The following is a 137836-nucleotide window of genomic DNA, read 5'->3' as shown; positions in this document are numbered from 1 at the left end:
CTGAAATCAGTAAAATGTATCTATATATAAACCCACTGTATATAATAACATTTTTCTCATCACTAAAAATTCCCAACAATCATAAATTTTAGGGATGCCTCTTACTTCTCTGGAGGGACATACCACAATTTCTCTAACTGATCCCCCAATTTGGCGTATGTAAGTGGTTTTACAGGTTCATGATTAAAGATGATGCTTTTTATGATGAATGGGGTATATTGAATCCTAAGAGAGTTAAGGAAATGGACTGGGTTGTCAGAAGGACCTAAGTTCAAAGCCAGTTCCCTTCAATTATCTGTGTCCTTAGAGTCTTCATTTCTCCACTGCAAAACGGGAGCCATTACCACACACACAATCGTGTCGATTTTTCTTTTTACAGTTTTCTTGAGATATAATTCATATACCATACAATTCATTCATTTCAATGTAATGGTTTTTAGCCTCAGGATTTTTGCATGACTCAATGATATTGAACATATATGTAACTTGTCACTACTATTTATCATTTTTTGAATCACAGTTGACATTATTTTCTTAGACTATGATCTTGGAACCTCTTAAATGCTGGGGACCTAGGCCTTGTGGAGAGAGGAGGTGTTCTTCTGAGGATTTAAGGTTGTTGTTCGTCTTGGTTTTGGTTTGGTTTTTCTAGAGGGGTGTTTGGATAGAATTTGGAGTCATAGGAGAAGTTGGTATGAAATTGTTGGGCTATTTGACTCATGATGCCCTCTTTCACTCTCTCCTATATCACTTGAATGATGCTCACCCTCAAACCCACACACACGGCGTTATTAGAGGAAGTTGATAGTTGATTCTGATTCAATGAAGAACACTGTCCTGACACACACACACACACACACACACACACACACACACACACCTGTAGAGCCACCTTGAAATTTATGTCTTCAGTGAGGGTTGCCCATCTTTTAAAAAATTTTATATATATATCTTTATTTCAGAGAGGAAGGAGAGGGAGAGAAAGACAGAAACATCAATGATGAGAGAATCATTCATCAGCTGCCTCCTGCACACCCCCTACTGGGGATGGAGCCAGCACCCCGGGCATTGTGCCCTGACTGGGAATCAAACCATGATCTCCTGGTTCATAGATTGATGCTCAACCACTGAGCCACGCCGGCTGGGCTTATTGCGTATCTTAATCCGCACCACGCACACCGACGGGGGGCCGGTAAGGAGAGGTGGTGCGTCTCCGCCAGTTCCATGAGGTGACCATGCTACCCACCCACAGACCACACGAACATGCTCCACGCGGCCATGGGAGGACTGGCTGCAGGTTTCAGGGCTGAGGTCGGAAGCGTCAGCCGCATCCCGGAGCGCTCTGCGCCAGAGCGGTGTGTGGGTGAGCCCTCGGGCAGGGCTGCAGGTGTGGAGCAGGTTACGTGAGATGGGTGTGGAGTGTGGGCTCGGTGGAGAGGATCAGAGGAGGGCGCAGGGAGGGTGGATGGAGTCAGAGGTGGGCGAGGGTGGAGGCAAAGAATGCGGCCCCAATTGGGGGCGGACCTGGTGGTTAGACCAGTGGTTTGCAACCATTTTTAGGTCATGGCTCCTTTGAGAATCTCATGGATGCTAAGGAAAGGATACATGTGTGCGTGCGTGCGTGTACACACACACACATACACACACACACACACACACACACACTTTGCACACAGTGTTGGGGGTTTCTGGAACCCGGAAAGTTCATACAAGGATTCCAGTTGAAAGACTTTCGAGCCTCCAAAGGAAGGTGGGGGAGGGTGAGTAGGAGGAGATGAACCAAAGAACTTGTATGCATATATGCACAACCCATGGACACAGGCCGTAGGTGGAGGCATTGGGTGGGGGCGGAGGTGGGCTGGAAGGGGTCAATGGCGGGGGGGTGGGGGGGTGGGGAAGGGGACATATGTAATACTTTCAACAGTAAAGATTAAAAAAAGAAGAAGAACGGGTCTTGACTAGTTTGCAAAAACTTGTCAGGAGGAAATCCTAAGGCTGTGTTAGGAGATTGAGAAGGGCCCTGGCCGGGCAGCTCAGTTCCTTAGACTCTAATCATTACAGCATCCATCATCCTGATACACCGAAGCTACCGTCCCTGGTCAGGGCTCAAGAACCAACCAATGAATGCATAGATGGGTGAAATACCAAATGGATCTCCTCTCTCTCTCTCTCTCTCTCTCTCTCTCTCTCAAAATAAGTAAATAAATACTTTAAAAAGAGATTGAGAGTGTTTGTGTGTCTTCCTGTGTGCAGATTTGGGAATTAAATTCCAAAGTCCACTCAGTTCACAAATGCTTCATTTTCTTCCAGGTTTTATTTTCAAAATGGTCAGCTCTGCCAAAACATCACAAGCTCCTGCGGCCCAACCGAGTTCTCCAGGAGCCCACGTGTTTCCGCAGAACCATCGGAGGGTGAGCTGTAGATCCGATGGCACTTCTTCCCTAAACACCCGGCAGGTACCTTCTCAGACCGAGACATTCTCCTGCGTAACCACAGTCTATCCTCACCTGCACGACCTGGAACTGGACGGTTACGTAACGTATATCCCCCTCTCCCCTCTTCAGATTTCCCCAGCCGTCCCAGGAGCATTCCTTTAGCTGTGTGCTTTTCCTTCCCCCGCTCCCGCCTCCCTCCTTTCCTTCCTGCCTTTTCTATCCAGGACCCAATCCAGACACATAGATACATATCTCTCAGGCTCCTTTCATCAAGGACACTACTTCTGACTTTTGTTTTCTTTTGTCATATTGAAAAAAAAATTTTTTTTTTTTAATCCTCACCCGAGGCTACGTGTTTCATTGATTTTTCAGACAGAGTGGAAGGGAGGGAAGGGGGGGGGGAGGGGAGAGAAAGACATTGATGTGAGAGAGACACATCGATTGGTTGCCTCCTCCTGCACACGCACCCTGGGGCTGGGGATTGAGCCTGAGACCGAGGTACATGCCCTTGACCGGGAATTGAACCCAAGACCCTTCAGCATAGGGGGCTGATGCTCCAACCACTGAGCCAAACCGGCCGGGCTGTGACATTGACATTTTTGAAGAGTCAGGCTAGCTGTTGTATAGCGTGCCACTCCCCACCCCCACCCCCAATTTGAATTTGTCTGATTGTGTCCTTGTGATGAGATTCAAGTTGAGCATTCTGGGCAGATGCCATGTGCCTTCTTGGTGCATCATGCTAGAGGGCCAGGTGGTCCCTGGTTGAAGATCGGTTTGATTCATGGCTAAAGTGATGAACTCTGGGTTCCCCTTTGGAATTAGTAAGTGAGCTGTTGAAAGCCTCTGACTGTGGCAAGTGCTTGGTGAGTCAGGGATGAGCAGACAGACTCAGTTCTTCCTCTCATGCTGTTTTTTTTGCAGTCAAGGAGGCAGACGATAAGTTAGGAAACAAATAAAAAATTGCAAAATATGGCTGCTGGACAGTGTTCTAAGTGTCTTACATGGTTTACTTTGCCTGATGCTCCCCATTGATCTATGTAGTAGGTGCCATTATTATTATTATTATTAATATATTTTATTGATTTTCCACAGAGAGGAAGGGAGAGGGAGAGAAACTCAATCAGCTGCCTCCTGCACACGCCTTACTGGGGATATACCCGCAACCAAGGTACATGCCCTTGACCAGAATTGAACCTGGGACCCTTGAGTCCACAGGCCGACGCTCTATCCACTGAGCCAAACCAGTTAGGACCACAAATTGCTTTTATTTTTTATTTTATTTATCTCCCTCCCACCCCCCAATCGCTTTTAAAAAATATATTTATTAAATTGATTGGGGGTGCCATGGGTCAACATGAACGTATCGGTGTCAGGTGTGGGCTTCTATGTTACAAAACCTGTATAATTGCACCCTGTGCCCACCACCCAAAGCCAAATCTTCTCCTCCAGTCACCTTATATTTGTCAGGACCACCCCCCTTCCCTCCCCACCCCCCTGCACATTGCTTTTTCATGACAAAGGGGAAAACAGGAACTTCACAGTGAGCACCTCCCCACCTTCACCCCCCCTCCAGCTTAAGCAAGGGGCCGATGTGAACGCTCAGAGGGCGCTTGGGCAAGGGTGGGGAGGAAGAGCGGGGTTTGTGAGGAAGGCTCTGAACGCAGGGGGCAGGGAAAGTCTTGGAATAGAGTTTCTTCTATAGGGACAGGGCAGGCTCCATGCGGAAGAGGGGTGTCCGGGGGAGGGGTGCACACATCTCGAGGTGGGGAGCCCTAAGAGCGGCTCATTGGAGAGGACTTGATGGGAACAGGTTGGGGTGCAGGAGGTCCGAATTGGGGTCCTTGTAGGAGGTGGGGTGGGTCAACTCCGGATGAATAGAGGGTGGAGGGTTGCAGTAGGGATCCCGACAAGGGTACACAAGGGGTGGCAGCAGATCTGAGGGTGGGGGGGGTCTGGGAGCCCATCAGCCAGACGGAGGCGTGAGCTCGGGCGGCGGGTCTGGGCGGGGCGCCTGGGGCGGGGCGGCGGGTCCTCCCGCGCGGCAGGGGGCGCTGTGGGCCGGGCGGCGCCGGGCCGGGCGGCGGCCGCTCCTGGAGAGAGCGGCCCTTTTTCCGGGTTCCCTCCTCCTCCTCCTCCTCCTCCTCTTTCTCCTCCTCCTCCTCCTCCTCCTCCTTCCTCGCCGCGGCTGCCCCTTTCCCGGCCGGCGGCCGCCGCTGCTGGTGCCGCCGTCGCCGCCGCCTCGGGCCGCGAGCCGAGCAGAGGCCGCCGCGCCGCGCGAGAGCCGCCCGCCCGCCCGCCGCCCGCCCGCCGCCCCCGGGCCCGGCCGCCCGGCCGCCCGGCCGGCGCCCCCCGCGCCCCCGCCCGCCGCCCCGCGGCCCGGCCTGGCGTGGCCGCCCGGCGCCGCGCTCCGCCTGCTGCTCCGGCCCGCGGCCCGCCGCCCGCCGCCCCGCGCCCCGCGCCCCGCCGCCCCCGGCGCCCCGCGGCGCCCCCCGGTCCCGCCCGCCATGCCCGGCCCGGCCGCGGGCAGCAGGGCCCGGGTCTACGCCGAGGTGAACAGCCTGAGGAGCCGCGACTACTGGGACTACGAGGCTCACGTCCCGAGCTGGGGGTAAAGCCGCCGCCCCGGCCCGGCCCCGGCCCCCCGGCCCCGGCTCCCTCTCCCCCCGGCCCCCCTGCCCCCCGGGGGGCGCCCCGGTGCGGGGGCAGCGTGGGGTCCGGGCCCGGCCTGGCGGGAGGGCGGGAGCGGCCCCTTCGCCCACGTTGGGCTCGGCGGGGAAGGGTGGGGAGGCCACCGCTGTGCCCCCGGAGCCCTCACCACCCCCTGCCTGGTCTGTGGCTCTTTTGAAGTGAGTCTGGATGGGGCCACGTTTTTTAAAAAAAGACGCCCCGGTTCCCGGAGCCAGGCAGGCGCGAGGCGTGGAGGGCGGGGGTGAGGTGCGGGGCAGGTGCCGGGCGCCCCGCTCCCCCATCCCCATCCCATCCCGATGGGCTCGGAGCAGGGCCTTTCTCCCTCCTCTCAGCTGAGGACGGAGCCCGCCCGGCCCGGGGTGCCTGCTGCCGGCCGGGGCCTTGGGGTGCGGAGGGAGTGGTGGCCGGCGGGACAGGCACTTCCAGGGGCTGGAAGCATGGCCGTGGGGGGCCCGTGCTTGGTGGTGAACCCCAAGTCCTGGCACTGATGTGTCCCTCTTTGCCTTTCACAGTAATCAAGATGATTACCAGCTGGTTCGGAAACTTGGTCGGGGGAAGTATAGCGAAGTGTTTGAGGCCATCAACATCACCAACAATGAGAGAGTGGTGGTCAAAATCCTCAAGGTGAGTGTCTTAGGAAGTGGCATTGCGACCCCTGTCCTCCTCTCCGCCCCCCACTTCATCCATCCCCCCCCCCACATACACAGGTCAGAAGGGGACATCCTAGAGGGAGCAGTCCCAGCCCTCACTGCCCCATCGCGGGGGTCCGATGTCCCCCCAATTCCTCCTCCCACGCCATTTTCTTGGGAGAAAAGACGCAGGCCTGTTTCAAAGCTCAGGGTGATCGGTCTGGAGCATCCTTGTTTTGAAATGTAATTCCAGCCCCCCCCCCGGAAAGCGAAAGTCCCAAAGGGGCTTTTGATACAGAATGAACAGGTATTCAGAAGCAAGAGAAGCCTGATGAGGGAGGTCCCGCCATTCCAAGGGCTCGTGGCTGGTCCTGCCTCTCGGTGGCTCTGAGTTATTCCCGAAGGAAAGTTGGGAAAACTGGCGGCAGCTTCAAGGATGAGGTTTGCAGCCCGAATAGAGGGAAGTGCCTCCCAGGAGGACGGCTCGTTTCTCCTTTGGGGATAAAAGTTCCAGGTGGGGTGGATGGAGCGAGCCAGCTGCCCTGGCAGGGTTAGTGGTGGTGGTGGCTGGTTTTTGTTTGTTTTTTAATCAGCCAGTAAAGTGAAATGGGGAGCAATAGATGAGTACACTCATAATCACTAAAATCACCATCGGAGCAGCAGAGTCCGACCTCCTGCCATCTCTCGGATGAAGATGCGTTGCGTTCTTCGTGAGCGTGAGGAGTTGGCTCCGTTCTCCTCTTGGTAGCTGGCTGTGTCGCTTTCACGCTGTTTTCTAGAATGTACTGAAAAGTCATTCTTAGAATGGGTGAGAGGTCCTTACTGCCAGATCACCTGGTGCGCGTGCGTGGAATTTGGTGGAATTTGGAGAAGACGAAAGCGTTCATCTGAGCGCTTTCACAGGTGCCCGGTCTCCGGTGTGGACCATCGGTGTGGACCATCGGCAGAGGCGCCGAGTGAGAATGTGGGGCCGAGGAGCTGGTTTTGTGTCTGAAGGACAGAGTTAGGGCACCTGTGTCCTTGTTTAGTGTGAGGGTCAGGCTTACACTCAGAAAATCCCCTTTCAGAAAAGGGCTGGACGCCTAGGGCCACCCTGGCTAAAGAGGAGGCGGTGGACAGAGACGAGCAGTTTCCGGTGCTGTCAGACACGGGGAGAGGGAGAGGAGAGTTGATGTTTGAAGATGTGGAGTTTGACTCCCCTCCTCCCTAAATGGGAATTGCACCTACAAAGTCACATGGCCCTTTTTTTTTTTTTTCACAAGTACAAATATTTAAAGAAAGGTTCCTTCCCGAGAGGTCAGCTGGGGAAGCATACAGCTTCCTGGTCTATAATGAGGGTAAATGTGAATGTAAGCTACAGAGATTCTTTCTAGGAAGCAAGCAAGACATACATTGGAATTAGCGATATCCCTATTCCACTGCTGTGCATTCAGAAAGATGAACTGCTTCCTCAAAAGCAAATCGGGGAAAAACTTTTTTTAAAATATAATTTTTATTAATTTCAGAGAGGGGGAGAGAGAAACATCAGTGATAGGAGAGAATCCTTGATCGGCTGCCTCTTGCACGCCCCCTCCTGGGGAACGAGCCCACCACCTGGGCATGTGCCCTGACCAGGAATCCTGATTCATAGGTTGACGCTCAACCACTGAGCCACTCGGCCCAGCAACGTTGAAACTTTGAGTGCAGCTTCCTTCGTTTGTTTGTTTTGTTTTGTTTTGTTTTTTAAAAGGAACAACGTTCAGATGTACGCATAAATAACTACGTTCTTTAGGAGAGCATCACGGTGCTCGTTAGTCATCCTTGTAGAGGACTTTCTAGGGTCCCTTGCTGATAGTTGTCCCCGTGGAGAAGATTTGCATTATACCTTGTTTAGGGAATCCAATATGGAAGCCAAAGGTTATTTTTACGGGGAGAAACCGAAGCACAAAAAAGAACTCCTCTAAGATCGCTATGTTGAACTGAGCCTTAGCCAGAACTCTTGTTTCCTATTGCTTCCTGCCGCTTACTGCTCGTTTTAGCCTTGTAGGCTAAGCCCCAGGTTCTGGAATAAGACTGGGGAGGCCCCGTGGAGCTCTGGGTAACGAGGCATCGTTTCTGGTTTCTTCTCGATGCACGTTCTTTTCGGGGAGTGGCATGACCCACCCTCTTTACTCTGGTGAAAACTTCGTTCACTTCAATGTTTTTCAAAGCGCTGTGGCGTTTCTATCCAGATTTTTTTGTGAAGGATAGGGTAAGAAGCTGCTGATGGTATTATAGCGGTTTTCTCCTTGTTCCGACAGGCTGGATTAAAGTAGATTTTAAAAATTATTTTTTAAGAGTAGTGCATTTATTTATCCAGAGTTGTGTTCTACTCAGAAAAGCTGAAAAAATTTTTTTAATCCTCGCCCGAGGATATTTTCCCGTTGATTTTCAGAGAGCGTGGAAGAGAGAGGGAGAGAGAGAAATATGGGTGTGAGAGAAACACATCGCTTGATTGCCTCCTGTGTGCACCCGACCAGGGCATGGGCTGGGAAGGGGCGTGCGTCCGACGTATGTGCCCTTAACCGGAATCGAACCCGGGACCCTTCGATCTACAGGCTGACACTATCCACTGGACTAAACCGGCTAGGGCAGTGGTCGGCAAACTCATTAGTCAACAGAGCCACAGTTTGCCGACCACTGGGCTAGGGCAAGAAGTTGAAATTTTGACTACTAACTACTATTGTTGTGTTTGGTTTTAGGGAATTAGGTCCTTAACAAAGTACCAGCTGCTCACAATTGGGAGAAATCTAGAAAAAGCTTCCTCTTCCTGTAGGCCTAGTATGTTTTAGCTGCAGGATATGAGAATTGCTGGGTGATGAATGACCACAGGAATTTTGTATCGTTTAATTTGCATCAGCAGTAGATTTCTAAGCGTTTTATTGATCTAAACAAATTGGTTACTAAGAGGCTTTAGGAACTTAGAGATTGGTGAGCAGCCTGGCCATTGTGGCTCAGTTGGTGGGGCGTCGTCCTGGGCACCAAAGGGTTACTGATTCAGTTCCCAGTCCATCAGCGTTTTACTCTCACTTCGATATTTCTCTCTGCTCCCTTTCCTCACTCTCAAAAAAAAAAAAAAAAAAAATTGGTGAGCATAATTTTATCGTCTATCCTGAAGTGAAATTCTGAGGCCAAAATCTTAAAAAACTTTCCATCTATGGGAGTGTGTGTGTGTGTGTGTGTGTGTATATATAACATATATATGTTATATATTATATATATTTTTTTATTTTTTTTAGAAAGAGAGAATCATTGATTTGTGTATGCACTCATTGGTTGCTTCTTGTATGTGCTCTGACTGGGGATAGAATCCACAACCTTGGTGTGTCAGGATGATGCTCTAACCAACTCAGCTACCCGGCCAGGGCTGGTTATGTCTTTTGTGGCAGAAATTGTTTGGAGGAGAAATGGGAGTGGGAGATGGTAAGGTTCACATAGCAGAGCAGAAAGCCGCTTCAGTGCCTCAAATTCCATCTTCTGATTCTGAAAAACCCATTTTTCACTTCTTTTGAGGTGCTGCTTAGGAAGGATAAAAGCATTTGTCCATTTGTCGAAACTTTTAGCATTTTGTGAACACCACTGTGTGTGCATGTTAGCCCTTCTCAGGGTCCTTAGGACCCTTTAAGTTGAACGATTTCCTAATTAGGAGTTAGGAGCTGTGCCATGTTTTTAAAAGCAAGACCCTGAGAGAGCATGCTGCGTGCTTAGGGTCAGGCGGCCAGGCGGGGAAGCAGCGAGGTTAGGACTCCTCTCCTGGGAGCCAGGAGGAGCACAGTTAGGGCAGGAGGAGCACAGTTAGGGCAGGAGGAGCACAGTTAGGACGTCTGCGGGATACTTGCCTTCTTGATGTACTGGGAGGATGGACGCACACTCACCAGAAGTCGGAGCACTTGTCGCTGGTGATTTTGGGGTACTCCTCTGAAAGGAAATACTTTGGTGGCTGCTGGGTGAAGTGTGGGTACAGATGGGGTCTGATTTGTGTCCTCAGCAGTATGCTTAATGCACAGTGAAATGTTCCTTTACTTTCTTGGTTTGAAGCCTCAGACCAGTGTTTTTACATTTTTAAATTCATACAGTTCTTCCAAGTCTCATGATCACTTGCCATTTTTAAGTTGATGGTTTATTCCTTTAATATATTAGATTTTTTTTAGAGAGTTAAACCATGTGTGAAAATAATGTCTTGATACCCATTTTTATGTGTAGAGCATGGCTCCAGGTGCCTAATCTCTAGAGCCTACTTTAGGATCTGCTGCCTCAAAATCAGGGTGGGATAGTGTGAGAAGTGCTTAAATGGAGGGCAGAAGACGGGTTCTAGAAGCAGCTTAATTTATACTCCCTGGACTTTTTTCTCATCTGTAAAATGGGTATGCCTTTCTGGTTTAACTCAGTACTGTTGGGAGAAGCAGATGAGATATAGATAAATGGGAAGGTAGAGAGAGGATGGTGTGCTAGTAATCTACAAAGTCTTTTTCTTTCCTGACGGAGAGAATCTCGGGAAACAAACTGCCTGGATTATGATGTTAATGCCAAAACTTAGAAGCTCTGTGTTCTTGAACAGTTACTTATACTCGGTGCCTCTGGGTTAAAAATACTCCTTTCAGAGTACTATTAAAGGTGGTTGTTTTTTTAAATCCTCACCCTAGGATATTTTTTCCATTGATTTTTAGAAAAAGTAGAAGGGAGAGACAGAGAGACATATCAGGTGATTGACTCCCGAATGCCCCAAAAAAGGGCCAGAAGCCTGCAACCGAGGTATGTGCCCTTGACTGGAATCGAACTCAGGACCCTTCAGTCTGCATGCCGACGCGCTATCCACTGAACAGAACTGGCTAGGGCAGTTCTATTAAATGTTGATTAAAATGTGCTTAAAACAGTGCCTGGCACTTATAAAGCAATACAAATAATAGCACTATGCCACTTGGGGCCAGTGAATGGGTTTAGGGGACAGAACCAATAGTAGAAGGGACTACAATTCTCATGATGAGATTCAAAAGACCTGCTGTATGTATCCCCTTTTTAAATAAAATAAAAAAATTAAATCCTGAGAACAAACAGTTACCCTCAAGAAGCTGGTAATGTAATTGGGAAGATGAGACTTGAAAGATTGGGGGGAAAGTTGCTATGAAGAAATGACATAGCTCAGGTAGTGTTCACATTTAAGTCAGTTCAGTAGATTTTAGAGATGCTACCAGGATGAAGTAAATGCCACCATCCAGGCTGCACTTCCTTCCTTCATCCTGCATTCCTGGCAGCCAGTGTTCTTCGTAATTTCTTATTGCAGATGATGAAATTCGTAACTTGGTGGGGCAATCATGGCTTTGGTAATGGAATAAAAAAGTAAATCCAGATTTGGAGGTTCTGAGCTGGAGTCCTGTCTGTCTTGAATTTATCAATTAATTTGAAATGTGAAGACGTTAAAATGGAACTTAACCTATTAGTATTTGCTGGGATTTGTTCTTATACCTTTGATGGTAGATGTTAGTGTACATACCCTATATAATAAAAGGCTAATATGCAAATTGACTGAATGGCAGAACCACTGGTTGCTATGACGCACACTGACCACCAGGGGGCAGACACTGGACGCAGGAGCTCCCCCCGGTGGTCAGTGTGCTTCCACAGGGGGAGAGCCACTCAGCCAGAAGCCGAGCTCAGGGCTAGCAAGTGCTGCGGAGGTGGCGGGTGCCTCTCCTGCCTCTGCAACAGCTCTAAGGATGTCCAGCTGCCTCGGGGAGCAGGCCTAAGCCATCAGTTGGACATCCCCGAGGGCCTCCAGACTGCGAGAGGGTGCAGGCTGACCGGGCTGAGGGGCAGGCCTGTACCCACTCCTCCCTCCCCCCCATGCACATACAAATTTTGTGCACCGGGCCTCTAGTTCAATCATAATTAAATGCTAATAATTGAAATCATTCTCAAATCTGGCTTTTTAAAAAAATATATTTTTATTTATTTCAGAGAGGTCGGAAGAGATAGAAACATCAATGATGAGAGAGAATCGATCCGCTGCCTCCTGCATGCCCCCCTTCTGGGGATCGAGCCCACAACCAAAATACATGCCCTTGGCTGGAATCGAACCCAGGACCCTTCAGTCCAAAGGCCAATGCTCTAACCACTGAACCAAACCAGCTAGGGCCTGGCTTTTTTAAAAGTAGCTCTGAGTAACGAAATAGGAGAGATTACTGTCAACTTTTGTGTTTCTAAGTATGCTGTTACTAAACGTGTCTTTTGTTTTGAAATTTGGTAGTGTTGGTACATAGGGATAGAGAAAAAGTACCTTAGTCTTGGATTACATCGAACAGGGTTCTAAATAGCTGGGACTCTTCACCGTGTGGGCAGAAACCTGAAAAGGCCCTTCCTTGCTTCCCTCCCCCCCTTTCCTTCCTTCCTTCCTTCTTTTCTTCCTTCCTTCCTTCCTTCCTTCCTTCCTTCCTTCCTTCCTTCCTTCCTTCCTTCCTTCCTTTTCAGAGCTTATGTGCAGAAAATTTTACATTAGTTTTCCCGTTAAATATTCTCTCTCCAGGTGTGTGCCAAAATCCATTTATTTTGAAGCTTTGAGTTAATACTGTATTTCTTTTTGAAAGCTATGTATCATTTTCTCTACTAGACTTTGAGTAAAAAACCAAATTTTTGTTGTTTGGAAAATAGCTAAGCTGATTCAGTTAGAATCTTTTTTCTTTCTTTTTTATTAAAATATTACAAATCAGTTAGAATCTTTTAAACTCATAATCTTGGACTTGTAATAAATGAACCTTAGTTGGGAGAGACTTTCTAGCCTGCGAGATGAAATGATGAGGTTGTCATGGGAAATGGTTGTATTTTCTCCACGGGCTGTTACTGACGGTGAATGAGTGCGAACACTGGGCTAGAGAGTCTGAGCATCCTCATTCCTGTAAAACTCGTGATCTGCTTTCCTTAGGGTGCCAGGGTCCCCCCTCACCAATCCTGTCTGTCTCTCTCCAGTTCTCTTTGTAGAATTGAAGTGACCGCTTTCCCTCCCTGAGAGCGCGTTGGTTCTGTAGCTTCTGCAGCGTCTCCCGGGTTCCGGGGACTGTGCTGAGGCTGGAGGGAGTCACCTGCGTCCGGTTCCTGCGGAGGGCATGTCCCGGGCTGGAGGTCACTTTGCTTTTCGCAATCCCCTGGTCTCTCAGTAGGCTAGGCCTCCAGCTGTTGCGGGACTCCGCCCTGCGGTCCCCAGCCTCCTGTTCGGGAAGCTGTTAGACAGGTGACATGTGAGCCGCAAACTGTGTTCGCGTGCTCGGTAAGTTACCTTTGGACAGAATGAGAGAGATCTCCATCTTGCCCAGGAACCAGGCGCCTGTCTGACCTGTTGCTGAATAATAGGAGAGCCGAGCAAAGCTCTGCATGTGGCGCCGGGATAGAAGCTCATTAATGGTCACCCTGCACAGCTCACCGGTAGGAAGGAGGGCTTTGGTGTACACAGGCTTCTGGCTGTGGCCGATTTTTTCAGTGTTGTTATTTTTAGTCCTCACCTGGGGATATGTTGTTATTGATATTAGAAAGAGAGGAATCTCAATGTGAGAGAGAAATATTGATCGGTTGCCTCCCATATGTGCCCTGACCAGGAATTGAACCCGCAACCTTTTGAGTACGGCACAACACTCCAACCCACTGAGCCACCCAGCCAGGCTTGTGGTGGTTTTGTCTGTCTGTTGTTTCCTGTTACCACTCCCACAGATCTGCGATTGGATGACAAAACTAGAATTTTCTTACATTGACTGTATTGGTAGCCTTGGCAGAATTTATAGATAATGATAACTAGCCTTTATTTTCTTTAAACTTTTTGACGTAATTTCAGACCTGCAGAAGAGTTGCAAGAATTCCTATATATTCTTCACCCACATTTCTCCGATGTTAACATTTGCTTTATTCTTCTCTCCTGTTCTCTTTCATACATGCACATGCGTGCACGTGCATACACCCACACACACACACACAAATCTCTGTGTATTTATACTTTACTTATTTTTTTATTTTATTCATTTTTTAAATTTTATTTATTTTTTAAATATATTTTATTGATTTTTTTAAACTTATTTTTTTTTAAAGTGCTTGAGAGTAAATTGCCATCATCCTTCCTTTGGTGTGAATTTCCTAAAATCAAGGACAACTTCTTACATAAACCATAGTGCCAGGATCAAAAATCAGAAATTAGCTTTGGTATGCTGTTAGCTAACTATAGTCCCCATTCACATTTGTCAGTTGTCTTTATATGTTCTTTTTGTGTGTGTGTGTGTGTGTGTCATTCTAGATTTAAATAATGAATTGTATGATACTTATAAGCAGCACATTTTATTTTTTATTTTTAAATAAATATTTTCTTTTTTAAAAAAAATATATTTTATTGATTTTGTACAGAGAGGAAGAGAGAGGGATAGAGAGTTAGAAACATCGATGAGAGAGAGTCATTGATCAGCTGCCTCTTGCACACTCCCTAGTGGAGATATGCCCGCAACCAAGGTACATGCCCTTGACCGGAATCGAACCCGGGACTTTTCAGTCACCAAGCCGATGCTCTATCCATTGAGCCAAACCGGTTTCGGCAAGCAGCACATTTTAAATGTAAGAACACAGCTAATTGAAAATGAAAAGTTAGGAAAAAATTATAATGAAAGAGAGCAGCCGAAACCGGTTTGGCTTAGTGGATAGAGCGTCGGCCTATGGACTGAAGGGTCCTGGGTTCGATTCCGGTCAAGGGCATGTACCTTGGTTGCGGGCACATCCCCAGTGGGGGGTGTGCAAGAGGCAGCTGATCGATGTTTCTCTCTCATCGATGTTTCTAACTCTATCTCTCTCCCTTCCTCTCTGTACAAAATCAATAAAATATATTTAAAAAAAAGAAAAAGAAAAAAGAAAGAGCAGGTGTGGCTCTATTGTATATGTTCTATATATGAAAGAAAATCCCGGATCATGTGTTGCATTCAGTTGTCTTATCTTTTTAGTCGGGAACAGTTGTTCAGACTACTTACTGTGTAGATTAGAAGGTCCTTCTGTGGCTTCAGGTTTGAAAGCTTCATTTTCCCAAAGAGTTGAGCCCCCCAATGATGAAACTGGGAGTGAGGAAGAAGCTGGCTCAGTGGAGGTGGGGAAGGGACGCCGCGGCCAGGTCTGCTGGGGATCCTGGCAGAGTGGGTGGGCACCATCGCTGGCAGCTGCCATGGAAGGATGCGGCGAGATCCAGTCTCTCACGCCGCGTTTGTAGGTGCTGCAGATGCTCCGTGTTTCATAATCTCCCTCTCTGTTTGGTTCGGAGCTGTAGCTTAGTGACCAACAATAGATGGAGGTTTCTCTGACACGTGTATTATATTATGTACTCCCCCTCCACCACCAACCCACACACACACACACACACACACACACACACACACACACACGGGCTTTTTATATCTTGTTTCATGGCCAACCCGCTGGCCCCTCTGCCCGGGCTGTTGTAACAGTGTCTCCGTGGTGGAATGCCCCTTTTCCTTAGTTATGCTAGTTATGCAGCCACACTGGGGAAATGGGAGCACAGTGGCTGCCAGTGAGACCTGCAGTCAGACTGTCTGGATGTGATTCCTGCCCCCACTCTTTACTCTGAGCCGTGTGACCCTTGGGCAGATAGCTCAGCGTGGCTGGATCTACTACATGGGAATTTTGTGAAGATGAAATATTACTAACTACAAGATTGAAAATAACAAAGCTGGCATTTATTGGGTGCGTACTATGTGCCAGTGCTGTGCCAAGTGCTTTAGAAAACTTGTTGATTGCGATATGCTTATTTTCCTTCTTCAAACTCTTTAGCCCACTCAAGATAAGAAGCAACATGTGTGCCCTAGCCTGTGTTGCTCAGTGGATAGAGCGTTGGCCTGCTGACTGAGGGGTTCCAGGTTTGATTCCGGCCAGGGACACATGCAGGGTTGCAGGCTAGATCCTCCCCAGTAGGGGGCATGCAGGAGGCAGCCAGTCAATGATTCTCTCTCATCATTGATGTTTCTATTGGGTCGGCAGCTAAGTAATTGCGGATTTTTTAAAGAAAATCAAAGACAATTTTTTCATGGAACTAAATAACTTTATTCTGTAATGTATTGCCCATTTTGATCAATGACCTTTTGCCATCTTTCAGGCAGCATCATAATCCCACGTTCAAAAAACTTCTGGTTTTTATTAGCAAAAAACTGAATCAGGTACGATTTGACATCATCATCATTATTGAAATTTTTACCATTCAAGGAGTTTTGTAAAGATCGAAACAAAAAGTAATCAGATGGTGCAAGGTCAGGACTATATGGTGGATGTGGCAAAACATCCCAACCAAGCTCCATTAATTTTTGCCGAGTGACCAAAGATGTGTGTGGCCTTGCATTGTCATGATGGAATACAACACCTTTTCGATTTGTCAATTCGGGCCGCTTTTCTTCAACTGAATTGTTTAATTTCGTTAGTTGTTCAATGTAGACATCAGAATTGATCGTTCGGTTGGGTGGTAAGAGTTCAAAGTAGACAATTCCTTTGTAATCCCACCAAACTGATAACAAAACCTTCTTTTGATGAATATCAGCTTTTGATGTTGTTTGAGTTGGTTCACCTGGCCTGCTCCACGATCTTTTCCGCTTGATATTGTTGTAAACAACCCATTTTTCATCGCCAGTTATCAGTCGTTTTAAAAATGGATCAGTTTCATTACGTTTCTTTAGCAAATCGCAGCTGCTAATGCGTTGCGTTAACTGTGATTCTTTCAGTTCGTGAGGAACCCATGTATCGAGTTTTTGAACATAGCCAAGTTGTTTTAAGTGATTTTCAATGCATGTATGTGATACATGAAGCTTCTCTGCAATCTCACGTGTTGTACTGTGACAGTCCGAATTGATTATTGCTTTGATTAGGGCGTCATCAACTTCAACTGGACGACCAGAGCGTCTTTCATCTTTGAGTGAAAAATCACCAGAACGAAATTTGGCAAACCAATTTTGACACTGCCGTTCTTTTAAGGCTTCGTCACCATAAACAGCACATAACTTTTTATGAGCTTGTGATGCGTTTTTCCCTTGCGGAAATAAAAAAGCAAAATATGACGAAAATGTTCCTTTTGATTTTCCATTTTTCAACGAACGCCAAACAAAAACTACAAAACAGATCAAAAAACTTTTTTTACTGATTAACAGCTGAATAGCCAACTATCAAATACAAAATGTGTTTTACATTTGTACTACGTCTGCAAACCTAAAAATTCAACTGAAGCCATATATGTGTGAAACCCGCAATTACTTAGTTGCCGACCCAATATTTCTCCCTTCCTCTCTGAAACCAATAAAATATATATATATATATTAAAAAGAAAAAGAGAAGTAACATGTAATGCCAGTATTTCTGATTAAAGTCTTGAAACTTTCCTGTCTGGCAGATTGAAAGATAAACAGTAGCAGAGATTTTCAATCACTATTGCCGATCCATCATCTCTTTCTTTGCGAATGGGATGTGCGGGGGATTGTTGCTGGCTCTGTGCTGATTTCAGATCCTAGATATTAAGGAAATGGGAGTGGCGACAGGAAATGGGAGCCAGCAGCTGGGAAACAAGTTTGTAACTTGATGTCAGGGAACTGGTCTTCACTCCTGGAAGACAAAATTACATGTAACTCATTGGAAGAGCAGGTGTCTCACCATTTTGTTTAAGTTTTTCCATTTGCGGGTGCATGATATACAGCTGTTCGGAGCTATAACATTTTCCACTTGGCAGTTAACCCAGTAAGCATTTTATTTTTAAAGTATGACATGGTGCTCAAAAATTTTAAGTGCCCTACTTAAAGATTTGCCATAAGCTATAAGACTGTAAATTGTTTAACTTACTCCTGTAAGTTCTTATGGGCAGATTCATTCTAGCTCCATGTTTTTCTCTTCTGATTTAGACGTGCTCTTTCACATGCCCGAGTGTACAAGACAGTGCCCTATCCACTTGATTCACTAACGTCGTTTTAAAGTTTTAATAATCTTCAAGGGAGTCTTACTTCTGATTACTCTTGTGTATTTAAGCCAGTGAAGAAAAAGAAGATAAAACGAGAGGTGAAGATTCTGGAGAACCTTCGTGGTGGAACAAATATCATTAAGCTGATTGACACCGTGAAGGACCCTGTGGTAGGTGCCTGCTGGTGCGGGGAGAGGGAGTGTGTGTGTGTGTGTGTGTGTGTGTGTGTGAGAGAGAGAGAGAGAGAGAGAGAGAGAGAGAGAGAGAGAGAAAGAGAGAGAGAGAGAGAGAGCCTAAAATACAGAGAAATATTATATAGTGAGGATGATTTTGAAAACCAGAAAAAAAATCCTGGTGGCCCAGAGTGGCCCTAATGGCCACTTCCATAGACCCTGACATGTCTGCCAGATAGGCAAATCCCTGCTGATTTCAGATCCTAGATATCAAGGAGATGGGATCTGATTACCTCGTTGTCCTGATTCAGCTTACAAATGTTTGCTGACTATCTCCTTTAAGACCCTGTTTTTCTCCCTAATTCCTACCAGTCCGCATTATTTTACCTCCCAGGGAAAACCTGGGGTCACAGAGGGAAGTACTGAGAATCTCCACGTAGAGCGCTGAGCCGGCCCCGGGCCCACTGACCTTCGAGGGGCGAGCTTGCTGGTTCTCATGCTGCTTTAATTCAGCATCCCCTGTGAGGGGCACATTGTATTCCAGAAACATCGGAGACATTTTTGTTAAAATGCTTAATTCTGAGCCATTTTGGTGGTGCTGTTTACTTTTTTGGTTTCTTCCCGGGAGTGACTAAACCTTAAGTGTTTATTATTAACTAAGGCTTTTTTGGTATCGCTCCCCATCCCATTTCTGCTCTCCACCTGCTGGACCGCAATATTGCCGTTCTCCCAGGATAGCTTGAGTTATTGTCTTTGCTCCTCTCTGCTGAAGACATCCTCGTAACCCTGTGGTAGCTACCATGGGTGTGCCAACACTGTTCTGAGTGCCTCACTATCTCATCATGTAATCCTCGCAGCAGTCCGGGGGGGCGGGGGGAGGGTAGGTACTGTTGTTGTCTGCGTTGTCACACTGCAGATAAGATAACTGAAGTCTATAGAAGTGAAATAATTTGCCCAACATCACACAGGGCTGTTGAACTGAAGACTAAGGAAAGCTTTTTACTTTGGTCCCTGGAAAGACTGAGAAGGATGGTCCTATTCTAGATCCCATCTAATTGGCACAAATATATCTCCGTCTGATCAGCTCGGATTGACACGGAGTTTGGTGATAGCTGTCTCACCGTTTTTGTAACAGAGAGAGAGAGAGAGAGAGTGTATGTGTGTGTGTGTGTGTGTTACACATATGTAACCAGTAAATTGAAGTGGACAAACAATCGGGGAACCCCCCTCCCCCACCGGTAGAGAGGTCTGGTGGTGAGACCCTCTCAGCGTGGGCTGGTGAGGACCCTTTGCCGGGACCGCCACTCATCCTGGCACAGGCCCGTGTGGGTGCTCTGTGGCCCGTCTCCTAGGTAACTTCCATCTGCTTCTTTCGGCAAAACTTCCCGGCTGGAAGGATTTCTAGGATGGTTGTTTCTTCCTATCATGCTTTTAAGCCCCTGCCTTTCTCCCAATTCCGAAAGCTTATTACTGCCCATTCACATTATTTTACCTCACTTAAGTAAACTTGACATTTGAAGATCTGTTTACAACAGGAAATATTGACTATTTTGTACTCATTGCATCGAAGATTATAGTGCTTTAAAAATACTCGAGGAAGTAATTTCACATTGTGGCTTACTGATAATTATACATAATTTCCTTTCGGATCCTGAAAAGACCTGTGCGAGAGGCCCAAGACCTATGATAATTCTATAAAACGCGTCTGGCTCGCTAGACCCAAGATGAAAACATGTCACTCCTTTCACAGCTGGCAAACGGAAACCCTCAAGAGAATAAATCTGCGAATAATGTGCCAGGCCCAGTGGACAGGTTGGTCAGAGAATGTCCTTTTAAAAACAAACAAACAAGCAAACAAACAGCTTTCTTATGAAAAATTCTGACCATTTACAAAAGTAGAGTGAGTAATCGCATGAACCTGCCTGCATACAGCACTCAGCTTTAGCACTAAGTCAGCTCCTGGCCAACTCTGTTCCATCCTTACCCCCCACCCACTTCCCCACCTCTAGTGCCCACCATCCTGTTATTTTGAAGCAAGTGCCAGGCATAGCATTTCAAGAGGATACTTTCTTGCTAGTCTCTCCCTGAGGAGTGAATCTTTTTCATCTAAGTGGGATTTGAGGATGGGCACGTACACAGAAGAAATTATACTTATTGTTTGAATACTTAATAATCATATATTTTTTTTCTTGCAGTCAAAGACACCAGCTTTGGTATTTGAATATATCAATAATACAGATTTTAAGGTACGTATGCACTTTTTCTTTCTGCCCTGGGGGTTTTGGGGGTGAGTGGTGGCAATGAGTACTGCTGAGACTCTAGAACACAAGGAGGGCAGAAAGGTCACCGGTGAGAGGAGGAAATAACACATTGGGTTCCTTCCGGCATGACTTCAGGAGGCAGAAAGTGGTCGGGGCTCTCGCATTTGGTGTAGTTACTCATCAGCCTTTGCCTCTCTTACTCTGGGGACAGCTGCTGAGCTGGGTCTAAGCCAATGCCTCCTCTCTACCACTCCTGTTTTAGATGACGGCGTTAGGTAGATGTTACCTTTGATTTTCTCAGGAATCTTGCTTACATTGCTGATAGGAAGTGATGAGCGATGCAGGGCTCGTGAAAAGCAACTAGAAGCATCTCTGGAGAGAACACGCACCCTCTGTAGACATTTTCCCTCCTGGACCTGAGCGCCCAGCTCACCAGCAGGAAATGCTGAAGCCCCAGCCTTCGCCTTGGGGTGGGGGGGCACACAGGGAAGGGTGCAGCAGCCCCTACCCCCAGGGTCCATTCAGGTCCGGGTGCTCCCAGGCACCTCGGGGGCCCTCGGGGCATCTGTGCCAGGCAGCCTCATATACAATAGTTCTTATGTTTATATCAATTTGAAAATATCTGTTCTTCAAAAGCAGAACATTAAGCCGGTTTTTCATGAATTTGTGTTTTTCAAACACCAAAACCTTAACTCATGTCAAGGTTTGGGGGCCAGGCATGCTGGACATGGTAGAGCACAATATGAAAACCAATATGAGAAGAGAAAGTTTTTTAAAAATCAAAGCGGTGTTGATTTTCGGGGTATCTAGAGATTTGTAGGTGACTACAACTCTGCCAGTGAATAAAGGGCTTGTGATTTTGTTGGGATGGAAGTTAGGGACAAAATCAAACCAGCAGTTGAAATATGCTGTATCAGGGGTGATGCTTTTGGATGAAAAGAAAAGAACCTTATCCTCACACTTAATTTTTCTTATGTAATCACTCTACAGTGGCTCTGAGGTTAATCAGTGAACAGTAAGCACTTATAAAACTAAGCAAGTTTTATACACAGTGTTGCATTCCCCTTATGTAACAGGTTTCCTTGTGACTCCAGTAGTGAACTCTAAAAAGTGAGGTATACATGTTTTTCATTAATTTGCTGTGGGTGACCCAGGTTAATCAAGGTGCATATGTGTGCACATTTCTGAAAAACTAAACAGGCTTCCACGAAGCTGAACATCTTTCTAATGCAAACATTTCAAAACCATTCTTCATGGAGCTTCATGTTAAAATCCCTTCGCCTTAAATGCCTCTGCTTCCTAATGAGTTCTTACCAGCTGTCCAGCCACATGTAAAATTTCACTTCAGCATTTGTGTTCGTGAACTGCCAGGTGGATCTGACAACTGGCAGAAGGTCAGTGTTTAATTCCCTAGAGAAACCTGCCTTCTTACAAAGGGGATGTTTGGATGGCATACATTGTCTAGGAGCTTTTTTAAAAAGGATCGTGGGATTGTAACTTTTTAGAGGCTTGCATATCTGAAAACATCCTTATTTTATCCTCCCCACTAACATATATTCCATAGTGTAGAATTCTAGGTCGTAATTAATAATTTCCTCAGGCTTTTGAAGAGATTGTGCTGCTCTGACCACTGAAGCCATCGTGGTTTCATCTGATGAGATTGTCTTTGTTTTTCTATGGAAGCCTGCGGGGTCTGCTCTTCCTGCCCAGGCTCTGAAGCTGCCCCGTGACACGCTTTCATATGGGGCGCTTTCATCCTTCCTTCCGGATACTTCCTGGGCGTTTTCAATCTTGAAACTTGTGTCTGCCATTTCAGAAAAGTATTTTTAATGTCTTTGATTTTCTTCCCTTCTTTGTTCTCACTTTCTCAAACTCATTCGGATGTTAGACTTCCTATTGTAGAACTCTGTTTTGTTCTCTGAGCCTTTTTAAATTTCATCCTGTTCTTTTATGTTTTATGTAATATCTTCTATCTTCTCACTGAGAAAATGTGTCTCCCCCCCCCTTGTTATGTTTTATTCTTCATGCCTTTTCTCTGATTTTCTTTCAAATTCCTTTTCTGGTGAGTTTCTATGCTCTTACATTTATCTGGAGTTTTAGTGTGCGTGTGTGTGTGTGTGTGTTTTAATATGTTTTTATTGATTTTAGAAAGAGGGGAAGTGAAAGTGAGAGACAGAAGCATCAATGTAGAGAGAAACATCAACCTTGATCAGCTGCCTCCTGCTGGGGATGGAGCCCATAACCAGGGCACGTGGTTCATGGTGACCTCTTGGTTCATGGGTCAATGCTCAACCATTAAGCCATGCCGGCCAGGCCCTATCTTTCCTGAAGTCTATAAACCCCAACCACGATTTTCACTACATTTCATGGTTATCGAACTCACTTCTGTATCATTTTCAAAGCAGAAATAAAAATTCACATCTTGAGGATTAGGGTTTTTCTCCCCAAACTTCACTTTGACAAGTTTTAGACCTGCCCTAACTGTTTTGGCTCAGTGGATAGAGCTTCGGCCTGTGGACTGAAGGGCCCCAGGTTCAATTCTAGTCAAGGGCATGTACCTTGGTTGCGGGCACATCCCCAGTAGGGGGTGTGCAGGAGGCAGCTGATCGATGTCTCTCTATGTTTCTCGATGTTTCTAACTATCTTTCACCCTTCCTCTCTCTAAACAATCAATAAAAACATATTTTAAAAAAAATTTTTAGGCCTACTGAAAATTGAAAAGAGTAGCACAGTCAGTACCCTTATGTTACTCACTCTCCTAGATTTACCAGTTAATATTTTGCCACATTTGCAGTTATTTCTCTCCATCCCCCACGCTCCCCTCTTTATCTCTATCTTTTTGCTGAAGTCATCTTAAAGAAAGTTGCAGGCATTGTATTATTTCACTCCTAAATATGCTAGCACTGGACGGAGGATATTTTCCTACATGACCCGTGCACTTAAGGAATTTAATCTTTATGCAGTCATGCCACCTGATAGAGACAGTATGGAGTCCATATTCAAAGGTGTCCCAGTGATTGCTGTCCTGGGAACGTCCTTTTTAGTGGTATGGTTGTGAATATCTGATCCAGAATCCACTTAAAAAAAAATTTTATTATTGATTCCTAATTTGATTGTGCTGTGTCCAGAGAACCTGATCCATATAACGTTTATTATTTGGAATTGGTTGATGATTGATGCTTGTGACTTCAGTACCTGGTCAGTTTTTGTATCAAGTTTGGTAATTTCATTCAGATCTTTTAGGGCCTTCCTCACTTTTTCCCGTGTGTTTCATTTTATGGTAGAGGCACTGTTTTGGTCAATTTCTCCTGGAAATCATCAGGTATAACACTTCATGTGTATCAAAGCCGTAATAAAAGATACATGGCAATACTTAGAATGTGTTAGGCCTAAGCACTGTATTCAACTGGTGTTTTTTGTACTATATAAAATCGATATTAGTTGGAGTAGTTGGAAAGGCTATGTTGGCAGACCAAGGACATTCATTTACACAGATGCTTGGTATAAATACCACATGATACCTTCCGCAGATAAAACCCAGCTGTTAAAATAGTCCATATTCACTTCTGGAGATAATCTATCCCAGACTCTGAGGGGTAGTGAGTGCTGTTTTCCCTGTCATGGCCTGTTTATTGACTTGAGGTTCAACCTGGCATCATCTCTGGGAGTGATCTCCTTAAATCGCACAGGAGAAGCTGACCTGACACGCAAAGAGATGGTATCTTTCCCTAGTTCTGTACATACCGGTTGGGGGTGTGCTGGGGAGAACAAAACACTTGAGTGTTGGGCTGCTATGCAGTTGAATCTCGCAAGAAATAGTGCAAAGGTGTTTGTGCCTGAGTGCAGTAGGGACCATCCCAGCCAGCCTCCAGTGGGCTCCACCGATATGTGGACTGTAGGTGTGTGGACTGTAACCTATGGTTTCATTCCCTGTGGTGCCAGAGCTGGCTGCTGCCTGGGCTTGGTGAAATCAGATAGCCTTACTAGGCTGGAGGGAGAGTCACTCTGATTTAAAAGGGGACATTTGAAAAACAAGTTGTTAAATTTGATTTTTAGCAAATAAAAAATAATTATTTTTAACAGGTAATATATTTGCCTATATCTAAAATATGAACTGGTATGTGGGAAAAGTCTCCTTTATTCCCCTGTGCCCCAATGTCCATCCTTCCCCACCCCCCCATATTCATAAAACCACTTCCTGTTTCCCAATAAAGGAGAAACAAAACATATTTCATAAAGGTGTGCTGAATACTTCCATCAAAACTGCTGCTTGGACTGATGGGGAAAGAGACCTACTTGGAATTGATGATCAAAAGTAATAATAGAGTTTCAACAAGGGTTTGTGTTTTAATGAATCTGGATTCATAAATGCTACTCTGCCTTTTAGAGATTGAAAATTTTCAAAAATCTCCCAGTCTTTGGATTATTAATCATGAAGATGTTCATTTGTGAATCCATTGTTTAAAATTTCACTCCACTCTCCTTTTTGCTTCTCCCTAAAATATTGATTTAGTTAGTTCCCATCAATATTGCCTGTGAAGTGTTGTCTTTTCAGCCTGGAACTGGTTTGGGGGGAGTGGAGGGTATAGATTTTTTAAGTCTGGCCATTTCCAAATGCTGTAGCAGTTGGTTTTTCCTCATGTTCCTTTCACGAACAGGCTGTCTTGCCACTGTTTCCCCACGGGAGCTGGTGCAGTTTTTCAGGGTCTCCTGTCCCCAGAGCTGGGTCTTCTACCTGCAGCGGTCACCAGCCAGTGGTCCCAAAGGTTGTCAGCGGCTGCTCTTGCTCTAAGCAAACTCGCAGCGCAGGTGGGCAAGTTTATAGAAAGAAGTGCAGTTGGACACCTGTGGCTTCATCTCTGTGGCAGTGTGACTGTGGGGTTTGAAATCGGGGAGCATTAAACACATTTTTTACCCTAGCCGGTGTGGCTCAGTGGATAGAGCATCGGCCTGCAGACTGAAGGGTCCCAGGTTCAATTCCGGCCAAGGGCGCGAGGCTGGGTTGCGGGCTCAATCCCTAGTGGGGAGCATGCAGGAGGCAGCCAATCAGTGATTTTTCACTCACCATTGATGTTTCTATCTCTCTTCCTTCCTCTCTGAAATAAATAAAGAAATATATATATTTAAAAAAAACAAACAAACCAAAAACACGTCTTTAAAGGATCCCAGTTGGAATAAACGGTTTTCTTCCCTGGGATCCTTTGGAAGGCTGAACCGTTAGACCTTCTGTAGCCTGTGTCCCCATTGGTTGCAGGTCAGGGAGTAAAAAGTTCTAGGCCTCCTCAGTCACTCCCGCTTAGAGTTTACAGAGAATAATGACCAACATATGGATGACAAGATGGAATGACACTAACGTAACTTTGTTTTCTGAAATCTGTTTCAGCAACTTTACCAGATCCTGACAGACTTTGATATCCGGTTTTATATGTATGAACTACTTAAAGTAAGTGGCACCCGTGACCAGTGAATCCTGTTCAGGATTAGTCATTAAGGGGGAGTGTTGGAGAGAACAGAGAATGAGCAGGATGCTGCTTGATGCCCAGAGGACGTAGAGGTTTTGTTTGTTTGTTGTTTGGGGTGTATCTTTTCTTGAGGCCTCCATCATGGGATCTTTATGTAGAAAGTTTCCAGGGGAACAGACAGAGATGGCCAAGTCCAGGGGCATCATAGCAGAGAGTAGAGTCTCCCTCTTCAGAGCTCTTACTGCCCCTGGGGTTTTCCTTCCACTGCTTAATCAATATCTGCTATTGATTTTACTGCCTAACAAATCAACTTTACAGATAGTTTCTTATTTCTCATAATTCTGTGGGCTGGCTGGGTGAGTCTTGGTCTGGGAAAGCTTAACTGGGCCAGTTGGTCAGGACGGTCTAGGGTGGTCCAGGATATTCTCGTTCACATGTCTGGAGGGCAGCTGGAGCAGCTGAGGCCTCGTCCCCCAGGAGACCAGTCTGGGCCCTTCCCGTGCTGGTCTAGCAGCAAGCGAGTAAGTGACATGTAAGCACTCTTCTGTGTCATGTTTCCAGTTGTTGACCAGAACAAGTCACGTGGCTAAGCCTAGACTAAGAGTGGGAAGTAGACCCCACCTCTCGATGGGCAGGGCATTGAGGTCACGTTGTGAAGACGTGCACACCAGGATTGCAGGCACCCCTGGCCATCTCTTTCTTGCGTCTCTTACAATCCCCTTCTTACGTGAGACAACCCAGCCTCTAGCCCTGGCTGTTAGCCTTGACAGGCAGGGAGAGTGATGGGTGGACCTTCTGGGAGACTTACTAATCCCAAGACTGAAATTTTCAACCATTACTGATGGATGGAGAAATGATCTCTCTTACGGTAGTTCGGATAGGTAAACATTTAGGTAAAGAATTCTAAAAAGGTTTATAAAATGGAGTAGGCCTATGTTTCCTAAGTTTTTTAGTGGAGCACTAAGAGTCTAAGGGAAACAGTGAGGTCACTCCACAAATGCTGTGAAGTACACAGTGTTACTTCAAGTTTTAGGAGGGGTGTGATCTCAAATTAAGAACCCCTGGAAGAGCGTAGAAGGAGGTTTTAGCTTTACTGAAAAAATGCCAAGATGGAGTTTCGATGGAATTGTGAATAGTTGCTTGAACACAATACCAACAGTTTGAGGCAGGCCAGCACCCCGAAGGTAAGGCTGAAGCCTGGCACAGGGGCCCGTAGACCAGGTAAGACATCCAGAGGCAGCAGGTGGGAGGTTTACTAATCCCAATCCCAAAACTGAAATTTTCTAGGCGGTAGGCACTTCCTGCTGATGAGGCGTAGTACCCTAGGTGACATTTGGAAAACCTCTTTCGTGCTTAGCGGTCAGAAACGACCAGATTTTAAAACTGAAGGAATTTATGCCAGTAGCTCCCCAGGGAGTCTGACCAGTAAACTTGGCAAAAGAATTAATCCCCTTCGTGAATTTTCTTTCATCAGACGATTCTCACATCCCAGGTGTGCTTCTAATTCATCTGGGCAAAGACTAGGCAAGATTACAGGATCAGCACTCGCTAGATGCTCTCTCGGAGAGACGGGCCAGGGAGGGAGAAGAGAGAGGCAATGTTTAAACTTGGGAAATGTAGAAACAGGCTGAAGACCGCCATGATTGCTCGTGACTTGCGAGTTGAGCAGAGTCGGTCTGATTCAGACCGAGGGAGGTCTGTCCTCAGGAGCCTGGTCCATCTCGGGCACGGCCACAGCCACGGGAGTCTTGCTACAGCTCTGCTATAAAACAAAACAAAAGAGAAAATCTAATTGAAGTAGAACTACATAAACAAAGTGACTAAATCCTAAGTGTACCTTTTTTTTTTTTTTTGATTTTACCTAAGTGAAACCTTTACCCAAACCTGCACAGATCTATGCTGTCCAGAATAGTAGCTTCAGCCTGCAGATGGGTATTTAAATTAAGTAAGCTCTTTGGCTTTGTTATTCACATTCCAAACACCCAGGGGCCTCCTGGGGCTGTGGGTACCGGATTGGACAGTGCGGAGATGGAGTATTTCTGCTGCTGGACGGGGCTGGTGGGGAATGGTATGAAAACCCATAAAGGCTCTCTTGTCCCCTTGTATTCAGTATCCCCCTCTGAAGATTACAGGGATACCACTGTAGTTTGTATTTTTAGTTATTTTTTGAGGGGGGGAGGGGCAGCGGGACGGTAAAATCGATTTTTGCTGTTCCACCTATTTATGCATTCATTGATTGAGTCTCGTGTGTGTGCCCTGACTGGGGATGGAACCCACAACCTTGCTGTATTGGGATGATGCTCTAACCAACTGAGCTACCTGGCCAGGGCAATCACCACAGTTTAGTTTTGCCTGTTTTTGACCTTCATATAAAAAGCACCGGACACTGTATTCTCTTAGTGTCTAGGGAAAGGAAAAATAGGCTTATACCTGGAATGCTGGTGCTGGGGACCATTCCCTGGCTTCTGGCTTCCCTCCCACACAGGGAAGTCTAGGCCCCTGGTTCTCAGTCGAGTCCGCTTCAGACTCCAGGTCACCTGGCAGTCTGGCACGGTCTTTGGTTTTCACAGTTGGAGGGTGCTTTGTGATCGGGTATGTAGTGGGAATCCTGCCTGCCTGACCTCCTGCAGTGTGCAGGGCAGTTCCCCGCAGCAAAGAATTCCTGTCCAAATGCTCACAGCACCAAAGCTGGGAAACCCTCCTCCTCTCCCAGGGAAAACCCACCAGGAGCCCTCAGGGCCAGGCACATAGTAGGCCCTCTGAGACTCCGGGCTGCTATCATCATCACTCAGGGACTCAGGCAGGCTTCAAGTGCTTTTTAAGACAAGCCAAAGGGCCTACTATTGAATTTCATGAAAATAGTTATATTGCAGAAGAAAAGGGAGATTCGGGAGCCTGGGACCGCACACAGACCCCGCCGAGAGGAGGAGGGTTGTTTTGTTTTAAATTTTTTAAAACAGTTTTTGCTCCCGAAATCTCCCCAGCCTTTTTAAATGTTTGTTGTTAATCTTCCCCCAAGGGTATTTTTTCAAATGATTTTAGTGTGGTGGGGAGGGACGGGATGGAGAGGGAGAGAGAGAATCATGGAACCTGCAACCCAGGTACATGCAGGAATTGAACCCTTGACCCTTCAATGCACAGGTTGATACTCTTACCGTTGAGTCAAACCAGCCATGGCTCATCGCCCCCATTTTGAGAAACCGCCATCAAAGCCTTGATGTCGCTTCTTAGCCCTCGGCCAGCGGTCAGCGGCGTGCGGAGAGCAGGCCGACCCTGAGGCCGGTTTCTTCTCTTTTGTTACAGACAGTAAGCCGACCCTGGGAGACGATCCCAGTTGAGCTGTCACAAGCAAATGCCGATATGATTGCAGTGTGGGGGCGGTAGCGGGTTTGCTTACCTTTCTCTGCTTTTTTTACCTCATAGGCCCTGGATTACTGCCACAGCAAGGGAATCATGCACAGGGACGTGAAACCTCACAATGTCATGATAGATCACCAACAGAAAAAGGTACATTCCAGCTAGGCAGCCACGGCCTTCCATCGGAAGGTGCACACCACCCCTGGCCAGTACTAGGTGGTTTCTGGAGACCCGTGCTGCTCTCTTGGGCAGACTGGTGGGTGATGCTGTTATTTCCCAGTCTCCCAGTGTGGGTTCCTACTTAGCGTAAGTGTGGTCACAAGGAGAGCAGCTGTACTCCCTTATTTATTGTGGCATGGTTTTCTGGGGGGCTCAGCTGATGGTTTCTACTGCCTAACGACCCCTCAGACCAATCTGCCTGGCCTTAAAAATACCATTGATCCCTCTTATTTTCAGTGCCCAATTCTGGTTGTCCCTAATTGGTGAGTAAATGAATCACCTAATACAGTTGTCGGCAAACTCATTAGTCAACAATACCAAATAGCAACAGCACAAGGATTGAAATTTTTTTTGAGAGCCAAATGTTTAAACTTAAACTTCCTCTAATGCCACTTCTTCAAAATAGACTCGCCCAGGCTGTGGTGTTTTGTGGAAGAGCCACACTCAAGGGGCCAAAGAGCTGCATGTGGCTCGTGAGCCACAGTTTGCCGACCGCGGACCTAGTAGATGAATGAGAAGCGAGAGCGGTGCCTCGATCCTGGAATGGGGCACGCACCCCCCTCCTTTCTGTTACGACTACAGCTTATAACGAAAGCTGTTGATGATGGGGCATGTGTTGCACATACGGGTTATATGGAGCCAGAGAGATGCTTAAGCTCTATTGATCTCAAGAGAAAAAACCAGGATAATTTAAATTTTAAAAAAAGGAAAAGCAAATATGATTCTGAGTGCTGTGCTCAGAAGTGGCCTCTTACACAGCTAGTGAAAGCACAGTTTTTTTTGCTAGTGCACTGGCTAACATTTTTTATAAGGCCAAATAATTACCATTTAGCGAGGTGTGGCCCGGGTCTAAGGCCCAGGCATCTAGAAACACTCCGCTCACCTGTTTTCTTCCTGTTGTTTGTGTGTATGTGTGTGTATGTGTAGCTGCGACTGATAGACTGGGGCCTGGCCGAGTTCTACCATCCCGCTCAGGAGTACAACGTCCGCGTGGCCTCCAGGTACTTCAAGGGCCCGGAGCTCCTCGTGGACTACCAGGTACCGTGGCCGGCGAGCGCCGCCGGGCTGTGTGTTTCCCTGGGGCTTCTCCTTTTCTCTGTTTTTTTGTGGTGGTGTTTTTTGTTTTGTTGTTGTTTTTTGAGGAAGGGAGAGGGATAGAGAGCTAGAAACATCAATGAGAGAGAAACATCGACCAGCTGCTTTCTGCACACCACCTACTGGGGGTGTGCCCGCAACCAATATACATGCCCTTGACCGGAATCGAACCTGGGACCCGTCAGTCCGCAGACCAATGCTATATCCATTGAGCCAAACTGGTTTTGGCTGTTGTTGTTTAAAATATATTTTAATTGATTTCAGAGAGGAAGGGAGAGAGAGAGAGAAGTATCAATGATAACAGAGTCATTGATCGGCTGCCTCCTGCATGTCTGCTATTGGGAATTGAGCCCGCAACCCGGGCATGTGCCTTGACAGGAAATCAAACCGTGACCTCCTGGTTCATAGGTCAATGCTCAACCACTGAACCACCCGGCCGGGCTTCTTTTTACTGAGTCAATTTGGATACATTCAAAGCCTGGTCTTTGTTCCATCCCAGAATGATCATTGCTGATTTTCCACGGCTACTTTTTTTTTTTTTTTTTTTTGATCAGGAAAATGGAGCACCCGTGACTGACTGCTTGTCCTTATTTCCTCAGATGTATGATTATAGCTTGGACATGTGGAGTTTGGGCTGTATGTTAGCGAGCATGATCTTTCGGAAGGAACCCTTCTTCCACGGACAGGACAACTATGACCAGGTGAGCGGACACCATCTGGCTCATATCCATTTGGGGGGCAGATGCCAGGAAAGCAGCATCCTTCATGGGTGCTGTCCTTGGGCCCCTGGCTGTCTCTCAGGGTCCCCAGTCCTCCCCAGTGTGGGTCTGTACCTGGGTCCCAGCGTCCTGCTGGGCGCGCAGGGAGTTCTGTGCACGGTGATTGGGTCAGTTTGTTTGTGTTGCAGCTTGTTCGCATTGCCAAGGTCCTGGGTACCGATGAGCTGTACGGGTATCTGAAGAAGTATCACATAGACCTAGACCCGCACTTCAACGATATCCTGGGACAGTAAGTCAGAGGGGAGGAGGGGCGGGCGTTAACTCACCCCCCTGCACAAGTAGAAAGGTTGCCCTTTCTAATTGTATCAAAATCAGACGAGATCGGGCGCGTTCAGGGTGGTATGGCCGTAGACCAGAATCAAGTAGCCTTCTCCCCACCCCGTGCATTTCTTATTTTGAGATATTTGGACATTGTTTACATGTGTCTTCTAATTTACTTTTCTAAAAGACAGTCCGCTTATCAATAGAAAACTGTTACGGAAAAGAAGTTTTTTTGGCTTAGCATAAGCTTATTTTAATGGAAAAATCTTAGGAAGCTGTGATTCTTGGAATAAGAAACCATTTCTTTTGTTCTCTGTAATGGGTTATTTATAAGGTAATTTTAAAGCCTATTTTCACATAGTTTTGGAAAGTAAATGTGTTGACATTTTTCCAATAGTATTTTATGAGACCTATGTTTCTAAGGCCAGCAGCTCTAAATATAATGACGGAGTGATGACAATTACCCAGTCATCTCTGTGCCTCGTCCAGAATTCACTAAAGCCATCTAAATCTTTTACATCCGAATCAGATGTAAATGTCTTAACTAACGCATCAGTCATGGAGCGCCGTTTTGCTTGAGGATCACACAGATGTTAGCAAGTGCACTGGCTGAGATCAGGGCTATAGGGGTGCGGCAGACGGCCAGAATGAGATTTGAGGAGTTTGTAACTAGTGCCGTCCTCTCTGATTTTGGCCCCACTACACAAGCATCTTGCTGAACTTCGTTTCGGAATGCTGATGCTCCCCTTTCTTCTCAGACATTCACGGAAACGCTGGGAAAACTTTATACATAGCGAGAACAGACACCTCGTCAGCCCCGAGGCCCTAGACCTTCTGGACAAGCTTCTGCGATACGACCATCAGCAGAGACTGACTGCCAAAGAAGCCATGGAGCACCCGTACTTCTGTGAGTCTCCGGCGCTTTGCAGGGGCCTCGTTTTTTTTTTTTAAAAGGAAGCGTCCTTGCACCCTTTATCTTTGAGGCCAGTCAAGGGAATTCTAGGTATTTGAATGAATGCCGTTGGAATTTGGCCTCCTTAGCTCTGAACCATTGAGACAACTTGGCCGGTCTGCTGCTTGGTCCCCGGAGGTATTTGCTTGGAGCTCCCTCGAGTCTGGTCTGTCCGACCAGCAGTCGCCAGTCGGTGGTCCTCGGACTACTGGTGGTCCATGAGGTCAGAAAGGTTGGCGACCGCTGTGTTAGAGCATTCCCCGTGACTGAGTTGGTAGATTACAAAATATATACTTTTTTCTTGAAAACTAATCAAAGATATTACCCCCCTACCCCCCTCTACCAGCACACACAGAAAAACGAGTAATGAATTGAAAATAATGTAACTTAGTACATTTTTAAAGAAGGAAATAAGTTTAAAATTTGCGGAAAGGAAAGCAGGTATGAAAAGACCTCACTAAAATTCTATCTGAATTATTAACATCAGAGGATGTGCATAAATTCCATTTATGTGGCTGCTTGTTCTGCACGCGTGCAGTCGCACTGGTAAGGCACATGTCATACTTTATTCTCAGCAGTGTGGGCTGGTTTAAGCTAGTCAGAGGAGACCAAGAATAAGGGAGGTTAAGTGACCTGTGTCAGTTCACTATGTGAATCGACCAACACTTTCAGCCTAACCGTTGCTTGACTAATATGCCATCTTTCCTTCTTTTGCCCTCTGCAATTAACTGAAACTTGCCTGGAGTTGACATCACTCTGTGGTCTTGGAACCTATTGGCCCATAAGCATCAGTAGACAGTGAATTTGAAAGGTCTCACCCTTCAGTGGTCCAGGCCACAGAAATCTATCTCTACCCTTTGAGTTGGCGGAATTCAGAGCACTGATGTTTACAATGTGTAATTTGATTTCAGAGAGGAACGGAGATGGGGAGAGACAGAAACATCAGTGATGAGAGAGAATCATTGATTGGCTGCCTCCTGCACGCCCCACACTGGGGATCCAGCCTGCAGCCTGGGCATGTGCCCTGACTGGGAATCGAATGGTGACCTCCTGGTTCTTAGGTTGACACTTACCCACTGAGCCATACAGACCGAGCAAAATGATTAGGTCTAATAGCTCTTTTTATTCACCCTTTTCTCTGAAGTGCTTGTTATTGTGCATGCATTGAAGAAATTGGGAGTTGGGTATGATGTTAATATTCGAGGAAAATAGCACATAAGAAAATGAGACATTTGAGCAGTGGGAGATGAGTCTGTGCCGCTCTTCGTGAGTCTGAGTCATTGAACTTGACTCTGAGGAAGTAAGAGTGCTCACCCTGATCGTTTTTCATTACCTCGTTCTTCTATAACACATGTGTCAAACACAAGGCCCGCGGGCCAAATCCAGCCCGCCAGGCCTTGCAATGTGGCCCGCACCGCACTGTCATCACTGCACTCCGCTGTCAGTTTATGACATTGTCAGTTTATGACTGTTCAGTAAACCATTTGGCCCGCGATTTAGGCTGGATTTTAGATTTTGGCCCCTTCTCTGATTGAGTTCGACACCCCTATTCTATAACCATATGCTGCCACTTCCCTCGCCCGCCTGGTCCTGCCTTTCCCGCCGCGTGTCCTCTGGCTCACGGCGGAAGGCGGGCGCGGTGCGATGTTCCCAGCCTCGCTGACCTGGCCCTTTGCCTTGCAGACCCCGTGGTGAAGGAGCAGTCCCAGCCCAGCGCGGACAACGCTGTACTTTCCAGTGGCCTCACGGCGGCCCGATGAAGACTGGAAGGCGACGGGTAATGCAGCATTGATGCTTGCCAATAAAACCGACCAACCCAACACAAACCTTGAAGGAAAACTCCAGTGTGATACAAAGAAATTCTAGTCATTCCTTCTAAACGCAAAGAAGAGTAAAGACCTAAAAGTCTGTCAAAACGAAAGAAACTCCCCAGTCCTAGTCTCCAGGGCGCTGACGCTCCGGCGGCGGGCGAGACGCCGCACCTAGTTGAGGATCTGAGGGGCCGCTCCCTGTGGAATGCACGGGAGACGGGAGACTCGGAGTTGTGCGCCCACCTGTGTCTCACAGGAGACCACTGTTGAATTAACTCGTTCGGTCAACCAGCTCTGACTATCTGACTTCCTGTCTATTCCACTGTGGTCTGGTTTCCTCGGGTGAGATTCAGGCTCCAGTTTAGCTGCCCGTCAGCAGCCTGTACTGACACACCAGCCTCACTCACGAACAGGAGATATTAAAACAGCGACAGTATTTTTTTTTAACTCTTTTACAAATCCATGTTTTATGTATTTTTTTATGACATGAGCTCTCTAGGAAATGTACCTCAGCCCTGCAGTTTCCTCTAAGCGTATTAATTTGGGAGCAAACTGCAGTCCTCTCATGAGTCCTCTCGGGTGTCGGCAGACGTCACTTTAAACCCTGTGATGCCACGAACAGTTCCATCCGTCTTCAGAAGTTAGATGCTAAGTGCATAACTTGGAGCTCACTGTAACCTTTGTTGATTTGCCTAACCATAAAATCTTGTTGCTATTTTTTTTTTTTTTTGGGTGTATCTTTTTTTCCTTTTCCTTTTTTTTCTTTTTTGTCTGCAGCCTTGTAAGGAAGCCTCACCATTTCCCAGCACATCCCTATGTGTGCACCGATTTTAACGCATCTCTCTGAAACAAAGATGCTTTGTTCACGACCATAACTAAAGCTGGGAGGTCGGTCTTAGACAGGTCAGGGAGGGCGAAGGAGGGAAAGGGTTCTATGAGAATGTATTCAGGAATGACCTACTGGGCAAAGAAAAAAATATATCTCCCCATCCCCACCCCCTTTTTGCCTCTTTCTGTCCCCACACGAAGTAACTCCCCGCTGTAATCAGGGTACTCTGCACCTCTAAGCTCTGATGGGCAGTACGTGAATGTGATGGCAATGACAAGTCCGTCTCGCCTGCAGGGTCTGGAGGTACAGGGCAGGGCCCCCCACAGCCCAAGCGGCGAGGGCCTTGGGGGAGTAAGTGGGGTTCCCGAAGTGGGGAGCAGAGCCTGGGGCCCCTGTGCCAGCCTTCACGTTAGCAAAGGAAGCTAGATTTTGTTTTAAGAAGTAAAAGTAGCGCTGATTTTGTTTGGGGGACTTGACGTTAACACGATCTGCGAGCGGTCCCCTCACCCCAGCTGCAGAGCCACGCACGGCCACGGGGACGCACAGGCAGGCTGGAGCTCGAGGGGTCCGCCGCCACGTCACGATAGGATTTCTTTATTAACTATTTAATAATGCCATACTTTTTATAAGGATAGATTGTTTGTTTGAAAGCATCTGTTTACATTCCATATTCCAATAAAATCATATTGGTATTGGTAGCAGGTCCTATCTCTAAATGTAGATTCTATTTTTGTCATTTGGTGGGCGGGAACTTGAAGTACAAATAAAACTCTTAGTGATAAGAGTTGAGCTTACAGATGAAAAAAAATAAGATCCCAAAGCCAGGAAATGAATTCCGCCAAGGTTCTCGTACATCCACTACCTGCCTGCATTGCACATTCTGTATGTTAATGTCTGCGTCTGTTCTGCCTGAAAAGGAAAGACGAGACACGCGCTCTTGGCTGGGCCTAGATCACCATGTCGGGCAGTAAAACTCTGTCTGGGGTTGTCAGAAGCTTCTTGCGTGCCCTCTGAGGCAACACGGGACTGTTGTTTACTGTCAGGGAGATGCGCCCCGCCCCCGTGTCCCCATGCTCTCCCGCCCCTTTAAGGTGCCTGTGGACCAGGCCGGGACCGAGAGGAGGGCTTGGCGAGGTAGTGACCTGTGGCGCCCCATCCGAGGCAGGAGAGCATCTGGAGCAGAGCCGGCGGCTCCCTGTCCTCTCCTTGGCTCGAGGCTTGGTGGGTGCAGGCGCTCACCTGCCTGCCCAGGCTCTGTGGCTGCCGCTTTGACAGCAGCGATGCTTTATGCACAGTCTCCTTTGCTGCCACCTGTCCTTGGCCTGTCTTCATGCCTTAGACATGCTGCAGAACGAAGTTTGAAACACCCACTCCTTTCTCATCTGGCCTTGACTGGCTGCTGGCTGCTGCCACTGGAGGTGGTTTTCTTCCCCAAACCGGAGTGAGTCCAGCCCAGACCTTTTCTCTTAACCTGTGCCCAAACCCTGGTGTGTCCGCTGGGACCTGGCTCCACTGATGTTTGAGGCATTTCCCTGGAGAGTTCCGAAAGAGGGTGTGTGTGTGTGTGTGTGTGTGTGTGTGAGAGAGAGAGAGAGAGAGAGAGTGTCTGATATTTAGACCAAGCTATGGTAGATTTCCCACCCTCTATCCTTTTCAGTTAGCATATTTCTTAATTCATCTCGGTAATTTTCATTTGCTATTTTGTTTGCTTCATTACCTTATAACAGGTTAAAAGTGCCTATGATAAGGACTCGTTATTTCCTAAAGAAAAGCAAAAAAAAAATGTGGGGGACAGGGTAGCGTTACTGTCATCTCAGGTACTGCCCGTGTGGAAGAGCACAGAGCTGGCCACGGGCAGGCGGTGTGTCAGCCGCGCCACCGCCAGCGTGGCTGCGGGATTCCTCCAGCTGGGGCGGCCGCGGGGCGGGCAGAGCCGCCCATCTTTTCACCCGTGTTTACTTGGCAGTTCACGCTGCCCTGGGTCATAGCAGCTGGCCTGCCCTGGCCCCTCCCGTCCCCGTGGCGGGTGGCTGGGCGGGAGCAGCCGTCACACGCACAGTGCAGACCAAGCCTCCGTGGGCCTTCTCACAACGAGGCACGTGCCCATGCCAGTTCTGCGGGCACTTAAACGCCACTCACTCGGCTGGGTCTCCCGACAGACACTCTAGCACATCTGTACTCACGAGGCTCAAAGCCAGTGTTTTCCCTTGCAAAGGGGAAGGTGCTCTGATGGATTCATTAGAGGAGAAGGCAGGGCTTGGGATCCTCGGGGGCCGGGCGAGGCCGGGCCAGCAGCGGGCTGGCAAAGGAGAAGCTGAACCAATAACAAGTCTAAAGGTCGATCTCGAGGGAATGTGACTTCTGAGGGGAGAGGACCTGGGGTCACAAAGGTCGTGTTCCGGGTGTGCCCTGAGGCGGCACTGCCCCCTGGATGGGTGCCGGTGGGACCACAAGGTGCTCTCCCAGGCAGAGGCCGAGGCCCAGCGAGCTGGCGGCGGGGGCTCGGCCTGGGCTACTCAGGGAAACGGCAGGCTCCCCAGGTGCTGCGTGGCTGAGGACGGGAGCAGAATCACTTTGGGACACGAGCAACAGCAGGAGGAGTTTTTGTACGTGCACTGACGTGGATCCAGAGCTCAGTTAACAGTTTCCTTTAATGCCGGGTCGGAGGAAATGATTCGCTTAGAAACTTGCGTTACTGCATGGGCACCCACAGGGAGAGTCACCTGGCAAGCCATGGAGGTAGAAACCCCTTTTGAATGCAAAAGCTGGGTCGTCCGCGTGAGCACACAGGAAGCCAAAGTTTGTCAGTGAACTGAGCTCTGAGACGGAGCCTGCTGCCTTCAGGGTGGGAGCGGGGAGGGCAGGGGGTGGGGAAGCACCAGCTAAGAAAACCAGTGGGGACATGTGCTCTGAGCTACATGGATGTGTTTGGTGGACACGGCCCCACGCAGGCCGTGAGCCGAGGCGACGGGCTGTGCAGGCGACGTGCTTCTGTGTAGAGACTCAACCATGTGCTACCAATGTGATCCTTACCTCCCCAACTCCATGTACTGAGGATTGTTTTTAAAGAACCAACTTTCATGGACTCAATAAATTAACCGTTTTTCACTCGCTGGCTTTTCTTGCTGTGAATGGTGACTGAGAGGTTGGGACAGAGACCTTGGCGCTCCGCGTAAAGCTTGGGTGAACCGAGAACCCTGGAAGCAGTGCTGCCTGGCCGGCGATGCTTACACAGGACCACCTCAGACCAGGGGTGGCCACTTGGTGTGTCCCTGGATGGCTGGCGTACGAATTCTGTGCTGTGAGATCCCGTTTTGCCTAAATAAAAACGCCAGTCACCCGCCTTCCCGAGGGGCCGGCAAGCCCCTGCTCTGAGGACCTTAAGTGTATCCTGTCTCCGGGGAGAGATGGAAGGGCAGAGATGTGTGTGGTGGCTGCAGAGACGGCGGGAGGCATGTCGGCGGGGGGACATAGTGCTGGTGCTTGATTCCCGCTTCTGAGCTGCATCCCCCAGACCCCGCTTCTTGGGGCTGACTCGTTCTCTTCCACAACCTGAGCCTCCACGGCAGTGCTCTGCATTTCAAACGCCTCCCGAGCCCGTTCTTGCTGTTTGGCAGGTGGAGAGAAAGAATGAATGTTCTTTCTCTCCCCGCCTGGTCCCTCTGTGGAGTTGGATGCTCGGAAATCAGTTTCTGGAGCGCCGAAAGGCAAACTAATCTCTTCCCCGTGTGCGCCATGCGGCCTCATTCTGAGCAGCAGAGCTCTGTGCCCCGGGCCCATGGACCTGTGTTCCCGTGACCGCCGCCCTGGGGCGCAGGCCTTCCCCTCGGGCTGAGGTGCCGTCCTGAGACTCCGGGGTTCTGCTGGCATCTCCCTCCCTCCCCACTGCGCTGGACATGGAGGAGGAGCAGTTTTCAGGCCACGATTCCAGGGGAGAGTTCAGGACACAGGGCGGGCACACGCAGGTTGCAGTTGTGAGCGCACTGCCATTGTGCCCTCCTTTGGAGTTGGTAAAAGCTCTCCTAGGAACCCTATAACCTGCATGTCTTTCCACACGAACAGCTGTCACCCTCCTCGGCTTATCCCTGTGTGAGCTAGTTCCCTTTTTTAGTGGACGTGGCCCCTCCTCTGTCATTCAGAGAAAGCCAGTCCTCTAGCTCAGCCCCACGCTGTCTTCAGTAGCTTGGATCAGGCCTGATGGGGCTCCGGGGGCCAGAGGCCTGCACACCTTGTAGCTAGATCCCACAGGACGGTCAGCGTCCCGGGCCTGCGAGGAGGGGAAGAGACGTGGTCACCCCCGTGGGGTCCAGACCTTTCCCCTCGCTCTCCCAGGAGGCCGTGCAGAGACTGCCTCTCGATGGGCATCAGAGAGGAAGTGTGGACAGGCCAGCTTGCCCACGCTCCCCAGCCCGCTCCAGGAGGGAGCCACGGGCCAGGGAGGCCCGGCCAGATCGATTAACGCGTCTTTCCCCTCCTCCCGTCTCTCCCCAGGTCTGTTGCGGTTCCTCTCACTTTTCCATAAGCAGAACGAGAACCAAATCAAACGTCTTTAACGCGTGTAGAGGGATCACGTGCCGCGAGCAGACACACACGGTGGCGGGCTTTGGCGAGCACGAACTAGACGAGCGGAAGGGCAGCCCACCACCGTAGATCAAACCTCACTTCCGAATGTAGAAGGCTCCCACGCCTTTGGCTTCCGGTTGGCTTCCTCCTGGCCCAGAGAGCATGGGAGATGTGAAGGGTATGCGGAATGGTCGTTGGTTCCTGTTGCTCCCCCCCTGCCGCACCCCTGGATGCCGCGGCCCCCGGCCGCCCGGTTCTCAGCGTGGGGGCTGACATGGCATGATGGGCAGTTACATATTATGATTTTAAAAAGTATATATTATTGAATAAAAGGTTTTAAAAGAAACGCATGCAGAGTTTTCAGTGTGGAAGGGGCCATTCACTGAGACCCGTGGCCGGGCGGCTGAGGGACAGAGGGCCGCGGTGGCGGGTCTGGCCAGAGGACAGAGGGGCGGTCCCAGAGGCGGAGAGGCAGGTGCTCGGGGTGCTCCCTGCAGGGATGAGCAGCCCGGGAGGGATGCTGAGCTCCCCCTGGGACAGAGGCAGCTGGTGCAGGGAGACGTGTGAGCCCAGACTTCGCCTCAAACACGCATTTGGCCTCCCCGACGTGTCCTTGCAAAGCAGGGGAGGCCCACTGTAGGGGTGCCGCTCCGGGGAAGTCAGGAAGGCGCCTTAGCCCGTGGCGTTCACTCTGCTCCTGTCCCCACATTGATTCCGCCCCCCAGTCCTGTTCCCTCTCCCCAAGCCCCCTTCTGAAAGGGCATCTCACCTCGGGGGTGGGGGCTGCTGTCCTGAGGCAGGGCCGGGCCGGGCTCTTGGGTCCCCGTCCCAGGGCTGATTCTGGTCGAATCCATAGGACGGTGCCGAACGCACTGGCCGTATTTATCAAGGGAACAAACTCGACGTGTTTTTAACAAATGAGCCTGCCCTGGTTCCCTCAGTCCTCCCCTCCTAGGACAGCTGTGTCCCAGCCTGAGGGCTGGCGGCGGCCTGTGCCCTCCCACTGCCTATAGAGCGCAGAAGTGACCGGCAGACCCCAATGCCCAGGTGGCTGGATGCCCCCCCACCCCCCACCCCCGTTCTCCACAAAAGCTACCTGGTCCGCACAATGTCCTCTCTCCTGTCTCTGCTGCTTGTTGGGAACAGGTGACTGGCACTCCAGGTGTGGACACTCAATTTTTGAAGCAATTATTGGGGGGAAGCAAAGGCGCCCTTCTGCCATCACGGTCACTGTGTCCCCTGAGCCAGCCTCTGTCGTATCCACGCATTCCCCGGGTGTGCGAGCTCAAGACCGTGCGTGCCCCTGGACACCAGCGAGTGAGGCCCGCAGGCCCCCCGCCCGGGGCGGACTGGGAGCCAACTGGGCCCCGGATGGATGGACTTAGGACTCTCCAGCTCCATCACCGGCCCGGGGGCCTTTGGGACTCGCGGTTCTGCAAATTTCGGTTGGTCTCCCAGATCTCCGGGGCAGCATCTCGATACCTCATGGCAGTGAGCGTGTCCCCGAAACGCCTGTGGACGTGGTGCTTCGCGTGTGCGTGTTTCTCTACATAGCATGTTCTCGCCGTGCCGACCGCGGTGTTGCAGGGCCTGCAGCCGGAGGAAGGGTCTCTGTGGAGCAGACGCACGGCCGCTGGCTTGGGAGTTAATTAGATGCCACGCCGAACTTGAACTCAAGCTTCGTCCTCCACTTTCCCTCCCCGGTGTGAACATCTTGTGTTCCAGAAACTCCTCAGCCAAGAGAATCTTGCTTTTTGTGGATGTGCTCAAAGGGAAAGTGGTTGTAGAAAGAAGGAAAGAAGAGGTTTTGGGGTTTTTTTTTGGTGGTTTTGACCTTGGAAAAAAGGAATAAGGAACCTGCTAACTCAAGAGCAGTCTACTGCTCATCCATAATGTGGCTCAGAAATTCGGAACATCAAGTCACGTCTCCCGGTCGTCCTGCTTGTGTCTGAATGGCTTAACACTGAATTTTCTCGATAAAAAAAAGTGATATACGCTTAGGATAGCAACGTCATGTTACAGCAAAGCACCTAACGGAAGCCTCCCCGCCCCCCCCCCACGTGCACAGGCACACGGACACGGGGCGGTAACCGCGGTGAAGTTCGGTATAAACCTTCCGGTTTATGTTCCTCTGCGTTTCCTAACATTTCAAAGCTATGATGACTTTGACTTTTACAGAAATGTGATCAGTCTCTCCGTTGTTTTTCTGCAACTCAAGATTTTACTTAATTATGGCATTCCTACCTTGAGCACACACAGACCTACCTCATCCTTTGTCATGCCTGCATGGTGGCCCGTTATGTGATGTACCAGCGTGGAAGCCACCCTTATTGATACTCTTATTGGTACTAGGACCAGTCAGTATTGCTGTGATGAACACACTTGCAGATACATTTTTTTTTTACACAGTATGTATGTTTGTGAGATACGCTCTTCAAAAACTTGAACTACTGGGCCATATGATTTTTTTTTTTTTTTTAAGGAACAGCATTGTTATGACTCAGAGAAGGCAGTCTTCCATCCCTTCTCTCACTGCTGTGGGTTGGACCCGGGATGCCTTCAGTGGTGGAATCCTTGTGGGGTTCTGTCAGACTTGGGTACGGAGCCCAGGGCCTGACGCCCCCTAGGGAGGGGCCTACAGAAATGTTTTTGACCCAAAAAACCAGTGTTGGCTCTAACATAAGAAAGTTGCAAAATAAAAATAAACGTGATTCAATGTCTTTCCTGTGAACTTCATTAATGGTTAGATTCAATATTTGCTTAAAACATATTTCTCTCATGAGAACTAGTGAAGAGTCTGATGATCACAAAATCAAATAATTTCAAAAGCACATTCTCAAGATCTTTTCAAGGTTACAGGAAAGGGTCATCTTGAATCTGGGAAACGGCTGCCTTTTAATGTGTTTGAAATGCTGTGCAGAAGCCTCCAAAAGGAAGCATGCAGTTTGGCTCAGTGGATAGAGCGTCGGCCTGCGGACTGAAAGGTCCCAGGTTCGATTCTGGTCATGTTGAAGTTAGCTGCAAACTCCCTGTCAGCCACAATACCCAGCACAGTCCTGGGCACGGAGTATAATATTTTAGGTCGATGCTTAGTGGGTGATCTCCACCATTTCAGATATTTTTCCCACACAAAATACTATAGCTTATTTTATGTCTTTTTTAAAAAAAAAACAAAAACTGTGCTGAGTATTGATTTTTAAAAATATATGTTTTATTGATTTTTTTACAGAGAGGAAGGGGAGAAGGATAGAGAGCTAGAAACATTGACCAGCTGCCTCCTGCACACCTCCTACTGGGGATGTGCCCACAACCAAGGTACATGCCCTTGATTGGAATCGAATCTGGGACCCTTCAGTCCGCAGGCTGATGCTCTATCCGAGCCAAACCGGTTTCGGCAGTTTTGATTTTTTTTAAAAACAAAAACATCAGCTGTTATTCAACGCAACCAACTCGATTTTATTTTGTTTCACTTTGATTAAGTTCTGCTTTTATCTGAATGTTCAGCTTTTCTTGTTTGCTAATAATGATGATGATGATGATGATGATGCATTTAAGGCAATCTATTTTCCTCAGAGTACTGCTCTGACTGCATTCCACATATCCATGTATATGTGGCATGTACTCATAGCAACCCTGCTAACAAAGCAATGAAGCAATGGAGTTCCTGCTCAGCACAGGTTAGCTGCTTTACCCTCAGCTTGTGCTCAGCCAACAAGCTTACTTGGCATCGCGGGGTTCCAGGTGAGCACCTCATCCCAAGCGACTTTCTCCACTTCTCTTCTGCGCTTGTACCACCTCCTCCCTGCTCAGGGGGCGGGCCTGGTCCTCACGCCCTCCGACCCCAACCCCTCCAGGTTCCCATGACAGCGCGCAGGTGTCGGAAACACATTCTATCGTCACGTCTCCTTACGCTCTCCAGAGGCTCTGAGATGACGGTGGGGGGGAAAAATAGTCCCTTGGCAAAAGGGGTTCTCCTCACGAGGAGGCGGGTCTAGGGCGGGGCTTCAGGGCGGAAGGAACCGGAAGTCCGCGATCCCCGCCACGGGATTGGCCCCGCGCTCCACGGGGGCGGGCTCAGGCTGGCGGAGGAATCCACGCCGAGCGCCGGGCGGCGCGTCGCCTCCATTTAAGGCGCGGAGCGCGGCGCGGACGGCAGTTGCTGTGGTTTCCGCCCCGGGTCGGCTTCGTTCTGGGCAGAGCAGACGCTCCCGGACGGACGCGGCGCCTCGAGTCCAGGTGTGTAGGTGGCTGCGGACCCCTCGAGGTCAGTCCCTCGGCGCCCCTTGTCCGAGCCGGGGCCGGCCCCCCTGCGTCACCGGCGCCGCTTTGGGGCCCGCGTCCCGGGCGCCCCGGCGCGGCCGCGGAGAAGGCCGCCTGCGCGATGTTCAAGAACACGTTCCAGAGCGGCTTCCTCTCCATCCTCTACAGCATCGGCAGCAAGCCGCTGCAGATCTGGGACAAGAAGGTGAGGGGCGATCAGTCAATCAATCAATCATCAATAAATAATCAGTAATAAAATAAATTGAGAAGGTAAGGGGGCGGCGGGGCGGGCTGCAGGGGGCGGGGAGTGGTGTCCGGTTGGGGCCTGGGGGAGGCCAGGCCGGGGGTTGAGGGATGGGGAGAGATGGGGCGTCGTGTAAGCCGGGGGTCCATATGGGTGGGAGGGTCCGGGGCCCGGGTGTCCCGGGGGCCGAGGTCTGTGGTTAGGTCGGTGGTTCCGCGCCGCAGATTTGCCTCGGTCGGTCCATTCCTCGGGGCCTGGGTGCCCCCATCCATACACGGCGGGGTCGACAGTGGCTCTCAGGGCAGGAAAGGCGTGCACACTTGTTGGAAACGCACAGATGAAAGCAGCTGCTGTTCACGGATTTTTATCAAATTTATGCTGACACCCTGCCTGGTGCCAGGCGGTGAGCTGGGCGCCAGACACGGAGCCTTTGTTCCAGAACCAGCTCTGTTTGGGCTTCATTCGCTTGTTCCCCCTCTTCCCCCCCTTTCTGCTGATGCCAAGCAGGTGGGCCTGGGGGAGGGGGAGTCGGTGCCCTGCCTCCCCTCGGTGCCTGGCTTTTCCGGCGGGAAATGGCAGAGTGGTGATCCAGTCTCGTCTGCATGCATGAGCTCACAGCCCCGTCCCAGCGTCCACAGGACGGCCCTGGCCCCGACCTCAGGCGGCGATGGCCCCGTGTCCACTCTTTGGAGATGTGGCGTAGGGGGCGTGTGTGTCTGGCAGCCTGAGAGTTGGTCTGCATTTTGTTACCTTGATATTTCATGTCTCATGCAAGTTCCCTAACAGTCAGCTAGCTGAACCCTTTTCTTCTTCTTTTTTTCTTTTAATGTTTTTATTGATTTCAGAGAGGAAGAGAGAGGGAGAAGGAGAGGGAGAGAGATAGGGACATCAATGATGTGAGAGAATCACCGATCTGCTGCCTCCCGAATGCCCCACACTGGGGATCGAACCTGCAATCCTAGCAGGTGCCCCTGACCGGGATCGAACCCAGAACTTCTCAGTCCATAGACCGACACTCTTTCCACCGAGCCAAGCCAGCCAGGGCTGTGCCCTTTTCTAGAAGTTAACATTGGCCCTGACTCAGTGGATAAAGTTAACATTGGTTTGGCTCAGTGGATAAAGCGTCGGCCTGCAGACTGAAGGGTCCCAGGTTCCATTCCGGTCAAGGGCATGTACCTGGGTTGCAGGCACATCTCCAGTGTGTGGGGGTGTGCAGGAGGCAGCTGATTGATGTTTGTCTCTCATCGATGTTTCTAACTCTCTAACCCTCTCTCTTCCTCTCTGTAAAAAATTAAAATATTTAAAGAAAGAAGTTCAGGTTGGCACTCTACTAGGGGAGGGAAGGCTGGTCACTTAGGATCTACCAGTGCTGCTCTCCTCAGGGGAGAATGAATTGGAATAATATGAGTAAGGAGTTTATTGGTGATGAAGCCAAGAACTTTGGGTTTCATCTCAGGAACGACCTTTCAGTGAGCGTTTCGGGCCGCATAGAGAAGGGGAGGGAACTGGACCGCCTTCTGCCTGTTGCCATGGGAGTTCTGCATTCTGCAAGCAGCTTCCAGGTGGCGGCTCCCACTGTCCTTTTCATACGGTGCTGAAAGACGGATAGAGGAGTTTGGGGCCTTGTGCGTAAGTAAGCCTCTTAGCTATCCTATAAAGTCCCCACGGTGATGGCTCCACAGTCGAGAGCTGATGCCGAATGTGGCTCAGGAAAGCAGTTCCTTAACCTGTTCCCAAGTCACTAAGGTTTTCAGTGCGTGCTTTTGTTCACTTTGGAATAAAATATTCGCTCTGGCCGAAACTGGTTTGGCTCAGAGGATAGAGCGTCCCAGGTTCGATTCCGGTCAAGGGCAAGTACCTTGGTTGTGGGCACATTTCCAGCAGGGGGTGTGCAGGAGGCAGCTGATTGACGTTTCTCTCTCATCGATGTCTCTAATTCTCTATATCTCTCCCTTTCTCTCTAAAAAATCAATAAAATATATATTAATACACACACACACACACACACACACACACACACGCTCTGTGAAGAGAACCTGCAGCGAGGGTACCAGGAAACGGGGGGAACTTTGTAAGGCTTCTCCACTGTGACTGGACTTAGTTACGGGGAGTGGCCTTGTGTGCCTGTTGAACTGGGATTGTAACCAAGTGCCGGTATCAGGCAGCGGAGATAGAAAGTGGGACGTGATGGAGGAGGAGAGGTAGGTTTTCAGGGCAGGTCAGAGCTTACACAGAGAATTCAGTGCTCGGGACCTCAGCTGCTCTGTGAGGTGAAACTTGGGTTAGAGTTGCCCATTTTAACCCTTCTGGGCTTGATCTTCAGTAGTCATTTTTCTGATGCAGCTTTTTACTAGTCAACATGTTTACATGTGAAACAGAAGCAAAGTAACCATGGTGCACCTATCCCTTAACAACGCCACTAGAGGTCGATGGTACCCTGATGACATAAACACATGTGAAAACATTGTTAGATTGACTGGTAGAGTACATGGAGTCAATTTTGGCAAAGAAAACCGTAGAAGAACACTCATTTTAAGCAAAATTCTTCCCCTGGGGCAAGGGAAGGAAAGGGAGAAAAAGAGAATTTTGGAGACTCACAGGCTTTGTTATATGTGTGCCTTCTCTTAGCTATCCTATAAAGTCCTCCGCACGTGTTGGGAATCCAGTTTGGTCCAGAGAACCCTGGGAATTGAAAGGACCTTTCAACTACTTATAAAAATAAATAAAACTTATCAAAGATTTATTGAACAACAGACAGGTGACAGGTATTGCGTAGATTTGAGGAGATACAGAATTAAGTATTTTCCCTGCTGGGGATGAGGGCAAACTTGATGGAGAAAAGAAAGGACTGTTCACATTGATCAAGAAATGACCTGGCCCTACAGTTTGGGTCCGTGGTTAGAACGTTGTCCTCCGACTGGAGGGTCTCTGGTTCGATTCCAGTCAAGGGCACATACCTCGATTGTAGGTTCCATCTCTGGTTCCGGGTTGAGATGTGTGTAGGGGCAACAAATCAGTGTTTCTCTTACATTGATTTTTCTCTCTTGTGTCTCTCCCCTTCCCTTCCTCTAAAAATCAGTGGAAAAAATACCCTGGGAGAGGATTAACAACAACAAAATGATCCCAACCTTTGCCAATAGGTACATCATATTGGCTCTCAGTGCATATTTTCAATTATTTTTATTTTACAAAATTTTACTATTTTCCTTCCCTAGTTTATGGAGAGAGAATTCCTGTGATTTGTTTTCTGCCAAGAAGAATATGCCCTGGCCAGTTTGGTTCAGTGGATAGAGTGTCAGTCTGTGGACTGGAGGTCCCTGCAGACTGGAGGGTCCCTGGTTCGATTCTGGTGAAGGGCCCATGCCCAGGTTGTAGGCTTGATCTCCAGTAGGGGGCGTGCAGGAGGCAGATGATGGATGTTTCTCTCTCATCGTTGATGTTTCTACATCTCTCTCCATCTCCTTCCTCTCTGAAATCAATAAATATATACATATATAAAAAGAAGAATCATCTTGGAAAAATTAGGTTTGTTTTTGTTTAGGCTCTGTGTCTCCTTACGAATGTGAGGAGTGAATGTCATATTCAAAATCCCCGTGAATTCGCAAACTCCATGTTTGTGGGTGTGGTGACATTTGTATCCCACTCTTTGAGGTTCACAGCCCCTCTCCCTTCTCATCCTTCAAATCTGAACTTTAACATTATTTCATTGAGAGCTTACGTGGGGTATCTCCCTCCAGACTGCCAGTTCCTAAAGGGAGGAATGGTCTTTGACCTTGAACCCCAGTGCTGAGTGTGGTTAGGCACCTTGGATTTGTGGCCTGGCTCTGTCTCAGGTCCTCTGCTCTGTGACCTTGGGCAAGTGCTTAACTACTCAGTTTTCTCATCTTACAGCAATGCCACCTCTCTCGTGGTTATGGAGATTAAAGGAAGATGCATATGAAATGCTTAGCAACAGAGTTATGGCATACAGTATTAAATAGGGCAGGAAACTAAGGGGTTTCCACAGGAGTAAAAGGGTTTATATTGGAGCTCAGTATTCAGATGCTGAGGAAGAGGAATCCCAGGTTTCTGAAATTAGAATACATAATTTAATCCCAGTGGTCGGCAAACTGCGGCTCCCGAGTCACAGGCAGCTCTTTGGCCCCTTGAGTTTTTAGCAAAGGCCAGCTTAGGAGTACCCTAATTAAGTTAATAGCAATGCACCTACCTATATAGTTTAAGTTTAAAAAATTTGACTCTCAAAAGAAATTCCAATCGTTGTCCTGTTGATATTTGGCTCTGTTGACTAATGAGTTTGCCGACCACTGGGCTAGTGCCTGCTTACCTAGTTCTCCAGGCTCACCTGTCCTGGACTCGCCAGCCCTGGCTCCCGCCTACTGAACCTGCTGAACTGAAAGAGCCCTGTTCTCTCGCACCTTCATTCAAGACTTTGTGTTTGCTGGTCCCTCTGCTGGGACCTGTGCCTCCACCTCTACTTCAGTCTCTAGGTCACAGCTTACCAGCACCCCTGGGGTTCATTTCCATCCCCTTCTTCCTTTTCATCATACTCAATCACGCTTAATGTTTCTTTTTAATTTTTAATGTTTTGAGGGAGAAATATTGATTTGTTGTTCCACTTACTTATGCATTCTTCCATTGCTTTTTAAAAAAATATACTTTTATTGATTTCAGAGAAGAAGGGGGAGAGAGAGAAACATCAATGATGAGAGAGAATCATTGACCGAATGCATCCTGCACGCTCCTCACTGGGGATCAAGCCCACAATCTAGCACATGCCCTAGACTGGAATTGAACCTGGGACCCCTGTCCACAGGCCAATACTCTATCCCCTGAGCCAAACCAGCTCGGGCACTTCCATTGGTTCTTGTATGTGCCTGACTGGAGATCGACCCCAGAATCCTGGTGTATTGGGATGATGCTCTAACCAACTGAGCTACCGGCCAGAGCCCTCAATCACACTGGAAATTAGCTTCTTAAGATCTGTATTCCTGGCTAGACTGGAAGCTTTCTCATAAGCTTTGCAGTTTTTCAATCCAAGAGTTTAGGAGAAATTAGGGGTTTCTTAAGGTTTCCTTAATTTCTGGGCCTTGTAAGTGTTGCATTGTCTAAAGGACTCCTGTGTGTACTGGAAACTTTTCTTGGGTTTGTAAAGAAAACACCAGGAGATTTGTTCCCACATACTGCGTGTGTAAAACCTCATTCCCAGTTCTTCCTGGTGATATCCTAAAAGCCTGTTAGGATACAGGCTTCTCCGTCTCTCTCCTCTCGCCTGGCTCTCTCAGCTGGAAGGGATTAGGTTCCCATTCCTGTTCCTAAGTAAAAAAAGAGAATGAATCTCCAGAAAACTCCCACGCCCCAGCTTGTAAGGAGTGAATCTTGTTGGTCCACGTTAAACTGACGCAATTTCCAGTAGAGGAATTGACAGCATTTGGACATGAAGGTAGGGGAACTTTTTTCAGACTCTCCCTGGGTCGGTGTGATGGTGTTCTTCATGGTTCTGAGTAACAGCTTTCCCATAATTGGCGAAGACCTAGTTTTAGTTACACCTGCCCTGTGGGGGCGCGGTTACAAAGATACTGGCTCACAGTGCACGCCGCTGCCCTTACTGAGCTAAGGGCTTGTTGTAGGCGCTCTGAGTTGCCTGGCTGCTGTCTGATTACCCTGTGAAGTGACCCACTGGGGCCTGGGAAGCCGAGGCCGTGCTATGCCCAACTCGCCCCCCAGAGGTCTCCCTCCACCCGCTTTCCCCGAGCAGAGCTGGCTCTGCCTAAACGGCCAGCGCTAATGGCTTACTGTAAATTGGAACCTGTGTCGTTAAGACTAGGATAGCAGATGGCTGGGGGCTCAGCTGTCTGCCAGGATAAGTGGGTGGAACCAGGAAAAAAAAGAGAGAGAAGAAACGGGTGGGGGTAGGAAATGGAAACCACTCCCGTGGTATGTTTAACGCACCTGTAGAAATACAGAACGCCGCCAGCTTCCTCCCGTAGTATTTCCCCCTCCCTGGGGCTTAGGTCAGTGTTGCTTATTAGTTGCCCCAGCAACGATGGAAAGCTGGGAGAGTGATTGCAAGAAGGGCCTGATGGTGCCCTCCCTGGTGGCCGCGGAGGCCGAGAGCCACTCTGACTTGCAGCTGTCAGTTGCCTGGGTTCGAGGCTCCGGAAGTGCCTCCAGCTCAGCGTGGGGAGCTCAGGAACTTGTAGCCAATGTGAGACTGGCTTTATTTATCTAGTTATTTATTTTGGGGGGAAGAAAACACGTGTAGGCCACAGTTGGATAGCGGGGATGTGTTATAAAATAAAAAAGAATTCATGTCACAAATAACGGGCACTTTCTAATTTAGAGAGGGAAGGAAAAGAATGCTGACGGTTCATCTTATCTTCATTTCAAAGCCAGCCTGCCTGGCGGCCTCTGCCCTGGAAGCGCTAAGGAAAGGAAGTTGACGTCCTGTTATCGGTGTTTGTCAGAAGCGGGACTGGGGAGGGGTTGCTTCCTGGAAGACCTTGTAGTATCCAGGAGCCAGATCGCCAGGGGGCTAGGAGCATGCCCCTCACTCATTCCCCTTCCCGTCCACGTTTCAGAGCCTGGAGAAGAGGCTTGGCACCTTCTAAGTGCTCCTCTCTCTCTGGTTAATTGCACCTCCGTCAGCCTCCACTGTTTTGTTCACATGAGTTTGTGTTTGCAGCTCTGAACTTAAATAAAGGGGGAAAAAATCATAATTCACTAACAGATCAACACAATTTGATTTCGTAGCGCTGGCAGCTTGGGATGTGAGAAGACTGTTTTTCTTCTTTGAGGCCTGAGCTTGCTCCTTAGCTTGTCTCACCACCAGCCAGGCTAAAACTCTAAGACCATAGGCGTTCCTTCACAAAAGCTGCCTTGGTTCCTCGGGTTCTCTTGTTTGGGGGCCACATTAATTAATTTTGTAAGAATAAGTTTGCGATGTGGTTGTTGCTGTGGCTGAAAGGAAGTTCTCTCTAGGAAGACATTGAAAGCCGCCCTAAAAGCTGTGCTGGCGGCAGCAGGGGCTGCCCGTACAGATGCCCATGCAGAGTCTGCTGGCTTCCAGCCCGCGGGTTCTGCTCGCAGTGTGAGGCATTGTTTTCCGCTGCGAAACCCCAACGGTCAGCTTTGCTCCAGGGAAGTCGCCTGCTGGAAAGGAGATGGATAGAGGCAGCTTCCCCACCGCTCCTGCCCTGTGCTCCCGCCCAGTGCTCCCGCCCTGGGCTCCCCGCTGTGAAGCCAGGCTAGGCTGTCTGGAGCTGGATGGCCTGAGAGGCCTGGGGGAGGTGAGATCTGAGGCCGGCGCTCTCAAACAATGTTGGATAAATTGCAACAATTTGCACTTCAGCAGTAGTAGCCCAGGGGCAGTAAATACTTAATCCTTTCAACTTAATCATCTGTTTGAATGTTGCCTAGTATCTCTTAAGGTAAGAATGAAGCCAGATCACAGGGAGTAATTAGCAGTAGGTTACAGAATTGGTGTTTGCATCTTGTTGGAATACTGCCAGCTCTGATCACCTGGCTTAGAAATGTCCTAACTTAGTCCTCCAGCACGGCCTGCTTTCCCCGCAGCCCGGGCCAGCAGCTGGAGGGCCATCGCCACTCGGCTGGGAGGGTTCCTGCCTGCGGGGAATGAGGTGGGCAGTGCTGGCACACGCTACACAGATCCAGGCCTTTGTGCTCTTAATCTCCCTTGGAAAACGGCCTAGAATCCGAAGCAGGAGGGCCCTGGATGTCGGCGGCTTTGTTTGAGAAGCACTTCAATGTGGCATTTGTGTCTTGAGAACCAAGAAATGCCACATTGGCAGAGATCTGGGGCCCGTCCACCAGCAGTCTGTCTCTGACGTGGGCACCGAAAGGTGATTGTGGGGAAGCGTTCCGCTGGCAGCCTCTGGGCTCCTGGTGTGATGCACCCGGGAACTCTGGCTTCCTGTCACAGTCCGTGTGGGTACGTTATCCAGGAATGTTTTAAAATCCTTCTTGAAACTATTCACATGTGCCAGCTCTCAGAGTGACACAGTCCAGAAGTCAGCACTTACTGTATGCCCGGAACAGTACTGAGAATTGTGGAAGATACAAATGATGCTTAATGCTTGGTCCCTACCCCTGAGTTTACACGTTTTTGAGAAGATAAGGCTCAGTTGCAATTTGTAGAAAAAGATGGCCAGTGATATCAGATGTCACCTGAGGAACGCCAAGCAACCATGAGTGGATCAAGTTCACAGTAACAGAGCTCAGAGGCTGGTGTTTAAAAATAGGATGGCGTATTATTAATAACCTGTGTTGAAAAAGACAACTATTATCCCTGGCTGGTTCGGTTCGGTGGTTAGATCGTTGGCCCGTGGACTGAAGGGTCAGGGGTTCAATTCTGGTCAAGGGCATGCACCTCGGTTGCAGGTTCTCTGCCCAGCTCTGGTTGGGGTGCTTACCGGAGGCAACCAATCAATGTGTCTCTCTCACATTGATGTTTCTCTCTGTCTCTCTCCTCCTTCATTCCACTCTCTCTTAAAATCAATGGGGGAAAAAATATCCTTAAGTGAGGATCAACAAAAAAGAAAGAGAAAAACACAACTATCAGACAGACTGGACACTGTGTTCTCTCCCTTGTGTGAATCCACTGGGAAGCCAAATGAACAATCGGTGAATTCGACAAACAGCCCATCTTCGCTGTCCCTGGGAAAGACCGCCTTTGTCTTTCTGAGTCCTGGTCCTTTTCATGTGGTAACATATTCAGCCCTAGCCGTCCAGCCCTGTCTCTGAGATATCTTTGCACATCTCTGCTCTGTCCATACTAGGTGCTTAAGAGTTGATTGCTTGAAGGTAATTCTTCTTTCCTAAATATTTTGAGAGGAGGCACCTGCATGGAATATTGATTCCTTCCCCTCATATACCTCCTATATATGCAGCAAACAGTACAAAACGACGACGTAGGATGAAGAGCTGAGTTGTGTAGTGTGGCCTCTCTGAGCCAGGAGAACAGGTCAGATTGGTCAGCGTGGGCGGGAAATGCCGATGAAGCCGTCCGTGTGGGCCATCGAGGGACTTGCTTTCGTGCTTGAAAAAGTAGGAACTAGGAGAAGAGAAGAGAAGGAAGCAGGAGTAAACCTGGGGAGTAGCGCTCTCATGTTCCGGTTGCCCCTCCGCAGGGACGCTCAGCCCCGGCCTTTCTGCAGCGTGGGTGTGGCCGGCCCGGTGGGCATCCTGACCTCTGACCTAGGAGCCACCATCTGCTCTCCTGGGTGTCGATGTCCGCATGGTAAAGAGGACACAATGCCATTGCTTGTGGGTTTTTTGCTGTGGGAAGGATTAAGTGAGAGAATGAACTGGAATGTTCTAACGCATAGCAGGAGCTCATTAAATGTCAGCTGAGTGAATGGGGTTGATTTCTTTGGGAAGACATTTATCCTGATTTATAGGTTGCTGAGTTCCCTGTGACTCCTGTGGTGGTCGAAGGGACCCTGCCTAGCAGTAATAGCATGGTTTACTTACACACAAGCGTCAACATAGCATGTCACAGACTTCCGTGTTATTCACCCTAGGCCGCTGTGGTTTTCTTTAAGTGATCCCATTCACCCTTCAGAATCTTAAAGTTGTTGCCAAATATTTCAGTCCTAACCAGTTTAATTTTCTCCCTTATAGGTGCGGAATGGTCACATCAAAAGAATCACTGATAACGACATCCAGTCCCTGGTGCTGGAGATCGAAGGAACAAATGTCAGGTAGGTGGGACTCCGTTTTCCTAGAGACACTGGACCCCAAGGAGGCCGCACCTCATGGAGGGGAAGGCACAGGCTGTCTGGTCGGGCCACCTGGTGGGAGTCCAGCTCTGCTACTTAGAGCTTACCTTGGCAAGTTACTCCGTCTCCTTGGCCTTAGTTTCCTCATCTGTGAAATGGGGGTAACAGCAGTATATCTTTGTGCAGATTAAATGAGTGAGTGTGGATAAAACACTTAGAATCTGCTTAGCACGTGTTAAGCGCTGTGCAAGTGTTAGGTATTATTAATATTTAACCAAGGTGCGTGTGTGTGTGTGTGTGTGTGTGTGTGTGTGTGTTGGGGGTGGCCACTGTGGGCTTTGGTGCCAAAATGGTCTTAGTTTTGGCTTTCTATCATTTGTTGGTTCTCTTGGACCAGAAGTAGATCTCTTATTGGAAGCACTGCCTCAGATCCACGTCTGGTTTTGCTTCTCAGGTATTTTATTGTTGGTGTCTAGTCCTATTGAGCTTTTGTTTCAGAGTCCAGCATTTTTTTTTAATTACTCAAGAATATGTTCTTATTGTCGAAACCGGTTTGGCTCAATGGATAAAGCGTCGGCTTGGGGACTGAAGGGTCCCGGGTTCGATTCCGGTCAAGGGCATGTACCTTGGTTGCGGGCACATCCCCAGTAGGGGGTGTGCAAGAGGCAGCTGATCGATGACTCTCATCGATGTTCCTGTCTCCCTTCCTTTCTGTACAAAATCAATAAAAAATATATTAAAAAAAAAAAAAAGAATATGTTCTTATTGATTTTTAGAGAGAGAGGAAGGGGGAGAGAGAGAGAGAAACATCAATCAGTTGCTTCCTCTATACGCCCCGACTGGGGATCGAACCTGCAACCCAAGTATGTTCCCTACCCAGAAATCAAACCCTCAGTCCTTAGTTGTTTGGGATAATGCTCTCACCAGCTGAGCCACCTGGCCAGGGCCAGAGCCCAGCTTTTTTTAAAGCATTAGCTGACTAAGGGGTGAGGGCTTCATTGGCCGATGAATCTGGAACTTGTGGATCTGCCTTTCGCTTTACCTCTTCGGCCGCGGGTTGCTGCTGTGCATACACAGAGGGAAAGGCCAGCAGTGTGTTCATTGGCATTTCCTTCTCCTCAGCACCACGTACATCACGTGTCCTGCAGACCCAAAGAAGACATTGGGAATTAAACTTCCATTCCTCGTCATGATTATTAAAAACCTGAAGAAATATTTTACTTTTGAGGTACAGGTGAGTGTGTGCACGTGAACGTACATATTTGTGGCTGTGCCAGAGAGGTGTCCCATCAGCCTGTGGGACAGTGCCTTCTTTCCTGCCTGAGCCGTAAATATATTTGGTATTAGTAATCATAATTTAATGCCGAGTTTTTAAAGAAACGGTAAATTTAACCCTAGCAATAAGATTTCAAAACTTATGAGTTAGAATAGTGTTCATTTGGGGAGTACCCATTTAAATACTGGGTTATTGTTGGTCTCTATCCTAGTGGCTGCCTCCTGCACGCCCCTACGGGGGATCAAGCCTGCAACCTGACATGTGTCCTGACTGGGAATTGAACCAGGACCTCCTGGTTCATGGGTCCATGCTCAACCACTGAGCCACACCGGCCATGCTATTTCTATATTTTTTATTTTCCAAGGGAAGAATGTTTATGAAGTCATTCTATGGCCTGAGAGCCTGGTGGGTGGGTGTGCCATATGTCATAAGCAGCTGGCGTTGTCCTGGCAACAAATTAGATACACTTGCTCCTTCCAGGCCATCTGCATCCAGAGTGACCTGTGTCCGGCCTGTTCATCCTCCCTTGGGCCTCAGCCCCGGGCACCAGGGCGGTGGAAGTTCAGGGCCTTGCCTTACAGATTGCCAGCTTCTTCCAGGGTGGAGGGGGCGTGACTCCTGTCTCCATCTCACAGGTCCTCGATGACAAAAATGTGCGCCGGCGATTTCGGGCGAGTAACTACCAGAGCACCACGCGGGTCAAGCCCTTCATCTGCACCATGCCCATGCGGCTGGATGACGGCTGGAACCAGATCCAGTTCAACCTGTCCGACTTCACGCGGCGGGCGTACGGCACCAACTACATCGAGACGCTGAGAGTGCAGGTGCCAGGCCCTTTCCGGATGGAGCCCCGTGAGACGGGGGTGCTCTGTCACTGGATCCGGCCCCCAAGCGCAGGGGTTCTGATAGAGATAGCGGGAGACTATGGCGAGCAAACCCCCTCTCGCCAGAATCCGCCCCAGGCCAAGCGGGACACGCCAGGGGGGTGACGCTGCGACAGCACCGCGGGGTGGGGAGCTCTAGGCGGACCGGGAGATGAGGAAGGACGGTCCCGTTGAGTTTCTCAAAATAAGCCTGGCGCCCACAGATCCACGCCAACTGCCGCATCCGCCGGGTTTACTTCTCAGACAGACTGTACTCAGAAGACGAGCTGCCAGCGGAGTTCAAGCTCTACCTCCCGGTGCAGAACAAGGGGAAGGTAAGCACCGAGGCCCCAGGAGGGCCCGGCGGTGGGTCGGAGGCCACGTCCTGGGAGGCCTCTGCCCTGGGGCGGCTGCACGGCCTCTGCGTTGACATGGAGAACGGGGCGCCTTTCCATCCTAAGACCTAAGTCTTCCCCTCCGTCAGCACGGAGTCAGGCATGAGCCTGGCAGGGTTCCACTGTGCTCCTCCCTCCACAGGTGATCCTGCCCCTCCTGGGGTTCGGGGTGCAGGGAGTCACAGGCACCCCACCAAATCTCTATTTAAAAACGCTCACCGGAGGATATGCTTTAGAGCACATGTGTCAAACACAAGGCCCGCGGGCCAAATCCAGCCTGCCAGGCCTTGCAATGTGGCCCGCACCACGCTGTCATCACTGCACTCCACTGTCAGTTTATGACATTGTCAGTTTATGACTGTTCAGTAAACCATTCGGCCCGAGATTTAGGCTGGATTTTAGATTTTGGCCCCTTCTCTGATTGAGTTCGACACCCCTACTTTAGAGTGAAAGGAAGGGAGAAGGGAGCGGGGAGGGGGGAGAATCGTCGATGTGAGAGAGCCACATCAGTTGGTTGCCTCCTGCACATGCCCGACCAGTGCTGGGTATCAAACTGCAACTGAGGTACATGCTCTTGACTGGGAATCGAACCCTTGACCCTTTGATGCCCAGGCCAACACTCTAACCACTGAGAAAACTGGCCAGGGCCCATTGAACTCTTTCTCAGCCCGTGGCTCTCTCCCCTGACACGATGGCAGCACTCCCTGCCTGCTGCTGCTGTCGTGTGCGCTTCCCGCAGCTCAGCCCTCTGGGCCGGAGCTAGGGGACCAGGGCGCGGACCATCTCTGTCTGATAACTCACACTGATGCCTCTCTTTCCCCCTCAGCAATAACTGGAATGCAACTCAAGGGATAGACCCTGGACCCGACTCTTAGTTTTAAAGGAAACTATCTGGAGGACAATGCAGAAAAACAAATATTTCTATTAGTTCACTGTGCTGTGGTTCTTTTGTCTGCTCCTCGGTGTCCCGTCTCGGACACAGTGACCTGCCGTACGTAACGCCTCGTAAGTACAGCGGGAAAGCGGGGCTCCTGGCGCTGATCCCGCTGCCACCAGCGCGGGGGAGATACCCGACCACGAGCTCAGAATTAAAGGTGTCCCTTCAGACCAAAACCTCTTTCTACGGTTTGTTCTTTGTTTTATATATGACCTAAATATATGTATATGCTTGTAATACTCAATCTGGAAATGAATAAAATGTTATATTCTTGGTTTGTACATCTGTTCTTAGTTTGTGTCTTTTGTAATGGTGACATTTTTCTTTGTGGTATGAAAATAGAGCTCTTTCCCAAGACCGGCCCATGCATTCGTGCTGTGCAGGAGCTGGCAGTGAGCGCTCAGCGCGAGGCCGATGTGTGGATACTGACTTGGAACAACTTGGAAGATGAGCAGGTGGAAAACCCAGGGTCGGTGCAGGCCCAAGAGGCATCTTCTGGGGCTCGGGTCCTAGTCACTGAGGACTGAGCACAGCTAGCCCCCTTGCCTCTGTACCGCCTCCCTGTTCAGGTCCCACAGCAAGTGCCCGCCGGACTTAGGGGAAGGGGCTGCTTTAAGCACAAATCACGTGAGAGCTGAAACCTCCTACCACTGCCCGCTCACACTCACTCCGGGGCGTGCTCCTTAGACAGGTGACCTGGTTTACGGAAGGGAAGCCCTTTGGCTGCGGCTCTGCACGTGGGCCATGCCTGGGAAGCAGTTGGGCGCAGACAGGAGCACCTGTACGTCTGCCTAGAGGACCTTGAAGGACACACAGCGCAGTGATTGCATCTGGAGAGAGGGTTATGGGATGGCACGGATGCTTGGTTGTAGGCTGAAGAATATTTTTGGAAAGGTGACATTTACGGAATAGAAACCTGGAAGTCTAAGGAACCAAGGGCCATCCTAGGCACCGTTCTCCCTCCCACAGGAGAGGCTGGGGGTGGTGGAGCCGCCTCGGCTGTGATGAGAGGTGAAAGCTCGCAGTGCCAGTCGGCATTGACGACTGCCTTCGGAGAAGTTAAATGGTGAGGCACCTGCTCCGGATCCTCCTCGGAGTCCGCTCCGGGCAGCACGGCCGTGTCCCCAAGGAGGCAGGGCTGCGGGAGGGGAGGGTGGGCGAAGGTGCCCCTCTCTCCCTCATGACTCAGTTCCATTCCCCTCTGTCGTCCGCTGCCTGGTATGTAGGTGGGCTCAGCTTATACTACTCATCCTTTGTCTCCTGCTGACAGCCAGCCTGGAGCCCCTGCCCCGGGGCCGCCTATCCTGTGAGAGCCACTTTCAGGGCCAGCCCCGTCACGTCTGAATGTGGTCCGATTCCCCGTCCTCCATTCCTCCCTTAGCCTCCGCGTGTCTCCGGAACTTTCTGGATTTTTTTTTGGGGGGGGGGCGGGGGTCTGGGTTTCACAGATCTGCTTGTCCCTGGCCACGTGGGCAGGGTCTTCCTTCCCATCTGGATCCGTTCTGGGATGAAAGGTGCCTTTGTGGAGCGGAGAGCAGTTAACTCTCCCCTTTGGTGCCGGGTGTCCACGAAGTGCCCCGGAGCCCGGGAGAGACAGGACGGCGCTCTCTCCACACACAGCCCCTTCACCGCGCTGCCAGGCTATGTATGGCCATTACCTCACCGCCCTCCGGGGGACGGAGCAGCTGCTGCCTTTCCAGATGCTTCTCAGCCTCCCGAGAGGAAGTGAGGGGGCGTCAGGGCGATGCCATGAATTATCTAAGCTGGCCCCGGCGGCTGCCCAGCCCCTGGCCCTCGCCTCCCAGCTCCCCAGGAAGATGGCTGGTGAGGCCACAGGAGGGGGAGGGAAGGACAGGCTGGGGCCAGAGGGACCTCAGACTGGAAGCTGGAGGGGCAGGTGCCATATCCAGCTCCCAACAGTCATGGCCTTCAGAGGAACCACCTTCCCAGGGAGAGTGACAGGTGCACAGCCACTCCCAACTGGGCTCCTTTTTGCCACTGGCCCCTGGGCTGCCTCCCTGCAGCCAGGCCAGCCCCTGCCTGGGCATCTGGAGGAGACAAGTGAGCACCAGAGAGCCCGAGCGGGTTTCCCTGGCCCCTCAACAGCTGCAGCCAAAGCTTCGGGGTCGGAACTCACCGGGAAAGGCCTTGGATCTCTCCTCTGAGGCCCCTCGCACTGGCGGCTCCATCACTGAGCCTGCAACCCGGGCACGTGCCCTGACCGGGAATCAAACCATGACCTCCTGGTTCATAGGTCAACGCTCCACACCATTTTTTTATTTTCATTTTTTTAAAAATATTTTTATTGATTTTTTACAGAGAGGAAAGAGAGAGATAGAGAGCTAGAAACGTCAATGAGAGAGAAACATTGACCAGCTGCCTCTTGCATACCCCCTACCGGGGATGTGCCCCCAACCAAGGTACATGCCCCTGACCGGAATTGAACCCGGGACCTTTCAGTCCGCAGAACGACGCTCTATCCACTGAGCCAAACCAGTTTCGGTCCACACCATTTTTAAATAGGCAAAAGGCTATATTCTAGGATGCATTTATAAGCGACAGCCTCGAGTGACGGGCAGGGGACATGTCTCCAAGCTCAGGAGAGGGCTTCACCTAGCGTTGGGGGTGGGGGTCACTAGGGACCCGAGAGGCCCTTCAGGGGGCTCCCGGGACACGAGGCTTTATTTCCTACCCGGGTCCTGTCACACCCGGGGTGTGTGTGTGTGTGTGTGTGTGTGTGTTTCAGTTACAAACACCAAGCTATTCCTCCCATCATGCTCCTCCCTTTCAAACACTCACACTGAGGTGCCTGCGCCCCGGCCTGTTACCACGCAGGCTCCAGGCCCAGCTCATTAACATGCAGATTCTCTTGCTGGAGATCTAAATCGGGCCCATAAATCAACATGTGTAACAGCTTCCCCCGAGGACTGGGGATGTCTCCGGCACTTGGGAAGCTGCTCCAAAGTGGAGGGAGCACGGACCTCCAGGACAGCTTCTGAGGGCAGGATGCTGGGAGGGCAGGAGAAGCACAGCGGCCCCGGCCCCTCCCCAGGCCCCTGCCGCTCCCTTCCTGCAGGATCCTCCTGGTAAGTGGCGTCTCCACACCCTTTCCCGAAATGCAAACCACCGGGCGCTCCCGGTTGTAAACCCACGAGGCATCGGACAGCTGGGTGGAGCGTGAGCCTTGGAAAAAGCGTGCCTCTTGGTATCCATGGTGTCTGAAGCCAAGCGAAAAAGTAAAAATGCTGCGGGGCGGAGGGGGAGCAGGGGGATGTGGAAACGCTTTGCACAGACCCTCACTGTAGGGTGGAGGCCATCACGGGAGCTGCCTCATCAACAAAATTAGCCTGACGGTAGATCAAGTGTGTTATCCTATGTAATAAAGAGCTAATAGGCTAATGGCCGTGACACCCTCATGCTGTCATTGCCGTTCAGGAGGATACGTGAGTGTGCATGGCAGGGCGAAGCCACCGAATTGCTCTGGCCCGGAGGAGGCGGGCCAGCCTGAGGCGACGCACGGGACCAAAGGTGGGGCTTGCAGCAGCCAGAGAAGGCTGGCAGGGTCAGGATGTTACTGCATGCACGGGGGTCATGGCTCTGAGGCCTCTGTCATCCTTGGACTTCCCCCAGCGCTCTTCCAGGAGGTCTCCATCATGAACCCTGGTGTTTGGGGAAGGGGGCGGGGATACAGGAAAGCCAGTACAGACAGGAGAATAGATCCACACACTCCAGCCTTTGGGGTCCGAGTTGCCCTCCAAAGCCGCCTCAACTGCCCTCGTGTTCACCCTCCCAAGCCTGAAACCTCTTTTTTTTTTTTTTTAATTTTTTTTTTTATTGATTTCAGAGAGGAAGGAAGAGGGAGAGAAAGAAACATCACTGATGAGAGAGAATCATCAATCGGTATGTGAGCCCGCAAACTGGGCATGTGCCCCTGGCCAGAATCGAACCTGGGATCCTTCAGGCCGCAGCCTGATGCTCTATCTGCTGAGCCACACCAGCCAGGGCCTGCGACCTCTTTTCTTGGTGTTGGAAACTGGCCCGAGCCACCACGTGACTCTCAGGCGTCTGCCACCCTCAGGGAGCATAGGCGAGAGCGGTCACTGTCCCCCTCCCAGCCGGTTGCCCGGGGGTGGGCTACGAGATTTAATCTCAGCCACAAGTTCAAACCCGACCAGCGCTCTTTCTTCCGAGACAGCAGACGCGGCTTTTCCCGCAGGGACTGGTCCTCTAACACCCGCTGGGGGACTGTCCTACAACCCAATTCTGACACCAACCACCTGGAGTTAGGGTCAGACCCGGAGGGATAAAGGGCCCAACAGACTGCCCCCTCCCCCTGCCCCCCTGCATCTCCGTCCCCAGACACCAGGTGCGAGGCCAGGCCTGTTTGGGCATTTCCAGACCCCCTGTAAGGTCGATCACTTGCTGCTTGGCCCACACAGCTGAGGGGAACACGGCCCCCAGTTTATGACATGGCAGAGGAGAGGAGAGGATACAGACAGCAACCAGCTGAGTCCAGGAGAGTCCCGAAGGCGGAGCTTCTGTCCCCACGGAGTGGGGGTGCGCCTCGGCCCAGGCACGTGGGTGTTTATCAACCCGGAAGCTCTCCCACCCTGGCACTGGAGGGCCTTTCAGGGGCTCCGTCACACAGGCAGGGTCAATGATTAACTTCGCTCCAGCCTCTCCCCTCCCCGGAGGAGGAGGAGGAGGAGGAGGCGTGAGGCCGAAAATTCCAGGCTTCTCAGCACAGCTCGGTCCTTCTGGTGACCAGCCCCCATCCAGAGGCCACCCGGGGCGGGGAGGGGGGCTGGGAGTCACTGATGAGAACAAAAGGCTCTCCTATCACCCCGGACATTCCAGAGGATTAGGAGCTCTGTGTCAAAGCCCCAGGCCCAAAGAGGCTCCAGTCCCTTTTACTGCTCAGAAAGTCACAAAGGTTTTAAGGGCTCTGGTCAGGAGCGGGGCCCGAGACCAACATACAGATTTCTTCTTAGATCACGCCGTCACCCAGCAAGGCGTGCGGGCTATGCAATCTCCCTCGGAAAAGGGGGCCAGGCTGCAATACAGATGTTTGCGGCCCTTTAAAAAAACAGAGTTTCAGTATGGTGCTAATATGGTAACCACTAGCCACCTGTGGCTATTTCAGTTTAAAACTACATTTATATACACTTCTTTGGATTAATTTCAGAGGGGAAAGGAGAAGGGAGAGAGAGAGAGAGAGAGAGAGAGAAAGAGAGAGAGAGAGAGAGAGAGATACTTACTTCAATGATGAGAGAGAATCATGGATCTGCTGCCTCCTGCACGCCCCCCACACTGGGGACGGAGCCCACAACCTGGGCATGTGCCCTGACCAGGAATCGAACAGTGACCTCCTGGTTCAGAGGTCGACGACGCTCATGCACTGAGCCACCCCAGCCAGGCCCATTTCTCACATCCCAGGCTTGGAGGCAAGCCCAGTCCAGCCACAGGTGGGCCAGGCCGGGGTGCTGGGCCAGGGGACGCTCCGCCCTCCTGGTGCCCCTCCCCGCTCCCATTCCCAGGGGAGACGGCTCTGGCAGGGCCGGCTCCTCACCCCCATGTTCGACGCCCCAGCCTCCAGTTCTGTGGGTCTGGGCCTGGGTGTGGCTGTGGGTGGGGGTGCTCTGGTTCCGTTCCCCCCCTTTGATCCCTCGCAGCTGTTGTCCCTCCCCAGGAGGGACAGTTGTGCGGAGGGAAGGGAAATAGTTATTTTGAGTTGGCCACTGGCTTCTGACCAGGAGCCGTGATGGCCGTGGGGGGGCCTGCTGGCGGGGCGGGCGCAGGACGGGTCCTCACTGAGGTGCGGGCTGTAGGAGGCAGGGATGGGCCGGGGACGGAACAGGCTGGAGGGCCCGGATGCCGGTGTCCTGAGTGAAGTCCGATCGGCAGGAGGATTTGGGGGAGGTGGACCCAGCACCCCTACATTGGCCATTGGGAACAGAGGGAGGAAAGGAGGTCCCTGTGGCAGTGGCGGGGGCTTTGGAAAAGAAGGGGGTGTCTCTCCCGGAATGAGCCACAGTCCGCCCTCCTCCAGGCAGGCCCTCCCCGCCCCTCCCGCTCAGCAGGGAGCAAGTTTGGTGGCGACCTTGCCCTCTGGTGGCTTCTGCCCTTCCAGCCGCTGGGGTCACTGCAGGGCAACGAGCTGAAGGGCCGTGCCCATCGGGCCCGGGGAAGCCAAGTGGCCGGTGGCTGAGCCCGTCTCTCAGGCTGGGCCCGCGTGGGCCTGGAGCCCGCCCGCCCGCCCGCCTGCCTGCCAGCCTGTGACCTCAGGATGCCAGACCAGCTCGCCCAGCTCCCCTTGTGCAGGAGCGGGAATCACAACAGGCACCCGCACCGCACAGGGCCTCCTGGGCTTCCCTGAGAGAATGATGAACGAGCGGAGGCGGGACCCGGCACTCCCAGGTTGTCATGGTGACGGTGGTTGTCCGTGGGCCGCATGGAGGGACCAGGAGGGGCTGTGTGGGGAGGACAGGGGGACAAAGGAAGCTTCGCAGGGAGGAAGCTGGAGACTCTCAGAAATGTGAGGAGGCGAGGAGCCCCTCCCTGGACCCAGTGCCCATCTGCACGGCAGAGGGTCAGCTGGCTGTGCCCTAACACCTGTCCGTGGTCAGCGAGCAGGGGAGTGTGGGCTGGTGGGGGTGGGATAGAAAGGCAGCCGGGGGGGAGGGGGCAGCCTGAGGGGGGAGGGCAGGCGGCCCCAAGCTCGCTCTCTGCAAGGACACCCTTTCCCAGAGACCACAGTCTGCAGGGCGGCCGCATCACCGGGTCCTTGCCTCGGCTCGGGAGACACGGCTCCCACATGGCTCCAGCATGGGTGGCTCTGCTCTTCCCTGGGGAGAACCCCCTCCCCCCCCACCCACAGAGGGACCCAGCTCTGCCCTCCCCCGCCAGGCCCGGGGCTGCCTGGCTTCTGGGGATGCTGACTCACAGGCTGCAGCTCCTGGCTCAGCCTCTTCCTCCCGGAGGGCAAAGGGGCTGCCCCTGCCCTGGCCTCCCCCCACCCCATCCGGGCTTCCTGCCGCTCCGCCTCAGAGGCAGGGCCATGTTTGGGGGTGGGGGGGTCTCCACAGTCTCACAGGTGTGACGGCCCCACTGTAAGGGAGTAGGAGCCCTGCCTGATGGCCCACAGCTCGGGGTGTCAGACGGGCAGGGGTGAGGAGTGGGGAGGGGGCTCTGCCCCAGGACCTGCCCCGCCCCTGTCCGTCCTAAGGGCTGAGGGAGCCCTTCTCTCCCTGGGGTCCCGCCGGGCAGGGGCTGGAGGGAGGGTGCCTGCACAGGGCGGTGGGGGGCACGTGGGGTAAACGCATGGCTCTGGGGTCGCCCAGCCTGGAGTCGGAAACCCGATGCGGCCTCTCCGGGCCTCGCTGGGCACGTCCCCGGCTCCCTGAATGGCAGGGCTTCGCCGGCAGGGGACGGGCAGAGGCGGACAGGGGTGTGAACCGTGGAGGAACTCACCCCGTGGCCGGGGGCCGCCCAGCGTCCGGGTGGGCGCCTGGGAGAAGGCGGGCGGGCAGACGCTCAGGGAGGACCTGGGCGGGGGCTGTGCCCCATGATTGAAGGAGCAGTGACGGCGACGGTGAGGGCAGCAGTGAGGACGGGTCCGCAGGGGGGCCCGCCCTCCGCTGTGACCCCGCCGGTGCAGGAAGCTGTCCCCACCCCCCCCAAACACACACACAGCGGGGGAGGTCAGGGCCGGGGACACAGGACGCAGCGCCTCTGAAGCCACTTCCTTGTGCTGCGCCGGGAGTGTGTCCTCGGTCCTTCCGCCACCGCATGGTCCTTCCTCCGGGCCTGGGGTGGCCTGTGACCCCCTCGCCTCTCCCTCCTCCCCGTGCCCCCCTCCCCCGGCCCCTCAGAGCCTCCTGCCACCGCCTCCCACTGGGGAGGCCCCTGGTCCCCTCCGGCCAGTCTGCGAGCGTCACAAAGACCCCTTTCACCAGAGGGCATTGTCGGGTGCCCGCCTGCCCGTGGGCATAAAGACCCCCTTTCTCTCCGGCTGTGCCAGCCCCCTGGCCTGGCGGGCGGAGGGCTGGGTGCAGGCAGATTCTTGCCCTCCTCCTAAAGGCCCAGGAGACAATGTGGTGATTTACAGGCCGCCGGGCGGCCTGCCGGCCACCGACCAGCCAGGAGCCCCTCCCGCATGCAGGCAGCCCGCCCGCCAAGAGCCCTGGACCATGGGTGTGGGTGCCCGCTCGGGCCCCGCGGTGGGGGCCTGACTGCCCTGTAAAGTGAAGGGGTTGGGCTGGGAATTCCAGGGACACCCTCTCCCCCACCCCCACCAGGTCCGCCACAGAGGCCCGAGGACGGGTGCCTGGAGGAGGGGTGCCCCTGGAGGAGGGGTGCCTGGAGGAGGGGTACCCCTGGAGGAGGGGTGCGCCTGGAGGAGGGGTGCCTGGAGGAGGGGTGCCCCTGGAGGAGGGGTGCCTGGAGGAGGGGTGCCCCTGGAGGAGGGGTGCCTGGAGGAGGGGTGCGCCTGGAGGAGGGGTGCCTGGAGGAGGGGTGCCCGCAGTGGAGAGGGCAGGAGTGGGTGCAGGTGCTTGGGGGAGTGGGCGGGGCTGGGAGTCCTGCATCACGGAGGGGCTCAGTGGGAGAGCAGGGCCCTCACTGGCTGGAGGGGACGCAGGGGAAGCAGGGGTGGGCCAGTGGGCACCCGGGGTGTGAGGAGCGGGTGGCCTAGCCCCAGGTGAGGCCCAAAGGTTGAATAACTGGGACCAACAGGACAGTGCCCTGGTTCTGGCCTGGGCAGCAGGAAGCTGGGGTGCCCATTGGGGCTGGGAGCCCTGGGGTGGGGGCAGGCGCAGGCCCAGGAGCTGGTAGAACAACTTGGGGATGTGCTCACGGGATAGCTGACTGGGTGCAGGGGTGCTGGAGAGGGGAGAGAGAGAGAGAGAGAGAGAGAGAGAGAGAGAGAGAGTGAGAGAGAGAGAGAAGGGAGCTTTCGGGATGGAGAAGCCAAGGAAAATGAAAGTGAGCGCTCCCCGAAAGGAGAGGGGCCGGCCCTGCCGGTTTGGCTCAGGGGTTGAGCATCAGCCTATGAACCAGGAGGTCAAGACTCGATTCCCCGTCAGGGCACAGACCCGGTTGCAGGCTTGATCCCCAGTGTGGGGCGTGCAGGAGGCAGCCAATCCATGATTCTCTCTCCTCATTCATGTTTCTCCCTCTTGCTCCCTCTTCCTTCCTCTCTGAAATTATATATATATATATATATCTTAAAGAGAGGAGCTAGAAAGAGAGAGAATGAGAGGGAACAAGAGAGAAATGACTCAGAGGGAGAGAGGAGAGAAGGCGGGAGAGGGGAGGAGGAGAAAGAGAAGAGAGAGATCTGGGCTGGAGCTGGGGGAGGAGGAAGCAGAGAGAGTGAGAAGCCAGAGAACCCCTTCCCTGCGCTCACTGGCCTTGCCCTCCCCGTGCCCTTGGCCCACCTCCCCATCCCTGGAGGGAGGGGCCGAGTCTGTTCTCCGCCCGTGGAGGAGGGGATGGCCGCCCCCGTGGCACAGGGGCGGGGCCTGGTTCCCCAGACCCACAGGGAGCGGCCTGTCCCGGGTGCTGGCTCCCCGGGCAGGGGACTGGCCCCGCGGCCCCTCCGAGGGGACCCAGCGTGGAGGAAGGTTTTCCCACCGCCTGCCTCGGTCTCCCTGTCGGCGGAGTTGTGGGTGGGGGTCAGGGTTAGGAGCCACAGGGCCCCCCTCGGCGGGCTGGGGCCCTCTCTCCCCCGCCCCCCATCGCTGCTGCGCCAGGAAAGGACAGCGGGGGAGGGGGCCGAGCCCGCTGAGTGTTTCCAGGGAAAAAGTGATGCTTTCCGTGGAACACGCTCAGGGGCTGGTGCGGCCCCTCCCCCTTCCCCCAGCCCCCCCTCCTGCCCCGCCAGCCTTCCCCTCACGCTCTGGCAGAAGGAGCCCGGCAGCTGGAAAAACCCTGCTCTGCTCCCACCTCCCACCCTCAGCCCTGCCCGAGCCCAGGGTGGCCCTGCAGAGGGTGTGTGAGTGTGTGTGGTGTGTGTGTGTGTGTGTGTGCATGTATGTGCCTGCACGCGTGTATGTGAGTGGGTGTGTGTCCCTCTGTGTGTGTGTGTGTCCCTCTGTGTGTGTGCATGTGCCTGTGCCTGTGTGTGTCCCTCTGTGTGTGTGTGTCTGTATTTGTGCCTGTGTGTGTGTGTGTGTATGCGCCTGTGTGTGTGCACACACCATGCTATCTGGCCACCATCGCCTGTAGTCATGGGGGTGGGAGAGGGCAGGGGATGCAAGCCTGAGCCGGCCCCCTGGGGCCTCAGTTTTGGCATCTGAGAAATGGGTGTGCCTTGGCCCATTTCCCTAATAGAGCTGGGCCAGAGGCACCGAAGGCCAAGAGGGAAGGGCAGGGGTGTGTCCTAGTTACCCCCCCCCCCCCCCCCCCCCCCGGGTTCAGGCTGCCCTCACAGATTCCCAGGGAGGAGCCTGAGGCTCAGGAATGGGGATGGCCCACCACAGGGTCAGCGACCCAGGGCCTCCTCGCCTCTCCCTCCCTGGGGTCCGAGGCCTCGCCCCCCAGGCCGCGCTGCCGGTCCCCTCCTGCAGGCCTGGCCCTCCTGACTCCGGGGGCCTCTGAGGTCGCCCAGCTGGTGGCCGGGTTCTCCGCCTCCCTCCAAGCTCTGACTGTTCCCGGAGGGGCCAGTGACACAGACCCATGCCCCTTCCCTCTCTCCTCCACGCCCTGTCCTCCCCAAATAGGAGTCCGGGGGTAGGAATGCTTGAGGCTTCTGGACACCCCTCAGGACCCACCATTTCCTGGGAGGGGACCTGCTGCTGCAGCTGCTCAGACGGACCCAGTATTGGACAGAAAGCCTCCCAGAAGTGGGCATTGGAGGTGGGGCCTTGCAGGTTGAGTAGGAGTTACTGAGCTGAACGGGGCTCCAGTGGCTAAATCTTGCCTGATTCACCTGCTGAGGACGGGGGACGGACAGAAGAGGCCAGAAGAGCCAGCTGAACAGCAAAGATCCTGAGGCAGGGCCGTTCCAGAGAGAGAGAGTGAGCCTGCGGCTCAAGGGAAGGCCAGGCAAGGGGGTGGGGTGGGGGGAGGAGGTGAAATAAGAAAGGAAGTTGGGGCCAGAACGGTCCACGCTGGAAGCTCACGTCACGCACCATCGCACCGTGGCCGAGGTTGGCGGACTGTTCACTCTTTCTCGCTGAGCCTCCGGCCTCCCCTGTGCCCAGCCCTCACCCTGTGCCCGGCCCTCACCCTGTGCCCGGCCCTCACCCTGTGCCCGGCCCTCGCCCTGTGCCCAGCCCTCACCCTGTGCCCAGCCCTCACCCTGTGCCCAGCCCTCACCCTGTGCCCGGCCCTCACCCTGTGCCCGGCCCACCCTGTGCCCAGCCCTCACCTGTGCCCGGCCCTCACCCTGTGCCCGGCCCTCACCTGTGCCCGGCCCTCACCTGTGCTCGGCCCTCACCCTGTGCCCGGCCCTCACCCTGTGCCCGGCCCTCACCTGTGCCCGGCCCTCACCTGTGCTCGGCCCTCACCCTGTGCCCGGCCCTCACCCTGTGCCCGGCCCTCACCCTGTGCCCAGCCCTCACCTGTGCCCGGCCCTCACCCTGTGCCCGGCCCTCGCCCTGTGCCCGGCCCTCGCCCTGTGCCCAGCCCTCACCCTGTGCCCGGCCCTCACCCTGTGCCCGGCCCTCACCTGTGCCCGGCCCTCGCCCTGTGCCCGGCCCTCGCCCTGTGCCCAGCCCTCACCTGTGCCCGGCCCTCACCCTGTGCCCGGCCCTCACCCTGTGCCCGGCCCTCACCCTGTGCCCGGCCCTCGCCCTGTGCCCGGCCCTCACCCTGTGCCCGGCCCTCGCCCTGTGCCCGGCCCTCGCCCTGTGCCCGGCCCTCACCCTGTGCCCGGCCCTCGCCCTGTGCCCGGCCCTCACCCTGTGCCCGGCCCTCACCCTGTGCCCGGCCCTCACCCTGTGCCCGGCCCTCGCCCTGTGCCCGGCCCTCGCCCTGTGCCCGGCCCTCGCCCTGTGCCCGGCCCTCGCCCTGTGCCCGGCCCTCGCCCTGTGCCCGGCCCTCGCCCTGTGCCCGGCCCTCGCCCTGTGCCCGGCACTCCAAGCACCCGCTGACTGAGCCTGTGAGGGGATGCCCCTCAGGTCCCGCCCCGGGCAGGCCGGGCTGGGCCCCGTCCAGAGGCCGCGGAGGACGGCCGAGTACAGTAGGGCCCCCGGGGAAGCGGCCATTGTGGCCCATAAATAGGTTAGGCGGCCAGGAAGCAGGACATCCTGCGAGCACAATGAGGCTGGGCGCAGGGGTTTCCTCCAGGCCCAGGGCCGGACCAAGGAGGCTTCTCGGGCCAAAAGCCTGACGGAGGCAAACCGCCCTGGCGGCTGGCCCCACACGCCGGCCCTTCCCACAATCCTCAGGGGCTTCAGGGCCTAGTCTTACCCCCCTCCCTCCCCCCAGGGCAGCTCAGGACAGGCCAGGATGGGCCCGGACGGGCAGCGGAACCCCGAGGGGAGGCGATTGCGGGGTGAGCCTCGGGGACAGCCAGGTTGGGGCTCCGGTCTGGGACCCTGCTCCCCACAGCTGCCCCAGATCAGGGGCGTTTTTGACAAGCCCTCGGACCCCAGGAGCCTGCACCCCTCTGATGTCTGCATCACTGGGCTCCCCAAGGGCCTCGCCAGCACCAGGCTGACCCCATCCCGACCTTGAGGACGGAGAATAAGGTGGTTCCTCATGAGAGAACCAGGAAGCCGTAAACCCCGGCTCAGAAGAATTTTGTTTATTAAGAAAAGCAAGTAACAAAACACAAGGTCTGATAGCACCCCAGGTTTTTTTTTTTTTTTTAATTTAATAAATCTTTATTGTTCAGATTATTACAATTATTCCTCTTTTTCCCCCCATAGGTGCACACTTTTTGTCCAGTCTCTTGCCGCACCCCCACTCCCCTTCCCCCCCAGAATTGTCAGTCCACTCCCTTTCTATGCCCCTGATTCTATTATATTCACCAGTCCATTCGGTTCTTCAGATTTTTTTATTCCCTTGGTTTTTAGATTCACTTGTTGATAGATATGTATTTGTTGTTCATAATTTTTATCTTTATCTTTTTCTTCTTTCTCTTCTTAATACCTTTCAGGCTCTAACCAGTTTGTCTCAGTGGATAGAGCGTCGGCCTGTGGACTGAAGGGTCCCAGGTTTGATTCCGGTCAAGGGCATGTACCTTGGGTTGCGGGCATATCCCAGTGGGGGGTGTGCAAGAGGCAGCTAATCGATGTTTCTCTCTCATTGATATTTCTAACTCTCTATCCCTCTCTCTTCCTCTCTGTAAAAAAATCAATAAAATATATATTTTTTAAAAAGAATACCTTTCAGCATTTCATATAACATTGGCTTGGTGGTGGTGAACTCCTTTAGCTTTTTCTTATCTGTGAAGCTCTTTATCTACAATAGCATCCCGGTTTTGTTAAAAGGCACACACACACACACACACACACACACACACACACACACCTCAACACTCATGCACAGGGGAGCCGAAGGAGGGCCCACAGGATGTCAAAGTGGTAGGTTTTGGGGGATTTTCACTCTCTCCTCTTTGTTCTGGTCGGTTCGCTCTCAGTTTTCCACAGTGAACTTTGCACTCACCACAAAACCAGCCCAAACCCCGTGGTGCCTGCTCTCTCTTACGTACCACGTGCACAAAGAGTTTTTAAAGCGGGAAATGCGGAGCCTCCAGCGCCGAGGGGGGAACAGGATACAGCACTGTATACATCCGAGCAGGGGACGAGATGCTCGGGGCAGGAACGGGACGGGAAGGAAGCTCGCAGGGTGGCCGGGCGGATGGCCTTGGCAGGGGCACCGCCACCATCCCGTCCACCCACAGCATACGCGTGTCCCCACTCCCTCGCTCACTCTGGAGTCTCCGTGTGATTCGGTGCAATGGGTGGGAGACAGAGTCTCGTTATTTTATTTTATTTTTTAATCTATTTTATTGATTTTTAACAGAGAGAAAGGGAGAGAGAGAGAGAGAGCTAGAAACGTCGACGAGAGAGAAACATCGACCAGCTGCCTCTTGCACACCCCCTACTGGGGATGTGCCCGCAACCAAGGTACATGCCCTTGACCGGAATCGAACCTGGGACCTTTCAGTCCGCAGACCGACGCTCTACCACTGAGCCAAACCGGCTTCGGTCAGAGTCTCGTTATTCACACATCTCTGATCCATGAGCCTCTTCCCTCTACCCCCCAAGTCCCGTTTTTATTATTGATTTGTAGGCACTCTTTCGATAGGACTGGACCTTGAGGATACAGAAAAATTTAAGACATAGTCCCTGCCCCTAAGTTGCTCCTGGCTTAGCAGCATAGACAGAGGAAATTGGGATGTGATGTGAAAAATCAATCAAGGGAAACCTCCTTTAAGATGGAGTCAGGACAATGGAGGGTGGGGAAAGGGCAGAGGATGGGGTGGAAACCTGGTGGAGGGGAGCAACGGAGGGGGAAAAAATGAGGAACATTTCTAATAATATGAACAATAAAGAGTTATTTAAAAAAAAAAAAAGATGGAGTCAGGAGGCCAGCAGGGGGAGCCCTCACGCACTCCCTCTTGGTGACAATGACAGATCCCAAAAGGAAGGTGTCAGTTGCAGACGCCAACGGGAACTCATCCCTGCCAGGAACTTGACCTCCCTCTCCTGCAGGAAGAAGGCAGAGCCCCCTCCCTGCTCAGCCCATGGACCAATGGGCCAATGAGAAACGTCACCGCCCTGAACACTCACGTTCCTCCAATGGACTTTCCTTCAAACGGCCCCTCCCAGCTTCCTCCTCTTCTCCACAGAGTAACGCTCCGCTCCTGGCTTGCGGGAGGAGCCTGCGGGTTTTGCTGCAGCGGGGTTGTCCGGAGTCGCTGTTGCTGAAGGAACCCATGTTGCTGCCAAAATAACTGGCCGTGTGATGTTGAAGGGGGACAGTTTATTTAAACGATGAAGTCAGATCACGCCACTTCTCTGCTCCTGGCTCCACCTCACTCAGGGTCAAAGCCAACAGGGGCACACAATCTCACCTGGTCTGGTCCCCTAGGGCCGTGGTCGGCAAACTCATTAGTCAACAGAGCCCAATATTAACAGGACAACGATTGAAGTTTCTTTTGAGAGCCATTTTTTTTAAAACTTAAACTTCTTCTAATGCCACTTCTTCCAAATACACTGGCCCAGGCCGTGGTGTTTTGTGGAAGAGCCGCACTCAAGGGGCCAAAGAGCCACATGGGGCTCACAAGCTGCAGTTTGTCAACCACGGCCTGAGACCTCTGACCTCTCTCCTGCCACTCCCTCCTCCTCCTCCCATTGGCTCCAGCCGCCACGGCAGAAACCAAGTGAGATCTCTGCTTCAGAGCCTTTGTCCTTGAGCTTCTCTCTTCCTGGGACATTCTCCCCCGATTTCCACAGGGTTTTACTGCCTGTGTTAGTTCCCTGGGGCTGCCGGAACAAGTCACCACAACTCTGGTTGCTGAACAACAGAATTTCTGCGAAAACGCTTTTTTCTAATGAGGAAGGTTCCACTCACAGGTTCTGGGGATGGGGACGGGGACATATCTCTTGCGGCCCACCATTTAATCTACTGCACTTCTTTAATAGGTGTGTTTTCTTTAATATTGACTTCAGAGAGAGGGAAGGTGAGGGAGAGAGAGATAGAAACATCATTGCTGAGAGAGAATCATTGATTGGCTGCCTCCTGCACGCCCCACACTGGGGATCGAGCCTGCAACCCAGGCAACCCCCCCCCACACACACACACACACGCACACACACACACCCCACTCCAGATCCCCTAACCCTCCCTCCTTTTCTGCTTGGTCTTTCTCTCTGGTACTTACTCTCAGGCACGTCATGTGCCGTTTACTGACTTACTGATTTTTATTGTCTTCTCCCCCATTCGCCTGGAAGCTCCCGAAAGACGGGTTTTTGTCTGCCTGCCTGTTGTATTTTGTTCCCTGCTGTATTCCTCCCTCACAGAGGTGGGATGGTAAATAACGGCCGGATCGGTTGCCTCTTGCACACGCCAATGGGAACTCATCCGTGCCAGGGACTTTACCTCCAACCAGAGCCTGGGCCCAGGCCGGGGAGGAGCCTGCAACCAAGGTACGTGCCCTTGACCAGAACCGAACCTGGGACCCTTCAGTCCGCAGGCCGACGCTCTATCCACTGAGCCACACCGGTTTCGGCTGCTTCTTTCCTTATTGTTCCGTAGGCGCTCCTTCTATAGGATGGAGACAAGTCTCCTGTTGGACACCAGGTGGCCCGGCCTTCTCCCGCCTCTGCAGCCTCCTTTCCATTCTCCTAACGGCGCCTGGGGAATAGATAGATGTTCTCAGTCGGAAAGCCCTGCTTTGTAAAGTGACCTTTGGAAGGATTTGTTTACAGTTTATGTAACACTTGCAATTGTGAAGTCATATCCCCGGGAAAAATTACTAAATCGGTGTTCAATGTCTGCCTCCTTCCCGCCCCGCTCCGGCCAGTTCTGTTGGGTGTCGGCCATAAATGTCCCAAATTAGAATTCGCTGAGGTCGCCTCAGGCTATCGTGTCTTCCGTAAATAGCACATCCTTGTTTCAAATAAAGGAATCGGAAAGCACCAGGTAATGGGAGAGCAGTCTCGACTCCACGGTTGCAATGGAAGGGCGCTGAAAATATTGCAGGCGCCATGATTGCGTTCTCTTCATTCAACGGGATCCTAAAGAGCCATCCAACAGAGAGAAGGTGCATTTGTGCACAAGAACATACTCATATTCCTTGTAGGAATGTGGTAAACCACGTTTGCATATCTCTGCTTGCAGGGACTCGGACCAGTGCAGGTGGCGGGGTGCAGAGATGGGGGGGAGGGTTATATTCCTTTACAAATCATTTGGGGCATTCAACATGTTCTTAAGCCATGTGCATCTATTATGTTTTTTCTCTTAAAATTTTTTAAAATTGATTTCAGAGAGGAAGGGAGAGGGAGAGAGATAGAGACATCATTGATGAGAGAGAATCATGGATGGGCTGCCTCCTGCACGCCCCACACTGGGGATCGAGCCTGCAACCCAGGCATGTGCCCTGACTGGGAATCGAACCGTGACCTCCTGGTTCATAGATCGACACTCAACCCCTGAGCCGTGCCAGGCCGGGCAGTGCATCTATTATTTATTCCAAAAACAAAAGCCAATGAAAAGTCTGAAAAATACGAAATAAAGGAATTTGAAAGGGAATTTCATCCTAAGAAATGTATGCAGTCGCTTTGTCTGCGCCCTGAGCGGTTCCCTTCAGAGCCCTCAAGCCTCTCCCTGCCCCAGGACTGTCTGGGTGAGGTCCACGGGGAGTGAGGGCTGAGCACAGGGTCTCCTCCTTCGGGGCGCTCCTCTTGGCCGTGTGGGCCCCACGTGTGCACTTCTCCACCAGCCTTGGGGGAGGGGCAGTGCGTGGGTCCACAGTAGTCCGAGTGGCTCGTGGAAATATTTGAATTCATTAAAAACAGCAGGAAAAAAAAAACAGAATACAACCCAGCCTGGAATACCTGGTGTACTTGTCTTTATACCTACAGTCACAAAATAAAATCTATACTCATAAAAGGGTAATATGCTAATTAGACCGGATAGACTAGACATCTTCTGGATGTCCTTCCTGACAAAGTCACGGTGGAGGCGTGAGGCAAAGGCCGTTGAGGGTGATCAGCTGGCAGGTGAGAGCAGTTAGGAGTGATTAGGCCGGCAGGGGAGAGCAGTTAGGGGCAATCGGGCCAACAGGGGAGAGCAGTTAGGGGCAATCAGGCAGGCAGGCAAAGTGGTTAGGGGTGATCAGGCAGGCAGGCACGTGAGTGGTTAGGAGCCAGCAGTCCCGGATTTCAAGTGGGATGTCGGCTGCCCGTTTAGGCCTGATCCCTGCGGGTAGGATGGGGCTTAAACCAGCAGTTGGACATCCTCCGAGGGGTCCCAGATTGGAGAGGGTGCAGGCTGGGCAGAGGGAACCCAGCCCCCCCCCCACCCCCCGCCTAGTCATATATAATCTGTATTATATTAAATATGAGAGATACTTATATTTTATATTACATACTTAGGTTATATGATTACAATTACCTTGCATATATTATATTAAATAAACCAGTGTTTTTCAACCTTTTTTGGGCAAAGGCACACTTGTTTCATGAAAAAAATCACGAGGCACACCACCATTAGAAAATGTTAAAAAATTTAACTCTGTGCCTATATTGACTATATATAAAGTAATTCTCTTGAATAGGAATCAAATAAACACAAAGAAAGTATTTTATAATTACTTTATTATGAAATATTAAGTAAACAAAATAGTGAAAAATTATAAAATTCTTGTCTTGTCTGCACCTACGGCACACCAGGCAACATCTCGCGGCACACTAGTGTGCCGCGGAACAGCGGTTGAAAAACGCTGAAATAAACTATAAGCTATATAACGTACATCTAATTTTTTTTTTCTTACAAGGAAGGGCTTCACGAAAGGGCAAAAGGAGGTCATAATATGGCTGGGCAGATATTCCCTGCGAAGAGCCACTGGTAACTGTGTCAGGCGTGGGCCAGTGGCCTCTGCAGGGAGCGAACTCTGCCCTGGAAACACACCACACACACACACACACACACACACACACACACACACACACACACACACACACGGTGTCCGCGGCGCCAGATGGTGGGTGTGGCCGTGCTCCTCTTTGTTTACACAAACAGCCGGTGGCAGCGCTTGGTTAGGGGCCAGCGCTCCGCAGTGGATGCTGGCGAGTTTCAGTCTTTGTTGAATGAATGAATGGACCGGAGGGGGTTGCTGCCAGGCCGACTCCCTGTCTGGAGGTTCGGTTTGGGTGTGTGGGGTGGACATGGGCTGGGGGTCAGTTTTCCCGGTACCCCAGCCTCTGACTGGCTGTGTGACCTGGGGCCAGCTGCCAGCCCCCTGGCTGTAGGAGGGAGGCAGCTACCTCTCTTTCCAGGACTCCGGGAGGGAATGAAGAGTAACAGAGAGCCCTGACCAGTGTGGCTCAGTGGATAGAGCATTGGCCAGTGGACTCAAGGGTCCCAGGTTCGATTCTGGTCAAGGGCATGTACCTTGGTTGTAGGCACATCCCCATGGGAGGTGTGCAGGAGGCAGCTGGTCTATGTTTCTCTCTCATCGATGTTTCTAACTCTCTCTCCCTCTCTGTAAAAAATCAATAAAACATATTAAAAAAAAAAAAAAAAGAAAAGAAAAAGAAATGTAGCAGAGGGTACGGAAGGGCCTGGAAGAGGACAAGGAGGTTCCCGCTGGGCAGCTCAGGGCAGGCATGGCCAGCGTCTTGGAGGCCTGGCAGCCTCGGCATTGTCACTTTGGCAGAGGGAGGAAGGGTGGGGGCCGCCAGGAGCGTGACCCGAAACACAAACAGTCCCAGAGAGGGGCCGAAACTCTCAGCCTGGTGAAAACACGCCCGGCAGGTTTCTGTCCTGCCTCCGAGCAGGGCAGGGGAAGGTGCCCCGGGCGGGTGTCGGTTGGCAGGAGCTGTCAGAGGCTGGCAGGGCCTGGCCCCCTCACGTGCTCCTGGGCGCGCACCCAGCCAGAGGCGGCCCCAGGTGCCCCAGTGCCACTGCCCATCAGCCGGGACACGGGCTCCAGGGCCCGAAGTTGCACCGCAGGAGCCAGCCCCCCAGCCCCACGCAGACTTTCCCCCAACCCCCCCAGCGTCCCACCCCGTCCCCAACGCTCTGCAGGGCTGCCCAGCGGTCTGGTCAGGCACGCTCTCCTGGGACCTGGAAGGGCCATTTGGGAGCACGTATGAAAGTAGACAGTACAGCTGGGCCGGCGTGGCTCAGCGGTTGAACACCAACCTATGCGCCAGGAGGTCACGGTTCGATTCCTGCTCAGGGCACATGCCCGGGTTGCAGGCTCAGTCCCCAGATGAGGATATGCAGGAGGCAGCCGATCAATACGATGAGACACCCCAAGAGAAAAAAACTGGGCAACGAGCGGCAATCCTCCCTCCCATAAAAAAATAAAATAAAAAATCCCCCAATAGTTAACAATTGACAAGGGAGAAAGTTTAAACTCAGCAGCAACCAACGGCCTTGCAAGTAAAACCAACAAGCAGCACGACTTTCCCGGATAAGGATGACCTCGGGCCTGGTGGGGGGTGGGGCGGGGCGGGCACTCCACCGCCTGGGGGAGGAGGAGAAGCGGGAGCTGCCTTCTGGAGGGCGATTCCTCCCGTGATCACAGCCTCAGCACATTGTGGGCGGTGACCCCACTTCGGTTCCCCTTCCCGGGCTCCCTCTGAAGGCCAGAATCACGGAGATTTGCAAAGGTGGCTTAGCAAGCTATGCAGTAGCCGGATAAATATATATTTTTAATGTATTTTATTGATTTTTTTTTTTTACACAGAGGAAGGGAGAGGGATAGAGAGTTAGAAACATCAATGACAGAGAAACATTCATCAGCTGCCTCCTGCACACCCCCCACTGGGGATGTGCCCACAACCAAGGTACATGCCCTTGATCGGAATCGAACCTGGGACCCTTCAGTCTGCAGACACTCTATCCGCTGAGCTAAACCGGTTAGGGCAGCCAGAGAAATATTCTTAAAGTCATAGCTCATGCCACCTTCTCCCCTGCCCCTTAAAATGCTCCGACAGCTTCTTCTTCTTCTTCTTCTTTTTTTTTTTTTAAATATATTTTATTGATTTTTTACAGAGAGGAAGGGAGAGAGATAGAGAGTTAGAAACATCGATGAGAGAGAGTCATCGATCAGCTGCCTCTTGCACACCCCCTACTGGGGATGTGCCCACAACTAAGGTACATGTTCTTAACCGGAATCGAACCCGGGACCCTTTAGTCTCCAAGCCAATGCTCTATCCATTGAGCCAAACCAGTCTCGGCCTCCGACAGCTTCTTGTCAGGCTTAGAACACATCCAGCTCCGGACCCGATGGCCCGGGCTTCTCTCTCTCCTCTCACCCCCTTTGGCACCCTGCTGTCTCCTTTCTGCTCCTCAGACCTGGCCCAGCCTCATGACCTTTGCACTGGCTGCTCCTTCTGTCCGGATGCTCATCCTCTTACAGAGGAGCCCCGGGAGGGAGAGGGTCCCTGTATGGCTCACGGCTGGATCCTCGCCTGACCCCTGACATCCACAGATGTTCACCGAGTACAAGAACAGCTAAGAGCATGAGCTTTGGGGTCAGGAGAAGGGGTGGGCTTGAGTTCACGGATTCGCTGTGTGACCTTGAGCAAGTTCCTCCACCTCTCTGAGCCCCGGGCTCCTCCAGTGGGAAGTGCGAACAGAAGACCTGCCCCGTGGGGTTCTTCTCGGGGTTTAGACTGTGAACCGTGTCAGATCTGGTGCACAGAGAGCCCCTGAGAACTGGTGATAATTACGGACATTTCTAAGATGCCATCTGTGCTTGCCCTGCTGTGGGCTGGGGAAGCCCCTCCTTAGCATCTCAGCATGAATCCACCAATAGGATGTGGACACGAAAGGGGGCTGGCGTGGCTCAGGGGCTGAGTATCGACTTATGGACCAGGAGGTCACGGTTCGATTCCCACTCAGGGCACAGGCCCGGGTTGTGGGCTCGATCCCCAGTGTGGGGCGTGCAGGAGGCAGCCGATCCATGATTCTCTCTCATCACTGATGTTTCTGTCTCTCTCTCTCTCTCTCCTTCTCCCTTCCTCTCTGAAATAAATTTTTAAAAAAGATACATTGAGTAGTCACGCCTTTCACCGTCCTGGGAATGGGACTCATGCTCGTCCTAATTCAGGCAGCAAATAAAGAAAGAGCCTCCGATCCTTCGCGTTTCTCATCCAGGTCTCATGCTGTATGAAATGAAAAGGGCGTGGCTGCAATGAACTCACGTTTAACAAATAAAATATATGAATATATACTCGTAATGGGAAGCCAGTGGAGGTACAATAACACGCGAAGGTGGAGCAGAAGAGAGGGTAGGGATCACCGGCATGTCCGGAGTCATTGGCTGTTCCCGTTGGCCCGCACGCGTTACCGTTTGCAATCTGAAAAAGCCCACGTGACAGTTAACAGCGCCCCGGGCCCCTCCTGCCACCATCTGGCTCCTTGCTTCCCGGGCCTCTGGAGGAGATCGAGTGTCCTGCGTTGCCGTAGGCAGCTGGGGTTTGTGTCAGCACCCCAGACTGAGCCCGGGGTATCAGTGAACATCCAAGGATTGAAGAGATGGTGGTCCTGGGATTGGGCTGTGTCCGGAGAACAGTCCTTGATTGGCAAGAATAATGCATTAACTTAAACATGCACCTGGGTACCCTGGGCATCAGCTGGGATAAACGTTTTAAAATCACCAAAACCAACACGTTGGCTTAAGAAAAAAAGGGGGGGAGTTTATTGGCACATGTAACTGAAAAACCCAAGCCAGAAAGCTTCAGGAATGGCTGGATCCAGGCGCTCACATGGTACCTTCTAGAATCTTCAAGGCTCCGTTTCCCCTTGTCCTGGCTCTCTCCCATCAGCAGCTCTAGGCTCATACCCCTACCCCCCTAATTCAGCAATCCCCCCCAGACATAGGGCTTCTCTCTCCCCAAAGCTCCAGAAAAAGCCCCCAGGAGACCCTGATTGGCTAGACGTGAGTTTCCTGCCCACCCCTGAACCATGCCCTGGATACTGATTGGCTGGCCCTGGTTCACAAGATCACCTGGCCACCAATCGGATGGGGCCCGCTCTCCCAGAGCCCTGGCCTGAGAGGGACCAGGAGCTGCTCTCACAGGACAGGAGAGGGGCTGTTCCGGACCGGGGGCTCCTGTCCGCAGTGTGTGGAAGCACAAAACCGCCCTTTATCGGGACGCTGGGTCCATTGGGACACCCTGTGCTCAGCTCTGCTGGAGAGCAGAGGGAAGGCCCCCCGTGGGGAGGGGAGGGTGGGTGTCCAAGTGGGTGGGGAGGAGAGCCCTGCCTGGGGACCCAGAGACACAGTCCAGGGTCAGGGCCCGGGCCTCAGGATCCCCACCGGGAAAGGGGGTTGGTGTGGGGAAGCCCACGGGCTTGAGGACGGCGCTGTGTGTTTTTGGAGGAGATTGCCGGCCTCCAGCGGGGCCCCTCCCTTCCCACGGGCTCGGGATGATCCCTAACGGACGCCCGTGGACGGCTGCGCTGTGTGCAGGCCGCGCTGTGTTATCGTGTTCCCAGGAGGGGCCTGTGAGCCGGGCTGTCAGCGGCGTTGGGAGGTTATTTCTGGCCAAGACCGAGGTGGGTGCACGTGTGGGGGTGGAGGGTGTCAGGTACACTTGGGGGGCAGGAAACCTGAGCCGGGCCTCCGCCCAGGGTCTGGGGAGGAGGGCTGGGGCTGCGGGCAGGGAGGGGCCGGGCCGGGCTGGGCCAGCCCTGCTCCCCTCCCCAGAGGGGTCAGCAGGGAGAGGCCTGGGCAGCTGGGAGAGGAGCTGGTGGGACTTGATTGTCCCTCCTCCCCGCACCTGTCAGTCCCCCGGGCTGGTGGCCTTTGATCCCATGCCACACAGAGCCCTGGGGAGGAGGGCCAGGAGGGATGGCTCCTCCCCAGTGCCCTCCAGGTCCCTGCACCTGAAACAGAGACCTAGTAACCAAGGCCCATCTCAGCCGTTTGCAAGGATCCGCTCCATCAAGCCTCCCAACTGTGTGAATCAGGTGCGGCTGCTAGCCTCCGAGGGGAGGAGAATCTCAGACAGGGGAAGTGACTTGCCCACGGACACACGGCCTGTGACACAGCAAGGCAGCCACAGTCAGCCTCTGGCGCTCGGCAGGCTGGGCTCCGAGGCATGGAGTGGCCTGGACACAGGTGCTGGGTGAGCCAGAGGTGGGAACACACACACTCACCCCGAGGAGGAGGGAGGGGAGGAGGAAAGGGAAGCCTTAACCGGGGCCTTGGAAGGATCCTTGCAACCTGGGCGGGGTGGAAGGTGCAGGGAAGGGTATTCAAGCCGGAGGGAACAGCATATGCAACGTCGCAGAGGCAAGCAAGTTCAGGGGGGCAGGTCGGCGGGCAAGCAGCCTGGCAGAGGCCTCTGCCCGGGCTCTGTCAATCTTGAGGAATCCAGTCGCCAGGGCAGTGGGCTGAGGCGGGTACTGCTCTGCCCTGAAAGCATCTTGAGGCCTGGAACCCCCAGCATTTGCTCGAATCGCCAAGGGGTGGCTGACCTCTGCCCTCTGAGTGACTTCATGGGTTGGGAAGCGACCTGGGGCCCCGGAGGCGGGACTGCAGGACGCGGAGCGGCAGGAGGAGCCTCCATGGCGGGGTCCCCCCAGCCCGGGCGGGCGGCTGCGGACGGGCAGGAAGCCGGCCAGGCCTTCTCCGGAGCCGGAGGAGAATGGCCCCTGTGTGAGCCACAACAAAAAGGCTTTTCTGCCACGTCGGCGGGGGAGGAGGCGGCCGGCGTGGCCCCTGCCCGGCCTGAAAGGAGGCTCTGTTGGTGGCCTGGGGTCTCCCAGGCCCAGAATGTGCGGGGCGGGAAGGCCAGGGCGGCTCAGCGGTGGGGCATCCGTCTCCGGGCGGGGAGGCCGTGGGCCGTGGGCCCCTGTAGGTTCTAATCCCGGCACGGCCACGTCCTAGTGTGTGACCTTGGGCAAGTCACTTCCCCTCTCTGAGCCCCATTGTCCTCACGAGTAAAATGCAAGTTGACTGAGGCTGCCCAGTGCCGGGCACTGCAGCCACCACCATCCTCCGTCCATCTCCCCAGCAGCGGTCCGGGGCGGGTCACTGGGCTGTAGCCACCACTCCACCCTGTGCAAAATCGAAGGAAAACGGGCCGGAAGAAAAGCTGCCTGCTGTCACATCGGCAGGAGGAGTTTATGAGACGCATCTCCGACCCCTTCCCCTTCCTCTGTAGTGTCCTCACTGTCTGACTTGGGAATCAGCAAAACCTACAGGAGCAGAAGGTGCGGACGGGATGGGGCCAGTGAGGGGCCCAGAGGGAGGTTAGGTCCGTGGTCAGCCAACTGCGGCTCAAGAGCCACATGCGGCTCTCTGGCCCCTTGAGTGTGGCTCTTCCACAAAACACCACGGCCCGGGCCAGTCTATGTTGAAGACATGGCGTTAGAAGAAGTCTACGTTTAAAAAACGTGGCTCTCCAAAGAAATGTCCATCGTTGTGCTGTTGACATTGGGCTCTGCGGACTCATGAGTTTGCTGACCAAACTGGTTTAGGGGGCAGCCAAGTTCATCAGAGAACCAGTTTAAAGATGCAGACTCCTGTTGAATGTGGGGGCCGCAGGGCATCAAGCTGGGGCTGCTAGTGTCTGGGGGTCGGGGTAGGGGTGAGGGGCCCCTCAGGCTGTTTCCTGCCGGGCTGACCCCGCTGCCAAGTCTCAGTGAGGCCCTTCCTCCTCTGGCCCCTGCACCCCGCCCCGCCTTCCACCTGACCCGTGACCGCGGGCTTCTGGGGGACCCTACGGTTTCAGCTGAAGGCAGACCTGGGTCGGGGTGCTGTGGCTTCTGTCACAGAAAAGCTTAGAAGGCGGAGTCCTCCCTGGACCCCTTGGCCCTCCTCCCCCCCCCCCCCCCAAAGTCCCTGTGTGGCCTGATGGGCCTTCCAAGGGCCAGCATTTCCGACTCTCAGCCAGTTTTCAACACAAAGAGAGGAAAGGGTGGGGGCCGGGGGGCTGGGGAGGGTGTGCAGCTGCGGGGGCGGGTGGAGCCTGGGACAGGCTGAAGGACCCTGCCCGAGGAGTTGTGGGGCCCACACAGTGATCATTGCATTCCTGGGGGTGCAGGATGGCCCAGAAGCCAGCGGGGCTGGGCGTGTGTGTATTTGTGTGTGTGTCTGTGTGTGTGTAGGGGGGCACGGTCCAAGGCTGACCGAGCCCTGAGGGCGGCCCTGCCTGTCCCCTGCTCTCCTGGCTGGTCCGCACCCAGCCCGGGAGAGCCTTCTTGCTGCTTCCAAGATGCCCGGGCGGATCTGGGGTGGCCCTCACCCTCCGAGCAGAGCGCGAGGGGAGGGGAACGGCTGGCGTCCACAGTGGCATCGTTTCCCGCTCCTTCTGGACCCGGCTGGTCCTAGGGGTTCTCGGAGCCCCGCCTGGAGGGATGCAGGCCCCCCCCCACCCCTGGGTGTGCAGGGTGTGGGAAGCTGGCCCGCCCTTTCTCACCAGGAACGAATGACACATCTTCCCCGCGCCTTCCTGTCCCACCCACCCCAGCCCCCTGCCCCAACCCCTCCCAGCCACTGAGGGCAGCTGCCTCTCACTGTTACCCGGGCTCCTCCCTCTCAGGGGCCCTGGGAGGGAGTCCCACAGAGGCCTGTTAGGTGTGGGAACAAGTCCCTTCCCCCCCCCCCAGCCCCCCACTCCCGCCGGGGACTCGTCTCGTCACCTGTAGCCCCTCCAGCTGTAAGCTCGGGCCCAGGGCCTCTCACAAAGGAGGCCACGCTCTGCCGGCCGTACGGTTTAATCAGTGCAGGTTATTTACAGAAAGACACATATGGGGGCGGCCACGGACCCCGCCCCCCCTCGGCTGGCTCTCCTCCGTTCTCGGGATGGAGGGGTCGGACGCTGCTGGGCCCGCACTTGGGGGCCAGCCCGTGAGACGCCCCCCCCTCGGGGCCTCGGGGTGCTGGGGGGCAGAGGGGACAGAGCCGGCGATACAGTACCATTTCCCACCGCAGCCTCGCCTCGGCTCGGTTTGGGGAGGAAGAGGAGGAGGGGGCAGCTCGCACCCTGGCTGAGCCAGGGAGCCTCCGGGCCCCATGGCTCCTGCCGGCCCTACCCCCAGAGCCCAGGGAGACAGGGAGCTGCAGCGGAGAGACCCCCTCCAGGCCTGGTGCATGCTGGGCTGTGGGCACCCACACGGGTGGTGGGCATGCTCTGTGACACCCAGCACCCCAGCCTGGGCACCCGTCAGTCCCCGCTCTCCCAGGAGGGCTGGCGCACTGGTAGCTGGAGCCTGAGGCTGGCGGGGTGCCGAGACCCCTGAGGATGGAGGTGTGGGCGAGAGGATGGGACTGGGCCCGGGTGGGCCCTGGGCTCGGAGAGAAGGTAGACGGGGGGGCGGGAGGCTCCCGGCGGGAGGGGCCTTGGCAGACGCCCTTTGGTCCTCGGTGAGGGGGGCCCAGAACCCCTTCTCTGGACAGATAAGGAGGCGTGGGCTCCAGGGGTACGTGGGGGCCAGGGGCGGGCAGGGTTTGTAGGCACAAGGAGGTCGGCTGCTGGGGTTGTGAGAGGTTGGCTGGGAAGGAACCAAACTCGACCTGGACTCACGGCCAGGGTCCCCTCCCGCTCTGTCCCCCTGGCCTGGGGGCGGCCCTGGCAGCCCGCACACCTCCTCAGCTGTTCCTAAGGCAGAGAAAGACCGAGGGGGCTCCTGGTCGGGCCATGGGGCTCAGGCTGCGGGAAGAACCTCCCCGCTCAGCCAGGCTCCCACCTGCGCCTTCTGACCCTCCCCTCCCCACGGCTGGCGCTGTGGCTGGCGCTGTGGCTTCACCAACGGTGGGTGGGGGCCTAATTCCCGGCCTGGAGCTAAACTCCATTGAGAAAGCTCTACCCCCGGCCCGGAGGGGACGGCCCCCGGCCAGGAAGGTCGAAACCAATGCTCAGTTAGTGTGCAGACACAGAACCACAGAACCTGGGCATAAATAAACAACAGAGGGGCAGGGCTGGCAGGGATGTTGGAGGGCCTGGTGGGGGGGCCCAGGAGCAGTCTCAGAACCCCAGGCGCCGCCAGCCAGCCAGCCCGGGCCTAGCACCGGAGGAGCGGGTTGTGGGGGGCTGCGGGGGGCGGCTCAGACCCACTCCTGCAGGGAGCGCTTGCAGTAGAGGAGCATGCGGGGCGCGCCCTTGCGCTGCATCTGCACGAGGGCGTAGGTGAGGCCCAGGATGCAGAGCAGCAGCAGCAGTGGGGGCACCAGCACCATCACCATGTTCACCGTCCGCGTCACCTCCTCCATCTGCACCACCACGCGGCTGCCCCCGTCTTTCTCCTCCTCCTCCTCCTCCTCCGTCCCGGCCCCCGGGCCTGCCGCATGGCCCCCGTCCCGCCCCGGGCCGTCCCCGCCGGCCCCCGGCTCGGCCCCTGCGTCCGGGTCCGGGTTGAAGGGCGGACGGGCCACGTCGGGCCACCGGGGTCCCGGGTCCTCGCAGCCCATGAAGTCCCGCAGGATGGACTTGGGGTAGCCGGGCTCCATCCGCAGGCGGTCGTTGTCGAACTTCCAGTAGCGGGTGCCCTTGTAGAAGTAGGTGTAGGCTGCGGGGCAAGCGGGTGGGCGGGGTCAGCGCGGGGCCCGCCCTCCGCCGAGACCCTCCCACCCGCAGGAGTCCAGGATGTGCCGACTGGGGAGCCCTGGCTTGGAGCACCCTCCCTGTGTCACGGCCGGTGTGGCTCGGTGGGTAGAACGTCGGTCTGTGGTCCGAAGGGTCCCAGGTTCGATTCTGGTCAAGGCCACGGACCTCAGTTGCAGGCTCCATCCCCAGCCCCAGGTTGGGTGTGTGTGGGAAGCAACCAATTGATGTCTCTCTCTCTCTCTCTCTCTCCCTTCCTTCTACTCTCTCTAAAAATCAATGGGAGCCAAAACCGTTTTGGCTCAGGGGGTAGAGCGTTGGCCTGAGGACTGAAAGGTCCCAGGTTTGATTCCAGTCAAGGGCATGTACATTGGTTGCGGGCACATCCCTAGTGGGGTGTGCAGGAGGCAGCTGTTCGATGTTTCTCTCTCATCGCCGTTTCTAGCTCTCTATCCCTTTCCTTCCTCTCTGTAAAAAAAATCAATAAAATATACTTAAATAAATAAAAATCAATGGGGAAATATCCTTGGGTGTGAGGACAGGACAGCACACACACCAAACCACCTCTTTTTTACTTGCTTCCCTGAGCGTTTTCAAATCTGCCTCTACCCAATTACAGGTGCCCTTGACCCAGACCCTGCAGAGAGGGGCAGGTCTGGGTCAAGGTCAAGGTCACCTGTGCTTCCTGGCGGGGCTGACACAGACCAGGGCAGTGCAGGAGGCAGGAGGCTGCAGTCAGGGGACCTTGTCCCCAGTCCCAGGTCTGGCTTCACCCCGCATGAGGCCGGCCAGTGTCTCGCTCAAGGCCACACAGCCCGCCCGCAGCGGACCTGGAGCGGAGCCCGGCACCGCCTCGGCCCGGCTCTCTGGCCTTGGGCATCTTGCCACGTCCCACCAGCCCCAGGAAGGGCCAGAATCACGGGGTGAGTGTACTCCACTGAGCAGGGAGCCCGGAGCGGCGGCAGAGGGATGGCATCACGCCCAGAGGCAGGGTGGTCACCTGAGCCATCGCAGAGCCTGAAGGGAGCCTGAGAACCAGGGCTGTGGCTCTTGGGAGCTCGCCAGAGGCCACCCTGGGGAGGTGAAAGCCACAGCTCTCTGCCGCCCGGTTACAAGGACAGAGATCTGGCTTCCATGCCCGGTGGGGGGGGGGGTGAGCGGGCACCTGGGAGGAGGCCCATCCCCTGGCTCCGAGCCGAGCCCGAGGCTGCCTGCAGGCTGCCCGGCGAGCAGGGCCATTCCGAGTGCCCATGCTGGGCGCAGGCGGGGCCTGGGGGGACTCCTGACCCTCCACTTCCTCGCTGTGGGGTTTGGGGCCTTTTATTCAAGCTCCAGGGCTGAGTGTGTCCGTCTGTAAACCGAGATGGTGAGGCTATCGGGAGGGCCAGGAGGGTCATGGCTAGAAGCTCCCAGCAGCTCGGGCCTGACACAACTGTGTAGCCACACACGTCCTCACAATGTCTGATGGCCTTGGGCAAGCCCCGCCCCATGTGTGTGCGTGCGTGTGTGTGTGTGTGTGTGTGTGAGTGTGTGTGTGAGTGTGTGTGTGTGAGTGTGTGTGTGTGTGTGTGTGTGAGTGAGTGAGTGTGTGTGTGTGTATGTGTGTGTGTGTGAGTGTGTGTGTGTGCGTGTGTGTGTGTATGTGTGTGTGTATGTGTGTGTATGTGTGTGTGTGAGTGTGTGTGTGCGAGTGTGTATGTGTGTGTGTGTGTGTGTGTGTGAGTATCTGTGTGTGTGTGTGTGTGTGGTGTAGGAGGGGTGGGGGTGCTGGGCGGATGGCGGGTGCTGGCCCCGGTACCTGCGTCGTTGCTCAGGAAGGCCCCTCTGGGGGACACGGGGATCCCCTGCCAGACGCTGATGGGCTTGGGGTAGCCGGGGTCTCCGCGCTGCGTCTCCTCGTTGAAGCGCCAGTACCTGTGGCCGGGAGCACGGACCGTGGGCCCCGTGGGCCTGGCGCCTGGTTCCTGGGACCGGGGTCCCCTCTGGGCGGGTCGGGGGTCCCTCTGGGCGGGCCGGGGCGCGGGGGCCCGTGTCCCCGCGGGCAGGGCCTCACCTGTCCTCCTGGAAGAAGAAGGTGTGGCCCGTGGGCTCCCACCAGATGGCGGTGTCGATGCGGTCGTAGGGGATGCCCAGGCCGTAGCTGGTCAGCGGCTGCGGGTAGCCCGGCTCCAGGTTCGCCTCCCGGAAGAGCCAGTAGCGGTCGCCTGGGGAGGAGCGGGAGGTGTGAGAGCAGGCTGGGGGCGGAGGAAGGTTATTCTGGGCCCACAAGCCATTCACATCCACTCATTACACACGTACACGTGTACACACACACACACACACACACACACACACGGTTAACACTCACACCCTCATACTCAGGGCAGGCACTGACACAGATGACCACACACCATGCAGCTCACCCTTGCGTCACACCCGCTCTGCACTCACGGACAGCTGTGACACGCTCCTTTACATATTAGTACACGCATGTCACCGCTCACGCCCGAACACACACCAACCCCCCCGTCACACGGCATCTAAGGGCCTGCGTTCCCACGGGAACACTCGCCCCCAGCGGTTCCCGTAGAGAAGAGCTCCCTGTCTGGCCTCGGGGTCTGAGGGCTGCTCCCTGGGGCGCCCCAGCCCACGGCCCCGGGCGCCCCACTTTGGGTTTGGGCCCAACCCTGTCCTGGGGGAGCTGCTGCCTCAGTGAAGCTGGGGGTGGGGGTCCTGGGACACAGATGATCAAGGTGCTGCCCAATGGGTGCCAGGCCCTCCGCTCTCCTCCTCCTCCTCCTGCTGCTCCTCCTCCTCCTCCTGCTGCTCCTCCTCCTCTTCCCCCTCCTCCTCCTCCTCCCCCTCCTCCTCCTCCTCCTCCCCCTCCTCTTCCCCTCCTTCTCCCCCTCGTCCTTCTCCTCTTCTTCCCCCTCCTCCTCCTCCTCCTCCTCCTCTTCCCCCTCCTCTTCCCCCTCCTCCTCCTCCTCCTCCTCCTCCCCCTCCTCTTCCCCTCCTCCTCCCCCTCCTCCTCCTCCTCTTCTTCCTCCTCCTCCTCGGCCTCCCCCGCAGCTCACCTTTGAAGAAGACGAAGCGGCCGTCCTGGCGCTCGTAGGCGGCGCTGATGTCGCTGGGCAGGCCTCGCCAGAAGTGCCCGATGGGCATCGGGTAGTTGTCCAGGACGCGGTTGTGCCGGACCCGCCAGAACCAGCGGCCCTGGGGAGGGCAGGGCGTGAGCGGGCCTGGGAGCGGGGACACCGGGACCACCTCTGCCTGGACCGGGCACTGAGGTCCGAGGGCAGCACTGGGGGGGCCCTGGGCGGAAGGGGCGGTGTGTGGGGGGCGCAGACCCTGGGCCTGTAGGACTCCAGGGAGACCCTCACCCTCGCTGGGGCTCCTCAGTCTAGCCTCCTGGCTCCCAGGGCTGCTCGGGGAGGGAGTGGGGTGCTGAGCGGCCGGGCGGGCATGGCTCCGGGGGCGGGGAGGGGAGGGTGCTCTCGGACTCCGAACCCGGGCCCGGGGGCTGCGGGAGGGCGGGCGGGGACAGACCTTGAACACGAACATCTCCCCGCGCAGCATGGCCACCGTGTCGAAGTTGCCGTCGCAGATGTTGGGGCCGTACTGGTCAGGCCGCTCCGTGGCCCGGGGCTGGGCCGGGGGGCCCGGCCTCGGGGGCCGCTCCGGCTTCCCGTCTGGGGGCGGAGGCTGGGGGGGCCTGGGGGGCCGGGGGGCCGGCCGGCCTGGCCGCCGGGGCGTCACCGTGGGGAGGGGCCGGGTGGGCTGTGGCCGGCCGTCTGGGGTGCCTGTGGAGTCCAGGGAGGGGGGACAAGGAATGAGAAAGCTGCCCGGCTGGTGTGGCTGCTCAGTGGGTTGAGCACCGATCGGCCTAGGAACCAGGAGGTCATGGTTCGATTCCCGCGCGGGGCACATGCCTAGGTTTTGGGCTTGATCCCTAGGAGGGGGCCTGCAGGAGGCAGCCAATCAGTGATTCTCTCTTATCACTGATATTTCTCTCTCCCGCTCCCTTCCTCTCTGAAATCAATAAAAAAGATATTAAAAAACAAAACAAAAGGAAGTGAGGAGGCCTCAGGCCCAGCCTGAGACACCTGTGCCCCAGGCGAAGGGCCCGCCCCAGGGAAAGTCCCTGTCTGGCCGAAACCAGTTTGGCTCAGTGGATAGAGCATCGGTCTGTGGACTGAAGGGTCCCAGGTTCGATTCCCGTCAAGGGCATGTACCTTGGTTGCGGGCACATCCCCAGTAGGGGGTGTGCAAGAGGCAGCTGATCGATGATTCTCTCTCTCGATGTTTCTAGCTCTCTATCCCTCTCCCTTCCTCTCTGTGAAAAATCAATAAAATATAAAAATAAAAAAAGAAGAAAGGCCCTGTCTGTCCACAGCAGACCCCCTCCCTGCACCCCCACCCTCAGGAGGATCTCCATCCTTCTCCACGGAGCCCCCGCGTGGGCTTGGGTCTCTGTGCCTCAGTTTCCCCAGTTCCCCAGGAGGCTCACAGGACACACACAGGGCAGGAACACGGGCCTGATTCCCAGGCTGCAGGACACAGTGAGGCATGACTGCCAGGTGCCCAGCAAGGTGGGCATTGCCAGTACCAGGGAGGTGCCTAGTATGGGCACTGGGCCCAGGCCCTGGCCCAGCAAACTGGCCCCAGGAGACCTGCCTGGGGACACTGCGAAGTGATAAACCGACAATATGGGCCGAGAGTCCAGGACAGGTTTGGGATGGGAGCAACAGGGGGAGGAACGGGGTTCTGGAACCTCTGGTCTAATGAGAATATCACTGACGCCACGCCCGGTGTGGCTCAGTGGATAGAGCGTCGGCCTGCAGACTGAAGGGCCCCGGGTTCGGTTCTGGTTCTGGTTAAGAGCATGTGCCGTGGTTGCGGGCACATCCCCAGTGGGGGGTGTGCAGGAGGCAGCTGGTTGATGTTTCTCTCTCATCGGTGTTTCTAGCTTTCTATCCCTCTCCCTTCCTCTCTGTAAAAAACCAATTATATATATATATATATATATATATATATATATATATATATATATACACACACACACACACACACACACACACACACACACACACAAAAAGAGGAATATCACTGAGGCTAGGAGCAGAGGGGGTCAGAGCTGGAGCCCCCTCCCTCCTCCTCCTCGCAGGCTCCAGCAGGAGACACTGTGGGGGCTCTGGGTGTAGGTTCTGGGTTCGATTCCTAGCATCCTCTGGGTGACATGGACACGTCACCCATCCTCTCTGGCCCTCAGTTTCTCATCTACAAAACGGGACAGCCACAGCCGCTGGGCCGCGTGGGGCTGGGCAGAGGGTGGGCGTGCGGAGCCCGCCCGCCCGCCCACCCACCCGCCCGCCCGCTCACCGTAGAGCTGCTGGATGCCCCGCAGGTCGTCCTCGGGCAGCTGGAAGTTGTCGATGTCCATCCACTGGTAGAAGGGCGCCATGATGGCGCTGGGGTTGCTGGAGTGCTCCAGCCCCAGCGCGTGGCCCAGCTCGTGCACGGCCACCAGGAACAGGCTGTTCCCTGAGGGGGGCAGCAGCGGGCTCGGTCAGCTCCGGCCCGGCCCGGGCCCCCTGGCCTGTGTGGGCTGAGGCTGCCAGGGAGCCTGCCCTTGTTTCTCAGCCTCTTAGGAGAAAGAGGCTGAGTTGCTGCTGCTCTGACTTCTGGGCCTCCAGCTACCCCATCTGAGCAATGGGTACGACGGCCCCTCCTCTCCCCTCCTAGCCCTGCGTCCCCAGCTCGGCCTCCTGTGCCCGCGCCCGGCCAGCCGCTCTCACCGTGCACGTCGGTGCTGGAGGAGGTCCAGGGCTCATCGGCGTCGAAGTGGGTGTCCCCGCCCAGGCCGGGGCCCGGGAAGTAGGCGTGGGCCAGGAAGCCGCCGGTGCCGTCGAAGGGCGAGCTGTCGCCGTGGAAGCCGGAGGCGAAGAGCACCATGATGTCCGCCTCCTTCTGCCGCCGCAGCCGGATGTCCTGGTAGGGCACCTCCTGGAAGACCAGGGGCGTGGCCTGCTCCCACACGCGGAAGGCCCGGCGCACCGCCTCCAGCGAGTGGTACCAGCCCAGCTTCTCCGTGTAGTTCTGGATGCTGGGGGGGGGACACACACACACACATACACAGACCCGTGAGCCCAGGGCCTGGGGCTGCTGCCCGCTGCTGGCACCCACTGGGTTGGAGGCCAGGACACCGTGGCCTCCAGGAGCGTGCATAAGATCGGAGCTGGGCCCCGGCCGGTGTTTCTCAGTGGTTAGCGTCGCCCCACGAGCACGGAAAGGTTGCTGGTTTGACTACTGGCCAGGGCACGTGCCCGAGGTGTGGGTTTGACGCTTGGTCGGTGTATTTGTGGGAGGGAACTGAATGATCTCTCTCTCTCTCTCTCTCTCTCTCTCTCTCTCTCTCTGTCTCTCTCTCTTTCTCCAAAAAGAAAAGATCTGGACCGATTTAACAACAATGGCTGAAATATCGGCCATTTAGTCTGCTTGGAGGTGAATTTGAAAAAGAGGAATGTCACCGAAGCCGGTTTGGCTCAGTGGATAGAGCGTCGGCCTGTGGACTGAAAGGTCCCAGGTTCGATTCCGGTCAAGGGCATGTACCTTGCTTGCGGGCACATTCCCAGTTGGGGGTGGGCAGGAGGCAGCTGGTCGATGTTTCTCTCTCATCGACGTTTCTAACTCTCTATCCCTTTCAATTCCTCTCTGTGTAAAATCAATAAAAAAAAAATATTAAAAAAAAAAAGAAAGAAAAAGAGGAATGTCAAAACCAGGGACTCATTCGGATGTTACCAAAGAAGGCTGCATTGTGCCAAAACAGGCCTATTTTTTTCTGGAAGAAAAGGTTAAGGAAATGAACGTACAGGGGTTATGCAGCTGAAAGACCCCAAACAGAGCAACGCAAATGGCTGAGGTTTGGGGACCACGGGGCTAGCGGTTCTGAGGGTTGGCTGACCTGAGGTCAAGGCCATCGTTATCTGTGTGACTTTGGGCGAGCGCGTCCCCTCTCTGAACCTGAGGTTCCGTAAAGCGGGTCAAGGTGAGTGCTTTCCCCGTGGTGTCCCGGGAGGATGAAAGGAAGGAACGTGTGAACTCGGGGGAGGCGTCTGTGCTGGGCGGATCTCCGGAAGCCGGCTGGCCGTGAACTCACTGGGGGCCGGGGTCTGAGAGGCCGTGGGAGCCGCTCCTCCCGGCGGGAGCTCTGGGGGGGCCGGGCTGGACAGACACAGGAAGAGCAGCCCCCGGGGACCGCCAGGAGCTCGAAGCTCAGAGGCTTTCCTCGCCCGAGAGGACCCGGCACCGAGGAGGATGGTGCCTGAGGACGGTGCAGGGGACTTGCTGAGACGCCTGGGTTCCGGCCCCTCTCCTTCCCCACCCGCGGGTGCCTGACACCCATCCCCGCACTGTGGGGGCCCTCAGAGTGTGGGGGTGCAGGGGGGCCAGGCCAGGCCGCTGGGGGTGCTGCGGGGGGAGGGGGAAGGGAGGGAAGGAGGAGAGAGCGAAGGCCGGAGGAAGACGGCCTGGGGTGTGCAGCTGCGGCCGGCGTGGGAGCCAGAGTGGGGGGTCTGGACTGTCTGTCCGGGGCACCCCGGGGGGAGGGGGGCTGCTGAGAAAGGAAACCTTCCAGACAAGGCCCCCGGGAGAAGCCCGAAGCCTCAGGCCGGGTGAAGGGGAGACGCCGGGGCAGGGGCGCCACCCTGGGACGCCAGGCCCCTACCTGAAGGTCAGGTGGGGGTTGTTCCACTTCCTGCCGGTGAGGGCGTAGCGCCGCCGCCGCCGCAGGTTGGCCTTCACGTGCACCCCGAACTGGTCCGGCACCCCACAGCGCGGCCGCTTCATCCACCTGCTCAGGGCGGGGCGGGTGAGCCCCAGCCTGCTCCTCCAGCGGCCCCCTCCGCCCGCCCGCCCGCCCCTTAGGGTAAGGTGACCAGACAGTCCCGATTTCCAACAATCTGTCCCATGTCCCGTGGCGTTTTAAAAAAGTCCCGATTTTTGGAATCTTTAAAGAATTCTTTTTAAAAAATATATATATATACTTTATTGATTTTTTTTTTTTTACAGAGAGGAAGGGAGAGGGATAGAGAGCTAGAAACATCGATGAGAGAGAAACATCGATCAGCTGCCTCTTGCACACCCCCCACTGGGGATGTGCCCGCAACCAAGGCACATGCCCTTGACCGGAATCGAACCCGGGACCTTTCAGTCTCAGCAGGCCGACGCTCGCTCTATCCACTGAGCCAAACCGGTTTTGGCGAGAATCGGGACTTTTTTTTTTAAAACGCAGCGGGACGCGGAAAAATTGTTAGAAATCGGGACTGTCCCGCCCAAAGCGGGGTGATCTGGTCACCTGACCTGTGTCCCATTCCGAGCAGAGCCTGACTGTGCTGCCCCCTCCCAGGCCTGGATGCTACCAAATCCCTCCATTCCTATTAGTGATGGCAGACGTCACTCATCCATCCTACGCTCCGAGGCCACGCTGGGCCTCGGCCTCAGGAGCTTTCTCCGCACCAGGCTTCAGGCAGCCACCCCCAGACAATCAGAGCTGGCATAGAGGGCCCAACCATGTGTCCTCTCTACTCTAGACCAGGCTGTGCTGGTGACTCCGTGTGCCAAGACCTCCTGAGAGCAGCCAGGAGGAGGCGGGCAGGGGCCGGGGGGCAGGGGCCGGGAGGCGGGCAGGGCCGGGAGGGAGGGAGAGGCCAGGAGGCGGGCAGGGGCCGGGAGGCGGGCAGGGCCGGGAGGGAGGGAGAGGCCAGGAGGAGGCAGGCAGGGCCGGGAGGAGGGCAGGGCCGGGAGGGAGGGACGGGAGAGCCCGCTGGAGGCACCCACGTCTTGGTCTCCTCGTCCAGCACGCCGGTGACAGGGATCCCGTAGAAGCGCTGCATCTCGGAGAGGGCCGAGGCCAGGATCTGGGCCGAGCGCATGGTGGACATGTGGCGGCTGGGCTGGGGCAGGTAGCCGTAGAGCCGCAGCCAGTTCTGCAAAGGGGAGACCGCCAGGGCGGGTCAGCACGGCTGGCTCTGGAGACATACGGCCTGGGTCAGACCACCGCCCACCACCATGGCCCAGAGCCACTCTCTCTCATCTCCCTCCCCCTGCTTTCACCTCCTGCGGTGGTTTCTTCCTCTCCCTCTCCCTCTCTCTCTCTCTCTTTTTCTTTTTAAATATATTTTATTGATTTTTTACAGAGAGGAAGGGAGAGAGACAGAGAGTTAGAAACATCGATGAGAGAGAGTCATCAATCAGCTGCCCCCTGCACACCACCCACTGGGGATATGCCCACAACCAAGGTACATGCCCCCGACCGGAATCAAACCCGGGACCCTTGAGTCTGCAGGCTGACGCTCTATCCACTGAGCCAAACTGGTTTTGGCTCTCTCTCTTTTTAAAAAATTATATTTTATTGATTTTTTACAGAGCGGAAGGGAGAGAGAGGGACAGAGAGCTAGAAACATCGATGAGAGAGAAACATTGACCAGCTGCCCCCTGCACACCACCCACTGGGGATATGCCCACAACCAAGGTACATGCCCTTGACCGGAATCGAACCTGGGACCTTTTAGTCCGCAGGCCGAGGCTCTATCCATTGAGCCAAACCGGCTTTGGCTCTTCCTCTCTCTCTTAAAAAAAAAAAAAAAAAAGTGTTTTTATTGAATTTGAGAGAGACAAGAAGGGAGAGGGGGAGAGAGAGAGAGAAAGAGAGAAACTGACTGGGGCAGGACCGAACCTGAAACCTGGACATGTGCTCTGTCTGGGAATCAAGCTGGCAGCCTTTTGGTGCATGGGACGACACTCAACCAACTGAGCCACACCGGCCGGGGCCTGTGGGCCTATTTTCACACACAAGGCCCATCAGAAGCCCTTTACCCGTCAGGTCTGGTCTCCAAAGACTTCTCCTCTTAGAGGAAAAGCCCATTTTTACAGAAGCTGCCAAGCCCTCCCTACCTGTCCCCAACTCAGCAATCAGCCCTCACTCCCACCATCCACCCAACCAGGCTCCCTCCTGCCCCAGGACCTTTGCACGTGCTGCGGCCGCCCAGATGTCCGCACAGCTCCCACCCATGCTCTTCAGGTCTCTGCTTCAGCCTCACCTTACAGGAGGGTGTTTTCTGACCACACTAAAAAGGACCCCCCACCTGCTGTACCCTGCACCCCCTCTCTCCTCCTTTCTTGCACTTGTCACCATCTGACACACCGCATATGTCACTTAGGCGTTTATCACTTGTCTCCCCGACTAGGATGCCAGGAGGACGGGATCGCTGATGAGCCTGGCCGAGATGTAGTGAGAAAGGGCACTCTGGGCTGCCCACCTCATGGCCCCACGGCCATGAGCACACGGCCACAGTGGGAGGCTGGGGACTTCTGTGGCCTCGGCCACGTGGGAAGGTGACCTTGGCACCTGCCCTGGGTCTCTGGGTGCCCCCCCCCCACGTGATGGGACCTGCAGGCCTGCTGCGGGCCCACACGGCAGGAGGATGACCGAACATGGTGGCTGCGCTGGGCTGCCGGCCAGAGGTCAGCTGGCCAGGGCCACGCCCCCATCTGCCTGCCACCCAGTGTCCCAGCCAGCTCCTTGGGGACTTGCTCCCTCAGTGCCACTCTCAGCCCAGCCCTGGTAGCCGGCCACACCCCCGGCTCAGCAGCCCCCAGAGGGCAGCGCAGAGACACGGTCAGAGCCACAGGCCTCTCAGGCCCGGGAAACGGCCCCAGGACCAGGAGGCAGAGCGGGGGACGAGAACCAGCCATGGCTCTGGGTACCGACAGGGCTGGGGACACCTCCAGCCAGGCCTCGTCGAGGCGTGGCTCTGCTCTCGGAGGACCTGCCTCCCACCTCGGGTTTCTGCGGGGACTAAGTGGGGACACTAGCATTTGCACTGAGCTGGGCGGGGAACGTGCCCTATAAACTTGCCGTTGGTGGCAGAGCCGGGCTGTCCGGCTGTCCCGGGAGGGCAGGCTTTTGCTTCTACCTACAGGGCTGGAGGTTCCAGGCTCCAGCAGGGCCTGAGGGCTGCACATCTCAGTGAGGGGGGGCAGCTGAGGGAGGCGGGTGGCCTCCCCGCCCAGCCCAGCCCAGCCCAGCCCAGGGCACCTTCCCTGGCTCCACCAGACACGGGCACAGTCTGGGCACCTCCCCTCCGCTCCTGCTCTTTCCAAGCACGGGGAACTGTTCCCCAAGTTCCTGAGTGTGTGTCTAAGGAGGGACACCGCCACCCTGAATGGATGCTTTTCCTGGAGAAGCTTGGAGAGAGGTCTAGAAGGTGAGGCCCTGGTGCCAGGCCAGCTCGGCTCCCGCAGGGAGAGGGAGCAGCCGGAGGAGGCGGGGCTGCTGCTGACTGCAGGGCACCTGACATCACTATTTGCATAAAGTAAAAATATCCCTGCTGATTAGCAGTGTCTGCTGAGTGACAGGAGGGCAGGGAGCGGGAGGCTCAGGCTGGGCCCTGGGGTGGGGGAGGGGAGCGCGTTGGGCCTGTCTGCAGGGAGGAGCTCAGAGGCCAGCAGAGGGCATGGCATGAGGGAGAGTCTTTAAAAAAAAAAAAAAAAAAAAAAAATATATATATATATATATATATATATATATATATACACACACACACACACACATTTTTTTTTTTTTCTTTACTGAGTTCAGAGAGTAAGGGAGAGGAAGAGAGAGACAGAAATGTCAATGATGAGAGAGAAGCACAGCCCGCCCCCCACTGGGGATCCAGCCTGCAATCCAAGCATGTGCCCTGACTGGGAGTCGAACGGTGACCTCCTGGGTTATAGGTCGATGTTCAACCACTGAGCCACACCGGTCGGGCGTGGGGGTGGGGGGTGGGGGCCTCTAATTCTGGCTGCGGTTCACACGGACCCTCCTTCACACAGACGAGCACCTGTGTGAGCCTCAGGGAAGCCGAGAGCTTCCATCTCGGTTTCCGCCAAGCCTCGAACCCTCAGCCTCCCGGTGACCGAGGCCTCCAGGCCAACGCCAGGGGGAGAGGCAGGAGCGGAGGAGGAGGCTGGGCGGCATGGGCGGCATGGGGGGAGCAGACACACAGTTTGGGCCCAGAGGTCAAACCTCTGAATGACGAGGCGCAGAAGCAGAGGGTGCCTGACGGACGGCAGCTCTGACGGATGGGAGCTGCCAATCCATCTGCGCCACCCGCCGGTCTGTGGCCTCTCCGCTCCCGTGTCCGGGGGAGTTTCTCCCCCTCCTGCGGTGCCCAGCGTGGCAGCCCAGGAGGGAACGGTGTGGGACAGGGGCGCACAGCGGGCTGCTTGCACCCTAAGCCCCAGCTTCCTGAGGGGCCCTGCCGCCATGGGACAAAGTGGGGAGCCATGTCCCAGGCCATGGCTGACCGAGTGGGGAGGGGCTGTGTCCCCTGTGTGTGTGTGGGGGGGAGGGGGACGGACTGTCCCTTATCCAAGGGGCCTCCTTCCCTCCCCTCACGAGTCTCACAGGTAGAGGGCCACACTGGAGAAACTGAGGCTCGGGGAGGTCAGTCAGCAGCAGAGTAGAGGGACCTCCTCCACAGGGGTCACTGGGTAGGAGGCAGGGAAGGTTCTAGAGAGAACTCTGGAGCCACGAGGCCCCTCCTACCTGCAGCCCATCCCAAAGACCCCGCCCGCCCTGGCTCCTTCCGCCATTTCTCTCTCAAGCTCCATGTGTGGGCACAGATGCTTCAGGTGAGTGGCTGGGCCCAGGCTAGGAGATGAGGGGCCATCAGGCATCCGAGAGGGGACCCCTGGACCCCTGCCCCTAGGAGAGGCCGTACACGCAGCAAGAGCCCCATTCCCGTTATACACACGGGGAGGTTCAGGGAGGGCGAGTGGCCCACCCGGGGTGGCACAGCTGATGTGGCCACAGGAGCGCCCACCAGCAGTGCGCCTGGACCGGGCTGCTGGCTGCTGGCGAGGCAGCACCAGCTCCGCTTGGCCTGAGGCTGGGGACTCCGGGCTCCTGCCCAGCACGGCCCTGGGGGAGGGCGTCTGCTCCTCCCCGCGCTCCCCCGCTCCCGCTGGGTCTGGGCACTGGGCCACGGCAGCAGCCGGGCTGCGCCCCCAGGACTGCGCAGACAATGCCAAGGCAGGCCCGCAGGGAGGGCGTGTCTGGGAAGAGCTTCCAGATGGATCGATACCGTGCATTAAGCACCGCCGTGGGGGCAGGGGCCGAGGGCTGCGGCTGTCACCGCCGCCAGCTCCTCCAGCCAGCCCCGCCCACCGGCCTTATCGGGGAGCCCGGCGATAAGGACAGACGCTGGGCTCTGCTTTGCCTCGCTCGCCCCAGGCTCTCCGAGCAGACCAGGCACAGAGGCACGGGTTGGGCCGGCCGGGGATGCACAGACCCTTCAGGGCGCCGGGGCCTCGCTGTGCTCCCTCCCCGCCCCGTGTCGCAGTCTGAGGGCTCTTGGGAGCAAGCCAAGGCCGTGCCGGCACAGAGCGGGATGGACACAGAGCGGGAGGATGAGCCTGGGGGGCTGGGGGAGCCACAGACTCTGCGGAGGCAGGGAGGGCATGCACCCCGGGCCCGCGGGGCCCCACCCCGTCCATGGGGTCTGAGCCAGGCGCCCGTGTTACCAGCGAGCTGACCCTGAGCAGGCCTGGGCTGCCCCGGTCTCAGCCTGGAAGGGACCTCAAAGCCATCAAGTCCAGCTACTTCACCGAAACCTCCACCGGCCACCACTGGGCCAGGGTCCCGTCAGGCCTGCTCCCCTGAAAAGACGGAGGGGGGGCCTCGCTCCCTCTTCGGGCAGAGCAGAAACCTGCCCCTGGGACCTCTGCCCCGGGGTCCGGCCTGCTGTCCACGGAGCAGGCCTTGCCACTCCTCCCAGCCCCCGGCCCTCCTCTGCCCAATGCCCACTCCCCAGCGGCCGCCCACGGTGCCAGCACCGGTGTCCTAACCGGCCCCAAGGTGCCAACGAAAGGGGGCACCGCCAGGTCACCCCACCTGGCAGACGATTTACTACTTTTAGGAGCAGCACGGTCCCTATCTGAGCGATTCTAGAACTGCCCTTTGGGAAGGGAAAGCAGCACGGTCCCTATCTGAGCGATTCTAGAACTGCCCTTTGGGAGGGTGGGGGGAGGGGCTCTGGGGGGTGTGGGGCTGTGCAGACAGAGAAGCAGGAAGGAGGCTTGTGGCCTGTGTTCCTGCCTCTTCTTCTTCTTTTTTAAAATATATTTTATTGATTTTTTTACAGAGAGAAAGGGATAGAGAGTCAAACATCGATGAGAGAGAAACATCCATCAGCTGTGTCCTGCACACCTCCTACCAGGGATGTGCCTGCAACCAAGGTACATGCCCTTGACCGGAATTGAACCTGGGACCCCAATATCGCCACCTTGGGAGTTAGGTTTTAGTATATGAATTTGGGGGGGCATTGGTGAAACATTCAGTCTATAGCACCAACTTTATTTTATTTAAAAAAAAAATATATATATTTTATTGATTTTTTTACAGAGAGGAAGAGAGAGGGATAGAGAGCTAGAAACATTGATGAGAGAGAAACATCGACCAGCCGCCTCCTGCACACCCCGCACTGGGGATATGCCCGAAACCAAGGCACATGCCCTTGAGCGGAATCGAACCTGGGACCCTTCAGTCCACAGGCTGACGCTCTATCCACTGAGCCACACCAATTTGTTCCGGCAATATAGCACCAACTTTCATGGGCGCTGACCACAGCTGGCCTCACAGAGGGCACGTCTGGAGCAGCAACAAGAGGCGGACGGAGGGGGCAGCCCGAACCCAGCACTTGGCAGGGAGGGGCTTTTCCATTCTGGCCAGCACTGCCCGTCTGAGTGGGCATCAGAGAACTGGGGCAGCGGGTGCTGGGGTTCGGAGGAAGGCTTCGGGGGGGGGGGGTGTGTTTCTATGTCATTTCTGGGTGTGTTTCCATGTCATTTCCTCCCCACCCTCCTTGGGTGGAGCGAGGTGAGCTGGGTGTCCAAAGGTTGGAATGCGCAGGCCGGACCGATGCTTTGTTCAAACAAGGAGGGCGCCCTTCACGGAGGCAGCGGGCTGAGGGGACCCCAGAGCGGCCCCCAAAAGCAGGGACCCGGCACAGGGCTGGGCATGAGATGCACGGCCCGATCCGATCCTGGGCCCTGGCGGCACCTGTCAGCCCCGTTCTCGGGGGGTTTGCAGATGCATTGTGGAGGGATGGTTGGTCGGTAGAAGGAGAACAGACTGAAAAGCAGGGGTGGGTGGGAGAAGGGAAGGGTCGCCAAAGACAGGGCTCACACTTGCCTCAAGGGCCGGCCCGGGCCTCCGAAGTGGCTGTTCTGTATTTAAGAAAGGATAGTAAGCTGAAACCGGTTTGGCTCAGTGGATAGAGCGTCGGCCTGCGGACTGGAAGGTCCCAGGTTCGATTCCGGTCAAGGGCGTGTACCTTGGTTGCGGGCACATCCCCAGTGGGGGCTGTGCAAGAGGCAGCTGATCGATGTTTCTCTCTCATCGGTGTTTCTAACTGTCTATCCCTCTCTCTTCCTCTCTGTAAAAAATCAATAAAATACAAAAAAGAGAGAGAAAAAGAAAGGGTATTAGTAAGAGTATAGGAGCGGGTGGCCAGCATGGAAGTGCCTGCAGAGATCGGAGCACAGGAAACCTGGGCCTGTGGCTCCCCAGTCAGGTCCGGAGGTCAAAACCAGAACTCAAGCTGACCCACCCCGCCCTCCTTTCGCTCATCTGCTCAGCAGCCAGGTGGGGGCCAGAAAGGCACGGAGGAAAGAGGAGTGTGTCTAGGCTTCAGCGGCAGCTGCATCATCCCTGTGACCTCTGGCAGCCTGGCCACCCGCTCCTATACTCTTATTAATACCCTTTCTTTTTTTCTCTCTCTTTTTTGTATGTTATTGATTTTTTTACAGAGAGGGATGGGGCTGGCTGAGGCCTGAGATCACACCTGGGGAGCAGGGGCCAGTGGGAGAGACCACAGCTTCTCTGGTGAAACCAATGGCATTTGAGCAGGCCAGGTGCCGTAGCCAACAAGAATGGGATGGATCTGAAGGGGGGCCTGGACTCAGGGGTGCTGAGGGAGAAGGCTAGGAGCTACAGCTGCTACCTCAGTCAGGTGAGGCCTGCATGTAGGTGGGGGTGGGGGTGGGGGTGGGTGTCGGGCTCCATCCCAGAACAGCTGGAGCCCGGCACCTGACATCCCAGGGAGAGAGGAGGACAGGGCGGAGTAACTCAGCGGTGGCTTCTGTAAGAAAGATAATCTTGCCTGGCTGCTCAGTGGTTAAGCATCGGCCTGTGAACCAGGAGGTCACAGTGTGATTCTCGGTCAGGGCACAGGCCCAGGCTGTGGGCTCCATCCCCAGTGTGGGGCATGCAGGAAGCAGCGGTCAATGATTCTCTCTCATCATGGATGTTTCTCTCTCTCTCCCTCTCCCTTCCTCTCCGAAATCAATACAAATATATTAAAAAAGAAAAAAAAAGACAGCTTTCTCCAGGAAGGGGCTTGGCAGGTGGCAGGTGGCTGCCAGCAGATAGCACATGCCGGACTCCTGGTTCCTTAGTCTAGTCCGGGAGGGAGAGGGGCTGGCCTTGGCTCCGTGACCAGGATGCTCAGAGAAGGTACCAGCCGTGACCGACCTGAGGCCTGGAGCTGGGGGGAGGCGGGGGGCAGTTCTGGGACGAGGACTAGAGCCCACAGGGTGCAGGCCAGGCCCAGGAGTCTCTGAGGCCGGTCTTAGAGAGCGTGGACAACGGTCCCCAAGCCTCCTGGCAAATGCTCTGGCCGCTGAAGCCATTCGACTCTTTGGGCCTAGATCTGGACAAACCTGGCGAAACGCCAAGGAACAGTCTGTAACCCAAAGCCAGTTCCAGGAGCAGGGGACCCCCCCGCCCCAGTCTCTAGCCCTCCATCTACCTTGGTTTCCAAGTTGGGCCCCCTAAACCTTCCAGTCTCCTCCAGCAACAGCCAAACCCAAATTCTCTGCAAGAGAGAGGCTGCAGGTCACTCTCAGAATCTCTAGCTAATGCCACCAAAGACTTGGGGCCATCGTCTGTGACCCCCCCATCAGGTCCTGGGAGAGGAGGGGGTGACAGAGGAGCAGAAGCAAAGGAAGGAGAGAAGGAAGCCCTTGCAGACCGCAGGTCCCAGGACCTCATCTCCTGGCCACCATAATGCACGGCCACCCAATTCCAGCCTGGTCCGTAACTGCTTCCCGTGCCCCGAGGCCATTCCTTCTTAGTGGATTAACAACGGCTCCGGGTGGGTCTGTGACCCGCAATCCTTTAGCACTCCACTCCAGAGAGTGGCAGGTGGGTCCAGTACCCTCTTCCCTGGTACCTGGCTCACAGGCTGAGGGGCACGCCCACCGCAGAACAACCCCCCCCCCCCCCCCCCCCCCCCCCCCCCCCCCCGCTCCCCCTCCAGTGCCTGTCCCTGTGAATGAGGGGGAGGGGCTGCACTGGGCATGGGCTGGGCTCCCACTCCGCCTCCTGCCAGGCCCCGCTCCCTGCAGCTTTCCCTGGCCCGGCCCGGGGAGCCAGGGAAGAGCAGGTGGGGAGCTGGGAGAGGTGTAACTTGAGCCGGGAGGAATTCCCTGCCCTTCCTCCAAGCTTTTATTAAAGCAGGGCGGGGAGGCAGGCTTCCATCGGAAAATCTCCCCGGCGGGCGGCAGGGAGCTGTGGGGAAGCCGCTGGGGGCTGGGAGAACCGGCGCTCAGCGGGAGGCTGCAGGCGGCTCAAGGGCACCGAGGCCGAGTCTACCCCGGCCACCCACTCTCCCTTCCTAGTCCCGCAGGGAACCGGACCCTAGAAGGGGTGCCCTAGCCGGTTTGGCTCAGTGGATAGAGCCTGGGCCTGAGAACTGAAAGGTCCCAGGTTCCATCCTGGTCAAGGGCGCATGCCCGGGTTGTGGGCTCCATCCACAGTGGGGGACTTGCAGGAGGCAGCCCATCCATGATTCTCTCTCATCATGGGTGTTTCTCTCTCTCTCTCTCTCTCTCTCTCTCTCTCTCCCTCCCTCTCTGAAATCAATAACACACACGTGGGAAAGGAGAAGACCCCACTTTTAATTTGGGGCAATGGAGCTGGTGCCCTCACTCTCCCGCCCCGAAGGATGGCGCTGGGTGGCTCCGCGGAGCCGCTGGCACTGGCTAGAAACCCAGCTCTTCCCGGGAGGCCGCACCTGACCGCCCACGGGACCGGCCCAGCGTCGGGGCCCCAGGCGGACGTCGGTCGGAAAGATGAGCGGAGCCGGGGCGCCGGGGCGCACAGGGGCCCGGGCGCAGACACCCCGGTGGCCCGGAAGGCCGGGGAGACGAGCTTTCTCTCTTAGCCCCAACCTGCCCGCGGCGCGGCTCGGGTCCAAGAGACCAAGAAAGTCGCCAAAGCGCCCCTTCCACCCGAGTCCGCGGTCTCGGAGGTTTGCATCCCTTCCCCCGTCCCGGCCCCGCGATCCTCGGCGGCCCCCAGACCAGGTGCTTTCTAGGCGGGGACGCGGGGGGCGCCGCCCGCTCAGCCCGCGCTCCCCCCGGGCAGCCCCCACCCCACTCGCAACCGACGGCACGGCGCCCGCGGGCTCTCGAGGAATCGGCCGGGGTGGGAGGAGGGAAGAATGGAAGGAGGGGAGCCAGGGCTGGGGGGGGGGGGCGTCGGAAGCGGCTCCGGACGGGGCTGGGGCGGACCAGCGCCCAGGGAGGGCTGAGCGGTGGGGAAGGGGGGCCAGCCCTGCGCCCCCCGGGGCCTGGGGAGAGGCGCCCCGCAGAGGGAGAGCCCGGCCCCTCTCTGCGCCCCCCGCTACACCCCCAGGAACTGGGGGTTTGGGGGGCTCGTCTCCTCGCCTTCTACAGCCCGGACCGGACGCAGGCTGCGGGCGTGGCTCCCTCCCTGCCCCCCAAGTCTGCCGGCCCCCGGCGGAGTGCGGGGGGCGGGGGTCGGGGTCCTTACCTCGGCGTTGACTTCGGCGTCCTCCGCGGCGCCGCGGCCCAGGCAGCCCAGCGCCACCAGCAGCAGCGGCAGCAGCCGCGGCCGCGCCGCCGCCTCCGGGCCGCCGGGGAGGCTGCCCGCCCAGGGGGACGGCCGTCCGGGCGCGCTCCGCTCGCCGCCCATGCTCCGCGGGGGCCGCCCGCTCCGCGTCCCCTCCGCGCGGCTCGGAAACCGGCGACGCGCCCTGGCTCCCCGCGCGGCGGGCGGGCGGGCGGACGGACGGAGTCCGGGTCCCGGTCCCCGCCGGAGCCGCAGAGGTCCCCGCGGCAGATTCCCACGCCCGCGGCGGGGAGGCGGGCAGGGCGGGTCCGGGCGCGCGGAGCCGGCCCACGGGGGGAGAGGGGCCGGCCGGAGCCGCCAGCCGCCGGGTCGGTCCCGCAGCCCTGGGCGCCCGGCGCCCGGCTCCCCGAGAGCGAGCGATCGCAACTCCCGAGCGAGCCTTTGTCTGGCTCAGCGCCCCGGCCGCCCGGCCCCGCGGCGCCCCCCGCGCGCCCCGCTCCCGCTGTCCATGCCCGGGGCCGGCGCTGCCCGGAGCGCGCGCCTCCCGCCCGGGGACCCTCCCCGCTCGTCCCGCGCCCCGATCGGGCCCGGGTCCCCCCGCGCAGTCCCGGGAGGAGGCGCAGGGAGCCGGTCGGAGCGAGGAGCCGGCCCGGGAGCCGGAGCCCGACGTCCCCGGCGAGTTGGGCGCAGCTGGGGCGCTCCCAGCCCTCCTCCCGGCGCGCGGCTCTTAAAGGGCCCGCGCTCCCTCTCTCTGCGCGCGGCCGCGGGCGGGGGGCGGGCGCCGGGGGGCGGTGTCTTCGGCGGAAGCTTCTGGGTAGCAGGTGCCGGCGGTGGGGCCCCGGGCGGGCGGCCCTTTCCCTCTTTCCCAGGCGGCGGAACCCTCCCCAGCCCGCCTCCTGCACTCCGATCCCTGCTTTTTGGAGAGCGAGGTGGACCCCTAAACTAAGTGACCGCCGCGCCGAGCGGGTAAGGAGAGAGGAAGGCTCCCGCTGCTCCCACCCGGGGGGTGGGTGGGGCTGCTGAGGCCACGGTGGGCAGGAAGGGGGGCTGGGAGGAAGGACCAGTATCCTGTTTTAGGCTTAAGTAGCAGCAGCAACAACAAAAGATAAACAATACCTAGGGGTTTGTTGTTTTCTCTAAAGGCCTTCCAGCCTTTGGCCCTCCCAGGGACTTTTCTTAATTGCAGAGGGAGGGGCTGGGCGTGCTGCGTGTGCCTGCAGGGAGAGCACGCGAGGGGTGGGGAGGGACAGGTAGCGACCTGCGTTCCCTCTCCCCTGGGGCACGTGGCCCGTTACTTCACTTTCCTGAGCCTCCAGGTCCTTACGTGGGGCACGTGGGCTGAGGGCCAGGCATGCTTCCGGTCCCTGGCCTGGCACACCTCGGGTTTCCAAGTGGAGGACACTATTGTGTGCAAGTGCAATGTGACTGTTGGTCAGTTTTGAGGTCCCCCCCCCCCAATCTGGACCTCAAAAGCCTTGGGAGGGAGGGGGAGACTCTAGTCTAGTCTGAAGAGGCTGTATGTGCCCACAGCAGGGACAGCCCTGGCCCAACACCTCGGTGTCAGAGGTTGGGTGTGAAGGCGCCCAGCAGGGCAGGAGGGCTCACCGCCCCTCCCCTCTGCCACCTCCCAGCCCGGAAATGGGAGCTTTCCTCTCCACAGGAGCTTTCTCTTGAAACCTCCCCGCCACCTCCTCGCCCCTCCCCCCCCCCAGCCTCACCCCCCGGAAATGGGCAGAGATCTGGCAGAGTTTGAGAAATTGACTTGTTCCGGGACCTGCCAGGTGGGAAAAGGAGCACTGTTAGAGAGAACAGACTGAAGGTAAAGCGGCAAAGATAGATTTTAAAAAGCGAAACAAGCCCGGCCAGCGTGGCCCAGGGGTTGAGTGTAGACCTATGACCCAGGAGGTTACGGTTCGATTCCCGGTCAGGGCACATGCCTGGGTTGTGGGCTGGATCCCCAGTGTGGGGTGTGCAGGAGGCAGCCAATCAATGATTCTCTCTCTCTCTCCTCTCTCTCTCTCTCTCTCTCAACATCAATGAGAGAGAAACATCAATCGGCTGCCCCCTGCACACTCCCCACTGGGTATGTGCCCACAACCAGGGACAAGGTGGATTGCAAGGTCAGTTGCTTAAGCCGTGAGTGTGGTGGTTCCCCCTTACCTGTGATTTCGCTTTCCGTGCTTTCAGTTGCCTGCGGTCAGTCGTGGTCTGAAAACTCCAGGAATGAACAATGCATACGTGCCCTGGCCAGTTTTGCTCAGTGGTTAGAACGTTGGCCTGTGGACCGAGGGTCAAGGGCTCGGTTGCAGGTTCCGCAGCCTCAGTAAGGGCATGTGGGGGCGGCAGCCAATTCTCACGTTGATGTTTCCCCCCTCTCTTTCCCCCTCTTCCCTCCCTTCCACTCTCACTAGAAATTGTTAACATAAAAAAAAAAAATCATTGAAACCTGTAAAGAATTTTGTGAGTTTATTTGAGCCATACTGTCCACATATGCCGGGAAGCAGAATCTCAAGGAATTGAGATCATGCTCCGGAGAATGGCGGGTTACATCCGTATTTATACATTGCCATCCGAGGAGGGACATAGGTGGGTTACCTGAAACTCATTGGTGATGGATTAAGGAGGTGGGATAAAGCAAGGCGGTGGGAAACCCCTGGGATTGGATAAAAAGTGAAATGATGGACACATCACATACTCAGGCGGGTGCAGGAACAATGAACATGATAATGAAGGACTCTGTGGCATCTGTCCTGGCGCCCACCACATTTGCTTGGACCCAGGGACTCCAGAAAAAGGGAAGTTACAAGTTACCCAGACATTTCAAGGGTATGTTATCCCAGATGCAAAAAGACAGAGAGGCTCAGTTAAGGGAAAGGTTGACCTTGTCATGAAGATACGGGGCCTAGGACGTAACTGCCCGCCATCACTGCATTTAATTAAAGTTTGATTTCAGACCGTCCTTTGTGGTGACTTGAGGTCTCTGAGTTTGAAAGACCATCACACAGGCCTTCCCTGAGCTGGTCAGGTCAGCATGTGGCCCCTTCCGTCCACAAAATCTATGGGAAAGATATCCTTGGGTGAGAGTGATAAAAACCCACAATGCATACATTATAGATTGCCATCATTCTGAGTAGCGCGATAAAATCTCGTGACGTCCTGCTCCATCCTGCTTGGGACGTGAATCACGCATGGGCATGGTCCCAAGGCCTGGGAACCACTTCGATGTCTTAGGTGGAGGGGGAAGAGGCTGCGAATGTAGCACATGTATCAGCCCGTCTATTTCCTCAGGCCTCATCGGGATTTTTTTTTTTAATATTTTTTTTTTATTGATTTTGTACAGAGAGGAAGGGAGAGAGATAGAGAGTTAGAAACATCGATGAGAGAATCATCGATCACCTGCCTCTTGCACACCCCCTACTGGGGATATGCCCGCAACCAAGGTACGTGCCCTTGACCGGAATTGAACCCGGGACCTTTCAGTCCCCAAGCCGACGCTCTATTATCCATTGAGCCAAACCAGTTTCGGCCTCATCGGAATTTTTTGTGCTATGTCCCTCAGGTTTCTTTTTGTTTTAAAGATTTTAAATTGATTTTTAGAGAGAGAGGAAAGGAGAGAGAAAGAAAACACACACACACACACACACACACACACACAAAACAAACAAACAAAAAAAAACCAACCACATTCAACATAGACGTGAGAGTGAAACATCTATTGGTTGCCTTCTGCATGAGATTGAGCCCCAAACCTGGCATGTGCCCTCACTGGGAATCAAACTGGCAGCCTTCTAGTGCATGAGACAGTGCCCAACCGACTGAGCCACACGGGCCAGGCTGGCCCTCGGTTGTAACTGCAGCGATCTTCTGGGGTAAGAACAACGCCTCTAGGAATTCTGCTGTTTGGAGCCCAGTTTTTACTGGGGTGCCAGCCGCTGTCATGAATCCTCCGTGTTTCTACAGCATACCCAAGCCAGGTGCCAGCCCCGAGGCACAGCCGGCAGAGCCGTCCTCTGCTCCTGTGCCAGCCCGAGGAAGAGCCATGAGTTCAGTAACGTGGCCGATTTGGCATTTGGCGGGCTCGGCACTCTAGTGGTTTATGTTGGGCTGTGATGGCATATCCAGCCTGGAGGGAGGTCAGCTTGGGAGAGGGGGTTTTCTGGTTAAAGCTAGCCCTAGGACAGAATCATGATCTGGTGTGACTAATACGACTGGGTGTCCCATCTGAGGGCAGCGGAGGCAGGGTGAAGGCAATGACAGTGATGTATGGTGATGGGAGAGGGAGAAAGGAGTAAGATTTCATAGGAGGTAAGTTGAGACGCGGAAAAGCGCTGTGTATTTTATTAAGCGAAAGGGGGCCGCGTAGCCTAAGGAATGTGTATGCCGAGCGGGTGACCTGATACCACATCAGAGGTGGCTTAGCCCAGTGTGGTGGTGGCAGTCATGGCTCACAGGGGGGTATGCCTTGGCCTCTGGGTCAAAGGCCAAACTCTCATATCCCAGAGGTCTGTGGTGTCCATCATGTTTCAGGGATAACATTCCGAGGGCGTGACCCTCTTGCTTCATGCACAAGCAGAAGGCAGGGAGTGATGGAGAAGTCCAAGGAGGGGAGGCGGAAGGAGGAAGTCCTTGTCCGGCCAGCATGGCTCAGAGGCTGAGCATCGACCTATGAGCCTGAAGGTCACAGTTCGATTCCCGGTCGGAGCTCATGCCCAGGTTGCGGGCTCGATCCCCAGTGTGGGGTGTGCAGGAGGCAGCTGATGGCTGCTTCTCTTTCTCATCATTGATGTTTCTGTCTCTCTGTCCTTCTCCCTTCGTCTCTGAAATGAATAGAAAAACATATTTAGAAAAGAAAGAAAGGAAAAAGGAAAGAAGAAAGCCCTGAAGGTTCTTGGGAGCATCGTTGGATAGGGGGGTCCCAGACTCCTGGGTCTGGGGATGCGTCCCTAGGCATGGCATAGAGGAGTGAGGCACTCGTGGGGAAATTAGGCGTCCGCATGGTACCCCACGAGACCTAAAACACTTCGGCCGTCACGTTCTGGGAGAAGAAAATGCTGAATTGTAGAGGCTCTGTCTGTGGAGACAGGCTACCTGCAGCCGGAATATCATGACCCAGATACGGAGAGCACAGCTGGCTATTGTCTCCGGCCACCTGGTGGCCCTTTCTCACCGCCGGCTTAGGACGGTGTTCAGTGTCCAGAGGAACTGTCACAACCGTCAGAACGGAGAAGGAGGCCATCTGCATATTGTCTTAAAGTGGAGTCTCCTGGGAATTTCATGTCCCTCCAATTGGCCATTAGGGGGCGCAAGAAGGAAGTAGGAGGAGCCTCCGTCAACCCTTGGGGCATAAGAGTCCAAGGGTATTGGTGGTTATCCCAGGGGAAGGCAGACAAGTGTAGGGATGCTTTCCAAAGGGGGCCCTAAACCAGACAGAACAGGAATCAGGGACTGTGAAATGCTGGGTGTTGAAGGAACACCCTACAGTAGGGGTGTCGAACTCAATCAGAGAAGGGGCCAAAATCTAAAATCCAGCCTAAATCGCGGGCCGAATGGTTTACTGAACAGTCATAAACTGACAATGTCATAAACTGACAGCGGAGTGCAGTGATGACAGCGCGGTGCGGGCCACATTGCAAGGCCTGGCGGGCTGGATTTGGCCCGAGGGCCTTGTGTTTGACACATGTGCCCTACAGGATAGTGTTGGGATTGGGCGCCAAGGCAAACCTGGGTTTGACGACTCTGTTGATAGATCGCAGATCTTGGACTAACTCATACCCTTGCCTCTTTGGTTTTCTGACAGCCAAAAGGGGAGTATTGCATGGACTAGAAGTGGGGACCAGACTGTGTTTTGCCTAACAAACCTTGGGGTGTTGGGCAGAGTCCCTCAAGTCCTCCGGCTCTGAGTGACGTTGGGAAACCACGGGGAGGGGCAAGCAGCCTGCAGGCAGAGGTCTAGGTCGCACTGTCTGATGGTGGTTGTGATCCAGATCGGAGCAACCGCCCGAAGCACTGCTGAGGAGAACCAGAGCCCTCGCCGGTGTGGCTCAGTGGTTAGAGCGTCGGTCTGTGAAGTGAAGGGTCCTGGCTTCGATTCCAGTCAAGGGCATGTACCTTGGTTGCGGGGACATCCCCAGTGGGAGGTGTGGTGATTGATATTTCTCTCTCATCCATGTTTCTAACTCTCTATCCCTCTTCCTTCCCCTCTGTAAAGAGTCAATAAAAATTCATTAAAAAGAGAGAGAGAGAGAGAGAGAGAGAACCAGAGTTGACAGAAGTTAAAGTGGTAATGATGGATTTTACTCAAAAAACTATTGCAGAAGAGAGAGAGAGAGAGAGAGAGAGAGAGAGAGAGAGAGAGAGAGAAAGAGAGGAGAAACCATTGCAAAAGGGAGAGACTCCAGTATAGAATGGGTTTCAATTCCAAATACAAGCAGAACAAGCGGGGATTTATCAACAAGGAGCAAATTGTGTGTGTGTGTGTGTGTGTGTGTGTGTGTGTGTGTAGGGGGCATTGGTGAATGGGAACTCACCCAGAGGGATTCTGGCTGAAGGCAGCCATCAGGGTGATCAGATCACTTGGGGGGGGGGGGGCAGTGGGGGTGGGGAGTTGGATTGGGTAACCAAAGATGGGGGTTTCTTGCTAATCGGATTCAGCAGGATTCTAGATAAAACTGGATTCTAGAAGGAAGTGCACGCCCGGGCCTTGCTGGGTGGAGGGCTCAGGGCGGCCAGGCTGAAGTTTGGTCACACGGAGAATCATCAGCACGGACAGCGGGTGGGCATCGGGGCGCAATCCCCAGTGTGGGGTGTGCAGGAGGACAGGAGGCTCCCGGGGAAAAGGAGGTCCGGGTTTGGAGAAAAGGTGGGGCAGTTTCACCCCTTCCCATGGGCAAGCTTCTCTGTGGGGTCCCTCCTTTGGGAAATGGATTTCTAAATTTTTTTTGCTCTGAAATGGCCTTTTGGGACGTGTACAGTCACGTCAGAAATGAACAACAGAGCTGTCCCAGTTTAACTGCACGCCTTGCCGTCTTCCACACTATTTATTCCCAAGCAGCCATTGTTTTTTATTTTTAAATTTGAGTTTAGGGTGCTGCCCACTAAAGAGAGGTGCCTGGGAGCCATGCGCTTAGAGGCCTATTGTTAACTAACTGGGTCGTTGTTTTTCTCTTGGTAGGAGCCTCCTCTCGTGTCAATCCCATTGGAAGGAGATGGCATCCCTGGGACCAGACCTCGAAGTACCAGTGATGGGGTCCGGCTCGTCCAGGTCGCTCCGCGGGGCCAGCGGTGAGTTTGCGCGTCCATCCCTCACAGGGCTCTGTGGCTCTCCGGGGTCTGGCCGGCACCCAGGGCCGGAGGGGACCAGGGGGACCGAGAGGTGAGAACCCCAGCCCTGCAGTCAGCCAGCTCTAAGCATCATCCACATTCTCCCGTATCGTTTCATCTGGAACTTGCCTCCCCCATCCCTTTCCTGTGGTGTCTTCGGAACGTAAGCCCGGACATGGCATTTCCCAGCACAAGCTCCTTCTGAGACCCCGCTGCAAGGAGGGGCTGTGCGAACAGCTCTGGATGAGAGACTGGGTTCTGGGGGTGCCTGCCCCCGCACTGATTCACGGCTCCATGGGGTTCAGTCGTGAGCAGGCCCGATGGCTCTCTGTGGGGTTGTTTCCCCATGCAGTGTTTCCCAAACTTCTGACATAGGTGTACCCCTTCTGTAATTTCCGTAACGCTGAGAACCCCTCGTACTCATGAGAACGTAGAATGAGGCGCAGCTAAGCACGGTGCAGTGCATATCCCCACCAAACTCCGGTGCAACGCGTACCCCCACCAAACTCTTCCCGTACCCCCGGGGGGACGCGGACCACACTTTGGGAAACACTGTTCATGGGAAGGTTCTGGCTCAGGGAGTGGCCGAGGCCCCTTGTTTGGTAAAGCGAAGGCCCTGAGCATGGGAACCAGGGCCCCACCCCCACCCGGCTGCCCCACCCTGCACCCCCACGGGCCTCCCGGGCTCCCGGTGCCACAAGACAAAGAACAAACAAACAAGACGAGGCCATGTCCCGCTCCCCGGGAAGCAGAGCTGGGGTGGTCTGCTCCGTGGCGCGGTGCGGACGGCCGGGCGTGCCAGGTGGCAGCGGCCCAGCCGGGCGAGGGCTGGCCCTGCCCCTGCCCTGCGGGAACATCTGAGGACACCGAGGCCGGAGGTGCTGATTTTGCACCCTCCCCGGTGTGATAGCATCCCCACTCCAGCTCGTCTGTACTCCACGCCGGCCGGCCGGCCCGGGGCGGGCAGCCTGCCTGGGGCGGCCCGGCCGCCCGGGTCCTGCCGGCTTCTCCAGCGTCAGACACATCGCCTCTTAAGGAAGCGCCCCGGCGGCTTCTGCACTGTCAGCACGCACTCCAGGTCTGGGCGCCCGCCAAGCCCCTGCCGCCCAGCCCGCCCCGCCCCTCCCCCCACGAGTCTCCTGCTTCCTTCCTCTGTCACCACCTTCCATCTCCATCGAGGAGCCGCTTATTGATCTGGGTCTCTTTCTCAAAGTTGCCCCAGGCTCATTCCATCCATACTCCTTGCTTCCCCCCTCCCCACCCCCCCCTCACCTCCCCCCCCCCCCCCCCCCCCCCCGCCCATGGTCCAGTCCTCCCAGTTTGTGGATGCAGGTGCTGCATCACACCCAGCCCCTCCCAGGGAGAGCAGCACCCCAGACAGAGGTGTCCCCGATGAGGAAAGTCAGGTGGTCTGGGCCTGCCTGTGGGAAATGGGGTGGCTGAGCTGTGCAGAGTTGGGGAGGGGGCTTCTCCTCGGTGCACCCCTGCCTGTGCATCCGCCCCCCCCCCCCCCCCACCATGGTGAGCATCCAGAGGCCCGGATGAGCCTGATTCACCCAGCTGCCCAGGTCAGGGCCTGGCACGGAGCAGGCGGCAGTAACTGCTGACTGCACCGCCGGATTGCCGTGTTCCTTCCGTGCCAGGAAAGGCGCTTGGCTGCTGCCGCTCCGTCTCCAGCGGGGCCTCGAGAGCCAGCACGGACTGGCCAGTCAGAGTTGACTCAGCAGATCGACGTGGTGGGGCCGGGGAACAAGGCACCGAACGGGGACGGGGAAGCACAGGTGCTGGAGGCCTGGTCCCCGCTCCCCCCACCGTGCCCTCCGTTCTGACCGGGGCAGGATGGAGGCGAGAAAAACCTCCGGTTTCTCACGGGAGGGACCTCGGGCTGGTCCTGGAACCGGCTCCTCTGTATAACGGAATAGTCATTCCTCCCAGTTCATCTTCCAGGGGGCGTATTGGGAGGAACGGGCGAGAAAAGGGCTTTGAAACTGTTTCAGCATCTGAATGTCTGTTCTTACACCGATGACGGGTGGGACCAGCGACCTCCAGCCTCATGCCAAGCCCTGGGCTCGGTGTGGCCTGTGTGGCCTCACTGGTGTGCCAGCTGGCAGGCTGGGCGGCCTCACCCCAACACCCACATCTCTCGTGGCCACGTTAGGAGTCGTAACGGACTTCCGGGGTCCCCCCCTCCCCACAAACTGTGAAGCACCTGGAGAAGGGGGAGGGGTGGGTGGAGAAGCAACATCCTTTCCCACAGTTAGATAGAAGCAACCCAAAGTAAAAAAAAAAAACTGTCATGTTTTTATTTGTGGAAGATAGTTTAACACTGTAACGTAAAAATATCTCTTTATCCGTCACGGGAAACCCAGGGGGCCGGCCGCCCGAGGACCAGTCCTGTGCTCTCTGAGGGCCGGGAGAACAAAACCCCCTGCAGCCCTGGCCCTCTGTCCGCGTCCCGCTGGCGGCCGGAGCGCGGGCCCCGGCTGGGAAGGCCCCTCCGCCTCTGGGAAAGCTGATGGGGAACCAGAGGTCACGGCCGAGCGTTGGAGGCCTGGCCGGGAGCCACGGGCGAGGCCGACGTGAAACATCTGCCGGAGTCTCCCCAGGCACCTGGCTGGGCCAAGTGGGAGGAAGGAATGGGGAAAACTGATGCTGAACCTCAAATTAGCACCCCGTGCCATGGCCCCGACATGGCCTTTGCCGGCGTAGGAGGAGGGGCCGAGGCTAGCAATAGAGGGACAAGCTTCAACGGGAGCGAGGGACAGACCCACCCGCTGAAGGACCCTCGGTCCTGGGATGAGCAGGGAGGAGCTGGGACACGTGGCTTTGTAAAGGCTGGTCCGAAGCCAAGGGCCTCGCAATGCAAACAGCTGAGGGAGCCTTGGGGGTGTGTGGGTGTGTGTGGGGAGGGGCCGTTTGTTGGCGGGACTACAGTGCGGATTCTGGCTGAGTATGGGTGGGCTCACCGGGTGACCCCGTTTTTATTTATATTTTTGCATTAAAAGAACCACAGATCTAGAACGAGGGAGCCCGGTCTGCCCTCTACTGGTGGTTTTGGGGAACGACCACGGCACAGCCGCGCTGGACCTGCGACCCGAAAGGGCCGGGAGAGGACCAGGCCCGGGGGCCACCGGGCCTCCCAGGCTGGCTCCTCCGCCTCTGCCCGGCTTGCGGCGGGACCTGGGAACCTGGGACGAGGAGGGCCTCCGGCGCTCACTTCAGAGGCACCGAGAAGAACTTGTTCCCGGACTTGCAGCGGACCTGCTCGGCGTGCACGCGCAGCAGCAGCTCGGAGTCTTCAAACGCGTCCACCATTTCCTGCAGCCGGGAGCCAGGAGAGGACAGTCACTGGAGGGGGGACTCAGGGAGCGGACCAGAGGGCACTGCCAACAGCTGACTGAGACCCTTCAGAGGTGGTGATGAAGGAAACCCCGGGCCACACTGACCCCGGGCCCTGGAAGCTCCACCATCGTGTGAGGTCGGCCCTACCACCCCAACTGGGCAGAAGGAGTGGCTGCAGGACAGGATCCAATAAAACCAGGATGGGCACCCGGGTCTGCGGGGGGAGGGGGGGCCCCCCAGCAAGCTCTGTGCCACCTCCAGCTCAATGGGGCCCAGAACGGGGCGGCTGCTTGCTGCAGCCCCTGGCTCTGTGGAGCAGGCAGGCTTTGCTCGGCCTGCAGCGTGCTTTTGAGGAACATACAGATCGGTTGCCAACATTAGGAACCGGGGAGGGGATACGGAGAAATCTGGATTTCTGGCTTCTCGGAAAAACGGGAGTGGTAGCAGCACGGAGGCCACATTCCTTCCCGGCAACCCTCCCACCGTCTCCCTGCCCCGAGGAGGAGGGTCGGCAGAGTGTCTGCGGACCGACGGGAGAGGGACACAGTTCACCTCGTCACCACAGGAGAAAGGCCACGGAGGTGGATGATGTGCCTTACGCCCAGCACGTCTGACTCTTTCCCAACCCCGGCCAGGCCCCTGGGGGCACCCCAGCCTTTGACCTCCTGGCGAGGGGCGGGGACTTCAGGGAAGGCCCGCAGTGTCCTCTCGGATCCGTGTTCTGGGGCAGCGCCGCTCAGATGTTACCGCTCGCACAGGTCCCCAGGGAGCCTGTTAAAACGCGGTTCTGATGCTCAGGTCCGCGCCGTGGCCTCAGAGTCTGCAGCTAACAAACTCCTGGCTGCTGCTGCTGCTGGTCCAGGGCTGCAGCCTCGGGGGCCAGGTAAGCCGGCGGGGTCTCTTGCGATTTCCCAGGGATTCAGGGTTGCACACCTAACCCCCAGGGCCAATCAGCACTCGCCCCGCTTCCCCACGCCCCTCACTCGGGAGTTCAGCACCTTCCCGGCTCCTGCTCTGGGAACTCACCTGCAGCTCCCTCAGGCACTGGCCTTCCAGCTGGAGACGAGCATCGCCCACGCACCAGGCCAGGCTGATGTGGAAGGAGGGGTCCTGCAGGGGAAGGGCAGAGAGGCGGGCGGTCACCAGGTGCCAAGGCCGCCGGCCCGGGCGTCGCTGCAGATCCGTGAACGGAGCTGTCATGGCATCCACGCTGGATCCCTGGACTGCTCCACGGGAGAGACCCTCAGTGCTGATCCGAGGTGGTCCCAAGCACCCTCGCAGTGCTCCCCAAAGTGTGGTCCGCGCACCCCCAGGGGTACGGGAAGAGTCTGGTGGGGATATGCACTGCACCGCGCTTAGCTGCGCCTCATTCTATGTTCTCATGAGTGCGAGGGTACTCAGCGTTACGAAAATGATAGAAGGGGTACACATACTATGTCAAAAGTTTGGGAAACACTGCGAGAGGTGAACAAAATAGCCCTGGACCCAACTGTGTTCCCCCGGGGTTCCTATGCTGAAGCCCTACCCTCCAATAGGATGGTACTTGGAGGCGGGGTCTTTGGGAGATAATTACGCCATGAGGGTGGGGCCCTCACGATGGGATAAGTGCCCTATAAGAAGAGAGACAGCTGAGAGCTTGCTTCCCCTCTCTCTCCACCACGTGAGGACACAGCGAGGAGACGGCCGTCTACAAACAAGGAAGAGAGGCCTCACCCAACCAGGACCACACAGACACCTTGATCTTGGATGTCTAGGCCCCACCATTGGGAGAAAATAAATTTCGGTGTTTAAGTCGCCCAGTTGCACGGTATTTTTGTCCTGGCAGCCCGCGCTGAGGCAGTCCTGTTTCTATAGACTCTCCTTTACCGACGGGGGTGGGGAAGTCACTGAATCTGGGACGCGGGAGAGAACCCAGGCTCTGAGCCTGTCTCCTGATCTAAAACGCTTCGACAGATATGACACCCTTTTTAAGATGAGATGAAAAAAAAAAAAAAATCAAAGTGTCTAATAAAACGATGAAGAAATCATCATTGTCTCCATTCAAGTTCACCCTTCTCTGCCTCGGGATGATCTGGAAATAAGATATTAAGCAAAAAACCAGCGGCCCTTTAAGGCCCTGAGACTCAGCTTGGAGTTCGGGAACCCCTGAAGACCGAGGGGGGAGGTGCAGGGAGGTATGCGAAGCTCTACCCTTTGGGGTGTCAACACCGAGGAAAACTGCCTCTTCCAAAACTGTAAGAAGAAACATAAAAACAATCGGGCGTAGAAGGCATACTAACTCCAGTGCATGTTTAAGATGCATACAAAAGAATCCTAAGGAATGTCGGCCTGCTCGGACGGGCTGCGTCTGACCACACCTCAGACCCCTCCCCTTCCTCTGAGGGCTGGCGCTGGGGCCCCCTGGGGGTGGGACAGTTCTGGGGGGCCCTTCAGCTTGCCTCTGACCGAGGCTGGTTTCACTCGAGTGGAAGGAGAAGGGGCCGCAGGAGAAGGAAAGGGCCCGGGGGTTACCTTGTAGAACGTGGTGAGGTCAAATTCCTCCATGACTCTGTCTACCTCGGACACCAGGTCCAGGAACTGGGCGTGGCCGGAGGTGACCTCCAGCCCAAGGAAGGTCCTGGGCGGGAGACAGAAGCGGGGAGACCACGGGGGCGTGAGACGCAGCCGCTGAGAACGGGAGGTGACAGGCGGAGGGCCGAGCGGGCTGGACCGTCAGTGCTCGCTCCCCGTCTCCTGCTCCTCCTCCCTCCGCCGTCTGGAAACCTTCCTTCCCTCGGTCTAACCACACGCCTGCCTCCCTGTCTCCCTTCCTCCCCAGGGTCTGATAATGCTGACAGGAGTGCTTGCATCAACCGCTGCCACATCTGCAGATCCCGAAGCCCCCAGACGCGTCTCTACAGCACCACTTCCGAGCCGCCCCTTTCCCGGCTGCCCTCCCATCAGCACCCAGACACGCCCTCTTTCATTTTTTAATCCTCACCGGAGGGTATTTTCCCCCACTGAATTTTAGAGAGAGAGGAAGGGACAGGGAGAGACAGAGAGAAACATCGATGTGAGAGAGACACATCCATCGGTTGCCTCCCACATGCACTCCAACTGGCCTGGGGGCGGGCGGTATCGGACCTACAAACAAGATACGTGCCCCTGACCCGGAATCAGACCCAAGACCCTCTGGTGCACAGGCCGAGGCTCTAACCACTGAACGATGCTGGCCAGAGCCATCAGACACTGGTGAGCCTCACAGGCGTCCGGTGATGAACGTATCAAGGACAGGCGTGTGACGCAGAAACGGGTCACAGAGCTGGAGATACGAGCTGAGTGTTAAATCGGGGGGCAGAGCTGGGCAGGAACTCGGGTTTCCTTCTAGCCGCCGCAGGACGCCGAGATGTTTTCTCTGCCCCTGCCCCTCCCCCACACCCCTCCATTATTCCTCTTCACGAAAGAAAGGCTCAGCCTGGGGACCCAGCGCCTTCGTGGTCATAGAGTCGCTGTTAAAACTACAAGCAAACGAAAAACGGCGGCAGACCAGGCCAGAAACAGAGCACCCCGCCCCAATCTTTATCCTAAAGAACCTTCTGGAAATGACGGGGCCCAGGGGGAAGACCCACCTGGTTTTCTCTTCGTTGGTATAAATCTTTACCCGGTCGGCTCTAAAGCAGAATCTGAAATTTAGAAGGAAAGACCACATTTCAGGAAGAATGAGGGGGGGAAATAAGGGGGAAAAAATAGTTTATAGTTCAAAAAAAAAAAGCACTTTGAAAATATAGTGAACTCATGGCGCACCTAGTATCACCCCCATTATCATACGGGGGGCAAATTGAACCCCAATATAGTGGAGCTGGACAAGACCTTACCAGGGGTCTTCAAACTACGGCCCGCGGGCCACATGCGGCCCGCAGAGGAGTCTGATCTGGCCCGCCAGGTTTTTTGGGCAGTGAGCGCAGCCGAGGTGTTACAGTAGGAATTAGTAGTTCATATAGTCTGGCCCTCCAGCTCTCTGAGGGACCGTGATCTGGCCCCCACTTTAAAAAGTTTGAGGACCCCTGCATCACCCCGTTCAAGGAGCATGACAGCTTCATCCAGATGCCAGCGAGATTTCTACGTTAGGAATAGCCAGGCCTTCCACCGAACGGGTTGAGACTATCTCAGCTTACCGACGGGAACCGAGAGAGTCTTATGGGTCACGGAGGTGGTAACGGACCACGGGAGGGATCCTCTGTTCCTTGTATATTTAAAAAAGGACAATTCTGATCTCGCCTAAGCAACGACAAGAACGGTCCCGTGTGCCAGGCACTTAACGACGCCCACCCACTTCACAGACAAGAAAACCGGGGCGGCTGGGTTTGTGAGCCACACTTGGCAGCTCAGTGGGTCCCTACCCTCGAGATGCCCAGTGGTTTGGGTATAAAATTGGGGCAGAAACCGCCTCCCACCACTCGGATCAGTTACACAGGGACCGTCCGCTGCTCTGGAACCAACCCCGGAGGACCCAGGGGGGACCTCGGGCTCTCTCTGGCCTGCGCACTCACTCACTCTATGGCCAGTGGGTGCCTACCGTGAGCAGAGCACCTCCAAACAAGGGGCAGGGTGGGGGTGGGGGTGGGGGGAGAGATTCCGAGAGAAGCCGCATTCCTGGGCTTACAGGAACGTGGGCCCCGAAGGGACATGGGAAGGACCGGGTATGAGGAGGAGGGAAATGAGCTCCAGGGTGTAACCAGCCATGGGGTGGATGACCCTTGGGATTTCCCCCTGAGGGATTCTGGGGGAAACGCCAACTGGGAGGGCAGCGAAGGAGCAGGACTTGGATCTGGCCAAGTCTAGGAGAAAGGGCATTTCCGTCAGGCCCATGGATGAAACAGTTAACGATTTTCAAAAAGTCCTAGAATGGCACATACAACGAGAAGTGGGGTCCAGGCCCCATCCTTCGCCAAGTGCCATGATAAGGGCACCCCGGATCTCATGTCACTCTCCCAAGTCCCTCCTGAGCAGCTACCGCCACGCCCATGACCTGCACACAGACGGGGACTCAATGGATCCAGAGCTTACGTGGCGGGCCGAGCTCACACAGGATGAGGTGCAGACGTTTGGCCTGCTTGCTGGGTGCTACACCCCACACCTACATGGCCCTGGTAGCTATGAAGCTCAGGACAGGAGGAGGAGCCTGGGAGGGGAGGGGAGGGGAGGAGGGGCGGGGCAGGGGGCGCTGGGCACCCACCTCGGGCGGGCGGCCACGCGCTCTTTCAGAGCCTGCACGAAGGGCAGGATCCAGTGGTGCCGCAGGACCACGCTCTGGGACAGGCTGAGGTGGAAGGCCTCCATTCGCACCAGCCGGGGCACGTAGGTCTGCGCGTGGGGCAGCAGCGCGTCCAGCAGGTCGGGGAACTCCTCCCCGGCGTCATCTGGAGGGCACAGTGCAGAGGGCGGGCCATTCTCTTAGCGGGGCCACGACCGAGCGAAGGAGCCCAGAAGGCAAAGGCCTTTGTCACTCCGGGTTTTAGGAGAAAATTACCTTGACAGCAGCAGCCTGTGTCTATGTATTTTAATAATAGTTTAGCCTGGCTGGTGTGGCTCAGTGGTTGAGCGTCGACCTATGAACCCGGGGTGTGTGTGGCGGGGCATGGGGGAAGGACATGTGTGTCATGGTTCGATTCCCAGGCCAGGGCACATGCATGAGTTGTGGGCTCGATCCCCAGTAGAGGGTGTGCAGGAGGCAGTAGATTAATGATTCTCTCTCATCACTGATGTTTCTATCTCTCTCTCCTCCCTTCCTCTCTGAAATCAATTAAAAAAATATATTTTTATTTTTTTAAAATATATTTCATTGATTTTTTTACAGAGAGGAAGGGAGAGGGAGAGGGATAGAGAGTTAGAAACATCCATGAGAACGAAACATCCATCAGCTGCCTCCTGCATGCCTCCCACTGGGGATGTGCCTGCAACCAAGGTACATGCCCTTGACCGGAAACAAAGCTGGGACCCTGGAGTCCACAGGCCGATGCTCCACCCACTGAGCCAAACCAGTCAGGGCTATATATATATATATATATATATATATATATATATATATATAATATTAAAAATAAAAAAAGTACAGGAGGCACCCGTGGGCCTCAGCCCCTGGCCTGGCACGCGGCACTCACATGGGATGTAGACGTGGGTGGCCCAGTTGCCACGCTCATGAGGGAAGGTGCGCACTCGGCCCCCGTGCTTTGCGCTGTCCTCCTCAGGGGCCTCCTCGGAGCCGGGGAACATGTGCAGCACACTGTCCGGCACCGGCCACCTCTGGCTGGGGAGGGCGCTCTGGAGCCTGCGAGCGGAAAGAAGGAAATGAGCACTGTCCTCCGAGCACCCTCTCCCTCCTCCACACAGGGGGCTGCGCCCCTGTCTCCCCCAGGTGCTGCAAGCCCCGTGCAGACAACCGCAGAGCTCTTTCCCTCCCCAGGACTGTCACCACTCAGAGTCAGGCCTCGGCTGGGAGCACGGCTCTCCTGGGAAACAACGGAGCAGGCAGCAGCAATGTGTGGCTCAGAGGGCACCTTTCTTAAAGGGGCAGACCGAGCTGGGGCAGCACCTCCTCGCTCTGCAGAGCCCAGGCTCCGCTGGTGCTGCTCCCTGCTGAGCCCCAGTCCCCAGCCTGGAGCACGGCGGGTACTCCATAAATCTTTATAGAATGAATGGAAAAAAAAAACACACCCAAAAAACTCTCCATGCTTTAGCTATTATTTATTATGATGCAACAGCGTTAAATGAGGAAACAGACCTAGGGCGGTGCAGTGATGGGCGCCAGGAGATGGTCAGCCAGTGGCAGAGGCTGACCCCAACCCAGGATTCTGGCCTCTTAACCTGGGTCTAGCCGGGAAGGGGGTGGGGGGCCGCATTCTGGGGCTTCGTCCAGGGGTGTCTCCTGGAATCTCCACTCCTCCCTCCCTCCCCCCATCTCCATGCCCTTTCTCCTTCCCAGCCCAGCCGCTTCTCACTGGGATCCCCCACCCTCCCTTCGGGGGCTCACGTGAACCCGCAAACCCCCCAGAAAGACGTCTTCGCTTCTCACCGAGGGCGGCCTCCAGCCCCCGGCCCGGCCTGATCCCCGGCCTCGGCCTCCTCCTCATCCTCGGAGCCGCTGCTGCTGTAGCCCACCAGGGGAGCCGCGCTCATGGGGCCTCCGGGGCGACCACAGGGCGGCCGGCTCCCGCACGCACTCAGCACCCGGAATCCCGCGATGCCGGAAGTGCCCCTGGGGGCGGGGCCTGCGTTAGCACCGCCCCGGGGCGGGGCCTGGATGGGCGGGGCCAGCACCGCCCAGCACCCCCCCTCCGCACCCAGCCCGCACTGCCCGCCGCTCGCTGCGGGTGCAGGGCAGCCCGACACCCCCCGGGTCCCCCCAGTCTCCGCGAGCCCATTCCGCAGGTCGTGCGGGAGCTCCGTCTGCAGCCGCCGGGACCAGGCGTCCGGGCTCCCGAGAGTCCCCGGGTCAGCGGGCCGCGCTCAGACCCGGCGGAGATCCTGCCCTCGTCGCCCCGGCGGGATCCAAGGTCCCCGAGCCCCCAGCTCCGGCCGGCCCCTCCCCTAGGAACCGGCTGAGCAGTCAGGGGGGTCACTCCCAGCGGACCCGGGGTCCAGGGGCCCTCCTCCCAGGTACAGGGGTCGGGCCGGGGCCAGAACCCCCGCCCCTACGGCTGAGCGGGGTGCTCGGCGGCGGCGCACCCTCCGGAGTCAGCCTAGGCGTGACGGCCGGCCGGACGCCTGCAAAGCCGCCCCGCGCGCCCCGCGGTCCGACCCTGTCCTGCGCGGCCGGGCTCCGGGGTCCCCGGCAGGGGGCGACCTCGCTCCGCTCCGCGCCGCCCGCTCCTCCCGCAGCCGCCGCCGCCGACGCCCGGGCTGCCGCCGCCGCTCCTCCTCCGGCCCCGCCTCCCTGGCCCCGCGCGCCCGCCCGCCCGTCCTCCGGTCCCTGCAAGGCCATCGGTCCGTCCGTCCGTCCTCCCGGCGCTCCTCCGCTCCGAACCGCTATCCCGGCCGCCTTCGTCGCCTCCTCGGTCCCGATCGCCAGTAGCGCGTCCCCCACGCTCCCGGGCCGGTGCCGCCGCTACGCGAGGCCGGGGATTGGGCAGCGCGCGTAGGCCGCGCCTCGGCCGATCGAGCCGGAATAAAGGGGCGGCCGAGCCCCGCGGGTCTCCTCGCGCCCCGCGCCCGCCTCCGCGGGTGGCCCCGAGCAGGTGAGCGGCGGGGCGCCCGCGGCCGAGTCTGGGGGCCTCTCCCGCGCCCGCCGCACCCCTTCTTCCCCAGCCGTCCCACCCCCCACCCCCCCAACCATCCAGCCCGCCCCGGCGGCCTCCCTCCGAGCTGGGCGGCCAGGCCGGCCTTGCGGCGCAGCTGCTTCCTGGGCCGGGCCTGCGCCCCCAGGCCTTCCCGGGGGCCCCTTCGCCCGCGGGGCCAGCGCCCGGGCTGCAGCGGCCTGGCGGTGCCCGGCGGAGGCTGACAGGCGCTGCGGCGCGGAGCGGGCGGGCGGTGCTGGCGGGGAGGTGATGATGGGCTTTCATCCGCCCTCCCCGGGAGGAGGAGGAGGAAGGGCTGGGATGGGTGGGGCGCAGGGGTGGCCCCCAGCCCTTTGCTTCCCTACCCCACTCTCTCTGCGGGGCCATCCGGGAGGCCTCGTGGCGGCTGCACCTTCCTGGAGCGGGTGGGCAGTGGCGCTGGGGGCCCTGGGCCAGGGACCTTGCGTTTGGCAGCCATTCGTGCAGGAAAAAACAGTTGTGTTGTTGGCGCAGCCTAACCTGCACCGCCCTTGCAGGAGCCCGGCTTCCCTCCCTTCTGGGGCGCCTCTGGCACCTGCAACCTGCTGCTGCCTCCGCCCAGAACAACGGCCCCTTTCCTCCTCCTCCTCCTCCCAGAAGATGGAGGATGGCAGCGTTTAGCCCCAATTCTCATGTTTCTTTGGCAGAACGGTGAGAGAGGCCGGGCTGGCCTGGGAAGGGGAATCCGCTTCTCTTTCCCTCAGGAGAAAACTTTGAAACTTTGTCAGTTTTTAGAGGCACAAGAGCTGGGAACCTGTGAGTGGGCTGCGTTTGATTCTAAAAAGTTCCTTCCTCTCGCTGTCATTACCTTATGCTGCCACAAAGTGGTGAGTGAGAGATTTGCCTGGACCGGGTGGTCTCTACCTTCTATCGGTTCCCCGGGAAAGGGATACAGACCTGGAGCCAGGGAGCGGACTTGTCTCTGGAGAGGGGATGAGAAACACAACGCAGGGGCAAGCTCGTCATTGCTCATGATTTCCCGCAAGCCCCCGCACGGTCACATCGGAGGACTTAGCATTTTTTTTTTCTCCTATACTCCGTGGGATCAGTAGAAATTCTCCTGTGGATGTTGGAGCTCCATGGGTCTGTGGACCTATCGTTTCATCCCATCATGCACCGGCTCAGGTCCCCCGCACGACCTGTGTGTGGAGAGAGAGCAGTGGCGTGGTCAGGGCGGAGGGCCTGGGGGACAGTTGAAAGGGAGGTGGGCCGGCCCCTCACCAGAGCAGGCTTTGAGACGGCCCTTTGTTCCGTGCCGTCGTTTGAAATATTGGCGGATGGAGGCTGTTTGCTGTGCGGCCCTCGCACCTGGGAGGCCCAGCCTCTGTGAGCCAGCAGGCTGCTCCGAGCAGTGGTGTCCGGACTTGGAATTCAGGGCAGCAGCGGGAGAGGAGCTAGCAGGCCTCAGGGAAGCCCCAAACGGAGCCTCTCTGCTTTTATCCACCTCATATACTTAGGCTTCTTTTTGCAAATAAGAATTTATTTGCAAAAAAAGAAAAAAGAAAAAAGTGATGCTGCTAAAATCATTGTTTTGGATACGGTGGCCCAAGCTGGTCAGCTTTTCTTGGAGCCTGAGCAGAATTTGTGACTTCTTTGTGTGGTGCACAGACCACCCCGGACTGTCCCCTGTGAGGGAGGGAGGCAGCTGGTGAAAGGAGGTCCCTATGCTGCAGGCAGAGCCTTGTAGTCTGTCTGAGGCTGGGACGCCCTGGCTCAGATGGGGCGGAGACAGCTATTGTACCTTCTGCTGGAGGAGCTGCACTGCCGACAGACTTTTTATTTTCTTTTATATTTTATTGATTTTTTTACAGAGAGGAAGGGAGAAGGAGAGAGGGTTAGAAACATGGACGAGAGAGAAACATCAATGAGCTGCCTCCTGCACACCCCCTGCTGGGGATGTGCCTGCAACCAAGGTACATGCCCTTGCCCGGAATCGAACCTGGGACCCTCGAGTCTAACCACTGAGCCAGACCGGCCAGGGCCCAACAGACTTCTTTGGTGGAGTGTGAAGAGAGCAGACCTCCTAGCCCCGAGCCTTCCCCTTCCCTGGTGTGCTTTATGTCACCGTGGCAAGCGCAGGAAAGGCAGGGAGAGGGCCCGGTGGCAGGACCCTGCCTCAACTTCACCATTTCTCTCTTTCCTACAGAACCCGGCATCCGGGAAGGCAGAGCCTCCCTCCCTGGCATTGTGGGCACCCGCCTCGAAGAGCCCCCTGAGCCGCCCGCAGAGCCTTGTAGTCTGTCTGGGCGAATGACCTGGGCCATCTGACCGGTCCCTGCTCTGTGCCTTGTCCAAGGTCCTTGTCCGCCCCTGATCCCGGGGCACCTTCTCTCTCTGGGTTGGGTCATCTTAATCGGGGAAACTGAAGCCGCTACTGTCCAAGCCCTGCTTCATCTTCCCAAGCATGTCGGAGAGCTGGCAGCAGCCGCCGCAGACGCAGCCGCAGCAGCCGCAGCCCCCGCAGCCCCAGCACCACCCGGAGCCGCCGCCGGCCCTGGCGGAGCACTCGCTGCCGCCGGGCACGGCCGAGAACCCCCTGGGCTGCGCCGTCTATGGCATCCTCCTGCAGCCCGACCCGGGCCTGCAGCCCCCGCAGCACGAGCCCCTGCAGGCGGCCGGGGAGCCGGGCCCCAAGTGCGGGGTGTGCGGCCACGACCTGGCGCACCTGTCCAGCCCGCACGAGCACCAGTGCCTGGTGGGCCACGACCGCTCGTTCCAGTGCACGCAGTGCCTCAAGATCTTCCACCAGGCCACCGACCTGCTGGAGCACCAGTGCGTGCAGGTGGAGCAGAAGCCCTTCGTCTGCGGCGTCTGCAAGATGGGCTTCTCGCTGCTCACCTCGCTGGCCCAGCACCACAGCGCGCACAGCGGCGCGGGCGCCGCCGGCGGCCTGGTGAAGTGCTCCATCTGCGAGAAGACCTACAAGCCGGCCGAGGCGGCGGAGCCTGCGGCCACCGGGGCGGCGGCCCCCTCGCTGCCCCCGCCGCCGCCCCCGCCGCCCGCCGTGGTCCCCGCCGCCGCCGCCCCCCCGGAGCAGGTGGACAAGCCCTACAGCTGCCCCGTGTGCCAGAAGCCCTTCAAGCACCTGTCGGAGCTGTCGCGGCACGAGCGCATCCACACGGGCGAGAAGCCCTACAAGTGCACGCTGTGCGACAAGAGCTTCAGCCAGTCGTCCCACCTGGTGCACCACAAGCGCACGCACAGCTCCGAGCGGCCCTACCGCTGCGCCGTGTGCGAGAAGACCTTCAAGCACCGCTCGCACCTGGTGCGCCACATGTACGCGCACTCGGGCGAGCACCACCTGTTCCGCTGCAACGTGTGCGAGCTGCACTTCAAGGAGTCGTCCGAGCTGCTGCAGCACCCGTGCACGCCCAGCGGCGAGCGGCCCTTCCGCTGCGGCGAGTGCCAGAAGGCCTTCAAGCGGCCCTCGGACCTGCGGCAGCACGAGCGCACGCACAGCGCCGAGCGGCCCTTCAAGTGCGACCTGTGCCCCATGGGCTTCAAGCAGCAGTACGCGCTCATGCGGCACCGGCGCACGCACAAGGCGGCCGCCGCCGCCGCCGCCGCTGCCGCCGCCGCTGCCGCCGCGGAGGAGCCCTTCAAGTGCGGCCTGTGCGACAAGGGCTTCGGCCAGCCCGGCCACCTGCTCTACCACCAGCACGTGCACACCCTGGAGACCCTCTTCAAGTGCCCCGTGTGCCAGAAGGGCTTCGACCAGTCCGCCGAGCTGCTGCGGCACAAGTGCGCCCTGCCCGGCGCCCCCGAGCGGCCCTTCAAGTGCTCCGCGTGCAGCAAGGCCTACAAGCGGGCGTCGGCCCTGCAGAAGCACCAGCTGGCCCACTGCTCGCCGGCCGAGAAGCCCCTGCGCTGCACGCTGTGCGAGCGCCGCTTCTTCTCGTCCTCGGAGTTCGTGCAGCACCGCTGCGACCCGGCCCGCGACAAGCCGCTCAAGTGCCCGGACTGCGAGAAGCGCTTCAAGTACGCGTCCGACCTGCAGCGGCACCGGCGCGTGCACACGGGCGAGAAGCCCTACAAGTGCCCCAGCTGCGACAAGGCCTTCAAGCAGCGCGAGCACCTCAACAAGCACCAGGGCGTGCACGCCCGCGAGCAGCAGTTCAAGTGCGTGTGGTGCGGGGAGCGCTTCCTGGATGTGGCCCTGCTGCAGGAGCACAGCGCGCAGCACAGCGCCGCGGCCGCCGCCGCCGAGGGCGCCTACCAGGTGGCCGCCTGCCTGCCCTGAGCGCCCGTCTCCTGGTCCAGAGGCCCCTCTCCACCCACCTCCGCGCTCAGAGGCACTGGGCGTGAGGTCAGGAGAGCGCCCAGCGGGTGGTGGGAGAGAGGCCTGGCCCTTCTGGAACCCGCCCACCCGGAGGCGGGAGAGCCAGACGGCGCTGGCTGGTCCCCGCCCTGCAAACCGCTCTCCCACCAGAGGATTCGTCTTCTTGGGAGCCATCGGCCTTCCTTGTCTCTGGGGGGGGGCCCTGGAACCCAGACCGGAAGTCAGGCGGCCTCTCTCCGCCCCGAGGAGGCGTTAGCGCCAGCCCAACCTTCCCAAACCTTGTAGCCTGATTAGAAACCAGATGCTTAGGAAAGAGGACAGCCGCGGTGGGGCCTGGGCGGAGGGCTGGGTGTAGGGCACCCTCCTTCAAGCTGCTGTCTTGGGGAGAAGCCCGGCCCCGTGATTAGTCTTGGGGACCAGGAGGGCACCCCATGAGCCCCAGGCCTCTCTGTCTGCGCCAGCCAGGGGTTACCGACCGGGGAGATGGATAGGCGGGCTGCACACCTGTGGGCTGCGTCTGCCCGCAGGGCAGTCGGCCTGGCCAGAGGGAAGAGGCTGAGAAGTCCTCCTCCAGGGAGGACACCCAGCCAGGGACCGTGCCCAGGACAGTGCCGTCCACAGGGAAAGGAGGAGGGGCGGGAGGTCTAATCCTGATACTTTAGAAGCGCCCCTCCCCCCTCTGCGGCCTGGTTCCGAGCTCTGCTGGGGGGGAGGGTGCACTCAGCCAGACGGAGATGCCCATGTGATGGAGGGGGACTGTTGTTAGGTCCCCTGGTGCCAGGGCCACGCCCATGATCTCCCCAGTGGTTGTGGACAGGTGTCCTCCCCCTTGAATTGCGTGAACCCAAGTGTCAAGGGCGTGGCCTCCATCAGCTCCGGGCCCTGCCGCAGGGCCCAGACCAGGCCCTCGGACCCAGGGCGGGCAGGTAAAAGGACTGTGCGGATGGCCAGCCCACGGGAGCCCTCCCCCGCCGGGGACTGCAGCGATCTCGCATTGCCCAGACGCCCCGGACGACAGCCAGCCACTCCCAAGGCCAGCGAGTCCTCCCTCGGTTCTCCCTGCCTCTGGCTGCCCACACTGCGCGTGGAGCCGAGGTGTGGGCAGAGGGAGCCGGCGGGGAAGGGGTTAAGGAGATCAGTAGGTGGACGGAGTCCGCTGATGTCACTGGACGCAGGGGCCCTTGGGAAGCCCAGAGGACCTTTATCATGGAAATGATTGTTTAGGCCCCAGCTCTGGCTCCCCCCTCCCCCCCCCCCCCCCCCCCCCCCCGCCTCTTCCAGCCCCCCGCCCCATCCCTGGTCCTGGATCTTAAAAGGAGACTTTAATCAATGCACCACGGACCCAGAGGAGCAGGGAGCCCCTTCCCGCCCCCCCCCCCCCCCCCCGTCCCCTTAATACGTCTGAAAAGCACACCCACCTCCTCCGTCTGACCGGGTCCCCTTCCCGACAGTCTCAATGCCTCAGAAGGCATTGAACCCAGGCTGACCGCAGTCCCAGCTGCTCCCTTTTTTTTTCTTTTCACCTTGCTTTCTGAAAGCTATTGTTATACTCTCCGTAACATCGTCTGTTTTAATTTCATGTAGTTCTGGATCTCCTATAAAAATGTGAGCATTTGGATTTTTAAAAAGAACGTCTCCATTTTAGATAGCCCCCCTTGATGTTAATATATAGTGAGTCCAATGTACGCTTTAGAAGTAAAGACATTGACCATCACAGACCACAGCGCGGCGTGTCCTGGTGGTTCTTCCTCGGGGGCGTGCTGGGACATGGATGGGGGGCAGAGGGGGCGCGGGCCAGGGTGGCAGGCTGGAGACAGGGACCCAGGCCGGGTTCGGATCCTGAGTTTTGAACCTTGTGGTTGTGTGACTGGGCACGTCCCTGTGGAGACTCCCTCGCGGGACTCATCTGTAGAATGGGGAGCCTTACCCTTCCCTTGCTTGGCTGTTGTGAGCATTAAGTGGAGTCATAGTGGGGGCCCCGGTGGGGGAGCCGTGAAGATGCTGACAGTACCAATGGCAGGCTACCTGGGACCCTCAGACACGGCCCTGCAGCCCTGGATCCGAGGACTAGCAGGTCATGGATGGTCGGAAGCCGCTTGCTCAGCGCCCAGTGGAAAACCAGCGCCCGCCTAGAGCAGCGATGGACCCAGAGGGGTGCCTGCTCTCACCCGCTTCCACTCGCCCTGTGATCTGTCTGCATGCCCAATCCAGCCCTCCTACCTACACCCCTTTTCTCCTGTACCCCAGCCCTGAATCCTGAATCTCAGCTTAAGCTTCTTCCATTTCTCCAAGGCAGGGGCGGAGGTGGGGAAAGAGAGGGAGAAACAGCCTTCCCAGGTCGGACATCTGAGGGCCAGTGGAGGGTGGTCAGCAAAGACTCGCTGTCCCGGGGGCGGGGGTGGGAGTTGAGGCTGGAAAAATCAAGAAGACGGGGAGCTGCCCACAATGCAGGGGCTCAAAAATGGGTACAGAGGGCTTAGTGGGAAGGCTGGGGGGACCCCCGATAGGACCCGGACCTCACGCCTTTATTTCCTCTGCGTGTAGCCACAGGAGGACCCGCCCCTGAGCCTGAGAAACCTCTCTGCAGGCGGCCACCACTCAGCAGGAGGACGCCCGGTCCTCTGTGCCTGTGCCAGGCTCGGGTCCAGCTTCCCTTCCAGCTGCATGCCCCCAGGCAAGCCCCACCCACCCCACGGAGATGCCTGGGAAGCACCGGCAGGGGGCTGCTGACTTACAGCTTAGGTGCCCTGCCCGAACGGAGGACGGTCTGCGCGCAGCAGAGGTAGGAGCAGCCCTGGCTGGGAATGAATGGCTGAGCCCACATGGAGCCTGCAGTGACTTTTCCTCCCTTTGTCACCACCCCAGTGATTGGATAGAGTAGGGGTGTCGAACTCAATCAGAGAAGGGGCCAAAATCTAAAATCCAGCCTAAATCGCGGGCCGAATGGTTTACTGAACAGTCATAAACTGACAATGTCATAAACTGACAGCGGAGTGCAGTGATGACAGCGCGGTGCGGGCCACATTGCAAGGCCTGGCGGGCTGGATTTGGCCCGCGGGCCTTGTGTTTGACACATGTGGGATAGAGTGTCGGCCTGCGGCCTGGGACCCTCCCTCCAGTCCTCTCCCTCCTCTCCCTCCTTCAGAAACCACCGAAGCGCCTAGAGCTCCCACCTGGCCCTCAGCCTCTGTGCTCCAGCTGGGCCCACCCAGGGCTGTGAGTGAAGCCTGGAGGCTCAGTTTCTGGTCCCAGCCCTTTGATAACAAGGGCGCGCGGCCTCTCTCTGCCCCTCTCGGGGCCTTCATTCTCCCTCTGAAGCAGCCAGAGGTCTCGACCCCTGATCTCCAAAGGCCCTTAGGACCTGAGGCTCTGATTCTGAGGAGGTGACAGGATCGATCCATCTCTCCTCTTCCCTCCGCGTCTCTCCTGGCCTCCCGCCTGCCGCCCTCCTGCCTCCGTCTGCGTTCTCTCGGTTGTCAGTGGCAGGAACGGCTCAGACGGGCTCACGCAGCTGCGCCACGCACCTGGCCACACCCACGCAGGTGCCTCTCTCCCCTGTCCCGTGTCTGAGGCGACTCTCCTTCTCTTAGAGCAGAGGTGGGGAATGTCTGGCCCGAGGGCCATATAAGGCCAGGGACCCCCCCGACCCCTCGTTCGGTCTGGCCCTGCCAAAGCAACTGCAGGCGGGACTCAACATTCAACAGATCTAGGAGGTTTCTTTCACAGCCACATAAATTTCCACGAAGCGAATGACGTTAAGCAGATGGTGTTATAAATATCCAGATGGCCCTCGGCAGAAGCAAGGTTCCCCACCCCTGTCTTAGAGCGTGGCATTCTCACAGGGGGATCCAGACGTCGTGGCCAGGCTGGCAGACCAGCGCTGTCTTCCAGTCTCTGGGCGATCATCCCCTTTGCCCCAGCCACTGACGGCATGGCAAGAGGGTGGTACCTTGTGGGGGTGTGTGTGTGACATCCGGATGCCAGCCAGAGCTGGGAGGAGCAGGAGGGGAAGGCCGACGTAAACTCTCCCTTTTGGAGTTAGTAATTCCCGCTGGCTGGGGGGAGGGCACTGCCCTGGTGGGGCTGGGGGCATTCTCCCGGGGTCCACAGGTCATCGCCGGGGCGGGCAGGGCCACCAAAGACAACTTCCCCGGGAAGCCATCATGCTGGCAGCTCTGTCAAACGCCCACCGTGTGGCTAGCTCTGAGCTCGGCCCAACAGGGGACAGTGGGAGGGAACCCTGTGCTTGTGAACGGTGGCGGCGTGATGGAGGGTGCACAGTCACAGCTGGCTACTGTCCCGCTGCTGTCACTCATCAGTGGCAGGTTGTTGACTTTCTGAGCCTCATTTTCCTCGCCTGTGAAATGGGGCCAGTACTGCTCTCCCCTGGCTTAGGGCGAGAGCATGGAGAGGTGACCTGTGAGCAGTGTTTGGCACGTAGAGGGGGGGTGAGGGGGCAGAGGAGGGAGGGGGCCGGCCTGGCTCTACAATCTGAATGCCAGGGGTGTCCCACTCCCCTCCACACCCTGTTCCCAAGACCCGTCCCATCCCCCAGCTGGCCCGAGCCCCATGCCGTCCCCCTGAGATGGGAGGGCAGACCCTTGAGATGTGCGGGGCTGCCCAAGGCCATGCGGTTAGTGATAAGGAGCCTGGCACTGCGGGCGGTGGCCAGATGGGGCTGGGACCTCACAGGCTCCAGCTCCAGCCACTGGCGCCCGGGGCGCTGGCTCCCACCCACTGCAGCTGACCAGGAAGCCGGGACAATGGCCGGGACTGGAGTTGGCACCGGGTCTGGCCAGGGGAGCAGGGGAGCTTTTTCCCAGCAGGCAGTGGGGGCGGCCAGCCCTCTGCTTCCTCAGAGGCCCAAGCCACTGGGCTCCGTCTCCCATCTGTGCAGAGCAGCTTTAGAAAGAGCCCGGGCCTCCGCAAGCACCTGGGGCAGGGCCTTCTCTGGTCTCTAGTCCTCCCTCCTGGCCTCTCAGCCCCCTGCTCTCCCTCCCCCCTTCAGAGGGGGCCTCAGACAGGACGGGGCCTCCCAGCCTGGGCAGGCTCCCTGTGATAAGCTGCCACCCTCATGCTGGCTGGCGGGTTTCTTTGTTCCTTGAAGGTCATGCCTCCAGGAAAAGCCTGACCTTCCGCAGATTCACAGGTTCCGGCTGGAATGCCTGGGGCCCCAGGAGAAGGTGGAAGGATGGAGGGGGGGGGGGGGCTGTGGGTCTCCCTGTCACTGAAGGCGTCCATCCCCACCCAGCCCATCCCCACCGCCAGCACTGGGGGCCGACAGCGTGTGCTCACACGGCCTGTCGCTGGCGGGGCCTGTGGGGCAGGACGCTCGCTCCTCTGAGGGGCCTGGGCAGCATCTTACTCCGTCTCTCAGCTGTGTTGGCTGTACCGCAGGGAAGAGCCCCCAGGCCTGGTCAGCCCTCCGAGCTGGCCACCACCTCTCCAGCCTCCCCTCACCCCCCCACACCCCTCTCCCCTTCCCCCGTACACTGTATGGTGTCGGAAAAAATCCCCTTTGAACCTCCTCTTTTCTCTTTAGGGCTCAAGTTTCCAGTCTGAGGCGGAGGGGACTTGCTTGTGGGGCCATAAGCAGGGGACAGGGGCACAAGGAAACCCCAGTTCTCTGCCTGTTGCTGCATCTCACCCCCAGCTGGGCCTCGGGGCGTAGATCCTGATTTTTTCTCCGTCTCCCCTAACCCCCCCAGTCCTGCAGGAGTCAGGAGGAGCAGGAAAGGGTAAGATATTGTATTCTGCAGGTCCTGGCCACTCCCAGCCCCTGCCACACACACACACACACACACACACACACACACAGACACATACACACACACACAGACACAGGCATACATACACAGACACACACATGTACACACACACAGATACACCCAGACACAGGCACACACACACAGAGGCACACACAGAGACACATGTGCACACACATATGCACACACATGCGCACACACACACAGGATATGAGCCGCCGCCTCCCCATGGGAGCATTAAGTTTATTCCCAGTGAGGATGGACTCTCAGGGAGATGGGGCTGTCCAGCTGGGAACTGAGGTGGCACGGCCCAGCAGCCTGGGCAGCGGCCTCCTCCTCACAGACTAATGCCAGGGGATCAGGTAGTTGACGCGACTGTGGAGAGAAACAGGGGTGAGGCGGGCGCCTCCGGGGTATCCTGGGGGGAAATCAGGGTGTCCACCCCTGTCCTTACCGCTCTGAAAACACAGCTTCCGCCCTGTCTCTCTGTGGCTCAAGGACCTTCCATGGCTCCCTAGTTCCCTTGTTATATTTCCAGTTGCTCTGCCTGACTTCCAAGCCCCTTCCCTTTATCTCCCTCTCACCCCCAGCCATGCACCAAATTACTCACTTTCACCCCTTAGAGAACTGCAGGGCAGGGTTACATGTCAGTAACCGAATCACACGTGCCCCTGGGTGTGCACCCCAGCTCCCACCAGCTCTGCATCCCGGAGGGCGGCCCTGACCCTCTCCAGCACGTGTCTTAAATCTGCCTGCTCTCCGGCCCCTGTGTCCTCTCAGGCAGCCCCCCAACCCTGCACGGCCGGGGGCACACTGGGGGGGACAGAGAGCTTGTCCCCCCCCCCCCCCAGGTGGGCTGCGCTGTCGCCTGGGCGGGGCCCTGGGAGGCAGCCGCTCTCTCTGACGTGGTTGGGGCTCCCCATCCCTCAGAGCCTCCCTCAGGAGCCCAGGCGGAGGGAGAAGCCCAGGCGGAGGGAGAAGCCCAGGCGGAGGGAGAAGCCCAGGCGGAGGGAGAAGCCCAGGCGGAGGGAGGAAAGGCAGGGGCGGGGCGGGGCGGGGCGGGGCGGGCGGCTACCAACCTGTACTTGGAGCCGAATTGCCGGTACACATTCCTGCAGGAGAGGGAGGAGGGTGAACAGGGTAGGGAGGCGCGGGAGGAGGGTGAACGGGGCGGGGAGGCGCATTCCCATCTTAGGGAGCCTCCCTCCCAGAGACCCGGCTCTCACCCCGGAGCCGCCAGCCCCCAGAAGGATTCCACCCACCCGAAAGGGCCAGGTTGCCGGGGACTGGAGGACAGGGGGCTCCATTGGGCAGGAGTTCAACAGGTATTCGTTTTGAAATTGCGATTTCCTTGCGGTGTATTGGAGCCAACCAGTTTTCCCTCGTCCCACAGGGGTCCGGGGTGGGGAAGGGGGGTGGGGTGGGCCGTGGCCGCACTTACAGGGAATCGAAAGGCAGGGGCTTCTGTCCGTAGCGGTCCAGGCTGGGGTTCTGGTTGAGACAGTACTGGGGCAGGCCGGAGGGATGGGGGCGGCCCGTGAGCCAGGAGACACGCACCCCCAACCCCACCGAGCATGCCCCAACCAGCGCACTAGGCGGGAGATTTTGGCCCTGAGGCCTGGGAGACCCCCCTCTGCCCACGGCCCATCCCGGGCTAGCCGCTCCTCCCTCCCCCCTGCCGGGCCCCCAGGGACGGGCCAGCGCAGCCCTCCCTACCCGCCAGCTCTGGGTCAGCTCCGGCTTCAGGTAGCGCACCGCGTAGCCGCTGAAGCTCTCCACTGCGGAGGGAGAGAGCGCCATCTCCCGTCCCCAGCACACCGGAGAAAGCCCCGCCCCTCTCTCCCCGGAGCCCCGCCCCCAGACCAAGCCCCGCCCTCACCTGCTCCTAGAACCAGTCCCGCCCTCTCTCTCACCTGAGCCCCGCCCCCGAACCAAGCCCCGCCCCTCCCTCTCTCACCTGAGCCCCGCCCCTGGGCCAAGCCCCGCCCTCACTTGCTCCTAGAACCAGTCCCGCCCTCTCTCTCACCTGAGCCCGCCCCCAGACCAAGCCCCGCCCACATCTGCTCCTAGAACCGGCCCCGCCCTCTCTCTCACCTGAACCTGGAACCGGTCCCGTCTCCACCGAGTGGTGGGAACAAGCCCCGCCTCCAGACCCTGCTTCGCGGGTCCCTGAACCCACCCTGGGCTCAGCCTCAGCCCCAAAGGCTCCTGGCCCGGACCTGCCTCCACCCTGTCCCTAAAAGGAACCTCGCCTCCATATCCCTCAATCCGTCCCAGCCCTTCCCGCTCTCCGTACTCCACTGCTCCCCAGCTTCCCCGCCCTGTCCTTGCTGGAGCGCCCCTTTCCCCTCCGCCCCATCCCTCTGTCCCCTGTCCGTGGTCAGCGCTGCGGGTCCCAGACTCCCAGGGCATCCTCCGCGCCCGGGAGACTCACCCCTCTTGCTCGGGCAGGGCAGCCTGAACTCGCCGGTAGACGACACGAAGCGGGACCAGTCCTCGATGGCGCGGGTGAATCTGGGCCAGCTGGCTCGGTTGATGCCCGGAGCGATGGGCGCCAGTTTCCCCTCGCGGCTCCTGTGGCGGATCTTCTGGCCGGTGGCGGTGATGTCCTGCCCGGGCGATGGCAGTCAGGGCCCCGGGGGCAGAGACAGAAGCCTGGGAGGCCGGTGCAAACTGCCCTGGAGGGCGGAGCTGACCGAGGGCCGCCTGCAGCCCCTGATGGAGATGGGAAGGGGACCAGGGTCCCCGGCGGCAGCCGAGGAAGTACACGGAGGAGAGCCCAAGAGCAGAGGTGCCTGGGGCTGGGTGCAGGCGTGGCCTGCCTTCCTTTCCCCTGAGCAAACCCAGGGCCAGGGCAAAGGACACCCACTCACCAAGCACTGCAGGGGCTTGTTGGGGACACCGAGGAGTGTGTACTGTGCGTTGTCAAAGTCATCTGAAGAAGGAAGAGAAAGGCAGGGGGCATGTCTCCTGCACAGCGTCACGGGGCCCACACCAGAAGAGGTTTGGCCCACACTGCTTATAATTTCTTTTGGGGGGAAATATTTGACAACTTTAAGAAAACTAAGATAAAGTGGATTTTTACTTAATATGGCTTACAACAGAATAAACTCCAAGAGATCAAATATTTTAATATTAAGAAAACAGAAACTATAGAAGTACTAGAAGGAAACATGGGTAGCCCTGGCCAGTGTGGCTCAGTTGGTGGGGTATCATCCCATGCACTGGAAGGTTGCTGGTTTGATCCCCGGTAGAGGGCATGCCAGAGGCAGCTGATTGATGGCGCGCCCCCCGCCCCCTTCTCCTCTCCGTCCCTCTCTCTCTCTCAAAAAAAAAAAAAAAAAAAATCAATTACAAATAATCTTTAGAAAAAAAGAAAAGAAAGAAAATATGGGTAAATTTCTTCCTAATCTTGGGGTGGCGAAGGCCGTGCCAACTCTAAATCTGGGAGCCTTAAAGAAAAAGTTGGTAACTTTGGCTCCATAACAATAAACCTCTGCATTGCAAAAACAACACGAGAAGTCAAAAGACAAATGGAAAAAATATTTCCACTTGTTTTCCAGGTGGAGAAGGGTTGGGCAGAAGTTGTTATTAGTGCTTATACCTCTGCACAGTTGTTCTCCATGAATAACAATAACATCTACATCAATATGCTCAATCTGTTAAGACCTGTTAGGTGCCAGGCACTCGTCTAATTACTTTTCCCGCCTTTTCTCGTTTTAGCCTCACACTCGGCCTTGGGAGGCAGGTCCCATCCTCACCCCCATTTTACTGATAAGGAAACTGAAGCTCAGGTCTTGTGAGGTCTCCTGGGTAGGAAGTAGCAGCGCTGGGCCTTAGCCCCTTGGATGCTTCCACCTGCCACTCATGGCCTCGCATTCCCAGATCTCTCTCCTCTGAGCCATCCAGCCCTTTGCCAAAAGCCCACTGACCCTTGCGGCAGTAGGTGGTGGTCTGGCAGTGCTCGTCCGACAGGCAGGCCCTGGCAGAGTCCATGTCCATGCGGCGCAGGGTGGGCAGGGCCGGGTGGTAGAGCTGGTGCTTCACGCTGGCCAGCTGGTTTCTCCGCCGCTCCATGGGGAGCAGGAAGGCGGGGGACGCATACAGGTGGGTGGTGCCATCGTCCCAGGGCACCAGGTCGATGATGCGGGCCATCGCTGGGGAGCAAAGAGTCCAAAGGGGTTCACCCTGGGCTCGGGTCAGCCGGACACCCTTCCATATTGGAACACCACCTTGGCCGGTGCTGATGTGTCGTCTGGCCCGGCATTTATTGAGCACCTACTGTATGCCAGAACTTAATTTTATTTTTTTTCATGAGCTCCCAAGGGGCGGCAGGGACAGTCAGACAACATGGCACACACACACGGGATGTGCTAGGCTGCCCTAGGTCCTCAAACTTTTTAAAGTGGGGGCCAGATCACGGTCCCTCAGAGAGCTGGAGGGCCGGACTATATGAACTACTAATTCCTACTGTAACACCTCGGCTGCGCTCACTGCCCAAAAAACCTGGCGGGCAGGATCAGACTCCCCTGGGGGCTGCATGTGGCCCGCGGG

General features: G+C 56.0%; 6 protein-coding genes across 11 annotated transcripts; 3 read left to right on the top strand and 3 right to left on the bottom strand.

Moving 5' to 3' along the window:
• Nucleotides 1-4880: 4880 nt before the first annotated feature.
• CSNK2A2 (casein kinase 2 alpha 2) lies at nucleotides 4881-39821 on the top strand. Of its 3 annotated transcripts, XM_084861295.1 has the most exons (12): nucleotides 4882-5043; nucleotides 5636-5747; nucleotides 17795-17896; nucleotides 20095-20145; nucleotides 25544-25603; nucleotides 29046-29129; nucleotides 30126-30236; nucleotides 30893-30994; nucleotides 31201-31301; nucleotides 32092-32240; nucleotides 33969-34062; nucleotides 39417-39821. In XM_084861295.1, exons 1-11 carry the CDS (start codon nucleotides 4940-4942, stop codon nucleotides 34043-34045), a joined length of 1053 nt encoding a protein of 350 aa, XP_084717421.1. In that variant the 5' UTR covers nucleotides 4882-4939; the 3' UTR covers nucleotides 34046-34062; nucleotides 39417-39821. The 3 variants fall into 3 exon arrangements, with proteins under 3 accessions (XP_084717422.1, XP_084717421.1, XP_084717420.1); XM_084861294.1 differs by lacking the exon at nucleotides 39417-39821 and having other exon boundaries at nucleotides 33969-35626; XM_084861296.1 differs by lacking the exons at nucleotides 25544-25603; nucleotides 39417-39821 and having other exon boundaries at nucleotides 4881-5043; nucleotides 33969-35626.
• Nucleotides 39822-43609: 3788 nt separating this feature from the next.
• On the top strand, nucleotides 43610-57481 carry CFAP20 (cilia and flagella associated protein 20). 2 transcript variants are annotated; one of them, XM_084906950.1, is made up of 6 exons: nucleotides 43610-43953; nucleotides 53632-53711; nucleotides 54852-54963; nucleotides 55641-55829; nucleotides 56133-56203; nucleotides 57090-57481. In XM_084906950.1, exons 1-6 carry the CDS (start codon nucleotides 43870-43872, stop codon nucleotides 57136-57138), a joined length of 585 nt encoding a protein of 194 aa, XP_084763076.1. In that variant the 5' UTR covers nucleotides 43610-43869; the 3' UTR covers nucleotides 57139-57481. The 2 variants fall into 2 exon arrangements, with proteins under 2 accessions (XP_084763076.1, XP_084763077.1); XM_084906951.1 differs by having other exon boundaries at nucleotides 43614-43953; nucleotides 56093-56203.
• A 26064-nt stretch (nucleotides 57482-83545) lies between these two features.
• MMP15 (matrix metallopeptidase 15) lies at nucleotides 83546-105024 on the bottom strand. The gene is made up of 10 exons (XM_084861239.1): nucleotides 104247-105024; nucleotides 94202-94350; nucleotides 93090-93215; nucleotides 91162-91469; nucleotides 90746-90907; nucleotides 88913-89166; nucleotides 88441-88579; nucleotides 87441-87591; nucleotides 87186-87301; nucleotides 83546-85352 (listed from the first exon to the last, which is right to left on the bottom strand). The coding sequence occupies exons 1-10, from the start codon at nucleotides 104406-104408 to the stop codon at nucleotides 84892-84894; spliced, it is 2028 nt and encodes a 675-aa protein (XP_084717365.1). The 5' UTR covers nucleotides 104409-105024; the 3' UTR covers nucleotides 83546-84891.
• Nucleotides 105025-113884: 8860 nt separating this feature from the next.
• Nucleotides 113885-122193, bottom strand: USB1 (U6 snRNA biogenesis phosphodiesterase 1). Of its 2 annotated transcripts, none has more exons than XM_084861302.1 (7): nucleotides 121999-122193; nucleotides 121088-121254; nucleotides 120163-120346; nucleotides 118556-118609; nucleotides 117459-117564; nucleotides 115974-116057; nucleotides 113885-114923 (listed from the first exon to the last, which is right to left on the bottom strand). In XM_084861302.1, the coding sequence occupies exons 1-7, from the start codon at nucleotides 122100-122102 to the stop codon at nucleotides 114819-114821; spliced, it is 804 nt and encodes a 267-aa protein (XP_084717428.1). In that variant the 5' UTR covers nucleotides 122103-122193; the 3' UTR covers nucleotides 113885-114818. The 2 variants fall into 2 exon arrangements, with proteins under 2 accessions (XP_084717428.1, XP_084717429.1); XM_084861303.1 differs by lacking the exon at nucleotides 113885-114923 and adding an exon at nucleotides 114951-115718.
• An 18-nt stretch (nucleotides 122194-122211) lies between these two features.
• Nucleotides 122212-127619, top strand: ZNF319 (zinc finger protein 319). 2 transcript variants are annotated; one of them, XM_084861251.1, is made up of 3 exons: nucleotides 122212-123160; nucleotides 123736-123889; nucleotides 125385-127619. In XM_084861251.1, the coding sequence occupies exon 3, from the start codon at nucleotides 125643-125645 to the stop codon at nucleotides 127476-127478; it is 1836 nt and encodes a 611-aa protein (XP_084717377.1). In that variant the 5' UTR covers nucleotides 122212-123160; nucleotides 123736-123889; nucleotides 125385-125642; the 3' UTR covers nucleotides 127479-127619. The 2 variants fall into 2 exon arrangements, with proteins under 2 accessions (XP_084717377.1, XP_084717376.1); XM_084861250.1 differs by lacking the exon at nucleotides 123736-123889.
• Nucleotides 127620-133626: 6007 nt separating this feature from the next.
• On the bottom strand, nucleotides 133627-137437 carry SPMIP8 (sperm microtubule inner protein 8; the record flags this gene model as incomplete). Its single annotated transcript, XM_084906824.1, has 7 exons — nucleotides 133627-133657; nucleotides 134362-134394; nucleotides 134724-134788; nucleotides 134999-135060; nucleotides 135717-135891; nucleotides 136156-136217; nucleotides 137215-137437. 7 exons carry the CDS (start codon nucleotides 137435-137437, stop codon nucleotides 133627-133629), a joined length of 651 nt encoding a protein of 216 aa, XP_084762950.1.
• Between the last annotated feature and the right edge of the window lie 399 nt (nucleotides 137438-137836).

The sequence above is a fragment of the Pipistrellus hanaki genome (genome assembly GCF_964339955.1).
Source record: "Pipistrellus hanaki genome assembly, chromosome: 15".
Taxonomy (NCBI): Eukaryota; Metazoa; Chordata; class Mammalia; order Chiroptera; family Vespertilionidae; genus Pipistrellus; species Pipistrellus hanaki.
This window is presented reverse-complemented; position numbering and strand designations above follow the sequence as displayed.

Bases quoted from the DNA above. Each gene is read 5' to 3' on its own strand.
- MMP15 (XM_084861239.1), bottom strand. From the start codon at position 104,408: ATGGGCGGCGAGCGGAGCGCGCCCGGACGGCCGTCCCCCTGGGCGGGC. The intron at 93,216-94,201 runs GTGGGTGCCTCC...CGCCCTGAGCAG, and splicing joins CTGGACGAGGAGACCAAGAC to GTGGATGAAGCGGCCGCGCT. The intron at 88,580-88,912 runs GTCTGTCCCCGC...TGCCCTCCCCAG, and splicing joins GGGAGATGTTCGTGTTCAAG to GGCCGCTGGTTCTGGCGGGT.
- CSNK2A2 (XM_084861295.1), top strand. From the start codon at position 4,940: ATGCCCGGCCCGGCCGCGGGCAGCAGGGCCCGGGTCTACGCCGAGGTG. The intron at 20,146-25,543 runs GTACGTATGCAC...AATCTGTTTCAG, and splicing joins TCAATAATACAGATTTTAAG to CAACTTTACCAGATCCTGAC. The intron at 30,237-30,892 runs GTACCGTGGCCG...TTATTTCCTCAG, and splicing joins AGCTCCTCGTGGACTACCAG to ATGTATGATTATAGCTTGGA.
- ZNF319 (XM_084861250.1), top strand. From the start codon at position 125,643: ATGTCGGAGAGCTGGCAGCAGCCGCCGCAGACGCAGCCGCAGCAGCCG.
- CFAP20 (XM_084906950.1), top strand. From the start codon at position 43,870: ATGTTCAAGAACACGTTCCAGAGCGGCTTCCTCTCCATCCTCTACAGC. The intron at 54,964-55,640 runs GTGAGTGTGTGC...TCCATCTCACAG, and splicing joins ATTTTACTTTTGAGGTACAG to GTCCTCGATGACAAAAATGT. The intron at 56,204-57,089 runs GTAAGCACCGAG...TTTCCCCCTCAG, and splicing joins CGGTGCAGAACAAGGGGAAG to CAATAACTGGAATGCAACTC.
- USB1 (XM_084861302.1), bottom strand. From the start codon at position 122,102: ATGAGCGCGGCTCCCCTGGTGGGCTACAGCAGCAGCGGCTCCGAGGAT. The intron at 120,347-121,087 runs GTGAGTGCCGCG...TGTGCCCTCCAG, and splicing joins CACCCACGTCTACATCCCAT to ATGACGCCGGGGAGGAGTTC. The intron at 118,610-120,162 runs GTGGGTGCCCAG...TCTAAATTTCAG, and splicing joins CGCGTGGCCGCCCGCCCGAG to ATTCTGCTTTAGAGCCGACC.